We start from the raw sequence: 128,373 nt of genomic DNA on the forward strand, positions 1-128,373 counted from the left end.
TTAGATGACCTGGCACTTGTTAGGTAGCTCAGAGTAACCTCAAGGTCCTAGCAGTCCTCCTGCGTCCACCTCCTGTTGAGTGCTGGGGTTAGCAGCCGGATTTAGTGTCTTCCTTTGAGACTAGGCGAGCTTCAAATCCATTATGTAAGTGAGCCTGGTCTTCCAACTACGGATCCATCTAACTCCCATCTCTCAAATGCTGGCATTACGCGCCGCCGGCTCTGCTAATTGCGTGAGGTTTTCTAAAATCTGTCGGCTCGCTCCGAGTCGGCCGGTGTGTTCGTTAAACCCATCCAGCCTGCAAGGACGAAACCTTGACAGGTAGCTTGAGGCCCGCATCTACATCCTCCCTTGGCGCTGTGCCCCAGGTCCCCGTCACGCCTCTTTCTCTGACGCGGACAGTGTTGGTCAAATGGAGGTTGGGGTGGGGGTGGGGGGTGATCGGCGGGGACCAGCTTCGCGCGGCCGTGGCGTCCTCCCGCCGCCAGGGGCGCTGTGGCAGCGCCGAGTCGGGCCAGACGCGGTGGCCGCCGCGCGCCTGCGGGGAGCTGCTGACCCGCTCCGCGAGCCCGTGTCCCGCACGCACCGCCACCATGGGTAAGGGCAGCAGCCGGGGTCACCATCCTCCGCTTGGGTCACGCAGTCACCCGGGGACCGGGGGCTCCCGGGGTCGCCATGGCAACGTTCGCCCGCCCGCATCCCTGTGCCCCGCCCGCCTTGGGGCCTGGCGGCTGGGGTCGGTGGACGGGCGGGGACCAGGGCGTCCAGGGACAGGGATGGCTTCCCAGTCACGCGGATGCAGGGCGGAAGGCTGGGGAGGGGAGCGGTGTGGTGCCAGGAGCGCGCTCCGCGGGGCCCCCTTGCAGGCTGGGGGCGCGGAGGGAGCGGGGCCGGCTCTAGGGACTGCTGGGGAGCCCCACCTGCGGTCGCTGCTGCACAGCCGCTGTCCTAGGCTCGTCCGGTGCAGGTTACAGGTTGTGATGAACACTCTTAAAAAGAGAATTCTGCCGATTATGAAACGTCAGGTGGTTTCACTTCGGGAGCGGGGGTGGACGGAGGGAATCACTCCTCGCCAGAGAGTGGAGGAAAAGATGTGGGCATATCCTTCATCACCCAGCCGGGCTGTTTCAGATTGCGGAGGAAGTCAGCCTAAGAGAGCTGGAATGCAAACCATAGCCAAGTGCCAGAGCAAGGGGACTCTTGTTTTGTTATTCAAAACGGGTTCTCACTGCATAGTCCTGGCTGTCCAGGAGCTAGCTATGTAGACCAAGCTGGCCTCGAACTCAGAGATTCCCTCCTGCCTCTGCCTCCCAAATTCTGGAATTAAAGTGTGTCGCACCACACCCAGCTGTTTAGTTTTGTTTTGAGTGGGCCACTAAATTGTGAACGCCCTGACCACCTGGGTTTGTCATTTACTTGAAGGTTGTTTTTGAGACAGGTCTCTCTCTATATAGCATTGGCTGCCTCAGAACACTCTGTTTAGACCAGGCTGGCCCCAAGAATCACAGACGCTGGGACTACGGAAGCAGCTACATGGCGGAGTTCTCTGGAGATTAAGAAATGTTAGGTTTGGTTTTCACATCTCTTTTGCCATCTTCGCAGAAAAATATTTGTGCCACTCGGCAGTGTTTAGAGTGTTGGGGGAACAGCTGGTTTAAAAAAATATTTTTATTTTTAATGAGTGTGTACCTGAGTGTAGGGGCCTCCAGAGGCGTTGGGTCTCCCTGGAGTTGGAGTTAAGCACTTACCACAGGTATGGGGAATTAACCTCTTTCCAGCCCGTACTAGAATTTTTTCTCCTTTCCTTTTTTCATTTCTTTTTCTTTTCTTTTGACCTGGGAGTTGTGTTTTTTTCGAGACAGGGTCTTACTATGTAATCCTGGCCAGCTTGGAACCAACCTCCTAGTTGCTTAGGTCAAAGGCATGGAAGACTACCTTGGGTTAAGCTGTTTCTTCTCTAGCCCCATATTTGTCAGAATATTTTGATTTTTTTCTGTTGTTGTTTTTCCTGCGATGTTTGTTCTGGGAGATTCTGGAATCTGATAAATTTACCTTTTATTTTGTTGCTAGTGTATTTTGAATTTTTTTTTTTTTGAGACAGTTTTAATATGTGGGTCTGGCTGTCCTGGAACTCACTCTGTAGACTAGACTGGCCTCTAACTCAAGTGCTAGGATTAAAGATGCAAGCCACCACTGCCTGATTTTGAAATAAAGGCAAAAGAGGCCAAAAGAGGGCATTTGGCCACCTGGTGCTAGAGTTACAGGTAGGTATGAACCATCTTAGTGGATGCTGGGAACCGGAAGTTTGGCTCTTTGGAAGAACAGCAAATGCTCTTAATGACTGAGCCATCTCTTTAGCCTCTTATTCTTGCTCGGAAATCATTAGACCATGCCTGCCATCCACCATTTGCAAAATCCTCAAACATGTGGCTTGGACTTGCAAGCTTATCTTTACTGAAAGCCATTTTACCTTAAGATGTGTATAGTAGGTAGGCACAGTGGGCCATGCCTAGTGATTGTGTGTGTGTGTGTGCTCGAGCATGCAGTAGGTAGACACAAATGTGCTGTGCCTGATAAATGACGGTCAGAGACATTCTCTCCGGCTTGTGGGTTCTGGATGGGGCTCAGGTGGTCCGTCCCGCACATCCTCTCTGAGCAATCTCGCCAGCCAGAAAATAAAGCTCATTATTCTCTGTGTGGAGTCTTGCGGATAGTTCATAAGCATGGCCACAGTGGGCGTGGATGGCGCTTTGCTGTGGCTTGTGAGAGAGAAGAAAGAGGCCGTGTTGTGGCGGCCTGGCCTGAGGAGCTATCCGGCTGCCAAGCACAGGAGAGCAGACTTCCACGGGGAAGGACAGATCTGTGGATTTGCTACTGTTGTCTTGTCCTGGGGATGATGTTGGGCTTTCTTGCATTTTTTCAGCTACAAAGGACCCCACGGCCGTGGAGAGAGCCAATCTGTTAAACATGGCTAAACTGAGTATCAAAGGGCTCATTGAGTCCGCCCTGAGCTTCGGCCGCACGCTGGACTCCGACTACCCTCCTCTGCAGCAGTTCTTCGTGGTCATGGAACATTGTCTGAAACACGGCCTGAAAGGTATGACGAGACTCCCCAAATCAGTCGGCCTTCCGGTCCCTTGCTTCTCACCCTCGATGTCTTGGAGAAAGAGTTTTAAGGCCGTAGCTGCCATTCGTTATTTTTTCATTTTATTTTGTTTTATTTATTTATTTTTTAAGATTTATTTACTTATGAGTACACTGTCTCTGTCTTCAGACACACCGGAAGAGGGCATCAAATCCCATTACAGATGGCTGTGAGCCACCATGTGGGTGCTGGGAATTGAACTCAGGACCTCAGGAAGAGTAGTCAGTGCTCTTAACCGCTGAGCCATCTGAGGCAGCCCTATTTTGCATTTTAAATCTGAACGTTGGGCCAGTGGAATGGCTTGCCACTCGAGCTCAAACCCCAGTTTGATCTTTGGAGTCAAATTTTTTTTTGTATGTTTGTTTGTTTTTGGTTTTTCGGGACAGGGTTTCTCTGTACAGCCCTGACTGTCCTGGAACTCACTTTGTAGACCAGGCTGGCCTTGAACTCAGAAATCCTCCTGCCTCTGCCTCTCGGGTGCTGGAATTAAAGGCGTGCATCGCCACGCCCGGCTGTTTGTTTGTTTTTTGAGAGAGGATTTCTCTGTGTAATAAACAGCCTTGGTTGTCTCAGAACTCACTCTGTAGACAAGGCTGGGCTGGAACTCACAGATCTGCTGCCTGCCTCTGCTTCCCCAGGGCTAGTGCACCATTATGCACTACAAAAAAGAATTTTTTTCTTCTAATAATTGGTGAAAAACATACTTGATTACTCTTTCTTTTTTTCTTTTTTTGAGATGGTCTTATATAGCTGACCTTGAACTCACTATATAGACCAGGCTTGCCTTAAACTCACAGAGACCTGTCTGCCTCTTCCTCCCAGGTGCTGAGATCAAAGGGGGGGGCCAACATGCTTGACCTGATTACATGGTTTTTACATATTTACCCTTTAACGGGTTTCCATTTTCTTGGGTAATTTTTTTAAAAATTACATTTATTTACACACACACACACACACACTTTTAAAAAAATTACATTTACTTATGTGCACGCATGTGTGTGCATGCTCACACACTCACACACACACACACACACACACACATACACACATGTGCATACCTGCACACATACCACATGAACATAAAGGTTAGAGGGCACCTTGCCGGAGCCGGTGCCTTTCCCCACTGAGCCATCTCAGCCGCCTTAGATTGCTTTTGAAACTGAAACTGCTGGCATGAGCTCACTGATAGTTTGAACTCAGTTGAAGAAGTTACACCAACGTAGATCAGGAATGTCTCCGTGCATGGGGACCTGCATGGCAAAGTGTCCTTTGAACCAGGTTCCTTTAGAAACTGAAGTGGTCCTGGAAAGGATGGTTCTCTGCTATGCAGATCCCACCAGAGGTAGATACGAGGAAAATGTGTGGGTTTGGAGGCTCTCTACGTAGTGATGGCTATCCTGGAATTCACTGCATAGACCAAGCTGGCTTCCACCTCGCACAAGTCCACTTGCCTCTGTCTCCTGAGGTTAACCAGGCCCCATCATGCATAGGTGGTAGTTATGTTTTGAGAAAAGGATCTGGCAAGTAGCCCAGACTGGCCTGGTACTTATTGTGTAGTCCCAAGGACGGACGTGTGGGTGCCAGGTGCCTTCTCTGCACAGAGGTGAGAGAGCTTTTTCAAGGACTCATGCAGCTCAAAAGTACGTTTGAGATGAAACACAGGATAGCAGGCCGGGGAGATGACCCAGTGTGAGGACTGAGTTCAAGCCTTAGTGCCCACACAGAAAGCTAGATGTGGTAGCAAGCTTGTAATCCCTAAACTGGGGTTGGGGGTGGGGCTGGGGGGCATGGAGACAGGAGGATTCCTGGAGCTCAGCTAGTTTAGTTACCATCCATTGGTCCTATGGGGAGACCCTGCCTCAGAACACAGGGTGGATGGCTCTTGAGCATGCCTCCCAAAGCTAGTGTCTGACTTCCCTCGCACACACATACCCCAAGTGAAGATGACACACCTGGCTGTGTAGTTTTCAATGCTTAAATGTATACTGGATAATAATAATTCTTTTACTTAAGATAACAATTAAGCTGGGCGTGGTAATGCATGCCTGTAATCCCAGCACCCGTGAGGGCAGAGACAGGAAGTCCAGATGTTTAAGGCCATCTTCAGCTGCAGAGCAAGTCTGAGGCCAGCCTGTGTTGACTGTAGTGTCTGTGACTGTACAACTTTAATCCCAGTACTAGGAAGGCACCGGCAGCCAACTCTCTGAGTTTGAGGATAGCATGGTTTACATAGGGAGTTCCTGGCTAGCCAGGATGACATAGTGAGAACCTGTTTAAAAAAAATCATCCATCCATCCATCCATCGTCCATCCATCCATCCGTCCATCCATCTGTCCATCCATCCATCCGTCTGTCCATCCATCCGTCCGTCCGTCCATCCATCCATCCATCCGTCCATCCGTCTGTCCATCCATCTGTCTGTCCATCCATATGTACATAAATACACACTCGGATTTGGGGGTAGCTTTGATGGCTTTCTCGTATGATCAGTGTCTGTGTAGTGGCCTAGGAAAGAGTTGGACACCCAACCTGGGGGTGTGCTCTGTTGATGGGAGTGTGTGCTTAGCATGCTGGCTTTGACCTCCAGCACCTCAGAAACACCACGGTGGCTCGTGTTTTTAATGTCAGCACTTGGGAGGTGGAGGCAGGAGCATTAGAAGTAGCGAGTCATCTTCAGTTACATCCGAGCAGAACCTACTCTCCCGGGTGAGCTCAGACTGTTCCCAATATTTTCCAGATTACAAAGTGCCAGAAGAGTGTCTTGGGAATATATATCGGGGGCACATGTCCTAGGATTGCTTCCTGTGCACCCTCCTCCCCCAAAGATAGATAGGGTCTCTCTGTGTAGCCCTGGCTATACTGCAACTCACTATGTAGACCAGGCTGGCCTCTAACTCACAGAGATCCGCCTGCCTCTGCCTCCTGAGTGCTGGATTAAAGGTGTGCGCCGCCTAGCTCCCGGCTGTTTTAAGATTTCTTGAGAAGTTACAGGCAATGGGGATTTATGGAGGCGGGGTTAGGATACCAGCTAGCAGTGGATGGGAGCCTTTGCTTTGTCATGTCTTTGCCCACTCTGTCTAAAGTACTCTCCTCTGGGCGTTTGAGATGAGACGTTCGTTCAGTGTTGCTGTGGCTGTTCTGTGATTCTTAGTGTCAAGCAATCTTCCTGCCCTGGCTTCCTCAGTAGCTGGGACCATAGATGTATGTCACCAAGTCCAGCTTCCAGATACCTTAAAAAAAAAAAGATTTAATTTTTTTTAAAAATTATGTGTCAGAGCTACAGAGTCAGACCCGGTCTTGAAACAAATAAATACAAGTAAATTCTGGGTAGGGTTGCATGTGAGTGTAGGTGCCTATGGAGGCCTGGAACTGGGTTCCAGATGGTTGTGAACACCTGTCGTGGGTGCTATGAGCTGAGCACAGGCCCTTTCCTGGAGCAGTGTATTCTCTTAGCCAATGAGCTACGTCTCCAGCCCCACCCCTGATACTTTATTTTTATGTGCATGTATGCATCTCTATGCCATATGTGTTCAGTTACCTAAGGATGCCAGAAGAGGGTGTCTGGCCCCCTGAAGCAGGGGTTAGAGACAGTTGGGAGCCTCCTGACCTGAATGCTGGGAACTGAATTCTAAAATCTGGAGGAGCAGCTAAACTGCCTGCCCAGCCCACAGATACTTTTAAAAAGGCTTTTTAAAATTTTTTAAAAATTACGTGTGGGGGAGTGCGTACTTCTGAGTGCAGGCCATCGCAGGCCTAAGGCCTTTGATCCCTGGAACTGGTGTTACAGGTGGGCTGGGTGAGGGCCTCTGGGAGAACAGTATATATATTCTCTTAACCCTGAGCTGTGTCGCCAGCTCAGCTCACAGGTGCTTTTATTGTTTCAGGAAATTACCAATTTTGTGCCAGGGTGTGAGTGTGCGTGGGTTTGGGGGAGGGTGTGTGTGTGTGAGAGAGAGAAAACACCTTGCGGGAATCCAGTGTCTGCTTCCCTTGTCTGTCCTGGCGATCAAATTCTGGTGTCGGGCTTGCAGGGGTGTTTTTACCCAGAAGCCATCTCTCCAGCCTGCTCCCTTTATTTTTTGAAATGATAGTGATAAAAATCTTTCTTCTCCCCTATGTTGCTGAATTGGAATTTGATGATCATGGCCCCAAACAGCTGAACTTCGGATTGTCTTCAGGATGCATTATCTTTTATTTCATAACCACGGTGAATTAGGTGTCGCAGTCATAGGCTTATCTTAACGCATCACTGTAAAGCTGTTTAGTCTCTGAGATTTTCCCCTCACCGGAAGGTTGCTCTTGGTGGCTGGCCTTGCTTAGGCAGTGCCTATAACAGCCACATTATATCTGCAGAAGGCCTGATTAGAAAGGGGGAAAAAAAAAAGGTGTGTTTTTCTCTTATTTTAATGACTGCATGTATATGTGCTGCCTGCATACAGTACTCAAGGTTACCAGAAGAGGGCGTCGGATCCCCTGGAGCTCTGTTGTTGAGAAGCAAGCCTTCTCAGAAGAGCAGCCTGAGACAGGGTAGCAAGTAGCAAGCTTGCTGATAACTGAGCATGACTGGGAACTGATTTTTTCTTTCTTATTTATTTATTTATTTATTTATTTATTTATTTATTTATTATGACTTTTTGAGGGACTCTGTGTGGCCCTGGCTGTCCTGGAACTGTCTGTGTAGAGCAGGCTGACCTCACAGAAAATGGGCTCAGGGATGCTGGGGTTAAAGTCGTGTGACGCTTTGCCTAGCAACCTTGAACTCTGGACCCTGCTGCTTCCACTTCCCACCTCCCTGATGACAGACATGGGCATGGTGCCCGGTTCTTCCTGTGATGCTAGCTAGGCTCAAACCCAGGGATCCCTGCTTGGTAGGCAAGCAGTCTGTCAAGGGAACTATACCCCCTGCCCAAGTGTTTCTCTGTCACCTGATATCAAAATAAAAGTTAACAATTGTTTGTATTTACAAGGAAAGTACTTTTATTGTGCTTTTTAAAATTTTCATTACAAGGGCCTTGTGCCCCCTAGGTTGGCGTTCTGCCTCTGAACTGTGTCTCTCACGCCTTCAGAGCTCTCGTCATTGCTTCTAAGTTTTGAGACAAGATAGTGCAGTTTGTCAGCTGATCTTCCACTTTCTCTGGAGTCCGTGGAGGCGCAAACGTGTGAGTCTCCCGCTTCAGCCTCCCTGGGGCCCCATGCCTGCCTCTTAGTAGACTTTACTTAGTAGACTTTGAAGATGTTTTTACTTTGGTATTGGTATAGTTACGTACTGGGATGTTCCTGATACAAAGGAACAGCCAAGGCCGGGCGCGGTGGCGCACGCCTTTAATCCCATCACTCGGGAGGCAGAGGCAGGCGGATTTCTGAGTTCGAGGCCAGCCTGGTCTACAAAGTGAGTGCCAGGACAGCCAGGGCTACACAGAGAAACCCTGTCTCGAGAAACCAAAAAAAAAAAAAAACCAAAACAAAGGAACAGCCAAGATGTGTTTGTGTGTGTGTGTGTGTGTGTGTGTGTACGTGTGTACGTGTGTACGTATAATGTATGTATGCATTTACTTATTTTTGGTGGTACTAGGGATTAAACCTAAAAGCTTGTGCATGCTAGGCAGATGCTTTTTTTTTATTTAAAGATTAATTAAAGATTTAATTTTGGGCTGGTGAGATGGCTCAGTGGGTAAGAGCACCCGATTGCTCTTCCAAAGGTCCAGAGTTCAAATCCCAGCAACCACATGGTGGCTCACAACCATCCGCAACGAGATCTGGCGCCCTCTTCTGGAGTGTCTGAAGACAGCTACAGTGTACTTACATATAATAAATAAATAAATCTTTAAAAAAAAAGATTTAATTTTAGTGATTTTTTTAAAAGATTAATTTCTTATAGATACCATATTCTGCCTGAACGTATACCTGCATGCCAGAAGAGGGCACCAGATGTCATCCTGTGGTTTCTGGGAATTGAACTCAGGACCTCTAGAAGGGCAGTCAGTACTCTGAGCCATCTCTCCAGCCCCACCTTCTTTCCTTTCTATTGAGACAGGATGTCACTAAGTTACCTAGGCAGACCTTAAACTTCTGATCCTCTTACTCCAGCCTCCCATAAAGCTGAGATTATACGTGTGTGTGTGTGTGTGTGTGTGTCTTTCTGTTGCTCTCTGTCCTCCTGTCTTGAGCCAGGCTCTCTCACTGAACTGGAAACTCACAGTTTCACTTGAGCAGGTTAGGCAGCAAGCCCTCAAGGGCTGCCCTTCTCCATCCTCTGATGCTGGATGCTGGGGGGTCCAGGCATATACCACGCCCTGCTTGCCGTGTGGGTACAGGAACTGACTCATGCCTTATGCTTGGTGAGGAAGCACTGTTAGCCACTGGACTGACTCTCCACATCTATATGTAGCTAGGTATTTAAAGATGATGTTACTCCCATTTCGTGAGTTGAAATTACAAGTTATATATATATTTTTTTTCCAGTGAGAAAATCATTTTTGAGCTATAACAAAACTATTTGGGGCCCCCTGGAACTGGTGGAGAAGCTGTACCCAGAAGCAGAGGAGATCGGAGCGAGTGTCCGGGACTTGCCTGGGCTTAAGTAAGTATGGTGGATTGTTCCTGAAGTACATCTGCCCATCTCTCGATGCTCACAGGCTGCTTTACCACCCTCTTGGCCTGAGCCTTGCTCCCCATTCCTCTAGCTGTTCACTGTTCACTATTCCAGCTCACCTCATAGTTTCCCTCAGAGAAACTCTGTCTGGACAACAACTAGAAACCCCGCAAGCCGGTGCATTCTAGCTCTGAAATCATGAACGTGGAAAACTGTTTTTCAAGTTAGGAAACTTTCTTAATTTTTTTGAGACAGAGTTTCGCTATACATGTCTGACTGTCTTGGAATTCACTCTGTAGACCAGGCTGGCCTCAAATTCACAGAGATCCCTCTGTCTCTACCTCCTGAGTGCTGGGAGTAAAGATGTGTGTCAGCACACCTGGCTCCTCCATTTTTTAAACTTGTATTTTGTTGTATGTGTGTGAGCGCACGTGTATGATGGGTATGTGGGGGCAAGAGGGCACGTGGATGTCATATTGTGCATATGGAAGTCAGAGAAGGACTTTCAGGGTCAGCCTTCTCCTTAACGTGGTGGATCTGAGGCTGGAACTTGGGGCACCAGGCTTGACTCAGCAGCCCTTAATCCTTAGGAATAAGATGGTGTAGCTGCTTTTTATTTTTACCCCAAACGTTTATGTCTGTGTGTGTGTGTGTATGTTCATACATTTAAGCAAACACTTATATACAAAAAAAAAAAAAAATCTTAAAAAACAAACAACAAACCATCCAGGGGGAGAATTACTTGCTCAAAAAACTAGCATAAGGGTCTGGAAAGATGGCTCAGCTCCTCGAGAGGACAAGAGTTTGATTTTCCAGCACGCATCTGGCAGCCCACACTCTTCATATCCTCGTCCAGCTCTAGGGGATCCAATGCCCTTTTCTGGCCTCTGCAGGCACTGTGTGCATATAGATGCACATAAAACACCCATACACATAAAATAAAATGTAAACACCACCCTAAGGACCACGGAGCTTGCTCAGTGGGTCAAGTGTTAACTGCACAGGCATGAAGTCCTGAGTCTGTACCCTCAGAACCCCAGTAAAAACTCGGTGCCCTAGGTGAGAAGGCAGACAGGCTCACTGGGCAGGAAACACCAATTTTTGGTTTCCGGGTTTGTCCGCTTGGTCAAAGGAGCACAGGTGCGCATGCGCACGTTCCCCCCCCCCCCCCCCGGGCTCCCCTAGACATGGGCATCACGCTCTAAAGGTGAACAGCATTTATCAATGGATAGGGAGTGCTTGGCCAGTGAATTTAGCACTAAGGCTGTCTTGTAACCCAATGCTCCTCTTTCTAGGACTCCCCTTGGCCGTGCTAGAGCGTGGCTCCGATTAGCCCTCATGCAGAAAAAAATGGCCGATTACCTGCGTTGCTTAATTATCCAGAGGGAGCTCCTGAGGTCAGTATCATTAGGTCATGTTTACTTTTTATTACATCTATATGTTGCCATCCAAGAAGTGAGGAAAGATGAAATCCGGGAAAAGAGAAGGAGCGGTAAACTGAGAACGCGAAGGACAGGAGAGGGACATGCCACCAACGAGCCCCCAGCCTGAGAGAAAGCCCATCAGCTCTTTATTGCTGAACACGGGGTAACCTCAGCACGATTATTCCAAGTTGCTTCCCTTCTTCCGAGTTACAATTTTGTGGATACAAGTTTGCAGCGGGGCTTGGGGGTTTGAAGATTCCTTTTTAAGATCTTTAATGAGTGCTTCAGCTGTATCAGGAGCAATGTTTAACTGAAGGACAAACATTGAAGACAGCTTTCTGAGCAGAGCAGTGAATCTTCAAAGGGAGCTGGCCCCCGGTGACCCCCGGCCTGGGTTCTCTCTGCCCCAGCCTCTGCTATTTCGGAACTAGTGTTCTGTGTTTGGTTTTATTTATGAGTCTTGTTTCCCATATCAGCCTTTTGCATCTGTGAAATGAAAATGGGCATAGCTTGAAGCACTGAGAGTCCTTAACAGTCTTCTGAGGACCAATTAAAGCCGTAGGTGGAACACAGAACGCTTAATGGCACCTGCGCTCTTCCTGATTATAAAGAGACTTGGGAACGTCAGTTTTAGACTGCTCTCTTTGCAAGTCTCTGTGTCTCCCTCCCTACCACTCTCTCAGCAGGGTCTCACATACCTCAGACTGGTCTTGAACTTACTTCATAACTGAGGATGACTCTGAGTTCTTGCTCCTCCTGCCTACCTTTCAAGTACGAGGACTACCGAGGTGCGCCAGGACGCCTGGGGACCAAGTGTCTTGCTTGGACACTTTTAGAGCGTACTTAACCACGTGTCCTCAGTTGATGATGTCCTACCTGTTACGAATACGTAGGGGGCTAGAGAGATGGCTACGTAGTTAAGAGCACAAGCTGTTCTTGCAGAGAACCAGGGCTCAGTTTCAGTCCATCCGAGGCAGCTCACAACCATCTAATTCCGGGGGAATCCTATGCTTTCTTCTGGCCTCTGAGGGCACCAGGCTGGTGCACATACATGTAAGCAAGCAAAATGTTCAGACTTATAAGATCTGTCTGTGACAGGGCATCACTAGTAGCCATGGCCGGCTTGGAAATTGCTATGTAGATCAGGCTAGCCTCTAACTCCAGATCTGCCTACTTTTACCTCTTGAGTGCTGAGATTAAAGGCATGTGCCACCATAGCCAGCTATTCCAAAGGTCTTAGTGAGTGTGGGGGGGACTGAAATGTCAGCTTTAGTAATTACAAGTGTTACAATCAGATCAGCAGCAGTTACTGAGTCCCGAGAGTCCAGCATCCCAGTCCTCCTGGTCACCTCCCTTCTGACTCTAAGACAAGCTGGAGAGATGACTCAGCAGCTGAGAGCACTGGAGACTCACCCAGAAAACCTGGATTCAGTTGCCAGCCCCCACAGTGGCAGCTCAGGAATCAGACGCCTTCTTACGGCCTCTGTGGGCACTGTGCACATGTGGTATTATATAGATACACATTGGCAAAACACAGGTATAAAATAATAAAACAATAACTTAAAAAAAAAAAAGCCATGTTCTTAACTTTCCGCCCAGGCTGGCCTGGAACTTACTGTGTAATTCAGGCTAGCCTTGAACTCATAGGAATCCTGCTGTCTCAGCCTCCTGGGGATTGAAGCCACAAGCTTTCATGCACAGCATTACCCCTTTTTCTTTTTTGGGTTTCTCTGTATAGCCCAGGCTGTCCTGGAACTCACTCTGTAGACCAGGCTGTCCTCGAACTCAGAAATCCGCCTGCCTCTGCCTCCCAAGTGCTGGGATTAAAGGCGTGCACCACCCGCCCGGCTTACCCCTTTTTCTTTTGCTTTCTGTTTTTCCCTCAAAATGTCTCTCTCTTCTGCCTCCATCAGTCCTTTTGATTTTTATGTGGACATCGAGCCTTTTCACAGGTTAAGTGTTGAGAATGTCATTTAGAGGAATTTAGGTAGGAACTTCATGCCTACAAGGTGGGGGACGAGGTTGGTAAGGGGGTAAGGTTTCAAAGCCGAGTTCTAAGAGTTAGGTTTGTGATGATGGTCTCTGATTTCCTGTGCCCAGTGAGTTCTATGAGTACCACGCACTGATGATGGAGGAGGAGGGAGCCGTGATTGTCGGGCTGCTGGTCGGCCTGAACGTGATTGATGCCAATCTGTGTGTGAAGGGAGAGGACCTAGACTCCCAGGTGAGTGATCGTGGGAGATGCGGACCTGTGTCTTCCTTGCATACAGCTCTTCCTGGGTCCTTATTAGCTCTAAGTGCTGTTAGTCACTTGAGCAAAATTCAGTTGCATGTTGTGGGCTAGAGTCCTAATGGTGGGGGAGGCGTGCCATCAACACAGGGACATGAAATGAAGTGTTGCTATAAACCCTGAAAGCTTACCAGGCAGGCTTCCCACACCTCACATCCCTCAAAAACTGACAGGACTGCCCATCATGCCGGACCTGCTGACCAGTACTTGTCGTTAAATAAAAATGGGTTTATTAACTTCAGGTTGGGGTGATTGATTTCTCCATGTACTTAAAGAATGAAGAGGAGATCGGAAACAAGGAAAGGTACGTCCGTCCATCCTCCTCCTCCTCCTCCTCCTCCTCCTCCTGTCCGGGTTGTACTTTCCTTGTCGCTCTTTGCGAAAGGGCGAGCCGTCTGTTCAGGGTGTGCTGTCTGCTCTTCCCTCCCTGGAGCCCTGACTTGGGCTTTTCCTGTGAAAGCTTCTCCTGGACAGATGAAGAAAAGTCCCTTAGAGGTGACATCGTCGGTCCCCAGCAGGAGTCTTGGTCTTATCTGCCCTTGCTGAGAGAGACCTTAGTAACCGTTTTGTGCCAGTGGTGACGTATTATCTGATTGGCTCTAAGTTTAAAGGGTTAATGGCCCACTAGCAGTAGGTCGCTCAGCGGGGTTCCTGGTGCTCAGGTCAGTCACTGATGTACTGCGCCTGTTTTCAAGCAAAGCTGTATTTTATCACTGTGGTGATTTTTACACATTTCTAGATGAGTTTCCAGCTTATATCTTTTTTGTTGTTGTTTTGTTTTTTTCGAGACAGGGTTTCTCTGTATAGCCCTGGCTGTCCTGGAACTCCCTTTGTAGACCAGGCTGGCCTCGAACTCAGAAATCCACCTGTCTCTGCCCCCCGAGTGCTGGGATTAAAGGCGTGCGCCACCACGCCCAGCTTCCGGTTTATATCTTAAGCTCCTCTTTTCTCCTATCATAGGAACGTTCAAATCGCTGCCATCTTAGACCAAAAGAATTATGTTGAAGAGCTAAACAGACAACTCAAGTGAGTATTCTCGGCACCTTACTGACGAATCTCACTGTGGGGTCTGCTTTGTTTCCAGTTGAGTCTTTTTTCCTTTCTCCTTAGCATCTTCTATTGCACCTTTGAGAGGTGCTTGAGGGGCTGGCTAGATGCAGAGCAGAAATAATAATAATGAAGTGTCCCATGTGTGTAATAATCCCCAAACTGGGAAGCAGAGGTAGAGTCAGATGTTCAAGGTTCTGCTAGTCAGTTGGAGACCAGCCTGGCCCTGTCTTAAAAAAAAAAAAAAAAACAAAACCCAAAGGTAAAACCCGCCTTACCTGCTCAAGGCCCTGGGCTGAGTCGATCCAAGAGAAATCGGAATGGAAATGTTGATTGTTTTGCTGTGTTCTTAACCAGGTTAATGAAATTGTTCCCCTCTAAGGATTTGTTGTGGGTCACTGGTACACGTCGGTAGCCGTGAGTCGGGCGGGGGAGGTGCGCTGTCCTAGCCTTTCTGAACTTGTGTGATTCTGAATGAGTTTTTCCCATTGCCAATTCCAGCAGCACAGTCAGCAGCCTCCATTCAAGAGTGGACTCGTTAGAAAAGTCAAACACTAAGCTGATCGAAGAGGTACAGTACCCGCTGTTTGCGATCCTTTCTGTTTCAAGCATGAATTTGCTGTTAGCAACCGCCACACCATAACATACACACAGACAGACAGTCACACACTCACCCCCCCACCCCCACCCCCCACACACATGGTGGGGCATTGCAGTCCAAGACTGTGAGTTCTAGAGAACCCACGTAGACCTTAAGTTTCCAGTTGCATACTCTGGGGTACTAGTATTTGTGATTGTAACTGGAAATCAGCCCCAGAGATGAAAGTCACACAGAATCCTAAACTCATGGAATGAGATTTGTTGTGTCCGGCCAGCAGATCACAGCCTGGGTTCTAGCCTGGAAAGGCATTTTGGAAACCTGGAAGAGAAGAGGGGCTAGGCGGCGAGAGAAGGGAATGAAGCTAAGACAAGATTCTGATCAAAGCTCAATTTTACTATTTCCAGACACTCAGTTATAAAGGAAGGGGGAGGGAACCCGATTTCCCGCCAAGTAACTCAGGATCCAGTAGCAGGACGAACACGTGTGTGCCTCCAAGCAACAAAGGCAGGGTCCAGCAGTAGGCGTGGCAGGACGAATGAGCAGGAAGCTCCACCCTTGAGCAAGCAGGTTCAAGCAGGTGGGGGGAGACCACAGAGATTCTCGTTCATCATCTATGTGTAGATCCAGCTGTCATTGTCTGGCTACTCAGATATTTCTCCTCATGAACAGGACTGTATAATCCTGTCTTCAGACACACCAGAAGAGGGCACTGGATCTCATTACAGATGGTTGTGAGCCACCATGTGGTTGCTGGGAATTGAACTCAGGACCTCTGGGAGAGCAGTCAGTGCTCTTTTCTCCAGTCCAGGTTTTAAATAAACCTCTTTAACAAGTCAGCTCTTCTACTCGTAGAGTTGCTTCTTTTTTTTTTTTTTTTTTTTAAGATTTATTTATTATTATATCTAAGTACACTGTAGCTGTCTTCAGATGCACCAGAAGAGGGCATCAGGTCTCATTACAGATGGTTGTGAGCCACCATGTGGTTGCTGGGATTTGAACTCTGGACCTTCGGAAGAGCAGTCGGTGCTCTTAACCACTGAACCATCTCTCCAGCCCCCGTAGAGTTGCTTCTTGAGATTATTTATTTGAGACAGGGTCTCACTGTGTAGACTGGGCTTTCCTCTGCCTCCCAAGTTCTAGGATTACAGGTGCACACTTGATTTTTTTTTCCTTAAGTCTGTCAAATCTATTTTCTGAAATATGGTAGATGAATAATGAAGTATGCTCGAAGTCTGTCATTAGCACTATGACCCTATTTTTCCACGTTAATTAGAATTCTTTTTAGAATTGTCCTCACCAGGCAGCTGTGAGAAGTTGAATACTTGCAAATAAGAAATGTGTATGTGAGGCCTAGCATGCTGGCACACACCTATGATCGCAGCTCATGGGAGGCAGGGAAATGGTAGGAAGTTCAAGGCCAGTCTCAGCTACATATCATTGAATTTGAGCAATCCTGACCTACATGAGACTGTCTCAAAACAACCCCAAAGGAACACTTAAGAACCCCATGTATGCTGGTGGGATTTGACGTATGCATCGCTGAAGCTTCCCATGAGCCTGTGTTTCTTTTTGGCCTTCCATACACAACAAGGTTTGAGCTGTTTCCCCAGAGTGGTCAGAAGTGTACAAACTCCTGCTGCTTTCAGGGAATGGCCCCTGTTCTACTTGTTCAGGATTTTCCTTTTCATTCTGGGCTTCAGAGTCCAGGTTCCTGGGTACTAGTGTAAAGCCCTGATCTAAAGTTCTCTGAGGGGACACAGTTTTGGAGTCCTGCCACCTGTCACATCCATGGGGTAGGGATCCTGTTGAGTCTCCATGAACCCAGCACCATCTCCTTCCATGTGCACACGTCTTTACAGTGTGCCTGCTTTGCACATCACTCTTCTGGGCTTCCTCCCCACTCCCCATGCAGTGAGTCTGACAAGTGCACCGTTTCTCACAAGCAGATGAGGATGGGCTTCAGCTGTGGAGGGAAACAGTATGCGCGGCTAAGAAGATGGCGCAGTGGTTAGGAGCGCTGGCCGCTCTTGCAGGAGACCAGGTATCCAATTCCCAGCACTACATGGTGGCTCACAACCATCTGTAACTCCAGTTTCAGGCAATCCAACACCCTTTTTTGAAGTCTAGAGACCAGGCACACATATGATGTACATACATACAGGCAGGCAACACACACACACACACACACACCCCTCTAAAAAAGAAACGGTGAAAATAATAGAGTCATGAGTGGTAGCCATGCCTGGTATCCCAGCACTCAGGAGACAGGCAGGCAGATCTGAAGTCAAGTCTACCCAGGGCTGTATAGTGAGTTCCTGTCTAAACACACTCCACCAAAATAAACAAGATGAGCATACCTATTTTTATGCGTATCATTGTTTTGCTTGCATGTATATCTGTGTACCACATGCATCCTGGTGCCCTTGGAGGCCAGAGGAGGGCACCAGATCCTTGGAACTGGAGTTGCAGATGGTTGTGAGTTCCTGTGTGGATGCTGGGAACTTGACCTCAGTCCACTGCAGAACAGGAAAAACACTCTTGGCGGCTGAGCCATCTCTCCAGCCCACAGCACACTTTTATGATGGAATCTTCCGTGCAGTGTGACTGTTCTTAGTGGTTTTAGGGTTTTCTTCCCTGCAGTCTGCAGCCACACACACAGCCTGTACAGAAAGTCTACCCAAAGACGCTCGGAGTGGCTCTGTGTTTGTGTTTCACAATTTGCAGTTAGCAATAGCGAAGAATAATATCATAAAGCTCCAAGAAGAAAACCATCAATTGCGAAGTGAAAATGAGCTGATCTTAATGAGAACTCGGCAGCACCTGGAGGTGAGTCACCCCTGCAGAGGGCTGGGGTCCTGGGTCATGGAGGCTAGGTATGTGGGACACAGAGCCCCATGTGAGGTGTGACCTTTTCTCCCTAGGTTACCAAAGTGGATGTAGAAACGGAGCTTCAAACATACAAGCATTCCCGGCAAGGCCTAGACGAGATGTATAACGACGCCAGGAGGCAGCTTCGAGACGAGTCGCAGCTCCGACAGGTAATTTAACTTCTCATTTACATTAGCAGAATTCTGGGGCTGGTGTACTCAGGCAACACCACTCAGGTGTCTCAGCCTTAGCCTCTTGGAGGTGGAGTAGAACCTGCCACCCATCATGCATTTTGACACCTTGTTTTTGCCTCTATTCTGTATGTCTGCACACAGGCCATGGCACATGTGTGGAGGTCAGAGGCTTAGCTTGCCACAGTCAGTTCTTCCTTCTATCGTGTGGGTCTTTTGCTACAGGGGATGACCTTGGCTCATCGGGCTTGGCAGTCAAGCTCCCCACTGTTCTAGTCCTCTCTGTGGCTGTGATGAAACTCTTAAGTCTACATAGAGGAGGAAAGGGCTGGCCACAGTCCTTTTCTGAGAGAAGGCAAGGTGGGAACACACGGCTGGAGCCTGAAGCTTAATTGCTCACTCAGAGGTGCTCAGCTAGCTTTATTTATATAGCTTAGGCCCACATGGCTAGGGAAGTGCATTATACACAGTGAGCTAGGTCCTCTTCTACCAGTTAACCGTCCTGACATCGCCCACCCCCAGCCCGAGCCCCCAGACACACCACAGGTGGTTCTAGGCTGCGCCATAAACTAAATGATGCCCATAGAGCCATGTTGCTTTAAAAACACATCTTGATGTTTTTACCTTTTTTTTTCTTTCTTTTAAATGGGGGAGGTTGCAAGGGAAGAGGGTACATACTAGGGGGTGGGAAGATGAGAAAGACTGGTGTACATGATGTGAAACAGTGAATCAAAAAGTCTGGGGAAAAAAAACCCTGGTCTTGGTAACACACAGCTCTAATCTCCAGCACTCGGGAGGTAGAGGCGGGGGATTTCTGTACGTTTGAGGCCAGCCTAGTCTACAAATCGAGTTCTAGGACAGCCAGGACTCTCACAGAGAAACCCTGTCTTGAAAATCAAAACAAAACACCCACCTCTCTCAGTATTTTTAAAACTGAGTTAACATTTGTGGTTGTTAGTGTGACTGCAGACCACCATCCCAGAAACAATATGTAAAAGAATAGAGTGGAATATGTATGTTAGCAACATCATATTTAAAACTTCAGATTTCGGACTGAGAGACACACACAAAAATACACACATGCAGTTTAATGAAGCAAAATGCAGATACTCATCACCTAGGCAGAGAGGAGGCTACTGCAAGCCTTTCGGTGGGCTTTTGCTGTCGGTCTTTAACCTGAGGAAACGTCTTCATCTGGTTGGTTGGTTTGAGGTGTGCTAGTTTTTGTTAACTTGACAGGAACTGGAGGCACCGAGGAAATACCCCCATTGGATTTGCCTGTAAACAAGTCTGTGAGACATTTCTTTTTCTCAAATTAATGATCAGTGTGAGAGTCCAGCCCAGTGTGGGCAGTAGCATTCCAGACAGGTGGTCCTGAGGATGTTAGAAATAAGGCAGCCTCAGCCTGAGCAGGCCACGGGGAGCAAGCCAGAATTCCTCTCTAGGCTCTGCTCCAAGTTCCTGCCTTTGACTGTAACTGTAAGCCAAATCAACTCTTTGTCTCTGAAGTTGCTTTTGTTTAGTGTTTTGTCACAGCAATAGAATGCAAACTAGGACAGATGAGATCTCACTCTATAGCTCTGGCTGGTCTGGGCCTTCTGTGTAGACCAGGCTAGCTTCAGCCCCAGAGATCCTCCTGAGGAGTGCTAGACTGACAGTGTACAGCAGTAGGCCCAGACCTTGTTTTTGAAACAGACTTCACTGTGTAGCCCAGGCTGCCCTTGAACTCAAAGCAGTCCTCCTGTCCCATTCTCTTCAGTGCTGGGACTACACGTGGGAACCACCACACCAGGCAGGCTGGTGTTGAATAATAGACTTAAACAGAACAGAGGAGTGGAACAGTGCTTCCAGCCTTGTTAACTGTTGCGGTTGCACACACCTGATTTTGATAACCTGAAATTGAAGACACTGTGAAATTGCAGGATGTGGAGAATGAGCTATCAGTACAAGTTGGCATGAAGCATGAGATGGAGCTGGCCATGAAGCTGTTGGAGAAAGACATTCACGAGAAACAAGACACTCTCATAGGCCTTCGGCAACAGCTGGAAGAAGTCAAAGCAATCAACATTGAGATGTATCAAAAGCTGCAGGTACTCAATGTTCTTTGACTCTTGGTATTGCTAGGAATTAAACTCATGGCTTTGTGCATGATGGACACACTGAGCCATTCACTGAGCCACGTCCACCTTGATTTCTGTTTCATGAGACAGGGTTTCTTTATATAGCCCTGGCTGTCCTGGAGCTCACTATGTGGACAAGGCTGGCCTCCTACACTGCCCCTGCCTTCTAAGTGTTGGAATTAAGTTCGTGCCACCACGCCTGGATCCTTTCTCCTTTGAGATGGTACATTCTCCTTCTCATTGTTGGGGCAGACTACATGGTTTGGTGCACCATCAGTCATGCTGGAGAAGGCAGTGGGGGAGTGGTTGGCAGCCCTAGCTCCTGAAGCTGCCTGCTCTCGATAGACAGGGCACAGGCAGGGTGGCCCTCCTATCTGACTCTTTCAGTGCTGAGACTGCAAGCCATGCTTGCTAAGGCTTGCTAAGGTGCAAGTGTGGCTGGCAGTCAGAGGATGCTCTGTGGGAGTCAGCCCTTTCCTTCCACCACATGGTTTTGGAAATGAAGGCATGTTGGCAAGTGCTTTACCTCCTGAGCCATCTCGCCAGCCTATTTTTCCCCCCCAAGACTTAGTTGACTTGCAATTGTTATTGCAGGCAATAACTAACTTGTACATTTCAGCTACAAATTCACAAAAAATACCCCCCACCCCCTTTTTGTGCCAAGATCCAACCCTAGACCTCATCAGATTAGGGACATCCCACCTACCCAGTCCCAAATCTATTTTCCTTTCTTCCTCTCTTTTCTCAATTTATAAATTTCACTTTTTAAAAAAATGTAGACTGTATGAATATGCACCACACATATGCCTTGTGCCTAATGAGGGCGTGGAACCCTCTGGAATGGGAGTTGAAGATTGTTGTCAGCCACCATGTGAAAGCTGGGGACCAAGCTGAGGCCCTCTGCCAAAACAAGTTATCTTAAACACTGAGTCGGGGGTTGGAGAGATGGTTTAGCGATTAAGAGCACTGACCGCTCTTCCAAAGGTCCTGAGTTTAAATCCCAGCAACCACATGGTGGCTCACAACCATCTGTAACAAGATCTGACACCCTCTTCTGGAGTGTGTGAAGACAGCTACAGTGTACTGATATATAATAAATTAATAAATCTTAAAAAAAAAAAAACCAAACCAACCAACCAAACAAACAAACACTGAGCCATCTCTCCAGCCTCTCACTGTGTAGCCTTAACTAGCCTAGAACTTACTTCTTAGACCAGGCTAGCCTTGAACTCCAAGTGATCTGCCTGTTTTTGCCTCTGCAGTGCTGGGAGAGGCCCGTGCTCCACATCTGGCACTTAGGAATGAATTACACTTGTTTTTCTGATGTCTGTGTACCACAGTGCACACACAGAGAAGTCAGAGGATACCTTGTGGAGTGGGCAGTCTTCTTTCATCATAGAGATCTTGAGGATCCAACTTTGATTTTCCAGACTGGCGGCAAACACCTTTACCCACTGAACCATCTCACTCTCCTGGTAGCCCTGGCCTTGAATTTACATTGCCTGCTTCTATCTCATTCGAAACGTTTTAAAATGCAAACCCCCAACCCCCACCCCCAGATAGGATTCCTCTGGCTGTCCTGGAACTCACCCTATAGACCAGGCTGGCCTCAAACTCACAGAGATCCACCTTTCTCTGCCTCCGGAGTGCTAGGATAAAGGCATAAGCCACCATGCTCAGCCTGTTTTTTATCAATCACATTGAAGTGTGACAGGTTTTTTTGTTGTACTATTGAGTGGGCTATGTATGTATGTGCCTTGGGGCATGTGTGGAAGTCAGAGGACAGTTTCAAGAGTAACCCCTCCTTCTATCAAATGGGATCCATAGGTCTACTCCACAGGTCAGCTATGTGGATCTTCTGAGCCCCTGTTTGGTGCATACAGTATTTTGGTTACTTTTGAGAGGGACTGATGCCTAAGCTGGCCTCAGTGCCCCTGTGTAGTGAGGCTGGTATTGAACCCGTAATCCTCCTATGTCGGCCTCCTGAGTGCTAGGATTCCAAGGCAAACGAAACTATACTTGGCCTAATGTTTAGGTTTCAAAATCAAAATCACCATAGTTGTTGTGTTTTTATAAATAGGGCTCTGAAGATGGCTTGAAAGAAAAAAATGAAATAATTGCCCGACTAGAAGAAAAGACCAATAAGATCACTACAGCCATGAGGCAGCTGGAGCAAAGGTAGGACCCACACCTGAGTCTCTCCTTCTCCTTCCTTTCTCCCTCTGACACCTGCCACGGAGTTGTTAGATAGCGCTCACCCAGGGCCTGTGTCTGCCAAGGCCAAGCCAGGCCTTGTCTGTTTGTTTTGGTTGCTGCATGGAACCAAGTTGCTTTACTTCGGGGCGATTCATTTGAAGTTGCCTTTTTGGAGATAATTTAAAGGCACAATATCTGTAGTTTCTTGTCATCTCGTCTGTGACATAAAACAAAGACTTGAAAAACTGAACTGGGGCTGGCTCAGAGGGCCTGCCCCCTGAAGGAGCTGCCCCATCCCTCTACCCTGGCTGTCTCCTCCCTGAAAGCAGCATGCGTTAGTTAACAGGAAGCTGCTTCCCCAAGGCAGGCTCTCGTGTCAGTGGAGCGCTGTGTCCTGGCCTTTCATTTTACTGTTGGAAAACCTTCTGTCCCCATTGCCCTCCCTGTCATGTTGAGTCAACATGTGTCACCATTGCTTTCTTTGAACCTACTTAGGAAAAACATAACTACTGATGCTTTATGACACAAATATTCTTTTATTGACATCCTCTTTCTTCTTTTTTCTTCTTTCTTTTCGTTGTTTTCTTTATCCCCACTTTTACATTTTGGACATCTTTATTACCGTTTCTTGTCTTTGATTTCTGTCCATTCCATTATGAAGTGACAACGACTTGTTAACTCAGACTAGGACAATTGCAGTGTCATTGGTGAAAAGTGCTAGTAGTGACCTTCAGGACCAGTACAAGCTGGTCAAAGACATCTCCTTCTGAAGCCCACTCCAAGAGCAGACCCCATACTCACATGTTAAATGGAAAAGCATTTATGCTATCTCATATGTGCAGGCTGCAGGGACCCTCCATGGCTGCTGTGAGACACGGCAGGTGCCCTGGCGGGCTCCTCACGTGCACTCCTCAGCCTGTGCACAGGGCAGATCTGAGTCCCACCTTCAAGGATGGCAGGACTTTTTCAAAGTTCTCTCTTTTCAGCTATCTTTCGATGGAAGCTAGAAACCTTTGTTTTCAAGCTGTGTTGGCACAGATAAAACATATACCCACACCCGCTGGCATACTCTGCCTAATGGCTCCTGATTTTTAAGTTTTTAAAGCAGTTCTCAAGCCAGGCTGGCCACTGTCCTGGGCTTTAGCACCTCCGTTTTCTAATCCTCCCGCCCTCTTGTGATAGCACAACTGCAGGCCTACCTCACTCACTTACTTCCTGTAACCTTAGAAGAGAGCCGAGGCCAGCCCTACCGCCTTAATCCTTTCGTTTCAATGTAGACCTAGAGGTAACAGACTCCCTCTCCTTTCTCGGAGGCTTTTATACTCGCAGTGTGTGTGGCCTTACTTAAGGTGTTGGAGGCAGATATGAAGATACAAGAGTTCTCTTGTGACTTCCTGTGAAGAGTTAGTGTCCTTTGAGTCCTGGGAAATATTTTCTTATAAAATATTGAAGATAAACCTCAAATCTTGATGGCCAAGGGAGGCAAGGAGTGTAGCTGGGCCTGGGGACAAACAGTGACTTAAATACGAACAGGGAAACGGGACATAATAAGCTATTCTTTAAGATTCAAGCAAAGAATAAAAATTGTATTGCTGGAGATGATGTGACAGTTAAGAGCACATGTTCTTACAGAGGACAGGACCTGGGTTCACTTCCCAGCACTCACATGGTGTAGCTTCCACTTCCAGTCCCGTGGGATCTGACACCTGCTTCTGACCTCCGTGGGCACCAAGCATATATGTGGTGCATAGACATACATGCAAGCAAAACATTCATAAATGTAAAATAACTATATTAAAAAATTCTCTCTAGGGAATGCCAAGCACTAAATATTTTTGAATCTTAAAAATATATATACATATACACACATAAATATACAGCTTTGCATAGTTAAGCAACTGCACAGAGCTCTGATGGAAGACTCCATCCCTGAGAACTGTAACTTGCACAGAGCTCTGATGGAAGCCTCCATCCCTGAAAACTGTAACTGTTGCTCTTGGCCTTGCAGTGCACTTGGTTCCTGGCACACACATCTTAGCATCACATATGACAGGTGTGTTCTGCACTTACTAGAGACTCAAGCTCACGGCTTTGTAAAAAGGCAGTATCATACCTAGCCATATTTGAGATTGAAATCATCCTCCAACAGTAAAAAATGTATTGCTTTGCATTAATTATGAACAAGAAATAAAGCAAATTTAAAGATAGTTTTCTGGGCATATTATATCTTATGTTGAAAAAAAAAAAGCACAAAACAATTTCTAGACATTGTGTGGCTCTTTCACGTTTGAGTTTGTGAGTTCTCCCCCAAACTTTGTTTTCATTTAGAAATGTTTCTATTTCCCCATTTTTCTTTTGTCTTCTTCACCCTTTTACACCCTAGTTCTAGCCTCAGTTTTACCCAAAGTTGATTTGAATTACACCAGATTGCAGCAAGCAGAGAAGGCGCAAAAGGAAGCAGAAGCCGAGGATGAGAAATACGCCCAGGAGTGTCTGAGCCAATCCGACAGTCTGCAGAGACAGATCTCACAGAAGGAGCAACAGCTGTGAGTGCTTGGTCGCGAGATCAAATTCTTGTACTAACCCGGTCTCTGCTAGCCAGTATAGTACAAGTACCTAAAGAAGGTGTGTGGGATGCTTGTGATGGCTCAGTATGAAAGCGCAGTTACCAGCAAGCCTGAGTTCAGTCTCCAGGCCCTATGCGGTGGATGGGGAGACAATGACTCCTCAGGGTGTCCTCTGACTTACAAACTCCTGCACACGTCTCAGTTCCTCACTCAGTGGGTTCAAACTCCAAACACACACACACAAAGGGAGAGGAGGAGAGAGTGGTAGGGGGAGAAAGAAAATGTAGTGCGGGTCTACATAATTCCCTTCATAAGGGAGGGTGACTTTGAACCTTTGCTCTCCCTGCTTCCACCTCTGAATGCTGGGATTACAGGTAAGTACCATCATGCCTGGCTTATGTAACGCTGGGAGTCAAACCCCAGAGTGTGTTTACACGACATAAGTATTCTACCCACTGAGCTGCATCCATTTTTAGTTACATGTAGTTGTTTATCTCCTAACTGCTGAGCCATCCCCTCCAGCCCATCTTCTTTGAATAGCAGAGGCAGTGAGTGCATGGTCCCTGGGGAGGAGCATTGGTGACCCTTGTAGAGCAAGGGCTGAAACCCTTTCAACTGTTCTGGGCTACAGGGTAACTCATTGGTAGATTATGTGCTTCTTAGTGCGTGCAAAGCCCCAAGTTCAATAAAATAAGGACAAACTACGACTTTTCTTTGTACATGCAGACATAGGCAATGCATGGTTTTACTCTATGTATTTATTTAGTCCGTTAGCAAGCATGTGCTGGAGTATGCATGTGAATGTTACAGACCTACTTGGGAGAGTTGGGTTTCTCCTTGCCATGTGGGACTGTGGGATCAAATTCAGGTTGTCAAACTTTTGGCAGAAGAGAGGCTTTTTACCCACTAAGTCAGGGTCTCAAAAACAAAACAAAACAAAACAAAAAGAGATCTGTCTGCCTCTGCCTTCCAAGCACTAGGATTAAAGGTGTGTGGCCTAAATTTGGGTCTTGGCTAATATAGGCAGAGTCAAAGGGACCAGAAATTAAAGGTCATTTTTGGCTAGATAGCAAGTTTCTGGCCAGCCTGAGATATATGAGATCCTGTCTCAAAAAATAAAAATAAAGAGATTGGAGAGGTGGCTCAGTGGCATAGAACTCTTACAGAAGACCACTAGTTCAGTTTCAGTCCATAGCACCGTATCAGATGTCTCACTACAACTAGTTATTAAAACATAAAACTTTAAACTGGGCACTGGTGGCGCATGCCTTTAATCCCAACACTTGGGAAGCAGAGGCAAGCAGATCTCTTTGAGTTCGAGGCCAGCCAGGACTACAGAGAAACCTTGTCTTGAAAAAACAAAAAAAAGGGGGCTGGAGAGATGGCTCAGAGGTTAAGAGCACCCGACTGCTCTTCCGAAGGTCTTGAGTTCAAATCCCAGCAACCACATGGTGGCTCACAACCATTTGTATTGAAATCAACTCCCTCTTCTGGAGTGTCTGAAGACATCTACAGTGTACTTACATATAATAAATAAATCTTTAAAAAAAGAAAAAAAGACCTTTAAAAAATAATAAAAGAGCCAGGTATGGAAGCACACAATTGTTCTGGTGGTGTTTTTCTTGAGTTTTTCCATGTAGCTTTGTCTGTCAGGGAACTAACTCTGTAGACCAGGCTGGCCTTGAACTCAAGAGATCCACCTGCCTCTGCCTCCTGAGTGCTGAGGTTAAAGGTGTGTGCCACCAGCATGGCCCTGCACACTTGTAACCCAGTGCTTAGGAGGTGGTCACAGGAGAACTAGGATTTGAAGGCTACACTTAGATACAGGAGACGTTATCACACAGAGCTTCTGTTTGCCATTCAAGGGTGCAGCTGGAAACGGACTTGAAGATCGAGAAGGAATGGAGACAGACTTTGCAAGAAGATCTTCAAAAGGAAAAAGATGTCCTATCTCATCTTAGACACGAAACCCAAAAAGTCATAAGTCTTAAAAAAGTAAATAGTGGTAAAACTTTAAATTTTACATCTTGACAAGTTGCTGGAAGCAGGGTTTCATACTAAAGTCCAGACTATCTTTGAACTCTATAGCAAAATCTGGCCTTGAATTCACAGCAGTTCTGTCTCTGTCTCAGGAGTGCTGGGATTAAGGCATGAGCCACTGTGCCCGACTTCTCGTTAGCTTTTATAAATGATTTGGGGGCGGAGGGGATGGCTGTCAGTAAAGTGCCTGTAGGACCTAGTCTCAGCTCTGGGGAGGCATCCCTGGCACTGACCAGCCAGTCTAGCCTAATTTGTGAGCTTCTGGCCAGTGAAAGGCTGTGTCTCAAAGGAAGTGGTAGGCAGTCTTAAGTACAACCAGGGTTATCGTCCAACCTCCACACAAAGACATACTTTTTTTTTTTTTTTTAAATATTAATTGAACCATGTACAGGAGTATTTGAAGATGGAAATAATTTGCAAGTGTTTTTTTTTTTTTTAAGATTTATTTATTTCATGTATGTGAATACACTGTAGTTGTCTTCAGACACACCAGAAGAGGGCATCAGATCCCATTATAGTTGGTTGTGAGCCACCATGTGGTTGCTGGGAATTGAACTCAGGACCTCTTGGAGAACAGTTAGTGCTCTTAACCCCTGAGCCATCTCTCCAGCCCAAGACATACATCTTTTAAGGCAAGATACTTTATACAATTTACATGTATACGAATAAACAGGATATAGTGGTCCTCTTAGGAATATGAGTAAGGAGGTTGTACTGAGTAGGCTGAGGCAGGAGAATCGGGAAGTTGAGGCTAGCCTAGTTAGAGTGACATCCAGGACAGTTTGAGCTAGGATTCCAGCTCATACACGGTAGTTCACAACCATCTCTAGCTCCAGCTGCAGGGTCTGATGCCTTCTTCTAGCCTCTGGGCATCAAGCATGCACGTGGAGACACACGCATGCATGCATGCAGGCAAGAACACTCACACATACACATCTTTTTTACAAGAGAGAAATGGAGGGAGGTGGAAAGTGTCTGAAAATTCCTTATCCGAGTTTGACAGAATACTCCTGCAATGCCAGCACTTGGGACATAAAAGTACAATCAGAAGAAAGCTATTTACACTTTCCTAATTAATGATACATAGGTAATTTGGAGGGTCTTTTCCTCCTTTTAAGTTATATTTTCTGTTTTCTATTGAAGGAGTTTCTTAACCTCCAGGATGAAAATCAGCAGTTGAAAAGGATTTATCAGGAACAAGAACAGGCTTTGCAAGACCTTGGCAGCAAACTCTGCGAGTAATTCCTCTCTTCCTTCAGCTAAGTGCTCACAAACGGGTGGAAGGCGCACACGCACCACATCGGCTGTGCAGAGGCCACCTGAGTATGGGGATGAAAACCAAGGCTAGATACTTTGGAGGGATTTCAGTAGACACTGGCACTGAAGGGTTCCTTGAGTTCTTCAGTGATAAAGACTCCAGAAACTTAATTTTGTCAGGACAACAAAAGCTGAATTTTGAAAATGTCCAGGGCTATCAGACTATTGACAGAGCAGGTCTGTTGGGAAGTAAAGGTAGTTTTTATCCTACAGGGGTCAGTGTGATTCTGTAGTAGAATGCTATTGGGATCCATAGCGAAAAGGAAGCCAGGAAAGGCCTTAATCTCAGCACCTGGAAGGGAGGCAGGAAGGTCCGAATTCAAGCCATCGTTAGTTACACAAAGAATCAGGGCCAGCCTTGAGAGCACGCCTGGAGAGATGGCTCAGCAGTTATGAGCACTGGCTGGCTACTCTTCCAGTGATCCTGAGTTCATTTCCCAGCAACCACATGGTGACTCAGACCATATCTGAGATCTGGTGCCCTCTTTTGGCATGAGACCACCCTGAGACCTGGTGCCCTCTTTTGGCATGCAGGTTATGTCAGACAGAGCACTCATATACATAAAATAAACAAACCTTAAAAGAACGGACTTGCTGCACAGGACCTAGGCTAAATCTCTAGCACCTACATGGTAGCTCACAACCATCTATGACTCCTGTTGTAGACAATCTAGTGGCTTCTTTCTGACCTTTGGACATAATGCATGAATATGGTACACAAACATACATGCAGGCAAAACATTCACAGACATAAATATGTATACTTTTAAAAAGTGAGTGGAGGTGGGAAATAGCTAAGAAACCATTTCAATTTTTTGTTTTAGGATTGTGTTCCCCCTCTCTTTACTCCTCCTCCTCCCGAGGAATGATATTGTATATTGTCTGTAGGTATACTGTAGCCATTTCGTATGATGTGACAAATGTTCAGTAACAACTAGTAGTCTCAAGCCTTCCGGATCCACTGCTGAGCCGCGAACCCTTGCAGATGAGAGCCACTGAAAATGCAAGCTGGTTGGGTGCCACGGGCCTTATTTGGAACCGGACTTGAGGCCAGCCTGGGCTATGGAATTTCAGTGGTGTTCCAAAAACAAAAAGTAACATTTATACAAGTAGCCAAGAATGGCCTTGAACTTCTTTTGATCTTCTTGCTATATAACTTCCCAAGAACTAGGATTACAGATGTAGGCTACCACACCTGGGTTTATATGGGACTTTAATAGAGGGATTTGTATAGCACTTTCACAAACATACACAGAAGTTTTTGAAAAATTCAGTTGTATATTGTGAAACTATTTCAACAAAAACCAAAATTAAGTTGTAGAAATCTCAAACACTGATTTTTGTTTTAGGACATTTAGAAAACAAAACAAAACAAAATATCTCTTTAGTCAGAGATTGTTAGGATCTAAAATTATATGCAATGAAAATGTAATCTGTGAAATATTAGGTGTTCTGTATTTACAAGCATGCTAACATTTGGACCCATTTGTAATGTTTTTAGATCGAAACTTAAAATAGACGATATAAAAGAAGCCAACAAAGCGCTCCAGGTGAGTAATCAGGTTTGGGAGTACAGTTGAAAGCTTTTTAAAGTTGGCAACCCTGGAAGGTTTGGAAACAGGGATGTTGGGGGCCTGTGGTTTGGTCTCAGCATCAGACATTTAAGGGCTGGCAGCCCTGTAGGGGAGTGGGTGGGGCAGCTACTACTCTCTCCATCCTTACTGAAGGAAATGCTAGTATCTGTTAAAGGATGTATAATGATCCTGGTGAAAATTGACACTAAAATGCTACTTTAGTAGCAACATGTCCTTCTAGAGACGGCTTCTGCATACAATGCTGCTTTAACAATGTGGTGCCTGAGAGAATCCTATGACTTGTGAGTCAGTGATGGCTTCTACTTCTAATCACCTCCACCCCCCCCCCCCCCCACACACACACACAGGGTTTCTCTGTGTGGTCCTGGCTATCTTGGAACTTTTTGTAGAACAGGCTGGCCTTGAATTTACACAGATCTGTCTGCCTCTGTCTCCCAAAGGTGTGCACAACCATGCCCAACTCCATTTAACTTTTTAATCAAAATGCTATATGGAGCAGTGGTGCACTAGAGCAGGTGGATCTCTGTGAATTTGAAGCTAACCTGGTCTGGTCTACAGAGCAAATTCCAGGCTACACAGAGAAACCCTGTTTTGAAAAACAAAAGGAACAAAAAAAGTCATCCAAAAAGTCCTGGAACCTAGGTTATGTTATTGCTGTAATACCAGTACTCCGAACTATATAAAAAATAGTCCTGAGACCAGAAGAAGGGGTTAGTTTGGAACTGGGGTTACAGAGGATTATGGCCATGTAGATGCTGGGAATTGAACTTGGGTTCTCTGGAAGGACAGAAGCACTCTTAATGGATGAGCCTCTGCCCTAGACCCCTCCATTCTAAAAAGATTCCAAACAAGTGTTGGCTCCCCTTGCCTTTAACCCGCTATTATGAAAGCAGAGTTGCTCCCAATTCTTTTTTCTTTTTTTTTTTTTTTTGGTTTTTCGAGACAGGGTTTCTCTGTTTAGTCCTGGCTGTCCTGGAACTCACTTTGTAGACCAGGCTGGCCTTGAACTCAGAAATCCGCCTGCCTCTGCCTCCCAAGTGCTGGGATTAAAGGCGTGCGCCACCACCACCCGGCTGCTCCCAATTCTTATAGCTGTTTCCTCTGGCATCTAGCTCTGTACCCAAAGCAACATGTGATTTATACCACTTTCCCCTTTTGTAGTGCAGGGAATGGAACTGAACAGGTCTGGCCCATGCTAGGTAAACACTGTACTGAGCCACACTGTAACGTCTTCTCACCTTGCATGGATGTGGTGGGACCTGTTTGCTCACTCCAACTCATCTCTTCCTTACATGCCCTCAATAAACTCTTGTTGCTGATCCTCCTGCCTCTTGAGAGCTGGGATTAAAGATATGCCATCACACACCTGGCCTGAACTTTATTATTTATTATATATGAGTACACTGTAGCTGTCCTGAACTTTTCTAATTATTTTATTATATGTGAGTACACTGTTATTAGTTAATTATATGTGAGTACACTGTAGCTGTCTTCAGACACACCAGAAAAGGGCATCAGATTTCAATACGGATGATTGTGAGCCACCATGTGGTTGCTGGGATTTGAACTCAGAACCTTCAGAAGAACAGTCAGTGCTCTTAGCGGCTGAGCCCTCTCTCCAGCCCCTATTATTTTTTGAGGCAGGGTTTCCCTGCAGAGCCCTGCACCCAGAGACTGAGAAGTGCCACAGCTTTCCAGGCACACCCACCCTCATCATTTCTCCAGAAGCCAACTGCCTGTCAGCTATTTTACTTCCCGGTGTTTTACTGGGGACCAGAATGTTATCATTCGGTGACAACACAGCACATTATCAACTGTCCCCTGTAGAAGCTGGGTTGTTCATTATTTTGTCTTCAACTCAGGCCCCCTGCTTCTGTCCAGGCATGTCCTGAGTTTCTGACCTAACTCTTAAGAGCTACTGCCTGAGTCTTGTGCCTTCTTTCCTATGTTACTCCTTCATTTTGAACATAAGTGGTGAAAATGAGTCACAGGAACTGTGCACAGGAGAATGCCTTTCTGTTTTCATACTTTTGAAGTAAGAGCAGGTGTTATTAATTTGAACATTAACATTCATCTTTCCATATTAGGGACTGGTCTGGTTAAAAGACAAAGATGCAACCCACTGTAAGCTTTGTGAGAAGGAATTTTCACTCTCCAAAAGAAAGGTAAGAGAAGTGAAAATGATTCCAAATGTTGTGGCAACAAAAATGGCTTCTAATTTGGTTTTATTTCCCCGGATTTTTCCATTTAATAGCACCACTGTAGAAACTGCGGGGAAATTTTCTGTAATGCCTGCTCTGACAACGAACTGCCTTTGCCTTCTTCACCAAAGCCAGTGCGGGTCTGTGATTCATGCCATGCAATGCTCATTCAGAGATGCTCCTCTAACATGCCATGACTTGGAACTCCATCCTCCTGCACAGAAGCACCTGCAGCGAGGGAGGGCTGTGTGTACCGAGGTGCCCAGTCAGTACTGTACCTCGCCTCCAGCTCACACACAGGTTTCTAAGTTATATGGGTTAGTATTCCGTCCCTGTACTTAATCAGATTTTAAGATAGCATGTTTTAGCACTACTTCAAATATCAAGTAACCTTTAACAAAAGGTCAGATAGCAGAGCTCATGCACATTTGCCTTACCTTATAGAGGCCTTCTGGAGAACAAGGCCACAGCTTATTTGCTTCTGAACTGACGAGTTGGCACTTGAAGGTGCCTGTATATCTCTTAATGCACTTTAAAAAACGTCACAATTCTCAGAGAAAAACTGAAAATGCATTCACTTTATGTTATATGCCGATTTAACGGTTTTTAAAATGGTGGCCCATGCCTTTAATCCCAACACTTAGGATGCAGAGGCAGGTGGATGGATCTCTGAGTTCAGTAAGGCCACCCTGGTAGAAAGAGTAAGTTCCAGACAGGACAGCCAGACTGTCCAGGAAGACAGACTGAATCAGTTGTTTATTTTTTACCATGAGCTTTCTTGCCTAAGCTCTGAAGTGCTGGGATATAGGTGTGTGCTTCCATCCCAGGGCTGTGTATTCTACGTTGTCTGGTAAGATGCTAATTTAGTTGTATTTATTTGCTTGTTCTTCTCCCTTCTCTACAATGGAAAAGACCAATGATTTAATCCCATCCTTTCCTTTTTACTTGCCCACATCTTTCATATAGTGGATTAAAGGACCAGTAAGCTGGCCTCTAGCTTTTCCTTCACTCACAGCCATCACCCTTATCACAAAGACTAAGTGTGGTAAAGGGTCAGATTCCAAAGGAGAAAACATTCCTACCCGGGGAACAAGGAGGCCGAATGAGATCGATTCTAAGCATTCAAATTAAGAGGACTGCTATCAAAGAATTAAGTTTCTCCACCCTCAGTTCTCTTAAGAATAACTTCTAGGAAGCATTACACTGGCATATTGACACTTTCCCACAATAAAATTTCACCTTCTATATGTATCAAGTACTTTAGATAGTAGTTTATTTTTTCAAGCAGGTGTGTGTGTAGGGGGGGGGAGGGGGTAACACGGAGCATTAAGTTACTTAAATCATGACCATTTAGGATAGAATCTTTAATATATTAATTTCCAGCCTTATACTTTTAAGTCTATAAAGCCTTTCAAAACTCTAGTGATTTTACACTCCCAAGAACACTGCTCAGTGACTGGGTATTTTTCTGATCTCCTTTTCTACAGGATCTTTTCATTTGCTACATTTCAGTAAGTTTTTGTAAATTGCCAAAATTACAAAACCAGTATTTACCAGCTTCTGTGGTCAACTTAAATTCACTCTGACAGATTTCTAGATGTTTCTTTTGGAGACAGGGAAACCCCAAGTTGGCCTCCAACCTGGTGTGCAGCAGGGGAAGACCTTGAACTGCCTGACTTCCACATCTCCCAGCTGCTGAGATTACAGCTGTCTAGTGTTTGTATGCGGTGCTAGGGATGGAACCCCTGACACTTTGTACACATTGGCCAGGTACTCTACCAACTCAGTTACTCCCCCAACCCCAGATGCCAATATATATATGTATGTATGTAGTGAAAACCTGCTGGCACACACACAAAAAGAGACAATTATATTCTTTAACCGCTTTGTACTGATGGGGATTACTAACATTTTCCTTTCTCTCTCTCTTTTTTTTGAGTGTAAATGAAAAACTTCAAATACTTTATTATGTGCTTTTTATTACCACTCAAAATTTGTGTCATAAACATGGGCCTTTTCTGGAGCAGCGCCAACTCCTTCCCCCGCTGTGTGTGGGATAGGAATAGAGCTGAGTGGTAGAATGTTTGCTTATTGTGGCTATTAAGGGCCTGGATTCTCAATTCACAGCACTACCACCAAAAAACATAAAACCACCCAACTTTAAATTTAGGATATCCTATTTATTACAAAATATTCACAATTCTTATTATTATTACAATTATATTATTATTATTATTATTTTGCAGAAAACTTGTGTCATTCCCTTACTTACCTAGCCAGGACTACCACAAAGATGTGATCATGGTGCCAAGGAATTGCAAATGTAATTCTGATCTGTAATGTTTTTAAAATAAATGTGAATTTTATAAATCGAAGATCTAAGAAATTAACACTTACTTATATTGCTTTAAAAGACTTGTTTGTATCTGCTTATGTGTGTGTGAATGTGTGCCATGTGTGTGCAGGGGACCAAGGAGGCCAGGAAAAAGCATTGGAGCCACTGAAACTGGAGTTACAGCGAGGCTGATCACCTGATGTGGGTGCTGGGAACCAATCGGCCCTCTGAAGGAGCAGCGAGTACTCCTTTTTTTTTTTTTTTTAAATATTTTTAAAGACTTGTATATGGGTACACTGTAGCTGACTTCAGACACACTAGAAGAGGGCAACAGATCCTGTTACAGAGGGCTGAGCCACCGTGTGGTTGCTGGGAATTGAACTCAGGACCTCTGGAAGAGCAGTCAGTGCTTTAACCGCTGAGCCATCTTCTCTCCAGCCCCAGCAGTAAGTACTCTTAACCACTCTACTTAAGTACTCTTTAGCCACCTGCTTTGAGATGTTAAGAAGCTTGAAGTGCGAGGTATGCAAACTAGCTCATCAGTGCATAGGCACCAAGTTAAACCCATTAAGACAGAAATTCACTGTTTCAGGCTCCAAGTGACATGCTCCAAGTGACAGGCTCCAAGTGACAGGCTCCAAGTGACATGCTGTGGCAACTCTCTCTTCTTAGCATGGGGGAAAAAATCACTCCTTGCAGTTACTCGATCAGAAACCTCAATTTGGCATCCAACAGTATATTGCCTTTGCTTCCCCAATGCTGGGATTAAAGGCATGGTGACACTCTATACCAATAACTAAGACAACTCATTCTAGGACAGACAACATTCCCATGTTGACATTTATTACATTAATAACACGCCTAGCAAAAAAACAAGTAACAAGTTCAATAACTGAGTTCACACTGACAGGTTCATTTTGATCCATTAGCCAATTTGGGGAAAAGTCTTATTGAGCAAAGTAATAAAAAGATTAGTAGAAAGCACGTTTTCCTTCTATACAGGGCACTTAACTACTCAAAGCCAGTTTCAGACGCAAAACCAGCTACAGCATTGTTTTATAGTCTCCTAAATGTAGTCATTTATACCATTAAAGACCCTGTTTTCTTGGGTGAGAAACTGAAAATACAAGTAAGCATACACCCATCATAGTAAATGCCCGCCGTGTATTTACAGAGTTTTTCTGTCATTATTGAGAATTTCAAACTACTCCAACAAACTCAAGTTTTGGGAACCATTTTTGGTATCTTAGTCAAGTGCTATGAGGGTTTTGTGCCCCTACCCCATTCATAATACAATTTGTGGATATTTAGAATCCAGATACCTCTTGAATTATTCAGAGCTATGATTGATAAAGAGACTGAAAAGAGAATACAGAATTAGCTTATGTTCCCGAAACCCCCTGAACGTATCTTTAGGCTTTTTATTTACAGTATGTCCAGGAGTGGAAGTTAGTGCTTTCCCAGATGCCTACTTAAGACTTGCTGTCTTGCCCTCTAACACTGCACTATGCTAACAGTAAGATACATCATCCCAAATCTTATGAAGGCAGCACATCTTTAGGAGTACCTATATATAAAAAGTAGCAACATCAGTAGTTTGAATATAAAAATTTATTTAAGTCAAAGTATGCAACAAATGAAACCTACAGAAAACAGATTTTCCCATCACAGTTTGTTGCTTTACCAAATAATATCTTAAAAACACATTCCTTCAGTCATTATAAAGTTCTTGAAATACAAAAGAAATGAAATCTGTAAGAAAGTCTAGTAGAGCAGGTGTGTTAGGACATGTACGTTGGGTGGTGTAGTCAGTACATCCCACGCCATCCACCTCCACTCATTCCACCTTGCCCATAGTAACCTCCACTGCCTCCACCACCACGACCTTAAGAAGACAGGAAGAACCGTCCATCAGGAGACATCCATGTCTTTAAATGAAGGACACTACCACAATACAGAAACAACTACTTACCATAGCCTCCCAAGCCATCAGGAGTGCCGTAGCCTCCGCTGTAGTTGTTCCCCATCCCCATTCTCCCAACAGACCCGTATCCTCCTTGATTATCTGCACACAGAAAAGAAGCCACAGAGGATGACTGCCTTGCAGAATGGCCAACACTTGCTCATTCTACACAATTTACAAACCTAGGTTTGGAAGGATATGCTGAAGCATCAAGGAGAATTGTGAGTTTTGGGCCAGCCTGTGTTACAGTGAGGTGCTACCCGTCACAAATACAAAACTATACATACCCATTCCATCTCTGCCATAGCCTCCCATTCCAGAACCTCCCATTCCAGAGCCACCTCCAGGGGTGGAATTCAAGAAGAGTTCAATGTATCGATGCTCTTTAAAAAAGAGAAAAAGAAAAAAAAAGGATGGGTGGAAAAGGTAAGAGGATTAGAGAAAGGAATGCTAGATCAAAGGTATTAAAGGTCAGTTAATTTACTTAAATAGGCTTATCCATAAATATAAAACTAATTCAAACAGCCACTAAAGTTTGAGCATTATTTTAGTAGGTCAAATGATTGTAAACCCTAGGGTCTACTACAGGTATTTTAACACTATTTTATAAACTGCACACACCTGTAAAAGAAGCATACCAAAGATACCACTTACGCATGTTGTTTTTATCTTTAGACATGGCAGCCACTGCATCTTCATGTGTCACAAACTCTACATCTGCCTCGCCTGTTGCTCTGCCATCGGCTCCAATGTCAATATGAACACGTATGGGATTGAGCGGTGAGAAGAACTAAACAGAAGTTATTCATTTTTAAATTTCAGTTATTTAAAGTTAGCATATACCTCAATTTTTTTTTTTCCTAGTCCACTAAAGTAAACTACTGAGAGTCTAAAAGCTGCAGTATTGTAGAGGTAGGCTAGTCATCCTTTGCTATGGAAGTGGTCAAGTCAACTTAGCTCACACAGGGAAGGAATACATATTTTAAAATGCCAAAAGTTCTGCTGCTTTAAACTAAGGTAACAGTACATTTTAAGTGGAAACTGTTCAACTGTGGGATCCAGCTCCACTCTAGATAAAGTGTGCTTTATCAGGGTATCTGAGTTCGGGATGCTTCAGAGCTACTTCTAAAATCAAGCTCCTTCCTGACTTACTATTCTTCACACATGGCTGGTGTTTATTTTTAATGCATTTTTTTTACCTGCTTAAAATTCTCATTATGTCAGCATATAATGGGCACAAAACAACTATGTGCACATTAGGCAAACAATCAATCACTAAGTGACAACCCTAGCCTGAATCTCAACAAATAAAAAAGATGAGTCAGCTGGGCATGGTGGCTGCCTGTAATTCCAACATGCTCAAAGCCAAGTTAGCATTAGCAAATTCTAGCCCAGTTTGGCCTCCCCACTACAAATAATTACTAACAAAAAAGAATAATAAACACCCACTATAAAAGCAGAATTACTCACATTAGCAATATCATTCTCAGTCGCACGAAAAGGCAGCCCTCTCATGTGCACAAAATGACCACCATGGAAACCTGAACTTGCATCACCGGCTCCACCATAGCCATGTCCTCCCATGCCTAGATTATAAACCATTGTGGGTTTACATAAGTATATCCATATAAACCTCCAAAGCAGTACACTGACACAAGTTTCCATTAACCTATCAAAGTTGCCTTACTAGCACTGGAAAGTTACCTAATGACTACTGGAACTTTACAAAGGGAACAGTAAGATTGACTTCAGCATGACAGTGTTCTCTTTACCTCTTCCATCCCGCATCCTGTCATCAAAGCCATCGTTTCCATAGCCATAATTATTATAGCTACCATAGTCCTCAAAACCTCCATAGCCTGTGTAAAATGGAATGAAAAAGAAATACAATTCTGAGCCATTGTTTTGTAAAGTAGCTTACAAAATCATTTTGTAGTCAACTGTCTTAACTTCTTCATTAATGTTTGCAGCTGACTGCATATGAGAAAAAGTTAACACTCGATGGACATTTACAGAGGATAAATTCAAACAACATGAAAACCAAGTCTCATCTTTATGCTAGGAAGAAAACATGCCAATCGTCTTTATTTTTATTTCTACATTAAGTTCTCTAGGTGTCAATAAATGCATCAATCAAGTTCCACCAGATGGTCATGGACATCCCATAACTCATGACCAGGTTTTGAAACCTCATAGGTACTGGAATTACTGCCATTTCTGTTATTTCTTGACCAAGTGTCAGGAACATCAAGAAAATGACAACAGAGCCTTTGTTCATTAGACACACATACCACCATCATATCCATCACCTCCTCGTCGCATTCTGTCATACATACTTCCACGCCCAGCTCCATAATAACCCCCTCTTCCTCCTATTGGTCTATCATATGGTCCCGGTCGCTGTCCCAGCAATCTTCTTGGTGGATCATAAAATCCTTTGATTTCACTCCTGCTACTCCTGAAGATCTCAATATACCTATTTAAAAATGTTTTAAGGTACAGGTTTCAGCATAGATGTATTAGAGAGGAAATCAGATACTGGGCAAAATACAGTAAGTTTGTCTATATCTAAGTATACATCCCAATTTAAGTTGCCTAAATAAACCGTAAGATTAACATTTTTTACACAAACTACAAACTTAAATGTTTTACATAGACAAATCAGTCATTTGAAAACACTGAACTAGGAATATATTTTTAGCTTGTTTCCTTTAGTACAAGATAGGTATGTAAAAAAACAAAACAAAACAAAAGAACCAAACAGGTGATTATACAAAAACAAATTTAACAACATCCTACAAAGAAATGGAAACAATCTAATTTTAATTTAAACTATAAGCATTAATTCCCCACCCAAATCTGTAGTTTCCATGTTAAATTTAGGTAATTATCAATTCTTTAAAACTACCCCAGAAAAATGTTATGCTTACCCACCCCATTTAAGCAACAGTGACCCACAACCCCCAAAAATAAAAATGTAATACCATCCCAAACTCTCCATCCCCACCTGTGCCCTATTCTTTCCTTGTGTTTCCCCAGAGCATTTTCTGCTATCTCCTTTGAAGCAAACTGCACGAAGGCCTCCCCTGTGCTTCTCCCCTGGTAGTCCATCGTCAATGTTATCCCATTTGGCACGATTTCCAACCCTTTAACCCAAGGACAAATACCCCATCAAGGGGAACAGTGTTAAAGGCTGAAACATTCCCATCTGAATCAAATATTTAAAACAAATCTAAACAAAACAAAACAAAACAAAAAGGCTTAGTTTCCCATCACCCCATAATACAAGTGGAATATTTTTCAAATATCATTGGATTAAATATTTTCTGTGACCAGTGTCTTAAAATTATACTTCTAAAAGCCCACTACGTGAAAAACTACAAATCATTAACTGTGCTCCCAATGGTAACTCACAGCCCATGTCATCAGTCACTCTCAGTTAACTATACTGTACATCAATGTTCACAGAGCCTACACATTCTCTACTCAATAGTAATTGGAGCACATTTCCCATTTTACTATATAACCCAGATTATCACAAAACTAAGTTCTAAAATCAAATGGGTCTTATAAATTAAAAAACAGTAACAGCTAATATACACACACTTAAAATACTACTAAACTTTGACTAGTACTAGAGGTACCTTGAAAGAACTGAACTATTTCCTCTTTGCTGCAACCAAATGGCAGTCCACGAAGTCGCACGGTCCCATCGCTAGCGTCATTTGGACCATTATGTTTCATAACCCAATCCATTTCAATACTGCTTGATTTAAATGCTATGAAAATAAACAAGCACATAAAGCAGTCAGCCACAACACTCTTACAAAGCCAAGTGTCACAGCTCAAAATGCATGCAAAAGTTAAAGTGACTCCTGGGACAGTCGGCAACAGTGTTCTAGTAACATGCTTGGGAGGCGGGGAGAATAGGAAAAGGCAATGAAATCCACCCTCCTACTCAACAAACCTGAAGATCTAGTAAGGCTTGCAGAATTTTACCACCAGGATAAAATTTGCTGTACCATACTCTATCTAGCTTTTCCTCATTCCACACTAATTGCTTTACTACTACTGTTGACCCAAAGACCCACAAACTTTGTTTTGCAGACAGATGTCACTGTATACCTAGATATTTCTGTTTTAAAATAAGGATATATATATATATATATTTTAAAAAAAGAAAAAAAGCCAGGCGGTGGTGGCGCACAACTTTAATCCCAGCACTTGGGAGGCAGAGGCAGGCAAATTTGAGTTCGAGGCCAGCCTGTTCTACAGAGTGAGTTCCAGGACAACCAAGGCTATACAGAGAAACCCTTTCTCAAAAAAACAAAAAAACAAAAAACAAACCAAAAACCCAAAACCCAACCCCCCCAAAACCCCAAACTGACCCCCCCCAAACCAAACCAAACCAAAAAACCCCAACAAGGATATTTGCCTTTAATCCCAGCATTGGGGAGGCAGAGGCAGATCTCTGGGAGTTTGAATCTTGTCTACAAATTCCAGGATAGCCAGGGCTGTTCTCTGTCTCAAAAAACAAACATCAACAAAACAAAAAGAATACAAAACCAAAAATCCAAGGATCTCAGTAGCCCAGGTTAGCCTTAACCTTCAAGCAGTCCTGCCTCAGCTACAGACTACTAAGATTTCCTGAGACACTTGCCCAACTGCAAATGTTTAATAATGCAAAGGTGTATATAGAAGTTGTCTATTCTTATTTGAGATTTGAGTATAAAAACAAAAACTCCCATAGTCAGGTGGAGCTCTATAACCAGGACAGGACTCATAAGAAATTATATGTGCTACCACAACAGCTTAGGATAGTCCTTTCCTCCCAATGACATGACTATAAATTTATCACAAGCAAGCACTGGCTTCTCTTGCAAAAGACCTGGCTGGTCTCTATTCCCAGCACCTACACAGTGGCTTAGAACTTTGTATAACCCCATTTCCCATGGATCCAACACTCTTTGGGTTTTCTACCCATGTAGCGTACATAACATACAAACAAGCAAAACATTCATAAAATTAAAATAAATGGGAGGAGGGGGACTAATAGCAAACACAAGGGAGAAAGCTCTTTTGTGTGTCTAGAATTTAACACAACGCTTTTGTCAAGTAACACTCTTATGAAAACAAGAACTCTGAAAAACACTACACTGATAATAACTTTCATTTAACAATCTTTTATTACAGTTAATTAATCTGGTGTATGTGCTCATACCTCACACATATACCTCAGTGCAATGTGCAAGTCAGAGGAAAATTTTTGTTCAACAGTTCTTGACTTCAATTAACAAAATGTTACTGAGCAAAACCAGATTTGGACAACAAATTATCTCACAGGGTGACTTTCCATTCAAGTAAAGAAAGGAAGGAAGCAGCCTTGCTTTCTCTAATATACCTTTAGCTCAAGTCTAGAGTCCTCCTAACACCTGAAGAAGGCAGGCAGTCTGTTCTGATTCCTTCAGTTTCAGAGGCTATGTACCAGGTCACTATTTACAAGTCTCCAACCTTTCTGTGTAACTGTCCTAAAGTAATCACTACTCCGCTTAGGGGATCCCAGCTCTTCTCCTGCCACGCATTTCAGAGCTTGAGACAGGAGACCAACCTGAGTCACATCCCGCACTCCTCCCCAAGAGCTATATAGGTGCAGTCCTTGCTCCCATAGCCTAAGGAGGAAAGTGGAAGGATGGTTTGAGCCTAGGAGTCCTAGGAGAGCCAGGGTAAACAGCAAAACACTCTTAGGACCAATTTAAAAATATTAGCAGTTAAAATGAAGCCAACTTTAGTAACATTTTTGAGACTTTAAATAGGAAGCAAAAATTTCAGTCACAAAAGACTATGTACTATTCCAACTATACAAACATAAAAGAGCATAAAAATCTTAAAAAAGCAAACAAACAAAAAGCAGAACATGATCTGTTGCTTCTGAGGTTTGACATAGAGAACACTGTCATGGGATGACTGTTGGTACATGGATCTTCTTGAAATGATAGAAGCGTTTTTTAAAAGCGGATTGAAGTGAGGGTCTGATAACTAGCAATGTACTAAAATCTGTGGTATACCACTTAAAATAAAAAGTTGATGGTGGCTCACAGCACTTGGGAGGCAGAAATATCAAGATCCTCCAATTAAGGCCAGCATGATCTGCAATGAAACCTTATCTCAAAATAAAGCAAAACACATTTGGGAGACAGAGGCTCCAAGAGAGTTAGAGGGCGGCCTTCAGTACACATCCAGTTAAATCAAGATCCTGTCTCAAAAAAAGTAAAGGCATTTCTAATGTAACCCAATCAAGAAAATGTGACGCATCTTTTAGTTCGTTATAGTAGATCTGAGCCCTCTGCATTTCCAAAGTCCATTAAGAATCTCCTTTTTCAGCCTGGAGTGGTGGTGGCGCACGCCTTTAATCCCAGCACTTGGGAGGCAGAGGCAGGTAGATTTCTGAGTTTGAGGCCAGCCTGGTCGACAGAGTGAGTTCCAGGACAGCCAGGGCTATACAGAGAAACCCTGTCTAAGAAAAAACCAAAACCAAAAACCAACATCAACAAAAGCCACAAAAAAACCAAAAACCCTCCTTTTTCTAGGTGTTAATCTGCTTCTTGGAGATATATATATATATATATATTTTTCGTTTTGAGACGGATTCTTGCTCTGTAGCCCTGGAACTCACAAAATACGATTGGGCGTTTTATCCAGCTTTTGTTTTAAATCTTGGAATTTAAAACAAAACAGTTTTCCCAATTTAAAACAGTAACAGTTTTCCCATTACTCATGAGCAAGACTACAAGTTAACTTTCAGGCCCAAATGTACTTTTTTTCCTTTTTAACCCATTTTCAATGAAAATTACTGACAGTTCCAATTTAAGGACCCAAAACGCGTCAACTAGGTACGCGACTCGGCTTCCACTTTAAGAGACCTATTTCTGCTTCAAAACACCACAGTTCGATACTTAAGTTTTAAACATGCTTAGCCATCAAAGGAAACGAAATGCACTGGGCTTTCGGCCTTAATTACAAAACGACACAAAACACAACTCCTGGAGAGTTAACTACCCCAAACACTACTTAACTCTCCATCCCTGCCCAAACGCAGCACCTTCGCAGTTCACCTGGCCGGGACCTGTTTGAAACACACCCACTTTGCCCTATTCCTATTAGAAAAGCCGTGCACTTCTCTTCCAAAATGAAAAGTCTTGGTCGACCCCGAAGCGGGGTACGTGGGGTGGGTGGGTGAGTGGGTGGTAATCCTTTGGAGATGCGCACGGACTCTCTCCGCACTTCCAAATCGGGACTAAAAGGTCGGCTAAGCGTCCTTTGCCTCCTCCCGGAGATTTTCCGTTTGTCCAGCTCGCCCTAGAGACCGGGGAGCTAGGGGACAGTCCGCCTCCGGCCCCCGGCCAAGGCCATCGCCACCGAGCGGCGGAATTACAAAGGAGGACCGCGGCCGCCTTTGTCCTGCATCTGGCATCCGAGCGCCCTCGTCGTCACTGGCTTCTCCTTCCTCCGCCCCCGGCTCCCCTTGTCTCAACCCTGGAGTCTGCGTCAGCAGCCCCCCGCAGCCCCGCCGGCCCCAGGTAGTCCCTCCGGTGGGAGGCCGGGCCCGCCGAGCGCCATTTCCACCCGGAGCGCGTCCCGGCTCGCCGAGCTCCCCACCCTCATCCCTACCGGAGAGCTCGGATCTCCCGCCCGCACTCTCTCCTGCCGGACACTTTTCCGTCAGCCGGAGGCGACAAAGTAGCCCGAGCCGGGGAAAGGCGGGAAGGCGACCCGACCGCTACCGGCCCCCAAGATGGCGGCAGCCGAGCGGCGGGGGAGAGCGAGCGAGCGAGCGGCCGGAGCGCGCGGCGATTCCGCGTTCCCTCACCCGCTCCCGGGCTCTTCGTCCTTCTCCCGACTCCGCCGTCCGCACCGCCAGCCCAACCTACCCCCGCTTCTACTTCAGATACCCTGTGGGGCGCTAGCAACGCCGACGCTCGCGCGGGTCCGGTCGCGGGCAGGGACGCCTGGCTCGCCCGCGGCTGAGCGCTCGCCACAACGGTTCGGCTCCCTCGCTCCCCTCAACCGTCTCCCGCCGCGCCAACCGCTCTAGGAGCTGCGCAGCGGAGCGACTGCCGAGGGGGGAGGGGAGGGGGCGAGAGAGAGGGAGGGGGCGGGGCCGACTGCCCAGGCCCGCTCCCCCCCTCCGCTGCGCTGCTCTCGCGAGACTTGAGTGACAGCGTGGTCTCCCAGGGGGCGGGGCGCAGCACACCTGCGCACTCGGGACCTGCCCGGTTGCCACCTTGGTGGGCGCGGAGTCGCAGCGAGTGGGCTGTGGCGGACTCCGTTGGCTCCCGCCTACCGACCAACCCTCTGAACCCCGGAGCTCGCGTTTGTCCCTCCCCACGGGCCTCTGAGGAGCCGTGGTGACGCGATTTGCTAAGTCTCTTTTCTGCTCCACTGGGAATACCACAAAGGCCCCCGCGCGGAAAGAGCCACGTGGTTTCTGTCACCCCGCCCCCCAACCCGGGGAAGGCTTTGCTGGTCCACCATGTTTGCATTATGCAATCAGAAAAAAAAATGAATGTTGCGCTTGCGAAGATACAAAGCGTCTAAGCCCAGCAGGATTCCAGTCCTAGCCTAGGGCATCCCCTTTGTTCCCCTGCGTAGGCAGCCTTGACGCCTTGATTAGTTTCCTACCTGCCAGGTTCCGTTTTTCTCTCCATTAAACCCGGGTGACGGGTCAGCGGTTCACAGCAGTAGACTTTATCTAAATAAGAGTTTGGTATTCCTAAAAATTGTGTTTGCTGGAGACACCTTAAAAAAAAAAAAACGCTCGTGGAGGTTCTGTCGTGCTACCAAGAATTGCTCCCGACCCGTTTATGGCCTTTTAAAAATTGTAACACAAATTGCACATGGAAAGGCTGTGGGAAGGTGGAGGGCCACCCTGGTGTTGAGAGACTTGGGAGAGCAAAGCTAGTTAAGGTGGGTACCGACAGTGTGAAGGCGAAGAGAGGCCGAGCTGGACAGACTAAGGCTGTGAACGTGGATGGGACTGGGTTGGAATCACCCTTCAGTGTGCATCTAAAGATTTCTTTGTGCTACAAACACTGGGAAGTCCATGTGGAGTGGAGTAGTGGCAGTGTGGAAGGTTGGGACTTTATTTACTATGAATTTTTATCTATGTTTAGACTAGAGCCAAGAGGCCAATGACTTTCTTGTATGGAAACTTCTATTTCACGGCTTTAATTCATCTTCAAACCTACTTGAAAGTCTTTAGTACTCTACTGATTTTATAGCCCAAAATATCCTTCAGAGAAAGGGGGGGTGTGTGTGTGTCAGTGTGATTATACTTACAGACAGGAAAATCAAAGTATGTTCTAGAAGCCATCATAGCTCAGGTTTATTAAGTACTTCCTGAAATGGCATGGTAAGCAGTTCCTTGTCTTTGTTCTTGGGTAGCCAAGGATGTCCTTGAACTCCTGACCCTCTGTGTCTCCATAGCCTTACAAAGTGGTATTTCACAGATGCAGTCCCTAGTCCCACAAGAGTGAAAATAATTACACTAGATAACACTAAACTCTTTTATGTGGTGACAAGTTAGTGGCTTACTGGCCAGACACTTGCTGAAGCTTGGTTATTTTATTGTTACTTTAATCCCCTAAAGTCACCCCCCTCCTTTTAATAGCTGGGGGTTGATTTAGGACCCAAAGTATGTTCTCTTTTTTAAAAAAGTAACTAGTTTAGCTGGGTAGTGGTGCACACCTTTAATCCCAGCGCTCAGGAGGCAGAGGCAGTTGGATCTCTTTGTTGGAAGCCAGCCTGGTCTTCAGATTGAGTTCCTGGACAGCCAGGGCTACACTGAGAAACCCTGCCTCTGGGAGGTGGGGAGGGGGGTAACAAACCTAAAAGGAACTGGCTTATTAGCAGAACTCCAAGCTGAACACTTAGGATGAAACCTTCCCAGGGCCTTTCTTCTATTGGGTTTTAATTACATGGCTCCTTTACCTTTCACTCTTTCAACATGATTGGGTAGGTGGAATTCTGTAATCCCTTTCCCTCTTCCCCTGGAATTCAGTCTGCTCACGGCAAGAATGAATTTGGCACTCTTTGCACACACTTTGTGTGGTTATGGGCCACAATCCTCAATTCGTTTTGATGGTTCTAATGTATGACTTTTCAACCAATGCTGACTGTTTCTTTGGAGGCGTGACTCTGTCATTTCTTTGTGGTGAGTGCCAGTTACCACTATGAAGATTTAGGTCTTCGAATTACTACTCCAGTCCTTTTGCCCTTTTATTACAGCGAGTAGGGGAGTTTTCGTTTAAAGAGGCATTAGACCATGGTAAAGGTAATTTGTATTAGCTTCTTAGTTTACTAATTTTCCTTAAAAAAAAAAAAAAAAAAAAAGCTCCTTCCTCACACAGTTGAATCCTGTTGTAAGGCTTGGTGTGATTGGACCCTGCTGTTCCGGGGATGCCTACAGAATTGTTTCCAGATTGATCTCTAAGGAATTGTTTCCATGGAGACGGTTACAACTCAGGGCTCCCAGCTGCTTTCTTCATCTCCCCTCTCTTTTTTCCTTGCCCCCTCTCCTTTTCCCCACTTCCTCCCCCCCCCCTTTCATGTGCTCCTGTTAGAATAGAGGTCAGAGGGACCCTGAAGCCCATCTTTGTTATAGTGTATAAAGAGAGAAAAGATGAAGCAGGAGAAGGAAATGGAAATGCCCACAGCTCCTGGAGGAAAACAATCCGAGGCTCAGTCACCCTGCGTCACTCCATCAGAGTAAAGGGAGTAGGAAAATTCCATGCAGGACCTGTGAGGAAATGAAAGAGAAATTGAGAGTGCACTCTCTTGGGGCAGACAGAGCACATTAGCTAAAAAGTAGTCTACCGTAGGTGTTCATAGATCCCTAATGATACTGCAGATCATTCTGCCTGCATGAAAACAAGCCAAGAACAAAACAGTCCACAGCATTGTATTGGGGTTGTGTCTAGTCCGTGTTTAAGGGCTTTGGAACATCAACTCTGACAGGGCTTTGTGAAGGATTCCTTCTTTGGCTTATGAACTAAATAAATATCTGATGTCTTTAAAACAGCGACCACCTTCTTCACATAGCCACCACTGTTTCTCAAGACAAGGCTTTCAGGCAAAGATTTCATTTTCAAGAGTTTGTTAAAATTACTTCCCTGGTAACTATGGAAACAAGAAGTCCTCATCTAGTATGATACTAAGTAGACAAATGGTACCTAACAGCAGGAGGCCCGGAACCCAGTCTTTCTCCATATTTGAGAGTACTGGTGCTTGTGTGCACATGGAGAACAACCCACAAGCAGCTTCAGGTTTTGTTTTTTTTAACACTGTGTGTGTGTGTGTGTGTGTGTGTGTGTGTGTAGTGCAGGGTGCAGGTGTGAGGGTCAGGTCTCTCCATTCTGTCTTTCTACCACTCGGAGCCTGGGGAATCAAACCCATGGCATTAAGGCTTGGCAGCGAGCTCCTTTAGCTGCTGAGCCATCTACCTGTCCCCACCATACACCTCTTAATATGACAGGGACTCTCACTGGCCTATGGTTTGCTTAGGCTCAGTTGGCTGGCCAGTGAGCCCCAAGAGATTCTCCTGTCTCTGCCCCCATGACCAGCTTCTTTTCTGTGGATCAAACGCCTGTCCTCATGCTTGGAAGGCACCCACCCTTCCTAGCGTGCTTGTATCTTCAGACCCCCTTTCTCTAATCTTTGGAAATAGTTCCAAGTGTTGGATTGCTCCAGTGGTCACCATGGCAGCCAAAGAACCAGGGAAAGTGAATCACTGCACTGGCCTTGTGAGTCAATGTCCAAGTGGGTCACACTGTAGAAGATTCGGCATGGATAAGAGACCATTTATCTCACCACGATTTTATGGTTTTGTGTATATGAAGCATTTGGAGACTTGCTACATAGCCCAGGCTACTCTGGGATCCTCCATTCTTGTTTCCATCCACACATGCTATTGACAGGTATATATCACCACACCTAGCTTTTAAGCTTGCTTTTTTTTTTCCCCCAAGATTTAAGTTGTGTATGCGAGTGAGTGCCTGGGTGAGTTTATGTGTGTCCTCACAGGAGAGCTCTCAGAGGCCAGAGGGAAGTGGAGCCCCTGGAGCTGGGGTGACAGGCAGTGAGTCACTCGATAGGGTGCTAGGAACCAAACCCTGGTTCTCTGAGGGCAGTGAACAGTCTTTGCTGCTGAGGCATCTCCTCAGCACCGCTTTACACTTTTGGGGGACACTGTCCTAGTTAGGGTTTTACTGCTGTGAAGAGACACCATGACCCGAGCAACTCTTATAAAGGCCAACATTTCATTGAGCTACCTTACAGATTTAGAGGTTCTGTCCATCATTATCATGGCGGGAAGCATGGCAGCATCCAGGCAGACAGTGGTGCTGGAGAGGGAGCTGAGACTGAAAGTTCTGCATCTTGATCCATGACTCTTCTGTACTGGGTGGAGCTTCAGAGCCCACACCCACACTGAGACACATCCTCCAACAAGGCCACCCCTCCTGTTAACAGTACCACTCCCTATGGGCCAAGCAAATTCAAACCACCACAGACACAAATACGATTTTTATTATATAAATACCTATGTTTCTCCATGTAAAATTAATAATGATGATTAGACTTCGTGACATACCAGACTCCAGCAAATTTTCATATGTGTGTGTTGGCCGGTAAAACCATGCTAGGAAGTTTGGTGATGTAGAGCAGGTTGAGATAGACTTGGTGGGCACATATCTGAGACTTGGGTGATTCCCTGCTCCCTGTCACGTGTCATGTTCTTCACATGAATGAAACATAGGCTCAAAACAGAGTTCTCCATGCTAATGAGGTACCTGGAGGCACTGAGGGCTTAGCCAATAGGCTTCCTTTCCCAGACATTCCTCCCTGCAAAAGGTATTTAATCTCAGTCAGACCCTGAGAAAGCAGTTATGCATCCATTTTCCACCGTGAACAACCAATAAACTGTTTAGAACCACGAACTGTCTCTTTCATCAAGATCCCCTGTGGGGAACCGTGGAGAAGGCATTCCACTATGGACATCCCCTTCTCCCCCACCCCCCAAAAAGAAACACTCAGTTCAGGATGGGATGTCTCATCAACCCCTCCCCTTGGGACTCCATACATTATTCAGAAGAGGAGGTAGAAAGATTATAAGAGCCAGAGGGGATGGAGGACATCTAGGAAAGCCTTCCTTCTAGACACAGTAAGAACTGTGACACATATACAAACTCACAGAGAGGTCACGCAAGCACGGGGCCCGCACAAGTCCAAGCCAGAGGGAAAGTGGACACAAACTCCCATCCCTAACTGAGAAGCTATCTCCAAATGATAATCACTTGCAAAAACAAACAAACAAACAAACAACAACAACTTAGTTTTCTCCGACAGTTTCACTGGGTATAGAAACCATGTCCATGGTTTGATGGGCAACAGGAACCAACAGGGTTTCTCTGTGTAGCCCTGGCTGTCCTGGAACTCACTCTGCAGACCAGGCTGGCCTTGAACTCAGAAATCTGCCTGCCTCTGCCTCCTAAGTGCCGGGATTAAAGGCGTGTGTCACCACTTTCCTGGGCTGAGTGTTTCAAAGTCTCTCATTCTGTGCACACTGTCCACTGTGGGCCTCTGTATATGTCCCCATCTCCTGCAGGAGGACGCTTCTCCGCTGCTGGCTGATCGAAGCACTGATCTATGGGTATAGCAGAATGTCACTTGGAGTCGTTTTATTGCAAGGTGCCTTTAACAGAACAATAGTATTGGGCTTTCCTCTAACTCCATGACTTATCTAGTCTAAGGTTTCTGGCCATCTGGGCACTGTTGGAAATGGGTTCCATTTCATGGAGTGGGACATGAGTCTGATCAGGTAATGGTAGGTTTCTCCCACAGTGTGTGCCACTCTTGTGCCCATGTATCATGCAGGCAGGTCACCATTGTGGAGAGAATGTTTTCTAGCTGGTTTGGTTACCTTTCTCCTCTGGTAGTGTGGAGAGTACATACCCGCCAGTTTCATAAACACTAGTAAGTAGGGGGTGGGCTCTGGTTAGGCACTGGTTCAACTTCAAGAGAACGTAAGTGTTGTCTTTGGCAGTGGGGCCTTACCATCCATTTGTGGAGAGCAGCCAGTAGTCTTAGCAATATCCTGAGTTGTTTGGGGGTTTCTATGGGGCTCATTTGGCCAACAATTCAACTAGGTATAACCCTGGAGGTCTGACTTAGTAGCAAAAGACATCTGGCTGGAGCTTCGTCTCCCCTGTTATTTGGTGAGTCCGTTTAGAGTTCTTTCATATCTATACGTATTTCAATAAGCTTTGGCTGTAGTCAGTTTCCAAATGGCCCTCCATGTTAATTGTTCCCTGACTCTCTTCACTTATTACTTCTGTTCCAATCTCTCCCTGTCTTTCATAACTATATAATCTATTCCTCTGCCTTGGCAGACCCTGCCTTTCTCCTAGTTTCCTACTCTATACCTAACCTCTGTGGTTATACAGATTGTAGTATGCCCATCAAAAGCTTAAAAGCTAATGACCACATATAAGAAAATGCATATATTTGTCTCTTCAAGTCTGGGTTACCTCACTCGGGGTAATTTTTTTTTCTATCTCCACCCAATTATCTTTGAATTTCATGATTGTTTAAAAAAAGAGCTGAATACTATTCCATTGTATAAATGTACCACTGTTTATCATCTGTTTATCAGTTGATGGTCAGCTAGGCTCCTTCCAATTTCTGGCTATGATGAATAGGGCAGCAATGGACCTAGATGAGCCAATGTCTCTGCAGCGGGATGGAGAGCCCTTTGGGTAGATGCCCAAGAGTGGACTAGCTGGGTCTTGAGGTAGATCTATTCCCAACTTCCTGAGGAACTGCCACACTGGTTTCCATAGTGACTGTTCATGTTTGTACTCCCACAGTGATAGATGAGTGTTCCCCTGACCCCACATCCTCACCGTCATATTGCTCTTAGCCATTTGACTTGTATAAGATTTGAAATCTCAAAGAAGTTTTAATTGGCGTTTCCCTGATGACTAAGGATGTGTCTTTAAGTGTTTCCCAGATACTCATTTCCTCTTTGGAGAACTGTTTAGTTTTGTACCTCATTTTCAATTGGGTTATTTGTTTTCTTGACCTTAATATCCACCCCCCTCATTTTTCCAGACAGGGTTTCAGTGTAGCCTTGGCCATCCTGGAACTTACTCTGCAGACCAATGGCTTTGAACTCACAGAGATCCAACGGACTCTACCTCCCAATTGCTGGGGTTAAAGGCATGCACCAGCACTGACTAGCTACCCTTACCCATTACAGGGGTGGGGAGGAAGTTGGAATAAAAGCTCCCCTCCTCAAGTGCATGCTTTCTCTCTCTCTCTCTCTCTGGCTGCCATACCCTGAGCTGTTCTCCACCATGCCTTTGACCCACGTGGTACCTGAACCCTTTGAAAAGGAGCCAGTAGAAACCTTCCAAGCTAAGGTTGTTTTGCTCAGTTACTTTGTTACAAGGAAGAGAAGTTAGCAGGAACTCTCTTGACTTTATGTTTGCACAAAGTCTCAAGGTGGCTAAAGTAAGCACTTTGGTTTTAGAGTAAATCCATAGCTGTCCACCTGTGCGTTGCTTTCTAGAATCCAGAGAACACAACAGGGCTTTTCTTCTTCCTTCTCTCAGTGGTAAGCCCCTTCCAGGGTTGGAGAAATGGCTCAACAGTTAAAAGCACTAGCTGCTTTTTGTTTGTTTGTTTATTTGTTTTGTTGTTCTGTTGTTTATTTTGTTATTGTTCTGAGACAGGGTTTCACGATGTAGCCCTGGCTGTCCTAGAACTTTCTACGTAAACCAGGCTGGCCCCAAACTCACAGAGACGCACCTGCCTCTGCCTCTTCTGTGCTGGAATCAAAGATGTGCGCCACCATGTCCGGTCCCATTTGCTGTTCTGGCAGAGCACTTGGGGTCAGGTTTCAGTACCCACACCAGGCAACTCAGAAACCCCTGTGACTCCAGCTCCAGGGGATCCAGAGTCCTCTTTTTGCCTTTTATAGATGCACACGTGCACACACATTAAAATGAACCTTGAAAATAGATGCATCATAAGGTCTCATGTCATGCTGTTTCTTACAAATTTTTGCTTAAAGTCAATTGTTTGCCTCAGTAACTCGCCTACAGCTCAGGCAGGAATCATGTTATGAAACAGTTGGTTGACTGTTTTTGACAAACAATTCTGGAGAAAAAAGCTGTTCTTACTATGTGAGCCAAATTAGGTTAATAGAAAATACCCTTGCTACTGGGGGTCTGCCAGGAGACTAGCAGAGAAGCCAATCTGTAATTCATTGTGGACATATTTTATCCTTTTGGGAGCTGTCAGATTGTTCCAGAATGATGGTGGTTGTCTCCTCCTTCTCCCTCTCCTCCTCCCCCTCCCTCCTCCCCTTTTTCTCAGTTTTATTGGTTTTCAGAGAGGGTACCATTCTGTAGTTCAGGCTACCCTAGAACTCATTATATAGATCTGGTTGGCCTTAAACATATGGTGAGCCTTCTGGGCCTCTTAGGTGCTAGTGTTACAGACACAAGTTACTAAATTCAGCTTGGCTTTTTTGAGGCAGGCTCTCATGTAGACTAGGCTGACCCCAATGACCTTAATTAACCAATCTCTCTCTCTCTCTCTCTCTCTCTCTCTCTCTCTCTCTCTCTCTCTCTCTCTCTCTCTCTTTCTCTCTCTCCCCTCCCCCCTCTCCTCCCTCCTAGTTTTTTTAAACAGGGTTTCTCTGTGTAGCCTTGGCCATCCTGGTTCTTGCTCTGTAGACCAAGCTGGTTTTGAATTCACAGAGGTCTGCCTGCCTCTGCCTCCCAAGTGCTGGGATTAAAGGTGGATGCCACCACCAACCAGCTGCCTTGAACTCCTATACCTCCAGCTTTCTGCCTCTCGAGTACTAGGGAATTACGGGTATTAATTTCAAAAGAGCAAGATTCTACAGGGTTCTATAAAAAGATTGGTGCATCTCTAACTGTGATAGTATATTCTATATAAACCCTCAAAGTTCAAAATAGAAATATCTGGTGCAGTTTCATCAAGTATACTTAGTGTAGAAGGAAGGACCCAACCAGCTTTTGATGGGGAGTGGGGAGGTGGGGGCGTTGCCATGGCAAACAAGCTGCTGGCTTGTGCTGTTGTTGTAACGCAAAAAACATCAAGACACTGGTTAATTTTTATTTTCTTTAAACCAAATGAAAACAAGACATCTCCCCAATATCCATGTTCATAGTGGCTTGCCAGCACCCTATTAATGAACTTTTACACTGTGAAAGTACTAGAGTGCTGTGTGTTATTGAATTCTCTGGAGGCAGCGTTCACAAGTGAGTTTTTATTGTGAACACCTCCAGAATAGCAGGCAATCACCCTCTGTGGTCTGTAGCCTGTAAGCTCCTTGCACCTACTACCTACCCCTCTCCCTGTGCATCGCTTTGGGGCCATGCTTTAAAATAGACTTCATATTAAACTGGCAAATACAAGCATAGTGTTACCGTGAGTTCTCCCTGCTGTCCCACCAAGGTAACTAAACCCAAGGAAGGGGCTGTGGGGAATCTAAGAGTCTGGGGTTGTTAGTGGCATCTGAAATGAGTGAGTGTGTGGGTGGAGAGTGAAGGGGTCTCATAGTGTCTGATGCTGCTCCTAAGTAGACTGTAACATTATTGGATTAAAATAGAGGCTATCTAGCCAGTGTCCAATGCAGGAGTGACTGACTGTTTGCTTATTGGTGGAGGGAAATCCTACATATTTTGTGATCCAGCAAGAAAGCTGGGTTGTAGGTTGGAGCAGGGAGGGTCTTATTAACAAGAGAGGCGCTCACGGTACACTCCAGGATTGCTCCAAACTGGGTTTGAGTTTCATTTCCTCCTATCTCAACACGAAGTCACAAGTCTAAAACAGGTCTCAGAATCAGGCATTGGCAAGAGAGGAGCCATGAACTCAGCAGAACCTCCTCTACGTTAATGTCCTGATGCTTCACGCAGAGCGCGATGGATTTTGTAGATGCTGCTATGGGGATGATGGTAATGTTAGGTGGAGTCATGATGGGGGTGGGGGTCCTTACGATGGAATTTGTGCCCTGATAACGAATCACTAGAACCCTCCCCATCAGGGTGTGGGAGCACATAGCAAGAAAAGGGTTTGCTATAAGCCCGGCAAAGCATCCTCAGCAGGACCTGATCCACACTGTGATCTTGGAATTCCTGGCCTTTGAGCTGGGAGAAGCTAAACCCGTGGTTAAGGTAGTCTGTGGTATTTCATTATGGCATCTGGAGCTGACTAACACAGATCTGTTCCTTCTGCAGGTTTGGGGGTGGGAAGGAGGCGGGGAGGATTTGCCCTTGGCCTTTCCACCTCTTAAAGGTTACTCATGTTGCTTAGTTTCTGGTGCCTTCCTCCATCTTGAAGACAGAAGAATAGCATCTTCAAACCGCTCTAATTTGGAATATATGTACGTATATGTATATGTATATGTGTGTTTGTGTGTATTACATATGTATATATTCAGTATGTATATTGCATTATTCAGGATTCTTTAGAGGTAGAGAACAGATAGAATCAATAAATAATATACATAAAGGGTGTTTATTAGAATGGCTTACAGACTGTGGTTCTGCTAATCCAACAGTGACTAACACTGGAGGGTCCAAGAATTCAGAAGCTGTACAGTCCACAAGGCTGGAAGTCTCAACTGGTCTTCAGTATATATGTCAGAATCCTGAAGAAGTCAGCTCTAATGCTAGTGAAGGGATGGACTTGCTAGGTAGAGTAAGAACTAGCAGGCAAAGAAAACAAGCTTCCTTCTCCCCTCTCCTTTACACTGGCTGCCAGCAGAAGTGTGGCCCGGATTACAGGTAGATATTGTCACCTCAAAAGATCTGGGGGTAAAGGTGCGTCTTCTCACTTAAAATGATTTAATTAAGAAAAAAAATCTGGGCTGCTTGATGTAAAACTCTTCTTTTTAAGACAGGTTCTCTCTAGAACTTGCTACGCAGCTCAGGGTGGCTTTAAACTCACCGAGAACTATCTGCTTTCCTCTGCTTCCCAGAGCAAGCAAGATACACACACACACACACACACACACACACACACACACACACACACACACACGTGCTATGTTAGGTTTTAATGTGTAATATTAGTTCCATCACATTTTAATCCTAATATTTTATCTCCTCCCTATAGGGCATATGATATGAATAAATGCCTTTCAGGGTCTAACTGCATTCAGAAGGAACAAACTAAGGTACCGTTTACAGGAGCTGCACACTTAATGTCCTGATTCGATAATACAGGGACATTCTCTTTTCCTTGAGATGGCATTTCACTGTGTCGGCCAGGCTGCCTTTAAGCTCCTGGGTGTAAGCCAATCCTCTTGGCTCGGGCTCCACATCAGAGCCAAGCTAGAACTGTAGACACACACTGCCATGCTCAGATAGGACCACGCTTTTTTTTTTTTTTTTTTTTTTTGGTTTTTCGAGACAGGGTTTCTCTGTGTAGCTCTGGCTGTCCTGGAACTCACTTTGTAGACCAGGCTGGCCTCAAACTCAGAAATCCGCCTGTCTCTGTGTCCCGAGTGCTGGGATTAAAGGCATGCGCTACCACGCCCGGCAGGACCACACTTTTAATGCCGCTATAAATTCTGTGACTGTTTTAACTTAAGATTGTAACAACACTAGAATTTATACTGGAAAGGGCTTTTAATAGCTGCTTAAATTTTTAAAAAAAGACAACAACAACAACAACAAAAATCCCTCATAGGTATACCCAACCACTTAGGTTTTAGTTAATTCCAGATGTAGTCAGATTGTCAGATTGACAACCAAGAATACCATCATATATACACACATTAAAGATCCACCATTAAAGCTGGGCACGCCTTTGATCCCAGCACTCAGGAGGCAGTGTCAGGTGGATTTCTGAGTTTAAGGCCAGCCTGGTCTACAAAGTGAGTTTCAGGACAGCCAGGGCTATACAGAGAAACCCTGTCTCTAAAAAACAAAAACAAAAACACCAAAAACAAAAACAAAAAAACAAAAAAAGATCCACTATTAAAGCTGGGTGGTGGTGGTGTACACCTTTAGTCCCAGCACTCAGGAGGTAGAAGCAGGGGAATTTATGAGTTTGAGGCCACATTGGCCTACAGAATGAGTTCCAGGACAGCCGGGACTACACAGAGAAACCCTGTTTTTTACAACAACAACAACAACAACATCTACCATTAAAGATACTTGTTGGCTTGGGATTTAGCTTAGTGATAGAGTACTTGCCTTGCCTGCCTGAAGCCCTGGAGTTCAATCTCCAGTAATGTTATACATATATACACACACATATATACACATATATGTGTGTCTGTGTGTATATATGTATATGTATATATATACACACACACGCACATATTCATACATATTATGTTATATATACACATATATACATCTATGCATACATACACATATCTCTTACTGGGCTTTGCTAATCCAGAATAATCAGCTGATTGAACCTAATTCCCTCTCACTAGTAACAAAACGTACTTATGAGGTCTTGGGAGTTACAATGTAGACAACTTTGGAGTCATTATTCTGGCTGTTTCTGTACTAACAATGGCTTCAAACTTTGAGGCTTTTACTCTGTATTAGGTGAGAAGTTTAGAGGTAGGAACACATAAGGGGCATCCAGCAGGTTAACTACAGCATCAGAAAGCACACCTTTTCCCCCAGAGCTAGTCTCCGAGCTTTCTATCTTTTAGCTCATCACAGTGTACTGATCAGGCTGCTGCATTTCCAGCATCAAGCTCCGAGAAATAGGATGGGCGGCCTGTTCTCTCAGCTCCTGTTAATCAGAGAGCAAAACTCTCTCCCCAAATCTTTCCCTAGTTGAGACTTGTCGCCATCTAGTTGTAGGAAGTCATGAAGGCTGGCCATCTGACAAAGGGAATGGAACTGTCTTGACAGGCAGTTCTGGGGATCCCTGAGCCAAAACGCAGCCCAAGTGCTTTGAGGAAGAGAAGCTGAAGTTGGGTATGCTGTGGGTGGAGGGCTGGCGACATCTTATTGAACAGTAAAAGACAGCTTATTGGACAGACCCTTTGAGACCTAAGCCTTTAAAGGACTCTTGTTGGTTTGAGAAGCAATACAGCATTTCTAGAAATTTTAAGAAAACAAGCACTGAAGGGCAGAATTGTATTCTTCAGTAATGAATTTCATTAAAAACACATTCAAAGCCAGAGCTGGGTACTGGAGGATATTATGAGGCAGAGGACTTACCCGGGTCCAAGTGTCTCAGGCCAGTGTGTGCAGCCTGGTGAGAAAACGTGTTCCCCACAGCTCTTAGAGAAAAAAAAAATAGGGAACTTTGGGAGGTGTAAACTTTTGCTTAGCGAGATAGAGTCCCTGTTTTTGGGGGGAGGGTTTTTTGTTTGATTGTTTGTTTTTGTTCCATTTGGGGGGGGCAGGGGTTTCAATACAGGGTTTCTCAAACTCACAGAGATCTGCCTGCCTCTGCCTCCCCAGTGCTGAGATTAAAGGCATGTACCACACATCTGGCTGAGTCCCTAGTTTTTTGGTTTTTTTTGTTTTTTGTTTTGTTTTTTTTTTCTGTAGTACAGTTTGAGGCTGAGACTGATCAGCTTTTATTGATAAAAACTTGAGGTGAGAGAATAAATGGGGATGAATGGTTACACAAACTTGAAATAGGAGATATTTAGAATAAGCATTACAATGCCATGTCCAAATTGCAACAAGATAGGAGAGCAGAGAAATCAGCATTTCAATAATACAAGAGTAATATTTACACAGTACACAAGAAACATTTTGCCTACATAAACACAGTAAATGAGTGTGATAAAGTAGGGAGGCAAAGAAGGGGGAAAGTTGAGAAGGAAGGTTAATTGAATAATTAAGGTTAATTTAAGTTAAAGGAGTAGAGAAGAATTTTAGAGAAGGAAGGAGAAAAGGGCAAAAGATCTAAACTTTTAAAAGTAAAGAAAAAACAATGAGAAAAGTTCAATGGGAAATTATACAAATTTAAGAAGCAGAATAAAACCTAAAAATATGTCAATCAGAAAAAGAAAATAATACACAGTGAAAATATTGCTGAACAAAGTGAAGAAGAAAGGGCAAATGTAGAACAAACAGAAGAAAGGAGAATAAAATGAGAAGGGTAAAGCTGGTCCCATAATAAAAATGATTCATAAGTGAAATTAGATACATATATAACAAGTAATAAGGAAATAAACAGGAGAAAAAAAGATACATTTACTAGCATAGCAAGAAGAAAACTATGAAAGAGAGAATGTGGAAGATTTTTTTTTTTGATTTTTAATATTTTTATTACATATTTTCCTCAATTACATTTCCAATGCTATCCCAAAAGTCCCCCATAGCGCCCCCCACTTCCCTACCCACCCATTCCCATTCTTTTGGCCCTGGCATTCCCCTATATTGGGGCATATAAAGTTTGCAAGTCCAATGGGCCTCTCTTTCCATTGATGGCCGACTAGGCCATCTTTCAATACATATGCAGCTAGAGACAAGAGCTCCGGGGTTCTGGTTAGTACATCATGTTGTTCCAACAATAGGGTTGCAGATCCCTTTAGCTCCTTGGGTACTTTCTCTAGCTTCTCCATTGGGAGCCCTGTGATACATCCAATAGCTGACTGTGAACATCCACTCCTGTGTTTGCTAGGCCCCGGCATCGTCTCACAAGAGACAGCTATATTTGGGTCCTTTCAGCAAAATCTTGCTAGTGTATGCAATGGTGTCAGTGTTTAGAAGCTGATTATGGGATGGATCCCTGGATACGGCAGTCTCTAAATGGTCCATCCTTTCATCACAGCTACGAACTTTGTCTCTGTAACTCCTTCCCTGGGTGTTTTGTTCCCAATTCTAAGAAGGTGCACAGTGTCCACACTTTGGTCTTCATTCTTCTTGAGTTTCATGCGTTTAGCAAATTGTATCTTATATCTTGGGTATCCTAAGTTTTGGGCTAATATCCACTTATCAGTGAATACATATTGTGTGAGTTCTTTTGTGATTGTGTTACTTCACTCAAGATGATGCCCTCCAGGTCCATCCATTTGGCTAGGAATTTCATAAATTCATTCTTTTTAATAGCTGAGTAGTACTCCATTGTGTAAATGTACCATAATTTCTGTATCCATTCCTCTGTTGAGGGACATCTGGGTTCTTTCCAGCTTCTGGCTATTATAAATAGGGCTGCTATGAACATAGTGGAGCATGTGTCCTTTTTACTGGTTGGGACATCTTCTGGATATATGCCCAGGAGAGGTATTGCTGGATCCTCCGGTAGTACTATGTCCAATTTTCTGAGGAACCGCCAGACTGATTTCCAGAGTGGTTGTACAAGCTTGCAATCCCACCAACAATGGAGGAGTGTTCCTCTTTCTCCACATCCTTGCCAGCATCTGCTGTCACCTGAATTTTTGATCTTAGCCATTCTGACTGGTGTGAGGTGGAATCTCAGGGTTGTTTTGATTTGCATTTCCCTGATGATTAAGGATGTTGAACATTTTTTCAGGTGTTTCTCTGCCATTCGGTATTCCTCAGGTGAGAATTCTTTGTTCAGTTCTGAGCCCCATTTTTTAATGGGGTTATTTGACTTTCTGGAGTCCACCTTCTTGAGTTCTTTATATATATTGGATATTAGTCCCTTATCTGATTTAGGATAGGTGAAGATCCTTTCCCAATCTGTTGGTGTTTTTTTTGTCTTATTGATGGTGTCTTTAGCCTTGCAGAAGCTTTGTAGTTTCATGAGGTCCCACTTGTCAATTCTCGATCTTACAGCACAAGCCATTACTGTTCTATTCAGGAATTTTTCCCCTGTGCCCATATCTTCAAGGCTTTTCCCCACTTTCTCCTCTATAAGTTTCAGTGTCTCTGGTTTTATGTGAAGTTCCTTGATCCACTTAGACTTGACCTTAGTACAAGGATATCCCGAGCTTTTGTCCCCGCCGGCAAGAACACACTCAGGACAACCGGAATCTTCTGCAGCAAAGCTTTATTGCTTACTTCTCAGGAAGATCTCGACCCCAGAAAATGGAGTCCGTTATATAGCACTCAGCCATGACGTTTCAGCACCTGATGTGGCGTGACAGCTCTTGATTCGTTGCTCGCTCATCACACCACTATTACACCCCGAGAATGGGCAGTGACTAGGAGTGAGTTCACTCTAGCACTTGCGCACAAGGCTTGTTTACTAGTTTGTCACAGCGGAGGCCAGCGCCATCTTATAATGGTGATTGCTCGCGGCACGCGCACGGCTCTCCACAGCGATTGCTCGCTGCTCGCTGCACGCTGCACGGCTTTCCACACAAGGAGATAGGAATGGATCGATTCGCATTCTTCTACATGTTAACAACCAGTTGTGCCAGCACCATTTGTTGAAAATGCTGTCTTTCTTCCACTGGATGTTTTTAGCTCCCTTGTCGAAGATCAAGTGACCGTAGGTGTGTGGGTTCATTTCTGGGTCTTCAATTCTATTCCATTGGTCTATTTGTCTGTCACTATACCAGTACCATGCAGTTTTTATCACAATTGCTCTGTAGTAGAGCTTTAGGTCTGGCATGGTGATTCCACCAGAGGTTCTTTTATCCTTGAGAAGAGTTTTTGCTATCCTAGGTTTTTTGTTATTCCAGATGAATTTGCAGATTGCACTTTCTAATTCGTTGAAGAATTGATTTGGAATTTTAATGGGCATTGCATTGAATCTGTAGATTGCTTTTGGCAAGATAGCCATTTTTACAATGTTGATCCTGCCAATCCATGAGCATGGGAGATCTTTCCATCTTCTGAGATCTTCTATAATTTCTTTCTTCAGAGACTTGAAGTTTTTATTATACAGATCTTTCACTTCCTTAGTTAGAGTCACGCCAAGATATTTTATATTATTTGTGACTATTGAGAAGGGTGTTGTTTCCCTAATTTCTTTCTCAGCCTGTTTATTCTTTGTGTAGAGAAAGGCCATTGATTTGTTTGAGTTAATTTTATATCCAGCTACTTCACCGAAGCTGTTTATCAGGCTTAGGAGTTCTCTGGTGGAATTTTTAGGGTCACTTATATATACTATCATATCATCTGCAAAAAGTGATATTTTGACTTCATCTTTTCCAATTTGTATCCCTTTGATCTCCTTTTGTTGTCGAATTGCTCTGGCTAGGACTTCAAGTACAATGTTGAATAGGTATGGAGAAAGTGGACAGCCTTGTCTAGTCCCTGATTTTAGAGGGATTGCTTCAAGCTTCTCACCATTTACTTTGATGTTGGCTACTGGTTTGCTGTAGATTGCTTTTATCATGTTTAGGTATGGGCCTTGAATTCCTGATCTTTCCAAGACTTTTATCATGAATGGGTGTTGGATCTTGTCAAATGCTTTTTCCGCATCTAACGAGATGACCATGTGGTTTTTGTCTTTGAGTTTGTTTATATACTGGATTACGTTGATGGATTTCCGTATATTGAACCATCCCTGCATCCCTGGGATGAAACCTACTTGGTCAGGATGGATGATTGTTTTGATGTGTTCTTGGATTCGGTTAGCAAGAACTTTATTGAGGATTTTTGCATCAATATTCATAAGGGATATTGGTCTGAAGTTTTCTATCTTTGTTGGGTCTTTTTGTGGTTTAGGTATCAGAGTAATTGTGGCTTCATAGAATGAGTTGGGTAGAGTACCTTCTGTTTCTATTTTGTGGAATAGTTTGTGAAGAACTGGGATTAGATCTTCTTTGAAGGTCTGATAGAACTCTGCACTAAACCCATCTGGTCCTGGGCTTTTTTTAGTTGGGAGACTATTAATGACTGCTTCTATTTCTTTGGGGGATATACGGCTGTTTAGATCATTAACCTGATCTTGATTCAACTTTGGTACCTGGTATCTGTCTAGGAACTTCTCCATTTCATCCAGGTTCTCCAGTTTTGTTGAGTATAGCCTTTGGTAGAAGGATCTGATGGTGTTTTGGATGTCTTCAGGATCTGTTGTTATGTCTCCTTTTTCGTTTCTGATTTTGTTAATTAGGATGCTTTCCCTGTGCCCTCTAGTGAGTCTGGCTAAGGGTTTATCTATCCTGTTGATTTTCTCAAAGAACCAGCTCCTTGATTGGTTGATTCTTTGAATAGTTTTTCTTGTTTCCACTTGGTTGATTTCACCCCTGAGTTTGATTATTTCCTGCCGTCTACTCCTCTTGGGTGAATTTGCTTCCTTTTGTTCTAGTGCTTTTAGGTATGTTGTCAAGCTGCTAATGTGTGCTCTCTCTAGTTTCCTTTTGGAGGCACTCAGAGCTATGAGTTTTCCTCTTAGAAATGCTTTCATTGCGTCCCATAAGTTTGGGTATGTTGTGGCTTCATTTTCATTGAACTCTAAAAAGTCCTTAATTTCTTTCTTTATTCCTTCCTTGACCAAGGTATCATTGAGAAGAGTGTTGTTCAGTTTCCACGTGAAGGTTGGCTTTCTATTATTTATTTTGTTATTGAAGATCAGCTTTAGTCCATGGTGATCTGATAGGATGCATGGGACAATTTCAGTATTTTTGTATCTGTTGAGGCCTGTTTTGTGACCAATTATGTGGTCAATTTTGGAGAAGGTACCATGAGGTGCTGAGAAGAAGGTATATCCTTTTGTTTTAGGATAGAATGTTCTGTAGATATCTGCCAGATCCATTTGATTCATAATTTCTCTTAGTTTCTCTGTGTCCCTGTTTAGTTTCTGTTTCCATGATCTGTCCATTGGTGAAAGTGGTGTGTTGAAGTCTCCCACTATTATTGTATGAGGTGCAATGTGTGCTTTGAGATTTACTAAAGTTTCTTTGATGAATGTGGCTGCCTTTGTATTTGGAGCATAGATATTCAGGATTGATAGTTCCTCTTGGAGGATTTTACCTTTGATGAGTATGAAGTGTCCCTCCCTGTCTTTTTTAATGACTTTGGGTTGGAAGTCAATCTTATCAGATATTAGAATGGCTACTCCAGCTTGTTTCTTCATACCATTTGCTTGGAAAATTGTTTTCCAGCCTTTCATTCTGAGGTAGTGTCTATCTTTTTCTCTGAGATGAGTTTCCTGTAAGCAGCAAAATGTTGGGTCTTGTTTGTGTAGCCAGTTTGTTAGTCTATGTCTTTTTATCGGGGAGTTGAGTCCATTGATATTAAGAGATATTAAGGAAAAGTAATTGTTGTTTCCTGTTATTTTTGTTGTTAAAGTTGGCATTCTGTTCTTGTGGCTGTCTTCTTTTAGGTTTGTTGAGGGATTACCTTCTTGTTGTTTCTAGGGCATGGTTCCTGTCCTTGTATTGGTTTTTTTCTGTTATTATCCTTTGAAGGGCTGGATTCGTGGAGAGATAATGTGTGAATTTGGTTTTGTTGTGGAATACTTTGGTTTCTCCATCTATGTTAATTGAGAGTTTGGCTGGGTATAGTAGCCTGGGCTGGAATTTGTGTTCTTTTAATGTTTGTATAACATCCGTCCAGGATCTTCTGGCTTTCATAGTCTCTGGTGAAAAATCTGGTGTAATTCTGATAGGCTTGCCTTTATATGTTACTTGGCCTTTTTCTCTTACTGCTTTTAGTATTCTATCTTTATTTAGAGCATTTGTTGTTCTGATTATTATGTGTCGGGAAGTATTTCTTTTCTAGTCCAGTCTATTTGGAGTTCTGTAGGCTTCTTGTATGTTCATGGGCATCTCTTTCTTTAGATTTGGGAAGTTTTCTTCTATAATTTTGTTGAAGATGTTTGCTGGTCCTTTGAGTTGAAAATCTTCATTCTCATCCACTCCTATTATCCGTAGGTTTGGTCTTCTCATTGTGTCCTGTATTTCTTGGATGTTTTCAGTTAGGATCTTTTTGCATTTTCCATTTTCCTTGATTGTTGTGCCGATGTTCTCTATGGAATCTTCTGCACCTGAGATTCTCTCTTCCATCTCTTGTATTCTGTTGCTGATGCTCGTATCTATGGTTCCAGATTTCTTTCCTAGGGTTTCTATCTCCAGTGTTGCCTCATTTTGGGTTTTCTTTATTGTGTCTACTTCCCTTTTTAGGTCTAGTATGGTTTTGTTCATTTCCATCATCTGTTTGGATGTGTTTTCCTGTTTTTCTTTAAGGACTTCTACCTGTTTGATTATGTTATCCTGTTTTTCTTTAAGGATTTGTAACTCTTTAGCAGTGTTCTCCTGCAATTCTTTAAGGGATTTTTGTGCTTCCTCTTTAATGTCTTCTACCTGTTTACCAGTGTTCCTTTGTATTTCTTTAAGTGTGTTATTAAAGTCCTTCTTGAAGTCCTCTACCATCATCAGGAGATATGCTTTTATATCCGTGTCTAGCTTTTCCGGTGTGTTGGGGTGCCCTGGACTGGGCGAAGTGGGAGTGCTGGGTTCTGATGATGGTGAGTGGTCTTGGTTTCTGTTAGTAAGATTATTACGTTTACCTTTCGCCATCTGGTAATCTCTGGGGTTAGTTGTTGTCGTTGTCACTGTTTAAAGATTGGAGCAGAAGCTGTGTTCCACTCACCAGCCGTCTCAAAATCCTGTGGCGGGGGTCGTGGGTAGCTGGCGGGTGTCAGCCGACCCTGCGCCCTAGCTATCCCGGTGCTTTTCTGACCGGAAGAGAGCGAGTCCCTAGTTTTAATCCTCAACACACACACACACACACACACACACACACACACACAGTGTCTATGTGGTAAGACTGTAAAACACGTGCCTCTCAGATGTCTCATGAATTTTATTAAAGTCACTGTCACAGCTAGTGTCAGCTACTCTGGCACAGAGGGTGATTATGTCGGGGAGTTCTGTTGGGGTTGAGGGGCAAATAGCCAAAGGTTAAAACTGTTTCATTTCAGCTAGTATTTTAAAACAAATTAAATGCAGAGGCTTTGAAAAGTCGGGGTGTGCACATCTTGAGGTGCAAAGTATGTTGGAGTAAATGACTTTCTGTCTGGGATCTATTAACTACGTCGATACATGGAGTAAAACATTAACTTTTTCTTCTTCTTAACAGCTGGAAGTGAAATGGGCTCTGAGCAGGGCAGGGAGCCCTCAGAGCCAGCGAGGAAAATGAAACTCCCGATCTTCATAGCAGATGCATTCACAGAGACAGCTTTCCGGGGCAATCCTGCCGCAGTCTGTCTCCTGGAGAGCGTGAGTACGCGGTTCTCAAGGGCCATGCCTGAACTTCCAGATTGTGTGTAGAGCCCTTGACGTCTGTAAAAGACATGAGGTTGTCCTGCGTGTGTGCCACTTTGGCTCATGTTCTGTGTCACGTCGCTGATGGCCATGTCTTCAGGTTATGAGGGAATGGCTGTGCCTAGACTGGGTCAGAGCCACAGAGACTCCCAGGCAGGGAACCTGGCAGCAGCTGGGAGTCGGGGCTCATGCCTGCAGCTCTGGTGTTCCAAAGGAGAAGGCAGGAGATCATGAGTCTGCAGCCAGCCTGGGCTATATAGCAGGTTCTAGGCCAACCTGGGCTACATAGAGAACAATCTCGCAAAAATAAAAAGTCAGGAATAATCAAATATTTTATAAAAGAACATCTGGTATTGCTTTTCAGAATTAGGTTTTTGTTTAGTTAGCATCAAAAACTAAGCACACAACTAGAGCAGTTCTGTGGGCAGGCATCATTTGGCAGGTTCTGGGGCTGTCCATCAGGAGTAATTGAGACTGTCTTCACTGTGTTACTCTGACTGGCCATGGTGCCCAGGCTCCCTCAGATTCCACCTGTCTCCTCTTTGAGTCTGGGACTTCAGGGTTCATTATCACGCCTGGCTTCAGCCTTATCTATACCTCGGAAATGCAGCTATTCTCTTCAGTGTCCTGCAGAATGACTCAGCAGGTAAGGGTGCTTGCTGCCAAGCCTGAGGACCTGAGTTCAATCCACGAGACTCACAAGGTGAATGGAGAGAGCAAACTGCCTTTAGCTCTGCTCATGTACCATGGGGTCAATGAGATGCCTCAGTCAGTAAAGGGACCTGCTGCCAAGTCTGACGACCTGATTGGATCTCCAGGTTCCACATGGTGGAAGGAAAGGACAAAGTGCCTCCAAGTGTCCTCTGACCTCTGTGCAAAGGCACAAAACACACACACACACACACACACACACACACACACAAATAAAGAGTAACTGGCACCAAATAAAAAAGAGGATGCAACTGCAGGAGTAGGATCCTGAATTGAGGCTAGCCTGGGTTACATAGCAGGCACTAGGTCAGCCTGGACTATTAATGAGAAATGTCTCAAAAATAAAGTTAGTATTACCCTTCCACTAAGAGCAGTTAGCATAAAGGAGTTGATTCTCTGGGGCTACAAGGGTGGCTGTAATCCCATCTCAGCTACGCACTCATTATGTAGCCTTGCAGCCAACCATTGTCTTCCACCAGATGCGTAGAGTAAAGGAATTACCAGGCTTTATGTACTCACGCAAGAGCTTGGGAAGATTAGTGGGAGAATAATTAGCAACCAGATTCCAGATTCCAAATTTGGAACTTTCAATCCGGCAAGCACAATTTCCTATCAAGCAATTGTAGAATGGAATTGACTGTCAAAAGTCTTACTATATCTGTCCCAGGTCTCCATGCCATTCACACATACACACACACACACACACACACACACACACACACAAATAAATATACATACATAATACATATATAGAGACATATACTTGGGACATAGTCTATGTACCTATGTAATCTTTGGGTTGTGAGTGATTTAAATATTCAATATTCACCAGATAATATTGTGTTGTTACATAACTTTGATTATCCCCAGAACATCAATAAACAAAGGAGTTAAAGGATCTGTCCTATCTTTTTTTTTTTTTTTTAATGTTTTTGTTTTTTGAGACAGTTTCTTAGCTGTCCTGGTACTTGCTCTGTAGACCAGGCTGGCCTTGAACTCAGAGATCCACCTGCCTCTGCCTCCTGAGTGCTGGGATTATTTGTTTTATGTCTATGGGTGTTTTGTCTGCATATACATCCTCACATCAGAAGGGATCAGATGCTACAGACTAAGTTACAGATGTTTGTGAGCCGCCATGTGGGTGCTGGGAATTGAACTTGGAGCCTCTGGAAGAACAGCCAGTACTCAACTCCTGAGCCATCTCTTTAGCCCTCTCCATCTTTATCCACTTGCCTATTAAAATATGTTTTATGTTACTTATAATTTTTATTTTTGTTGTCTTGCTGTTTTTGTTTGTTTGTTTGTTTGCTTGCTTGTTTCTCACTATGTAGAACAGGCTGGTCTTGAACTCACAGAGCTCCTCTTGCCTTGTCTCTTTGAGCTGGGATTAAAAGTGTGCCTGGCCATGCCCAGGACTCACGTAGTTTTGAAACCTAGGAAATGAAACTTTCAGTCTAGTCTAAGATCCCCTAAGTAGGAGTGGGAGGAGGATAGGAAGGTAGAAACACCATGACTAGCCAAGGGCTCAGCATTCCAGCCTGCACAGTGCCGAGTGGAGCCTCAGTCCGGCACCCTGAGCTTTTCTGTAGTTATTCACGTCAAGAGCCAGCTAAGTCTTGGCAGAGGACTTTTGCTTATTCTTCCTTGGTGACCACAGAGAGTAAAAGACCTTCAGGTGGCAGGGACATCGAGGACTGCCAGAGTGGAACAGTTGGGTTTTTGTTTGCTGGTTTTGTTTTGTGTTGTGCCTTGAACTTTGGGCCTTCTACCGGCTAGGCAAGGGCTCTTCTACTGGATTGTCTCCTTAAACAATATTGGATTTCATCAAAGAAAAAAGCCATGAGAGTCTAAGGGTAGGGCTTGAATGAATTTTGGTTGTGGTGTTTTGTCTTTTTTTTTTTTTAGCTTATTTAAAATGTGATCAAATCAAAACATTGTATGGTGCCCATAGATATAATTTGTATGTTTTATGTATAATATCAGTCAGTAAACTTAATTGAAAATGATTTGACTGAGATGAGATTATCTGAAGAACTTGGTTTTCTGGCTGTGGCTAAACTTTGCTCAGGGCCACTATAGGAAAGTCACCATCACTACTGCATAAAAGCCCTTCTGGTGCCACATTTTAGGGGAGCACTCCGACCCAGATGTAAAGAAGCCCTCACCTCTGCTCTGTAAGGAAGCCCGATGACTCACTGGTGACTTAGGGGAACTTTGGTGGTGGTGTGCCTTGGTTGGTCTTTGGAACCTCAGGGGCTGGGGAGGAAATTCATCTTGGTTTTAATTCAGTTAGCAATGACCCCAAGATCCTAACCCACTCCACTTGTTATAACATACAGTGCCCAGCATGTGAGAGGCACCGGGTAGGCTCATGCAGAACAATATGAAGAAGTTACAGTCAACTGAACTCGGGTAAACCTTTCTCCTAAGAACTCTCGCTAGGAGCTGGAGAGATGGCTCAGCAGGCCAGACCACTGGCTGCTCTTGTAGAATATGCAGGTTCAGGTCCCAGCAGCCCATGGTGGCTCACAGTCATCGGTAACTATAGATCTAGGGGATCCAGTGCCCTCTTCTGAACTCAGCAGGCACTAGACACATGTGCACGTGATCTGCAGACATACATGCAGGCAAAACATTCAGGTAAATAATAATAACTCTTCAAAAATACATATAAAAAAATCTCCCAGAATTCTTGGGGTTGGAGAGGTGGCTTGGTGGTTACGAGCGCTTGCTGCTGCTTTTCTAGAGGACCTGGGTTCAATTCCTAGCACCCCCATGGCAGCTCACAGGCTCCTGTAACATCAGTGTCAGGGGATCCAATGCCTCAGGCCTCTTTGGGTACCTAAACTTATGTATGCATACCCACATGTAGACACACGCAACTCTACAGAGCTAGTCATAATAGTACTAGTAATAATAAGAGTAATAATAATAGAATTCTTGTTGCCCAGCAGTCACTAGTTCTGTGGGTTTTACCCTGGAGTGGATTAGACAGGACATAAAAAGAGAGTTTGAACACTGGGGTGCGGTTTGGTGGGATAGATCTTGCCCAGTATGTGTGAAGTTTAAAATGAAACAGTGAGTATAAACTTTGGGTTATGTGGTAGAGTTTGACTTTTTATTTTAATTGGAGGTTGGGCCTTAGTCATGCTAGGCAAGCACGCTACCGCTGAGCTACACCCCCAGCCTCCATAAGGACTAGGAGGAACACATGATGGTGGAGACAGCGCCTTCTTTAGGAGTTCTGTTGCAGGAGAAGGGTCCCAATGTCTTTCTGTGTGGCTTTTAGCATTTCCTGTACCAGGTGTTCTGGCTTCTCTGAAGGGCAATACATTAGAGGGACAAAGACCCAGAAGACAAGATGTCACACCTAGACTGCCATGTCTCTATATTGCCACAAGATGGGAGTATAAAATTAAACTTTATTCTGGTTTTCGGGCTCAATAATCCTATGGGTCCTAAGATGTCAGCTAGCATCTTTTTTTTTTAATTTAATTTTTTATTAGATATTTTCTTTATTTACATTTCAAATGTTATTCCCTTTCCTAGTTTCCCCTTCGAAAATCCCCTATCCCCTCCCCTCTCCCCCTGCTCCCCAACCCACCCACTCCTGCTCCCTGGCCCTGGCATTCCCCTACTGGGGCATAGAACCTTCATAGATCAAGGGCCTCTCCTCCCATTGATGACCGACTAGGCCATTCTTTGCTACATATGCAGCTAGAGTCACGAGTCCCTCTGTGTGTTTTCTTTGATTGGTGGTTTAGTCCCAGGGAGCTCTGGGACTGGTTAGTTCATGTTGTTGTTCCTCCTAGGGGGCTGCAAACCCCTTCAGCTCCCTGAGTATTTCTCTAGCTCCTTCACTGGGGACCCTGTGCTCCGTCTAATGGGTGATTGTGAGCACCCACTTCTGTATTAGTCAGGCACTGGCAGAGCCTCTCAGGAGACAGCTATACAGGCTCCTGTCAGCAGGCTCTTGTCAACTAGCATCTTATTACCTCACACTGTCAGATGTTGGCGTTCTGAACAGCAAACATCACTCTGCTTTTGGTACTGGGAATTTGATCTCCTTGAGGATGCCAAAAGGAACTGGATGTTGAAACCAGAGGGCTGCCGGGCATGGGGGTGCATGTCTGTGATCTATCCCAGAACTCTGGAGGTAGATGAAGAAGGGCCAGAAGTTCAGGGTCGTTCTAGCTACATAGCTCAGCCATCTGAGGCTACATGGTACCCTGTCTCACACAAAACAAAACAGACAGCCCTGTCTGGTTATTTGGAGGGCGGGTTGTACACACCAATCTAGTGTTCTACCACTAAGTCACACCTTCTGAGCAGGGTTGTGCTGATGCGCAAAAGGAGCTTGTAGTATAAAATGGAAGAATGAATATTGTGATGAAAATTCGTGTGTGTGTGTGTTCCTGAGAGTTCATGCCATAGTGAACCTCAGCGACTCTTCCCATATGTGCTATACTATATTCCCTGATTTTAGGAGGCTGTGTCCTGCCTAAGACACTTACCCAACGTAAGACTCTACTCACATTCTCCTGTCTACCTCACCAAAACCCGACCCAGCCTTATCAATAGATTTATACATTCAAAGATTGGTTTTTCTTTCACGTGTATGAATGTTTGCCTGCATGTATGAGTGTGTACCATGTTCATTCTATTTTTTTTTTTGGTTTTTTGAGACAGGGTTTCTCTGTGTAGTCCTGGCTATCCTAGAACTCACTCTGTAGACCAGGCTGGCCTGGAACTCAGAAATCCACTTGCCTCTGCCTCCCAAATGCTGGGATTAAAGGCGTGTGCCACCATTGCCCGGCACCATGTTCATTCCTGATGCTGGCAGGGGCTGGAAGAGGGCACTGGGTCCCCTGCAACTGGACTTACAGATGGTGGTAAGCATCTTTTTTTTTTTTTTTTTTTTGGCTTTTTGGCTTTTTGGCTTTTTGGAAACAGGGTTTTCCTGTGTAACAGAGCCCTGGCTGTTTTGGATTCACTTTGTAGATCAGGCTGGTCTTAAACTTGCAGAAATCTGACTGCCTCTGCCTCCCAAGTGCTGGAATTGAAGGCATATGCTGCCATGCCTGGCTGGTTGTGAGCATCTTTAAAGCCCGTAGTACTTCTTGTTAAAATCTTCATATCTCAGGGCTACCGATGAAGCTTAATGCAGAAGACACATGATGGGCGACACCTGGGTTCAGCCTCCAGCATCCCCAACCCCCAAACAAACCAATCCTGCCCGCCCCAATGGTCTGCTGGGTGACATGGCTCACTGTTGCTGCCTGTGGGTGTCTTGACTCCCTCGCACACAGGGCCATGGCTTATACAACAGGACTTCTTAGACTTTAATGTACACCAAGATTCCCCTGGCGTCTTGTTTTCGAGGACAATCTGATTGGGCAGGTCAGGGGAAGGGCCTCTGACTGCATCAGCCTCCTTCGGCCATGGTCCTCACTCAGCACTCCCTGTGCTCTTAGAAGCCTTATGGTGGCCCATGCTTCTCTGCTTATTGGCGCCTTTCCTCTCTGCAGAATTTCAATGAGATGGTAAGGAGCTTGTGATAGTCAGGCAGTGCATAGGATTGGGTTAAAGCCTGGGATTTGAGCCACTCAAAATGAAAAGCTAATATTCTGTCTATCCACCGTCTGTCTGTCATTTATTATCTGTCAATCATCTATCTATCATCTACTACTTATTATCTACTATCTATCAATCATGTATCGATCTACTGTCTATCTATTATCTATCTATTTATCTATCTATCCATCCATTCATCCATCATCAATTATATATCTACTATCTATTCATCCATCATCAATTATATATCTACTATCTATCAATCATCTGTCTATCATCTATCTACTACCTATTTATCTATTAATAATTTTCTACTATCAATCATTTATCAATCTATCATCTATCTATTATCTATCTACTATCACTTATCTATCTACTATCTAGTATCATCTATCTATCTATCTATCTATCTATCTATCTACTATCACTTATCTATCTATCACCTATCTATTACCTATCTATCTATCTATCTATCTATCTATCTATCTATCTACCTACCTACCTACCTATCATTTTGTTTTGGAGACAAGGTCTCTTATAGCCCGTGTCAGCCTTAAATTTGCTATATGGCTGAGAATGACTGTGAACTCCTGATCCTCCTGCCTTCATCTCCCAAGTACTAGAATACAGGGTGTATTGATGTGGCTGATTTAAAAATAAACCCAACTATATTTGTTGTTGGAATAAAGGAAATGGGGCTGAGGATGTGTCTCAGTTGGTAGAGTGTTTGCCCAACATGTACAAAATCCTGAGTTGGGTCTCAGCACCATGTAAACAGAGTGTACACACTTTACCTACAATCCTTGCACTCAAGGAACAGAGACAGGATGAAGAATGAGTTTCAGAATAGTGCTTCATGAGGCCCTGATCATCTCCACGGATTTATAGGCACTTAGTGGGAGGGAGACATTTTCTTCAGTGGTATAGGTGTTGAATTGCTTGTGACACTGTAAGCAACCATCATTCATGTTCCTGTATGCAACTCACGGGATAATCAGAAAGTGAAAAACAAACAAACAAACAAAAACCAAAAACCAAACAATGCATGGTGGCGCACACCTTTAATCCCAGCACTCAGGAGGCAGAGGCAGGTGGATTTCTGAGTTCGAGGCCAGCCTGGTCTACAAAGTGAATTCCAGGACAGCCAGGGCTACATAGAGAAACCCTGTCTCGGAAAAAAAAAAAAAAAGAAAATGCAAAAATCTAAAAAGAAAAAACAACAAACAAGAAAATAAACAGAGAGAGAGAGAGAGAGAGAGAGAGAGAGAGTGAGAGAGAGAGTTAGTTTTCTGTGTAGCCCTGGCTGTCCTGGAACTCATTCTGTAGACCAGGCTGGCCTCAAACTCAGAAATCCACCTGCCTCTGCCTCCCAAGTGCTGGGATTAAAGGTATGTGCCACCACTGCCCGGCTGAGTCTTTAATTCTTTACCATGTAACTTGAATTTCCTTTTAAGCATTGTCTTAGGGTTTCTATTGCTGTGAAGAGACACCATGGCCACAACACCCTTTATAAGGAAAACATTTAATTGGGGCTGGCTTACAGTTTCAGAGGTTTAGTCCATTTTCATCATGGCAGGACATGGTGGCATGCAGGCAGGCGTGGTGTTGGAGAAGGAACTGAGAGTTCTACATCTAGATCCAAAGGCAGCAGAAGACTGAGTATCGCACTGGGTAGGATTGAGCATAAGAAATCACAAAGCCCACCCTCACAGTGACGCACTTCCTCCAACACGGCCACACCTCATAATAGTACCCCTCACTCCCTAGGGGCCTATGGGGACCAATTACATTCAAATTACCACAAATAAATATGTAACCCCCTCTCTCAACACATGTGCACCATTATACCTAGCCTAAGCATTTGACTTTTGATGCCGATAAGCTGCTATGTTAAGTCAGATCTGTGTTCCAGATTCTCAATCACTTTTTTTTTTTCCTATTTAAGACATTAGATGAAGATGCTCATCAGGACATTGCAAGGGAAATGAACCTCTCTGAAACTGCTTTTGTCCGCAAACTGCAACCAACTGATGACTTCACACAAAGTAAATTATACATTTAAAGTTTTTGTTTTACATTTATTTGTGTGTGTGTATGCCTGTGCACATGCCACAGTGTGTGTGTGTGTGTGTGTATTCATGTGTGTGTGAAGTTGGAGGACAGCTTGTAAGAGTTGGGTCTCTTCTTCTGCCATGTTGGATCCCGGGGACCAAGCTCCTTGGGACCTCTCCCAGGAGGGAGCAGAATGCTCCTCTATCTGGTGCTCATGCCTCTAAGGAAGGTTTTCCCTGTTTGCCACACTAATGATTTAGGGGAGAAGATGCTGAAGTGTTCTAACCTGACTGTGTGGGTTTGACCTTGCTTTTCTTTGACCTTTTCTCCTTGTAAGGTTCCCGTTTTGGGCTGAGGTGGTTTACCCCAGAGGCCGAGTTCCCCTTGTGTGGCCACGCCACGCTGGCTTCTGCGGCTGTGCTGTTTCAAAAAAGAAGTAAGGTGGACTTTGCTTATTTGTTTATTTATTGTTGTTTGTTTGTTTGTTTGTTTTGTGATAGGGTTTCATTGAGCTGAGGCTGGCATTGAGTTTCCTATGTAGATGATGGTGGCCTTAAAATTCAGGCTCCTTGTATTACACTTATAGCATATATCACCATGGCTTAGTCCCATGAATTTCTTTTAATAACTTCATTTATTTACATGTGGCAGAGGGATTTGCATGGCCAGAATGGACTTGGCATACAGTGTAATGTCTGGAAAATGAAGATTGTGATTGGCTTCCAGGAACACCAAAGCACAGAACATAACAGACTATGCAATCAACTAGGCATGAGGAAGTTTCCTTGGACCATTAGTAACAGCACAAGTGGCTGGTTAGATAGGCATCTGTTACCTAGCCTTTAACAGATCTTAAAGTCATACTTTTTTTTGAGACTGGGTCTCTTATTCCAGGTTGACCTTGAACTCCTTATACGCCTTGAAATTCTGCTCTTAGTTCCTTTCCTCGCCCAAGACTTGGTATTACAGGCTTTCCATAATGCAAACCTTTTATGCAGAGCTGGGGATTGAACTCCCAGCTCCATGAATGTTAGACAAGCACTCTACCAACTGAGCCACATCCCCTGTTTTAAAAAACAAAACAAAACAGGCTCTTCCTACCTAACTCTGTTTGGCCTGGAACTTGGTACTTGGGCCTGTGGGAGGGACTTAGACTTTCAGTCTTCCGACCTCTGTCTCCTGGTGCTTCGGTTATAGCTGTGAGCCACCACACCCAGATCCTCAAACAGCAACTAAAAACAATTGCTTTTGCTGCTGTGCTGTTGTTGTTGAAGGCTGGACTGATCCAAGGCCCTCCCTGAGGCTCTGATATGTGGAGCCTCTGCTATATAGAACATAGCTCCTTCTCTAAAACCTGGAATATGATTGGCAGAGCTGGTAATAGCCTGGAGCTGGTAAGGGCCTTGGGGGAGCTGTGGCTTCAGATCCCAAGGACCCTACTCTTCCCACTGTACAGGCCACAGCTGTCAATCCCAAGGTTACTGTGTGCTCTGTCTCTGATGCTCTGGAGAGAACCCATGTTCACCCTGTGTCTCTAGCTCCCCGATGACCTCACCCCATTGTATGACAGTTTCCATTGACTTTGTCTTATCCCCTACCTCTTGAACTAGTATATAAGGTTATATACTTCTTAATTAAGCTTGCTTGGCATAGGACATAGCTTATGCAAGACTAATGTTCTATCTTCTTTATCTCTGATGCCCTGGACCTTCCTTCTTAGGAGCCTGCCAATTTTTCCATTTATTTTTAGGAGAATAAGTGGTTTTGCCTGCATGTTTATCTGTATATCATGTATGGGCCATGCCTGTAGAAAACAGAAAAGGGCTTTAGAGGACTCTGAAACGATTTTTATTATATTTTAATTAATTAATTAATTAATTAATTAATCACTGTTTATGTATGCACAAACAAATACCACAGTGTACATGTAGAGCTCGGAGCATCATTTTCAGGAGTCTGATCTCTCCTTCCATTATGTGGACTGAGGTGCTGAACTCCAGATATTTGTCTTGTCAGAAGGTGCCCTTACCCACCGAGTCATGTAGCTAAAACTCAAAGAGTAATTTTAAAAGTAAACATTTTAGGGGCTGGAGAGATGGCTCAGTGGTTAAGAGCACCGGCTGCTCTTCCAGAGGTCCTGAGTTCAATTCCCAGAAACCATATGGTGGTTCACAAATCCTCTGTAACTCCGTTCCCAGGAAATTTATGGCCGCTGAGGGCAATGTGCACATGTGGTGCACAGACATACGTGCAGGCAAAACACTCACACATATTTATTTATGTATTTATTTATTTATTTATTTTGGTTTTTCTGTGTAGCCCTGGCTGCCCTGGAACTCACTCTGTAGACCAGGCTGGCCTCGAACTCAGAAATCCACCTGCCTCTGCCTCCCAAGTGCTGGGATTAAAGGCATGCGCCACCACTGCCCAGCATAATGTTTGTTTGTTTGCTTATTTGTTTTTCTGAAAATAGAAAATAAAATCAAACATTGTAATATAAATTCAAAGAGATACTGAATTGATACTTATATGCTGACAAATGACCACTGAAAAATATGAAACACCTTTACTCTCTGTAATTAAACTTATGTTTCTGTAAGAGAAACACATGGTATGTGCAGTAGAAATGGTGCAATTTATAATCTGTCATAGTCTCAGATCTAGCCTATGTGTTTCATTGGTGTGAGGAGCAGAGGCACTCGGGATGCAAAGTGTGCTTGTCACAAGTTGGCCGTGATGCCATGCCACAACATAGGTGAGCACGGCCAGAAATGCTTTTTATTCACTACACATACGACTTTGAATTAAGTTTTGATTGCTGGGTGTTCAGAGGTCTTGTATTATTGACACATTGTTTGCAACATCTCCATTCAGTTATGAGAGAGGTTGTGACTCACTATTGAGGAAGATAGATGCTGGACAGGGACCTGGAGGTGAAGAATAAGACAAAGCTGGTGCAAGGAGCTAGAGGTGGAGGTGGGGCTATGGCGGGAGGAGGCCCAGTAGTGTCTTCTACAGACTCAACTGTCCTTAGGTTCTTGAGGGAGTCTGTGCCTGGCAGGAGAAGCAGTTGTGAGTTAGCCAAGCCCTCTCAACCATGTTATCTGGTATATTAATTTCCTCCCTGTTGCTGCAATAAAATATCTGACAGAAGCAAGTTTTGGCTCATGGTACAGGGGATACGGACCATCGCAGTGGCCATGGTGGCATGGTCCATGGTTTTAAGAGCTTGCACTAGTAACATGGAACTTAGAGAGGAAGCAACAACCTTGGCTCAGATGCTGGCCACGTTATAACCCTCAGAGGCCCGTGGCCCTTTGTAAGGATGGCATGTTAGAACCGTAGCCACTGCTCAGACCACAGTACGGGCAGAAGTCCTTTTCCTCCCAAGACACTGACAGGCACCTTACCGAGTCACTGTGAGTCCCTAAGTAGCAGACTTCCTGTCTCCTTCCTGGGAAGGCTTTTACTATAAAACCACCCCAAAACTCTTCCTGAACAATCTGTCTGAGTGTCCCTCTTAAAACCCCCCATGCGAGCCCTTTCACCTGTGACCCGGTTAACTATGTCTCTCCCCAAAACAGTACAACTAGCTGAGGACCAAGTATTGGGGAGACATTTTTCTTTCTGGTCATAAAATCTGATCAGGATGAGAAAATGATTTTGTGTGTGTGGCAGAGAAGAAGAATGAAGACAAGTTTAGGTGGTGAAGTTGTCCAGTTGTTCAGGAAGCTGAGGAGAGAGGATTAAAACTTCACAGCCTTCCCGGGGCCACAGTGAGGATTCAAGGCCAGCCCCACTGGTCAGAGAGACACCAGTCAAAGATGAAAAAGACCTAGGAGAACTGGGGAGATAGCTTAGTGGGAGGTACTTGCATGTGTGACTCTCTGGGTTCATTCCACAGTAACACACACACACACACACACACACACACACACTATACTATATGACCACCACCACCACCACCAAACAGACAAACAGCAATGAATCCCCAGAAAACACAATCACACTTATTTTCCTGACCTTTGACCCCTCCTCTGTCCAGAGAACATGAACAGCACCCTGACCTTTGTCACAATGAGCGGGGAGCTAAAGGCCAGAAGAGCAGAAGATGGGATCGTCCTGGACTTTCCTGTCTACCCAACCTTTCCCCAGGTTAGCTCCTAGTTACTGCACTCTCATAGGCTGCTAACGTGTGCAGTTACTGCCACGGACCGCGTTCAAGCCCACGGCTCTCCTGTTCATCACTGACTTTATCTCTGCTCTCCTTCTAGGACTTCCATGAAGTTAAAGACTTGATAAAGGTGGGTGAAAAGAATTTGCTTTGAGCCTGTGTGATGCGATGTACTTGTTTGTGTTTGGAGGCTCAGGTGTGACCTGATCCCTAAAATAGCCTCACCTGTCCGGTGGACGCATTGCTGCAGAAGCCTAGGCGATTCCAAGTCAGAATGCTGGTCATGTGTTTATTTAGTAAGGCTGATCACTTTCATTGATTTGTAATCTTTCTTTCCTCACTGTGTAGCCCAGGCTAGCCTTGACCTTGCCTCTCAAGTACTAGGATTACAAGTTATACAATTATACCTGACTCATCTGATTTAACCATGAGCAACATAATCTCTATTGTGGGACAGAAGTAAGGTAGTTTGGGACAAAGAAAGATGGAGGGAGAGGGGGAGGGGCGGGAGAGAGGAAGGGGGAGGAGCAGCAGGAAAGAGGTGGTGAGGAAGATATCTTCAGCCCCTTTGGACCATGAAGGGATGAATTTCCTCAATAAGACAGTGTGCTTACTGAGCAGAGCATGGCAAGACAAGTTCTAATTACGGGCCCAGCCCTGGGTTCTAGCATATGGAGCAGATACAGGGTGTCCTAGTTGTGCGTGCACATACAACTAGTTCATTGACTTTTTCCAACTCAATGAGGAGGGCAAAGGGCTCCCACCTTGAAAGACAATTGACATTCGGGTTCAGACTTGACTCTAGGTTGATTCAAACTTGAGAGAGGCAGATAGGAATAGAAAGAGGGGAGAGGGAGGAGGTAATGGGGGAGGGGTGGAGCCCAACTCCTGTGGACCTGCCTTTGTGTTGGGACACATGCTGACTCTGATGAACTGTGCCTGCTTCAGGGCTGGCAGGGGGGAAGCTACATGGCCCCCTGAAAGGCCCCTCTGTTGGCCAGGAAGCTAGCTGTCTTGAAGCCATACTTTGAGTCCTGAAACTGAAGGAGCCTCGTGGGAGCTGGGGGCAATGCGGGACCTGACTCACAACACATATTTCATAGAGACTGAGTCATGGCCCTGAGGAGGGGTGCTGCTGTCGCTGAGGAGAACACTGTGTAGCCCTGGTTGGCCCTGACCTCACTATATACACAATACAGGCCTCGAGTTCACAAAGAGCCTCCTGTCTCTGTCTCCCATTCAGAGGAGTGCACCCAGCTGTCTAGTTCTGTTATTTGCTTTGAGGCAAAATCTCAGCATTCCAGCCTGGCTCCACATTTGCTACTAGCTGAGGCTGGCCCCGAACCCCTGACCTCTTTGCCTTTCCCTCTTGGCTATGAGCACACATCCCCAAGCCTAGTTAATGTGGTGCTGGGGATTGACCCAGGGCTTCTGGCATGCTAGATACACATCCAGCAACCAAGGAGGAGCTGGCCCTCTAAGGACTTTCGGTCTGCTTCACAGGCAGCCATAGGTGACACCCTGGTCCAGGACATCCGGTACTCTCCAGATACCAAAAACCTCCTGGTCCGGCTCAGCGATTCTTATGACAGGTAAACACCACGTTTAACCCTCTATACGCCAGCACCCAGATTTCCAGCTCTGCTTTGGTCAGGCTGCGCTGTCTCCAAAGCATGGCTTCCCTTCCTTTTTCTTCTTCTGTGTAGCTTTGGCTGGCCTGGAACTCACTGTGTAGATCAGGCTGGCCTCACACTCACAGAGATCCACCTGCCTCTGCCACCAGAGTGCCAGGATGAGAGGCATCTGGCGCCATGCTTGGTCCAACCCCATCCTTTCCCACGGGGAGGTGTCGGGGCAGGCTCTCCTTTCCCTCTGCTGAGCCATCTGGGCGCAGTCCAGCCTCTTTCCCATGTGTGTAGGGTGGGGTGGAGATGCTGATTCCTAACCCATCCTGTTTGTGCTCAAGGTCCTTTCTAGAGAACCTGAAGGTGAACACAGAGCGTCTGCCTGCAATTGAGAAGATAGGGAAGGTGAGAGGCCTCATCCTCACTGTCAAAGGAGAGGCTGGGGGGCAGACGGCCCCGTATGACTTCTATTCCAGATGCTTCGCGCCGTGGGTTGGTGTGGCTGAAGACCCGGTGACAGGTACTCTTTCTTCCCTTGAAGTTACTTGTGGTCAGAGTCTGGGCTGGGCATAACCAGGTGTTGGTAGTCTTACTCAAAGAATTGAAATAAAAGCCCAGAGAGATTACAAAGTAGTGAGGGAGGTTTCTTTAAAGCAATAGTACAGTTCAGAAGAGGGCACACTGTCAAGATAGTGAGCTATATGAGCAACTACTACTGAGGGGTCCAATTGTTCTTAGGAATATGTATGTATGGTTGTGTGTCTTGTCTGTGCTCTTGTCTGTGCAGTACTCCCAGGGGCCAGGAGAGAGCGCTGTAACACTTGGTGCTGGAGTGCCAAGTGGTTGTGAACTGTTCAGTATGGGTGCTAGGACCGGAACTCAGTCCTCCATAAAAGCACTAAATGCTCTTAACTTCTGAGCCATCTCTCCCATCCCTGACATCTTCTTTTATGGGGTTCAAGAAAAAGAGGAGTTTGGTTCCTAAGAACATAATTTAGGGAGATTTTCTGTTTTGATTGGCAAGCATATGAGATATGTAAGCCCTTTCTTCCTGACCATATTGCTTACAATAGTGCATCTGATTTTAGTCATATACATGCCCAATTATGGATAGGCATAAGATGGTAAATAGGGGATACTCCCTAACAGTTCACTTTGTGGACAGATTTGCCTTATTGTACATGTGCCCCAAAACTAGTCTAGGTTGGATTGGCCTGTTGACCATGGCGTGGTTCTCAGATTGTGTTCCAGGATTTATCTGGATAGAAATAGGATGTTATCAAGGGGGTGTGGAGGGGAGTTGTTTATTTAACTTATTCCCATTGTTTATAGCAGGTACACCTGCAGCTCAGAGGAGCTGAAGTGGGAGGGGAGTCCCTAATCTGTTAATTGATTGCTAGGTACAGTTTCAGAGAGAGGTGTGTGCCTAGCTCAGGCCAAGTGGAGTCCTAGGCTGCTAAGTTATCCCCTATGCTTTCTGCTCACCGAGACAAGGGGAAGGGTTACAAAGTACCCTTCAAGTGACCTTTACTAACAATGTACCTAGATCCCTGAGCCAACGTGTACAGACCTTGTACTATCCTGAAGCAGAGGGAAGACATCAAAGATGGGAAGAAATGGAGTGCCTTCTATTTTTATTCTCCTTGAGGATAGTGGTCTAGGTAGCCAAGGGTGGGATGCTCGATGGAGGGCCTGCCAAGGGAAGCAGGATCAGGGTTGAAAGGAGATGGGCAGAGGCTCCAGATGCCGAGAGCCAGCCTGGCTCACCAAGTCCTTGGTGAGGAATAAAACAGGGATCCAAAGCACAGCTGAAGACTCGGGAGAACATCCACAGTGTCCATGCAGAACGGCGAGCTTCTCCCACGGGAGAGGACTCTGAGTAGTGAACATGTGTGTGTGTGTGCACTCTGTCTTTAAATTACAATTACAGACACACACACACACACACTAACACGGCTGTTTCTGATCCATTTGCCTCTACCTCCTGAGTGCTGGGATTCAAGATTTGTGCCACCGCCACCCATCTGGCTTTGGTTCTTCATTTTCATATGCAATCTCTGATCTAGTTCTAGTTCTAGGTTAAATTACACTAAAAACAAAACAAAATTACAACAACCCCCCACAAATCAAGGAGATCTAGTTTGTAGAGGACTTGAGTGCCATATTGGGTCTCCAGTACTGCCAAGATCAAAACACACACACACACAAAAAAAACGTCCGATTAAAAAGAATGTGTTTTGGGTCCCCAAAGCCCTGGATGGTTGCCTGTTATCTCAGTTTCCCCTTTCCCTGCCATTTACACAGCAGGAATATGGAGTTATTGTCCCTGAAAGATGTAGACGCCTTCACATGAAGGCCTTGATTTGACGACGAGCTGGCGGACAAGCATTGAAACCCAGGGTCCTGCCGGGCATGGTGGTACACATGCCAAGGTAGCACTTGGGAGGTTACAGCACAAGGAGAAGTTCAAGATTAGCCTCAGCTAGTAGCCGGATAACCTGTGCTACATAAGACTATCTCAAAAGAAAAAACACAAAGAAACAAACAAAAATAACCCTGTCGTCAGCGCAGGTTCAGAGAGAGTGACACAGATTTGACAGGTCCTTAGCAAAAGCTTATTCATAAACCTCTCTCCCACCCTTACCTCACTCCACACTGTGCTGTGGCTGCCTTGACATCTGATCTAGGGTTTAGTCAAACTGGATGGTTGGTTGTAATTGTGGATACAGTTAGAGAAACATCACACCTGCTCTCTCAAAACTTGTCACTTTTTTTAGGGTCCACCCACACTCTTCTTGGCCCCTACTGGTCTGAGGAGCTGGGGAAGAAGGAAATGAGAGGTAAGAAAGCTCTTCCCTGCCCTTCCTCTCCTTCTCTTTGAGTGCTTGGGTATTGAACTCGAGGCCTTCAAATGCTCGCAGCTTCTTGAGACAGAGCCCTGCCGTAGACTTCAGGATGGCCAGAGTGTGCCTCGGCCTCCTGAAGGCCCAGCCTCCCCAGGAAAGACATAAGACTCAGGTGCACAGAAAAGGAGCTCCAGCTGGCATCAAAGTAGGGCTCCAATCCCCAGGGACGCGATCTCACTGAAGGGAGGCGGACTAAAGTCTCTGTGGCCTTGATGGGGACAACAGATGTTTATTCCCTGTCCTCAGTGAGTCTGGAGCAAGGAGCTCCGGAAGGAGCCTCCTGTGCACCCGGCCTTATGTTTGCCTTAGCTTACAACAAAAAAACCAAACTCCCTTTGACTTTTCTGATCTGAGAAGGGGCAACGGGTGGTAGAGGTGAGGGTGGGGGCGGAAGACGTGAGTGTGTGGGTGGGTGGGCGAGGACTTGCCTTCTCCACCTTCATCTCTTCTCATGTCCTTGAGGAAGCTTTAGGTGGGTGGGACAGGGCTGGCGCATTTCAGTGAGTTCCAGGAAGGATCAGGTCCTTCTGCAGGAGAATGGGGTGGAGGTGGGAGGGGCCACGGACCCGGGGGGGGGGGGGGGAGGGATTTATCCTGGAAACTGGCCTGGGAGGAGTCCTGGGTTTGTTACAGTCAACCCTGCCCTGGGTGGTAAATCCCAGGGGAAATGCTCTTGATTGGCACCAGGTTGTTTCTCCTCAGCCTTTCAGTGTTCCCGCCGAGGAGGGGAGCTGGACATTTCCCTGCGACCTGATGGGCGCGTTGACATAAAGGGCGGAGCTGTTATTGTCTTGGAGGGCACGCTGACCGCCTAGAGATGCTCCTGCTGGGCTTGGGGCCACTGCTCCACAAGGTGTCTTCTCTAGAGCCCAGAACCCAACCCAACCCAACTCAACAGCAAATGCACAGAGCTTGGTTCCCCAAAAGGGAAGACACCTGATGGAGGTGCGGTAGTGTCTCCAGAGTCCTTTCCCGATGGTGGGCTCTGGGCTCTGCCTGTGTGTGCATCTTCAGTCCCCACAGCAGATAGGGATGCTGCCCCTTCTTTTGATCATGACTGCCAATCAAAGTGAGAGGTACATTGATAAGGAATGAGAAGAAATTTAGAATGATAAAGGCATTGACACGAAATGAGAAGAAATTTAGACATAGGTTTATAAAAATTTATTTTCTGAGACAGGATTTCTCTGTGTAGCTCTGGCTGTCCTCTAACTCACAGACATCTGCCTGCTTCTGTCTCTAGTGTGTTGGATTAAAGGCACGTGCCACTCTGATAGATTTTACAAATTGTGTGTGTGTGTGTAATTTTAATGTAAAGACAGGGTCTTACTGTATAGCCGTGGCTGGGAAGAAACTCTCTATGTAGACCAGGCTAACCAACTTGATCCCTGCCTGCCTCTGCTTCTCCAGTGCTGGGTTAATGGTATGCACCATCATGCCCAGAGTCACAATCATTTTAATCGACCCAATAACTCTGTGGAAATGCAGACGCAGTACTAAAGACAGTAGACTGTAAACTGTCCCAGGGGCTTCACTTCGGCTCTGTGGAATATTGATTCACGAGACTGTGGAGACAGCCAGGGGAGACAGTTCATGTGGAAAGACTCAGAGGAGGCTTAGGGTTTAGGAAACAAATCCTTTGTATTTTGAACTCAGCTAGAAGTAACAATCAGGACAAACCCAGGAGATTACAACAGTATGTATTTGATTTGGTGATATGATGATCAAAATACACACTAAGAGTGTGTGAGACGAAATCTTTCCCTCCTGTGTGGCTTAGAATGGCCATGTCATTGTCTTCTCTTGTTTAATAAAGCGTGATTTAATCCAGCTTTGAGTTTGGTGAAATTTGTGCCTCTGACTTCCAGTAGGTGCCTTGGAACAGGGTTTCCTCCCCCAGTTAGCAAGATAGCCCTAAACCTGGTGTGAAGCCCTAAACCTGGTGTGAAGCCCTAACCTGGTGTGAAGCCCTAAACCTGGTGTGAAGCCCTAAACCTGGTGTGAAGCCCTAACCTGGTGTGAAGCCCTAAACCTGGTGTGAAGCCCTAAACCTGGTGTGAAGCCCTAAACCTGGTGTGAAGCCCTAAACCTGGTGTGAAGCCCTAAACCTGGTGTGAAGCCCTAAACCTGGTGTGAAGCATGTGCCTGGGATCTCAGCACTTGGGAGGGAGGGACAGGAGAATCGGGAGTTCAAGGCTAGCTTCCACAGAGCAAATTATCACCTAGCTGAGTTACTTGAGACCCTGTCTCAAAAAATGAACAAAAGCGGAGGCAGAGCTTAAAACATCTCTTAAAAAACACTAGGGGTTCAGGGGCTAGGAGGGGATATACCTGCATTATAAAACATGTGCCTAGCATGCCTGAGTCCCTGAGCTTAAACCTTTACACACACACACACACACACACACACAGAGAGAGAGAGAGAGAGAGAGAGAGAGAGAGAGAGAGCATACATCTGTGCAATTTCAGAAGACTATTTAACTGACATCTCAGAAGCTTGACGTGTTCCCCTGACTATTGGAGTTCATGCTCCCCCCCCCCTGTCTCAGGGATCATCTAACAGAAGCTGATGGATGGAACCAGTAAGGCTGAAGTTCACTCAAGCCCCGAACATAGTTTTTTTTTGAGATGGAGGTATCCTTGCTGCAGGATATTTGAACCTGTTTCTGGTTAGGGTGTGGCTCAGCCTTAATCCCTCTGGCTGGATTACAGACATGCCCCTAGTACTCACCTCTCATCCCAAACAATGAAGGTGATGTTAGTCTGTAGAAGGAAGCGCCTATGTTTGAAAGTGATATCCATCTGAGTGACAGACAAAGTGAAAAATCAGAGAAAGATTTGACAGAATAGGATACGCCCAACTCTCAAGAGGAGAGGAAAGAGAAGCTACTTAAGGGACAGGAGGAAGAGAATACAGTACAGGAATACAGTGGAGTTCATGGGGAGCAGCCAAGAGAGGGAGTAAAGAGGCAGTTTTACTGGGAGAGTTTTACAGAGACAGACTAAAGAGAGAACAAGCTAAACACAGGTAAAGACAGAATGAGCAAGCGAATGAGAACGAGCCAGAAGATTAGAACAGATTGCCAGAGTTAGTTTGACACCAAACAGAGGGGGAAAAAAAAAATCAGAGACTTGAGAAGAAGCCAGATTGAATCAGTCAGGTGGGAGAAGAGTTTGAGCCAGAACAGCTGAGTTGAACCAGCCAGCTAGAATTCAGAGAGAACAAGAAAGTTGTGAACTTATTCAGCAGCAAGTCTCAGAGGCTGAAAACATTCTAGGCCTCAATTAGATTGTATGGAAGCTAGAAGCTTCCAGGCCTAGACCTGGGTGAGCAGACTGAGGCAGTAAGCCTCTGAGATGACAATTACAACTGGTGAATAAAAGCTACTTTTAAATATCCCAAGGCTGGCCTTGAACTCAAGGCAGGCCTGTTGCAGTCTCCAGACTCCTGGTACCACAGACCAGTGCCACTGAGCCTGGCTCACAAGCTTGTGAAGCCCACTGCCAGGGGGAGACAGAGCCTAATCCTAGCTATTCAGCAGCCGGAGCAGGAGGCTGAAGACCTGTGTAGGTTCCACAGAGAGGTCACGGCCAACGAGGTCAAGATCCCGGGGCCCACAGATCAGGTAAACAAGATGACCCAGAACATTCACTGGGCTCCATTCCAGCCTTGCGTACGGGGAACCTGTGTCAAAATAGAAGCTTTGTCTCCTTTCTGTGCTGACTCCTGCTATCTGATAGAACAACGGTGATTTACAATGAAATCTCCAAACAACCGCATAAACACCCTGAAACGCAGTGAGAAAAACGATCCTGCTGTCGATGGAGACACGCCCTCGCAGATGACACTTGAAAACAAATCCTCCTGTTTGTCCTCCATGCTCCCTCCAGTTGGATGTGAGCCCAGTAATTACTTCTTAAATCACTTTAATAGATAAGGTGTGCCTGGGGCTCCTCTAGCAGCTATGTGATTTCAAAAGGGGAAAAGGTAAGTTGGTTGTGGTGGCATGGGACTTTAATCCCAGGACTGGGAAGGCAGAAGTAGGCAGATCTCTGAGTTCAAGGCCAGCCTTAAGATCCAGTTCAATAAAGGCTGCATAGTAAGACCCAGTTTTAAAAAAAAAAATTAAGATGTGGTAAGAAGGTGATGTGATGTTTTCTGCCGATGAAAACCCGATGATTGCTTTTTACCTGTCAGATTAATAAGCACAGTAAATGTTCATATACTGTGTAAATTGGTAAACTTTTATTGCTTTGAGATGGGGTCTCCTGTATCCCAGGCTGGCTTGGAACTCCCTGCGTAGCCAAAGATGGCCTTGAGCCTTTCTGTTCTTGCCTCTGCTTCGTTGTGCTAAGATCACAGATGTGTGCCACCATGCCCTGTGTAAGGGTCAATGGGGAAATAGAGCCTGGGCTTTGTGCGTGCCAAGCAAGTGCTTACCTGCCCCTCACTGAGCTACTCTGCAAAGGTCAAAGGTCATTCAATACAAATGCTAAAACTTGTTAGAGGATTGGTATCTCTAAAGGTATATTGGCACGATTGTTTGGCTTTCAGTCTGGGAACCAAGTCTGCACCAGTAAAACTTTAACTTTTTTTTTCAACAGCTGGAAGTGAAACGGGCTCTGAGCAGGGCAGGGAGCCCTCAGACAGAGCCAGCGAGGAAAATGAAACTCCCGATCTTCATAGCAGATGCGTTCACAGAGACAGCTTTCCGGGGCAATCCTGCCGCAGTCTGTCTCCTGGAGAGCGTGAGTACGCGGTTCTCAAGGGCCATGCCTGAACTTCCAGATTGTGTGTAGAGCCCTTGACGTCTGTAAAAGACGTGAGGCTGTCCTGCGTGTTTGCCACTTTGGCTAGTGTTCTGTGTCACGTCGCTGATGGCCATGTCTTCAGGTTATGAGGGAACGGCTGTGCCTAGACTGGGTCAGAGCCACAGAGACTCCCAGGCAGGGAACCTGGCAGCAGCTGGGAGTCGGGGCTCATGCCTGCAACTCTGGTGTTCCAAAGGAGAAGGCAGGAGATCATGAGTCTGAAGCCAGCCTGGACTACATAGCAGATCCTAGGTCAGCCTGGGCTATGTGAAGAAACTCATCTTACAGGATCAAAAATAAATAAGCAAATAAACATAAAAGCGTAGGGGGATGGGTTCCTGCTAGCTGCCAGAATTTAGTTTTATGACTAGATATGGTCGCAGCTACCTTTGAATCTTACTTTAGGGACTCTCTCATAGGGGTTGGGAGAAGGTCTGAGGTGGGCTGGCCTTAAGCTCCCTCAACCTCCTTAGTGCCTGGGTTACAGCTGCCGGCCATCATTCCTGGCTTTAACCTTTCCTGTTCCCCAGACATTTAGAAGTTCTCTTGAAGGCTGAAGGCTCATTGTTTCAGAGTGGCTACTGCTCTCGCAAAGGACTTATGTTCCATTCCTCACACCCATGTGGGACACTTACAACTGCCTGTGGCTCCAGCTCCCGGAGATCGGACTGACACTTTCTTCTGACCTCTGAGGGCACTGCATTCATGTGTACAAACCCAAACACACACATACACACACAAACCCAGACACACACACATGCACTTGTACACACACAAACACACACAGACACGTCTGCACTTTCTCTCTCCCGATCTCCAAAGGCTCTATGCTCAAGTGTATTGACTGACACACAGACACTCATTCTCTCTCTTAAAATAATTGTCAAAATATATTAAAAATCTCTTTAGGATCAAGAAAATAAGGCACCGGCAAAGAATTAAGGAGAGGCAAGGAACTGATCTTTACTCTGTGGAAAAGTTAGTTTGCCAAAACTCTTCCTTTTGTAAATAGCTCTTTTGCGGCTCCCATGCTGGCTCAGCAGGTAAAGGTCCTTGGCGCCAAGCCTGAAGACCAGAGTTCAATTCCTGGGAGCCACAGAGTGGACACAGACAACCTCCTCCTGCCAAGTCATCCCCCGGCTGCACAAGTGTGCCACGGCCCCCAAATCAGTGAGTTAGCTGAATTTAAAAAAAAAAAAAAAAGCCCACATAGTTCTTAGATTACAATGAGTGCTAATGGGATTTTTTTATTAGAATAATTGCTAAATATACTAATTATAATAATTAACTATCCCTTGGCCTTCTGGATGAATGTTGTGTCATTTCCTGGATAGTAAGAAGCAGGGTCCTTCCTATGATGCTTTATATTCATAGTCAACTTGACAGGCACTAGAGTGGCCTTGGTGGCACATCTCTTGACGCTTCTGTGAGAGAGGCCTCAGATGAGGTTCTGGTATAGGAAAGACCCACTGTAACTGTGGGCAGCACTGTGGGCAGTAGATAAAGTCCGGGGTGAGCATGCATCCTGTGATGTGAGCAGAGCCGGGTCAGGGATCATGGTGCTCGGAGAAAGAGGTGAGGCTCAGGAGAGTGACAAAGCTTTCCCCTGGTCTGTGTGCGGATGCTTACAGAGTGTTGGGACTGCAGCTTCCTATTCTGGTTTGGTCACATATAAGACTCTTCCCCATAGAGCCGTGACACTGACACTGGCTGGCCCCTCCTCCCCTGCTATACAGGATGATCATGCAGAGCTTCCGTGTTGAGTGGTAGGCGCCCTCTGTCAGAGCGAGCACAGTCCACCCATCCCAGCTCTTCTGTGTGTGTGCCTGTCATTTCTTCATTCCTTCATCTCCCCAGTCAGGTTTCCAGGGCCAAGCTGTGTGGACAAAGGACAATATAGAGTTTCATGGGTGGGAATCTTTGACTGCACAAAGGGAGAAAATCGGAGTGGGTGAAGCTGGGGGTTGGGGGAGCCACACATAATCAGTTCACCATGGTCCAATTCCCAACATCTACGTCGAAGGCACCTGTAACCCCAGCATCCTCACAGTAATGGATGAGCGGGAGATCAGAGAATCATCTGGAAGCTTGCGGTCCAGTCAAGCTGGACCACACTGTGTGGTGGCAGAAACAACAGCGGCCCTGCCTTCTGTTTCGACAGTCACTAGGAAGTTGTCCTCTGACCTGTGTACCTGTGCCTACTCTCTCTTTCCCCCTTCTCTCTCACTAAATACATATTTAATTTAAACTAATAAATAATTAATGAATTTAATTAATAAATAATTAAATAAAGATGATGGCCCACGCTTCCTGACTGTGGGTGAAAAGTGACTGGCGGTTCCACACTCCTGCTCCAATGAGAAATACGTATTTGGCAGCTGTGGGGATGGGGTACGCGACAAGGACAAGCTCTCTCTCTGCAGCCTTGTAGTAGTCTTGAGATTTGAAGAATTTTAATTTCCAGTCTTCCCCAGGTAATAAAAATTTGCACGGTTTCTCTAAAACCCTTTTCATCTCCAGAGCACGAACATCAATAAGCACTGGACTGGAAAGACTCCTCTCCCTACTTCTAAAAGAAATGCAATTAAAATATATTCCATCGCTTATATAAAATTCTAAAGCTGTGTGTTTTCCTTTACGTGTGTGTGTGTGTGCGTGTGGGTTATGCCACCTGTGTGCAGACGCCCACGGAGGCCAGAGGGGAGGGGAGCTAAAGTTACAGGTCCTCTGGACAAACAGCAGCACTGTTAACCGTAAAACTTTAACTGAACCTTTCTGTCTCCATCTCCCTGGCAGTGGGACTGTAAGCAAGCACCACCCTTCTCGGTTTGCTTGCCTGCCTGCTTGAAGGGTCAGCAACACGGCTCGGCCAGTGGAGGTGCTTGTTGTGCGCAAGCATGACGACCTGAGTTCAGATCCCAGAGCCCACTTACAGGTGGAATTCGAGAGCTGAAAGGTTATTCTCTGACCTCCATGTGCATACCACAGCCTGTATGCCCGGGAATATTAAATTAACTGGTTGGCATACAAGTGCAGTCATGTGTTGGCACTAGAGAAGCACTTTGTAAGGACTGGTGTCTTTAACTTTATAAGGAAGAACAGAGGGGCTGGTAAGATGGGTCCCTTAAGTAAAACCACTTGCTGCTAAGACTCATGGCCTCCCACACAGTGGGAGGACAGAGCCAGCTTCCACACCCTTTCTTCTGACCTCAAGCACACACACCCAGCCCCGCCCCCCATAAATGTAATATCTTTTTTTTTTTAAATGTAAAATTAGGGGCTGGAGAGATGGCTCAATAGTTAAGAGAACTGGCTGCTCTTCCAAAGGACAAGTGTTCTGTTCCTAGCACCCACATGGCAGCTCTCAATTGTAACTCCTGTTCCAGACACATATGCAATCAAAATAACCATGCACACGAGAGAGGGAGGGAGAGAGAGAGAGAGAGAGAGAGAGAGACAGAGAGAGAGAGAGACAGAGAGAGACAGAGAGACAGAGAGAGACAGAGAGAGAGAGAGAGAGAGAGAGAGAGAATGAGAATGCCTCTATAAGATCCAACTGTGAGGCATAAAGAAATAAATGGATAAATGCCTGGGACCATAGCCCAGTGATGCAAGAAGCCCTAGAATTGATTCCCTGTAACACGGGACCTTTTACTTGATAATACACTGAGGTCTTTTCATTTGTATAGCATCTGAAAAGTTGCTCTATAAATTTGCCTCCACACGTAACTTGAGCTTCAGACGTTGAAAGTAAACTGCTATGTTAACTAACAGAGAGCTTGCCACACCAGGGAGTCCAAAGTCTCAATAACCGCTTGTTCCTAATTAGACACTGGAGGAAGATGCCCATCAGCAAACTGCGAGGGAGATGAACCTCTCAGAAACGGCTTTCATCAGGAAACTGCAGCCGACTGACAGCTTCACACAAAGTAAGTGCATGTTTCTTCGTTTATTCCTGGGTGGCGGCGAGGGAGGTTTCAGGGAGATGTTCATGTGTTATTTGCATGCTGACAGCACCCTTGGGTCTTCTCATCTAGGAGAGGGTATACTGAAGTTAAGTCTAAATGTATAGCTTAAGGTGTCCCCCACCACCTAAGTGCAGTTGTTGAAAGTGGGTCCCCAGGGCAGCATGTGGGTAGCTGGGCCTAAAAGGAGATGACAGTTGACATCTTTGAGAGTGTTTGGGATCTCAGGACAGGATAGATCTGACATGGGTATTGGGTGCCCTCTTGTGGCTGTGCCTGCCCGGAGCTGATGTAGTAAGAAGGTGCTTAGCAAGTGCCAGCCCCTAGGCGGTGAACTTCCAAACCATCAGACCTATAACAGAGAATTTCTCTTGAAGAGTCACCCAAACTGTTGGGTTCTTCTATAGCAACCCAAATGGACTAAGAGGGTGTTGGTGAGCCTACAGTTTCGGCTCTACACCTAACTGCAGGGAGCCTGTGGATGTCTGCACTGGTCATTTGACCACAGTTCGCTGTTAGCCACACCATCGAGAGATTTAGGAAAGTCTGAAAGCTGGAAAGCCTGCGTGGGGGCTGACTTGTGTTCCTTTGGCTTTTCCTCCTCTGAAGGCTCTCGCTTTGGACTGAGATGGTTTACACCAGTGAGTGAAGTCCCCTTGTGCGGCCATGCCACGCTGGCCTCTGCGGCTGTGCTGTTTCACAAAATCAGTAATGTGGATTTTTTTTTTTTTTGTATGCTTGTATCTATGCATGTGTGTGTATATGTAGTTTCTTGGTTTTGGTTTGTTGTTTGTTTGTTTGTTTGTTTTCTGAGCTAGGTGGCCCTGGCTGTCTTGGAACTTAATCTGTGGACTAGGCTAGATCTCTAGCAGCGATCTTCGGCCTCTACCTCCAGAGCTGGGATTAAAGGTGTGTGCCACCACACTTGGCTCCCGGATGTCTGTTTTTTGAGACAGGTATTTTTATGGCCCAGGCTTGCCCTGGATTCTCTGTGTAGCTATTGCATACCCTGTGCTCCTGACTTCCTGCCTCGATGTTCCTAGTACTGCATTCCATGTATGCTCCACCAGCACTCCAGAGATAGAAGCAGACGGATCTTTGTGAGTTCAAAACTAGCCTGACCTACATAGGGAGTTCCAGGCTAGTGGGGACTTCATAGTTAAGATCTTGTCTTGAAAAAGAAATTAAATAATAATAAAAAATATTTAAAGTTAGCTGGGCGCTGGGCAGTGGTGGCCCATGCCTGTAATCCCAGCACTTGGAAGGCAGAGGCAGGTGGATTTCTGAGTTCGAGGCTAGCCTGGTCTTACAGAATGAGTTCTAGGATGGCCAGGATTACACAGAGAAACCCTGTCTCAAAAAACCAAAATAAATAAATAGATAGATAGATAGATAGATAGATAGATAATAAAGTTGGCTGGGTCAGTAGCTCAGTGGTAGGTCACTTGCCTTGAATCTGTGTACTGGCAGGGTGGAGGGTCCCGATACCAAGCTTATTTTCCTGACCTTTGACCCTTCCTATGTCCAGAGAACACGAACAGCACCCTGACCTTTGTCACAATGAGCGGGGAGCTAAAGGCCAGAAGAGCAGAAGACGGGATAGTCCTGGACTTTCCTGTCTACCCAACCTTTCCCCAGGTTAGCTCCTAGTTACTGCACTCTCATAGGCTGCTAACGTGTGCAGTTACTGCCACGGATCGCGTTCAAGCCCATGGCTCTCCTGTTCGTCACTGACTTTATCTCTGCCTCCCTTCTAGGACTTCCATGAAGTTGAAAACTTGATAAAGGTGGGTGAAAAGAATCCAGTTAGGGCCTGTGTGGTTTGGTCAATTATTCATGTTTGAACAGAAAGCTCTGGTGTGATTGTTGTTTACTGCTAAAATTGGCAGCGTGAACCTAGGAGTATGTGTGTGTGTGGAGAGGGGTGTGTGTGCAGGTGGAGGAGTAGGAGTAGTGGGGGCTAAAAAACGAGGCCTACTGAAGCCTCATGTAATAGCCAACTTTATTCAGAGCATCAGACACTATACACTCTGAGGGCTAAGAATCACCTGGAGTGGGTGGTGGGTGGTGGGTGCAGGCCTTTAATCCCAGCAGATTAAAGGGACGCAGAGACAGGTGGATTTCTATGAGTTTAAGGCCAGCCTGGTCTACAGAGTGAGTTCTAGGACAGCCAGGGCTACACAGAGAAACACTGTTTTGAAAAACAAACAAATGAGGAGAGGGGATGGGGATGGAAGGGAGAGGAGGAGGAGGAGAAGGAGGAGTAGGAAGAAGAAAGAGGGGAGAGAGGGAGAGAGAGGGAGAGAGAGGGAGAGAGAGAAGTCACATGACTAAAGTGTACAGTCACATGGACAAGCTGCACATGGCCAAACCATGCTTTTCCACAGAGACATATAAACAAATAATAACCAGTTGTAATGAATAATTTGAAGTAAACTCGCTCCTATTAACTACACCTGGGAGGGGCCCAAAGCACATTTAGAGAACATTGTTTTTTAAGAAACGGAGGCGTTTTCTCACAGGCACTAAGAATTCTCCCTCACACTATTCCATTCTAACATGTGTGATCCTATCAAATGGGCCTCCTGGCAGTGCAGGCCTTGCCGTGGGAACCTGCGTGATTCCAGGTCAGAATGTTAGCACTGTGTTTACGTAGACTGACCAAGTTCACTGAGTTGTAATCGTCCTTTCCTCACGGTGTAGCCCAGGCTAGCCTTGAACTTGCAATTCTCCTCCTATCAAGTGTTGGGACTACAGGTTCATACAATCACACTCAACTCATTTGACTTAACTCTAAGCAACCTAACCACCCTCGTGGGACAGGAGTAAGACCCGTATGTTTAGGGCCGGCAGAAAGACAGAAAGGCAGGCCTGAGGCGGTGATGAAGATGGTACTGCCTCCTCAGCCTCCTTGAGCAGTGAAAGCGTAGGAGAAGTCAGCCTGGGGTGGGGTGGGGTGGGGTGGGATCACAAGAAGGAGAGCTGGGGATTTCCTTGCTTGTCTTTACAAATTCCTATACAAGTTCATACCCATATACAACAAATCCTGGTCTTTTTTGCTCCCCCTACATATCTTCCCCTGCCCCCACTGAATCCCTTCTTCCCAACAATTTCCCTACTTTAAACTGTGTGTGTGTGTGTGTTTGCGTGTGTCCCACTGAGTTGTCGGCATGAACACTGGGTGGTGGTGAGCATCATTTGCTGGAATCTGGGCAGTTTATCAGCGGCCACTTCACTGGCAAAATGACACCCTCTCCAGTTGCCATTAACTGCCACTGGCCTATCAGGGAGACTGTGGGCCTCACAAGCCACTCATTTGCAGCTAGCCACAGCTCCTGGGATGTGATGAGCTCCTGAGTGTAGCAGCCATGTCTCGGCCATCCACTGCCCTCTTTCTGTCCTCTGGCTTTTCACTCTCCTTGCCTCCTCCTTTATTATATTCTCTGACCCTTTTAGAAGGTAGGGTGACACATATTCATTTACCAAAGCCACAAGAGTAGGTCTCTTGTAGGGTCCATAACCTTCCAGTGATGGGCACTTAACCAGGTGCGCAGTGTGAGGCCTGAGTCCCATGCAGTGAGACAGGCCTCCAGTCTAATGAGGACGTGGTTGCTTACACCTTAGTGGTTGGTTACAGCTGCGCCACTACTACAGCCACTACTGCACCCGAACTGGGATGTTCTATAGAAAAGATCGGTCCATGAAATGTGTAGAAAGAAGGTGGGGTGAAGGATGGAAAATACTGGTGGCTGGCATGACCACCATCATTATTATGAAGAAGATGGCTGAACTACTGTAGTTGTCCCATGAAGGTTCTAGAACCCCAGATGCATAGGTGAAGAAGGACGGGACCCACATCAGTGCAAAGGAGGTCATGAGAAAAACATATTTGGGATTCTGCTGAGAGCCCCCCCTTTCACTCTGGAGTGAGTATGACCATTTCTTTCCCTCCTCCTGTTGTGGGACTGACTTAGAAGGGCACACAGAGCAGACCAGAGAAATGGTTCCGTGGAGTCTCCCTTGGTGAGCAGCGTGAGTGACTGGGAAGGAGCTGAGTCACCGAAAGGCCCTAGCATAGGGGTCACCCCTAATCTACTCTTCTAACTGCAGGCCTGGCTACCTCCCGAGTGGTGTACCCCAGATACTTGCTGTTTCTCCTGACTATGCGCTCATGGTCATCTCCCCTCATGGAAGCTTCCTCCTCCTTCTCCCTCTTCCTCTCTCCTCCTCCAACCAGCTCACTCCCAACCCACCCCTCCTATCTCTGGCCAATTTCATTTAACCAGTAGTTTTTATCAAAGAACAAGGTGTGCACAACAGACGCTTGTAAACAGGAGAAGTCACTGAGGGCCTAGACCTCTGGGTAGAGAGTTTAGCTTTGTGATCTTCATAGCAACAGGCCAAACCTCAACAAGAGTCTCCTCTCCTGATTAACAGCTGCTGCTTTTATAGTCCTGGGATGAGTCCTGTGAGGAGCCCTGTGAGCCTTGTAACTTTATGCATTTCCTGGACTTCTCAGGTTTCCTTAGCTTCTTGAGTCTGAGGAGCCTTTGTTCCTCTCTCCAGGAGGGAATTTTGTTTGTTTGGTTTGGTTTGGTTTTTCGAGACAGGGTTTCTCTGTATAGTCCTGGCTATCCTGGAACTCACTTTGTAGACCAGGCTGGCCTCGAACTCAGAAATCCACCTGCCTCTGCCTCCCAAGTGCTGGGATTAAAGGCGGATTGGTTCACTCAGTCCCTGTTTGCTCCGGCCCAAAGATTTATTTATTATTTTACATAAGTACACTGTAGCTGTCTTCAGAAGAGGGCATCAGCTCTCATGGCGGGTGGTTGTGAGCCACCATGTGGTGGCTGGGATTTGAACTCAGGACCTTCAGAAGAACAGCCAGTGCTTTTTCCCGCTGAGCCATCTTGCCAGCCCATAGGGGGGATATTTTAATTGGGAGGAAACAGCTACACAACAGCACATTGAGGGGCCTCAGCCATGGGACCTGGAGCGCCTCAGTCCTTAGAGGAGAAGTCACGCGGTGGGGACCATACCACTCTCCTGCCTGCCCAGGGCCTGGGCCTGGTACCAAAAGGAGAAAGCCAGTTCCTACAACTTGTCCTCTGACTTCCACACTTGAGCCCACACACATACACAACTATATACAACACATACAGACACGCACACAAACAAATAAGTATATAAATGAATAGATTAAAAGGATACAACCCAAGCTAGAGAGATGGCTCAGCGGTTAAAAGCACTGACTGCTCTTCCGAAGGTCCTGAGTTCAAATCCCAGCAACCACACATGGTGGCTCACAACCATCTGTACAGCTATAATGTACTCATATACATAAAATAAATAAATCTTTTTTTAAAAAAAGGTTACAGCCTCCAGAAAGTCTCTTGTGTCACCACCACCCCTCCTACACACACACACCCCATCACCAGGCCTTACAGGTACGTGCATGTGGCTTCACCTGACTTTTTATGTGGGTGCTGGGGATTCGAACTCAGGTCCTCATGCTTGACAGCAAGTACCTTACTCATCTCTCCAGCCCCAGACCTTTAAGCAGGGGCTTTTGTTGTTCTGGAGTTCACTGATTGGGCTACATTAGCTACTCAGCAAAGCCCCACGGAGCCTCCTATCTCTGTCTCCCCAAGGGTGAGATGACAACTGTTGGTCATCACGCCTAGCTTTACAAAGATGGATTGTGGGAGTCGAACTCAGATCCTCATGCTTGCAAAGCAGGCACTTCATTAACGAACAGAGCCATCTCTCCAGCTCAACTATGAACTAGGCATCCTTGTGCCTGGTCAGTATATGCAGCTCCATGCATGCAAGGCAAGCCATAGTGTAGGGTTGGATGTCAGAGAGCAACTTGTGTTTGGATTTGGGTGACTGAATTCAGGTTATGAAGCTCGGCAGCAAGTACCTACACTCATTAAATTATCTTGTTGGCCCTCTGAGGCATTTTTGATCTATTTCACAGGCAGCCATAGGTGACACCCTGGTCCAGGACATCCGGTACTCTCCAGATACCCGAAAACTCCTGGTCCGGCTCAGTGATTCTTATGACAGGTAAACACCACGTTTAACCATCTACACGCCAGCACCCAGATTTCCAGCTCTGCTTTGGTCAGGCTGCGCTGTCTCCAAAGCATGGCTTCCCTTCCTTTTTCTTCTTCTGTGTAGCTCTGGCTGGCCTGGAACTCACTGTGTAGATCAGGCTGGCCTCACACTCACAGAGATCCACCTGCCTCTGCCACCAGAGTGCCAGGATGAGAGGCATCTGCTGCCATGCTTGGCCCAACCCAGTTCTTTCTCTCAGGGAGATGTCAGGGCAGGCTCTCCTTTCCCTCTGCTGAGCCATCTGGGCGCAGTCCAACCTCTTTCCCATGTGTGTAGGGTGGGGTGGAGATGCTGATTCCTAACCCATCCTGTTTGTGCTCAAGGTCCTTTCTAGAGAGCCTGAAGGTGAACACAGAGCCTCTGCCTGCAATTGAGAAGACAGGGAAGGTGAGAGGCCTCATCCTCACTGTCAAAGGAAAGCCTGGGGGGCAGACGGCCCCATATGACTTCTACTCCAGATACTTCGCGCCGTGGGTTGGTATTGCTGAAGACCCAGTGACAGGTACTCTCAAGATCAGGGGGGATTTAATCAGGGAACTGGAGGAATACAAACAGCTGGCTACACACTCTGGGCCTCTGAGCGTGACTCTGAGGGGTTCTCTCGATGACGATAATTCAAGTGGGAAGGCCCATCTTAATTGTGGGTCATTCCCTGGGCTGGATAAATGGAGAGAGGGGCCGATGAGCAGCTGCATCCATTGCTGGCTTCTACTGTGGATGAGATGAGAGCAGCTGCTTCAAGTTCCTGCTGTCTCGCAGCCGGGCGTGGTGGCGCACGCCTTTAATCCCAGCACTCGGGAGGCAGAGGCAGGCGGATTTCTGAGTTCGAGGCCAGCCTGGTCTACAAAGTGAGTTCCAGGACAGCCAAGGCTACACAGAGAAACCCTGTCTCGAAAAACCAAAAAAAAAAAAAAAAAAAAAAAAAAAAGTTCCTGCTGTCTCCACATCCCAACTGTGAAGGGCTGTACCTTCAACTGGGAGCTCGAGTAAACTCTTCCTTATGTTGTTGTCTTGTCCCGGTATTTTATCCTAGCAACAGGAAAGAAATGAAAACAAATGGCCTTCTCTGACATTGCAGATCCTTGCTATCTGTTCTCTGAAAGAGGGTTTTGTGTGTCCTGGGCTGGTCTCTAACTTGGCACCTGAGCAAGGATGCCTTTGGGCCCCTGCTGATCCTGCCTTTTCCTTCCAAGTGCTGGGGTTACAGATGTGCACAGTCGGTCATGCTGTTGTGCCCGGCAGCTTGGGCTGCCTTTGTTTTTCCATCTTTCTCTTCCTCTCCCCCTTAACTGAAATCTTCTGTGAGAAGATCCTTAAGAGGGAGAGGAAAGATTGTAGGAGCCAGAGGGTCGAGGACACCACAGGAACCTGGCCCACAGAGCCAGCTAACCAGGGCTCTTAGAGGCTCACAGAGACTGAAGCAACCATCAGGGAGCTTGTATGGGGCTGAGCTAGGGCCTCTGCATAGGTTATGGCTGTGTTGCTTGGTGTTTCTGTGCGACTCCAAACAGTGGGAGTCGGGGCTGTCTCTGACTCTTTCATCTGTTCTTGGGACCCTTTTCTTCCTGCTGGGTTGTCTCATCCAGCCTTGAGGGTTGGTGCCTAGTCTTACTGTAATTTGTTACCCTATGTTTGGTTGACATCCCTTGAGAGGCCTGCTCTTTTCTAAAGGGAAACAGGAATGTAGACCCGGAGGAGATGGGAGGTAGTTGTGGGGGAAGGTAGAGAGTTGTGGGGGAGGGTAGAGAGTTGTGGGGGAGGGTAGAGAGTTGTGGGGGAGGGTAGAGAGTTGTGGGGGAGGGTAGAGAGTTGTGGGGGAAGGTAGAGAGTTGTGGGGGAGGGTAGAGAGTTGTGGGGGAGGGTAGAGAGGGGGAAATGAGGTAGGAATGTAATGTATGAGAGAATAAATAAAAAATAATAATATAAAAGCAAATAATAATAATAATAATAATAATAATAATAAAAGCAGCATTGCAGTAGGTCGAAACCTGGTGACTGACAGCCAGGCCTTCCTATCCCCTTTCACCTGGAGAGGTGACAACCCCTGACAGTCTCAGTTCCTCCTCTATATGATGTGAATAATACCTCAGCGGGTTAGGTCATCAGAGCACATGTCCAGGACAAAATCCAATGTCTGGCACACAGTACATGCCCAATAAGCATAAACTATGCTCAGTCTCTGCCTGTTTTTCTCCTCTTCCTCCTCCTTGTACTGGGGAATGGACCCAGGCCCACCTTGCTTACTAGGCAAGCACTCCACTGCAGAGGTACTTCCTCGGACCTTCATATTTTACAGTACACTTAGAGCCATAAGCTAACATCTGCAGTCCTTGTTCCAGCTGGCAGCAGGGGAAAGGCATCAAAGATGGGCAGGGATGTCATTCCCTCTACTTCTGCTTGGAGAACAGTGGTCTGTGCAGCCAAGGGTGGGGATGCCTGATGGAGCTGGCTGCTGGGGGAAATGGAGTTCAGGGCTTAAAGAGGCTGAGCAGAGGCTCCAAGAGCTAAAAGCTGGGATGGCTCTGGGATCTTCACTGAGTTCTCTGAGAAAACAAGACCCATGAACAGGAAGTCCAACAACATATTACTTAGGACACAGGGAAATAATGCCCACAGCATCCATGAAACCCACTGAGTCTCTCCCCATGGATTTTAGTTAGGGTTTATGTTGCTATCATGAAACACCATGACCAAAAGCAAGTTGGGGAGGAAAGGGTTTTATTCTGTGTATACTTCCACACTGTAATCCATCATTGAAGTAAGACAGCACAGGAACTCACACAGGGCAGGAACCTGGAGTTGATGGCTTGCTCAGCCTGCTTTCTTTTTTTTTTTTTTTTTTTTGGTTTTTCGAGACAGGGTTTCTCTGAGCCCTGGCTGTCCTGGAACTCACTTTGTAGACCAGGCTGGCCTCGAACTCGGAAATCCGCCTGCCTCTGCCTCCCGAGTGCTGGGATTAAAGGCGTGCGCCACCACGCCCGGCTCAGCCTGCTTTCTTATAGAACACAGGACCACCAGCCCAGGGATGGCACTACCCACAATGGGCTGCCCCCTCCCCCCATCTATCACTAATTAAGAAAGTGCCTTACAGCCAGATCTAATGGAGGCATTTTCTCGGTTGAGGTTCTGGCCTTTCCAATGACTTTAGCTTGTGTCAAGTTGACATAAAACTAGCCAGCACACTCTTATAGGGCACTGGGCTGCATGCATACACACGGCTGCTTCTCCAGACGGTAACTGACAAACAGTGCACTTTTTACTTTATGTTTGATGTTTTCTAGATGGCAAAAGTCTCCGGACCGGCTAGGGTGGAGTGGGATTGAGGGGTTCTGGGACATGGAGCTTTTAGCGTCCAGTTTGGGAAAATCAGAATGCTGGTTACCATACTTAGATACCCCATAATACTCAGTAAGCTTGTCTGGTGGATGAGAAAAGAGCCTTTTAAAAAAAAGAAAATTCACCTAGCCGGTCAGTAGTGGTGCGCCTTTAATCCCAGCACTTGGGAGGCAGAGGCAGGTGAATTTCTGAGTTTAAGGCCAGCCTGGTCTACAGAATGAGTTCCAGGACAGACAGGGCTACACAGAGAAACCCTGTCTAAAACAAAAAACAAAACAAAACAAAAAAACAAAACCAAAAACAAAAAGAAAAAAAAATCACCTAAAGATTTTTTTCAGCCAGTTATAAAGTTACAGCGTTTTTACTTCTCCTCTTCTTCCTCTTCCTTCTTCTTCTTTTCCTTTTTCTTGACAGATTTTTGTGTATCCTAATCTGGTCTCAAACTCCTTTTGTAGCTCATAAATTCTTAAAATAGGCCTCAAAAACCTCTATGAAAGATTCCAGGGATTTTGAGAGAACCCATTTATAAACCCGTATGTTTAACTCCTTACTCCACACTCTGCTGTGGCCTAGTTGACAAAAGATTAGATCATCCAAGGTTCAGTCAAACTGGCTCAGTGATTATCACTTACACAATTAGGGACACACCATTTCTGTTTTCTGTGCTTGTTCTCAGAGCTTCTGTCTTTTCAGGATCTGCACACACTGTTCTCAGCAGTTACTGGTCCCAGCAGCTCAGGAAGAAAGAGATGCAAGGTAAGATGAGTCCTCCTCTCTCATTGGATGCTTGGGTGTTAAATTCAAGGCTTTGCAAATGTTTGACCATAGAGTCATAGCCTCATCCCTTAACTTTTGGGAACAAGATCTTGCTATATAGACCAGGTTGACCTCAAATTTGCATATACCTCCTTGAAGGCTGGGATTGTACAATACTATACCCAGCTCAAATACCTCCTGAGGGCTGGGGTTGTGCAATACTATATACCCAGCTCAAATACCTCTTGAGGGCTAGGATTGTGCACTACTATACCCAGCTCAAATACCTCCCGAGGGCTGGGATTATGCAATATTATGCCCAGCTCAAATCTCTTATTTGCCTCATTTTAGGCTTGTATCTATTCTCATATGCACTAGCTTCTTAAAAATGTAGTAAGAGGTGGTTGGTAGTAACTGACATCTTTAATTCCAGCACTCAGAGGCAGACGGATCTCTGAATTCTTGGCCAGCTTGATCTACAAAGTGTGGTCCAGGACAACCAGAGTTACACAGTGAAACCCTATCTTGAAAAAAGCAAACCAGGGGTTGGGGATTTAGCTCAGTGGTAGAGCGCTTGCCTAGCAAGTACAAGGCCCTGGTTCATTGGTCCTCAGCTCTGGGGAAAAAAAAGAAAAAGAAGAAAAAAAGAAAACCAAAACAAAAAATACTAAGATATTATTACTCATGTGAAATTTCCCTGTAACATTTCCCCTTCAATGATCTCCCACTCCCAGCCCTCTTCACCCCAGCCTCCCCAAACACAAATAAGTGCTTAATAAGTGCTGGATGAGTCTAATTAGCTTACTATGTAACTTTTGAGAAGGACAACCCCTTTTCTCTCCTTTGGGTGAGTATAATTACTTTCTGAGCCCCTGGAAGACTAGGGCTGTGTCTCTTTTGTGACCTGGCACATACAACTGCTTTAATATGCTATGAGGAAACAAACTAGCTCTATTCATATCAGAGCTGAAGGTGGGACCTTTTCAGAGGCCCAGGAAGGAAGGCCCAGCAGTGTGTGTGCCACTGTGTGTGGACCTCTGGGGCTGCAGGAGAATGGGGTGGAGGTGGGAGGGGCCACGGACACGGGGGAAGGGGAGGGATTTATCCTGGAAACTGGCCTGGGAGGAGTCCTGGGTTTGTTACAGTCAACCCTGCCCTGGGTGGTAAATCCCAGGGGAAATGCTCTTGATTGGCACCAGGTTGTTTCTCCTCAGCCTTTCAGTGTTCCCGCCGAGGAGGGGAGCTGGACATTTCCCTGCGACCTGATGGGCGCGTTGACATAAAGGGCGGAGCTGTTATTGTCTTGGAGGGCACGCTGACCGCCTAGAGATGCTCCTGCTGGGCTTGGGGCCACTGCTCCACAAGGTGTCTTCTCTAGAGCCCAGAACCCAACCCAACCCAACTCAACAGCAAATGCACAGAGCTTGGTTCAGTCGTCGTGTGAACCCAAAAGGGAAGACACCTGATGGAGGTGCGGTAGTGTCTCCAGAGTCCTTTCCCGATGGTGGGCTCTGGGCTCTGCCTGTGTGTGCATCTTCAGTCCCCACAGCAGATAGAGATGCTGCCCCTTCTTTTGATCATGACTGCCAATCAAAGTGAGAGATGCACTGATTAGGAGTCAGAGGATGCCATTTCAATTGAGGTGTGGGTACCTTAGGGCATTTCACAGCCCTTTAGAAGAATAAATAGCTGTGTAGAAATGTTGTGTTGCCAAAAAAACATTTTCTCTCCGCCCCCTAAGGTTCCAAAGACCAACCAAAGTACACCACCACCAAAGTTCCCCTAGGGCACCAATGAGTTATCGGACTTCTTTACAGAGCAGAGGTGAAGGTTTCCTTACAGCGGTGTGGGTTCCATCCCCTAAAATGTGGCACCAGAAGGACTTTTACATAGCATCGATAGTGACCTTCCTATAGTGGCACAGATGGAGCCCAGCTCCCCTAATCTCTGCTGGCCTGTGTCCTCCAGCCTCTGCAATTAGGGCAGCGTTGCATAGCACAAGAGGTAGTGAGTGGTTGGATTCTCAGAGGAGGCCCCGTGGTCTCCCCATCCCTCTATGAGGAGATGTAAACAGTCGCCAGGCCCAGCTGGCATGATCTTTGGCAAGTGCGCACAGCTGAACTCCTGAAGATGGAAGTTGCTTGGTTCAGGGTATGGTCCTGAGCAACATGCAGAAATCCATCTCCCGATGTAATAATACTAGGAAAGACGAGTAGACTGAAAACTATCAGAGGCTGTGCTATAGCGCTGGGGTATGTAGGATTGTATAGGCTGTGAGGTCAGCAAAATGAAACAGTTCATGTTGGGGGACAATGTAGAGTAATTTCAATGAGTTAAAAAAAGAGTTGGGGGCTTGCTGAGTGGCTGAAATGCTTGCTGCCAAGGCTGACAACCTGAGTTCGAATCCTGGGACCCATGTGGTAGAAGCAGAGACCCAACTCCTACATGCTGTCCTCTGACCTACGTACACATAGGTGCTATAGCATGCACACATCTACATCTATACATGCATACCCCAAACAAATAAATGTAATAAAAATAATTTTCATTTTTTTCACTTTATATGTTGGATGTCATCTGTTGTGTGTAATTATTAAAAAACAATCTATCTACTCTATCTCCGACTACTCTCCAGTCACGGTGGTCTCCCCTCCCCCATGGCTATCCCCAATTTCCCCGAGGCTCACTCAGCTCGCTTGCTGCTGGACTGCTCAAATTCCCAATCATCTGTCCCTTGTGGCTAGTCGGCCAAGACTGGCTCTAAACCCCCGAGGCATGAATAAAAAAAAAAAAACTTTTTCGTGCTTGTAATTGATCAGTCAGATTTATAACAGTAAATTCTCAACCCCCAGAATGCCCACTCAAAGAACTCAAAACTCGAGTTATTGATACAAGCTGCCCACCTCAATTGGACAAATTGCCCTATCTTACTCTACTGCTCTTCTGTGCTATCCGTAGCTACCTGTGGCCATTTCAAGCCACGTGGATCCAGTTCATCTACCTCTCCTATAGGTTCCATCTTGTCTCCGTCTCCCTCTCTGTTGCTCTGCAAAACTCTCAGCCCACCTTCTTTTTCCACTGTCCAATCACAGGATCTAACCTTATATTTTACTTGCCCTCATCTGCGTATAGACAACAATCTACACTAAAACTTAGGAGAAACTCAGAAAATGAACAGAAGAAAGGATGCCTTTGTGTGAGCTGGGGGTGGTCCAGCGGGTAAAGCCCTTGCCGGTTTGGATACCTGTAATCCACACAATGACAAGTGGCTGGAGTCCCGCATTCATTTGTCAAGATGAAAGAAGTCACCTCACACCGACCCCTATCCTTCCGTCCCCAATCCCCACCCCTCCCCACCTACCTCGAAACTCCCAGGCCAACTAGTTTGGCATAGAAGGTACAGTGGCAAACACCTAGAGAGGCTCAGCCTCAAACAAGGTGGTGAGAACAAGGACTGTGGAAACTCACTGCCATTCTGTCAGGCACAGGGGTGCACACCCGTAATCCCAGCACTAGTCGGACAGAGGTGGGAGGATCAGAATTTTAAGGCCTGTTGCGGCTATGTAGCCAGTGAATTTGAAGTCAGCATGAGCTTCCGGAGACCCCCTTTCAAATGCCAAAAAACTACACCAAACCTGTTAGAATCTAAAGAAAGGACTCGGGAATCCCAGAAATCGTAAGTCGTCCCTAGCACAAGAGAAAGGGGAGGGGGCTCCTGGAGAGCGATCCCTCCGTCAGCATCAGCACCATGTGGGAACTTGCTAGAAAAGCAAAATCACTGTTCCAGATCACCTGTGTCTGGAGCTCGGCGGTCTGGGGCCAGTACTTTGACTTTTAACAAGCTCTCTAGGTGAGGGGTTAGTTTGAGACCCACCTTGCCCTGGGCCTTCCAGATGTATCGGCCATTTACACCGCTCCCAGGACAGTCACCTCTGATGACATCTAAGCTCAGAAGATCCCTGACTGCACCATATACCTGCTGCTTAAAAGCCCACTTCCCGGGAGTTGGTTACTGTCAGCTTCCAGTGGGGTCTGGCTTGGAGACATTAGCTGTGCTCAGGTGGGAGCTGTTGGGTAAAGTGTTAGCAACAAATAGATAGTTAATCAGCCATGATTTATTCATGATGAATTCATTATACCTGGCCGTGCACCTCTGCTAGCTAAATGGAGCTTTAAAGGAGTTATTTTATTAATTGTCGTGGTGCTAACTGCAGGCACAGAAGGATCGCTAATTAAACATGCAAACCGTATGCAGCACGTTTTGGGTTGCTGAGGCCACGAAAAACCTATCTTTTTTTTTTTTTAAAGGGGGAACCAAAACAAACTTTATTTTATGCAGGATTAAGGAGTTCCCTTGGCAATGCTAATTAATCACAGTGATGCCCTCCAGCAGGAATAGACTCCATATATCAATATATGTACAGTGGTCTGGCTAGGCTCTGTTAAGAGGGAACATGTTTGGTCTTGCACTACAATTTGTTTATGCTTTCTTCTGTTTGTGATTGATCTCCCTGGCTTCCAATTTTTGGGCTAGGTATACATTTAGTGTTGGTGGGATGGTTCAGTGGTTAGGAGTGGTTCCTGTGCAGTCGTGAGGGATGGAATTTGAGTCCCAGCACCCATGGAACAAACTGGGAATGCCACAAATATTTGTAACTCCAGCTCTGAGGAACCCAACATCTTTTGGCCTCTGTCTGCACAGGTCTGTGCAACCAGTGTATGCATATACTCACACAGACACATAACTAAATAAAAAGAAATCTAGAAGAGTTTGGTGGAACTACGCTTGTATTTGTCTCTTTCGACCTCCACACTTCCTACTGTGGGCCCTACACCTTAGAGTATAGAGACCAAGCAATGGCTTTAACAGATTCAATATAGACACGGTCAGATGGCTTTCTATGGTAGGCGAAAGGGCTGGGTACGTAGCTCAGTTGGTAGAGTTCCAGCTTAGTGTGCATGATACCCTGTGTTATATCTCTAGTACCCCATAAAAGGTGGTGGTACACACCTGTTATCCCAGCCCTCTGGAAGCTGAGGCAGGAGGATCAGGGATGTAAACTCACCCTTGGCTATGTAATGAATCGGAGGTCAGTGTGGGGTGCATAAGACCCCATCTTAAAGCATAATCATAATAGTAACATGCAAAGAGGGCTGAGGAAGGAACTCCACGCACAGCACTTACGTAGCTGTTTGAGGCCCTGGGTTCAATCCCTAGTAGAGAAGAAATAGCAGGAAGACACTCTACCTTCATCTCTGGACTCTACACTAGAGTGCATGCCTGAACAGAAATACATATAACATGAAGAATTTCTGGGTTTTCTTTTACGCACTTGATTTAAAAACAAACAAACAACAACAACAACCTGTCTAACTGGAGCTGCTTCACAGGGACTCCTTGCCCAATAACTGCTTGCCGGAGCGCTGTCCTCTTCAGTCATTGGCTGTCCTGGTGATGCTCTTGTGGACTGCCTTCTCCATCCCACCACCTTTACGCCAGCACACCGTATACCTACAATAACTCTACAGTGTACACACTGTGAGATATAAATAAAATGAGTAAATTCATTAAACTAAATTAAAATAAATAGATTAAGAGCTGGTGAGACAGCCCAGCAGATGAAGGCATTATCCTGTGAGATATCACGGTATAGTTACTGTCGGCTTGCACTCGAGGGCGAAAGCCCTTTACAGTCCTGTTGGAAATTTGATTTCGATTCCATGGATCTTAGAGAAGAGCTGGGAAGGCGTAGCGGTATTTTGTTTCTGAGTTCATGACCATGGCTTAGTCTTCCCTCTCGTTCGTCTTTTTTCCATTTACGTTGGCAACATTTTACAATTTTCAGTGTAAGAGTCTTACACAACTTTCATTAGAAATATTCTCAGGTTTATGACTCTTTTTCAGGTTTATGGTTTATTTTTATTTTATTTATTCATTTGAGACAGGGTCTCACTATGTAGCTCTGGCTGTCTCTTGTAGGCTGAGCTGGCCTCAAACTCACAGAGATTCACCTGCCTCTGCCTCCTGAGTGCTGGGATTAAAGCGACCATCATAACAGGTTTTTCTTTTCTTTTTTTTTTTTTAAAGATTTATTTATTTATTACATGTAAGTACACTGTAGCTGTCTTCAGACACACCAGAACAGGGAGTCAGATCTTGTTCAGGATGGTTGTGAGCCACCATGTGGTTGCTGGGATTTGAACTAAGGACCTTTGGAAGAGCAATCGGGTGCTCTTACCTGCTGAGCCATCTCACCAGCCCAGGTTTTTCTTTTTTTCTTTTTCTTTTTTTGGTTTTTCGAGACAGGGTTTCACTGTGTAGCCCTGGCTGTCCTGGAATTCACTTTGTAGACCAGGCTGGCCTCGAACTCAGAAATCTGCCTGCCTCTGCCTCCCAAGTGCTGGGATTAAAGGCGTGCGCCACCATGCCCGGCTGATTTTTCTTTTTTCTTTTTTTAAATCATGTATTTATTTGTTTATTTTATGAGTACACTGTAGCTGTCTTCAGACACCAGAAGAGGGCATCGGATCCCATTACAGATGGTTGTGAGCCACCATGTGGTTGCTGGGAATTGAACTCAGGACCTCTGGAAGAGTAGTCAGTGCTCTTAACCACTGAGCCATCTCCCCAGCCCCAGGTTTTTAGTTTTTAAATGTTATAATAAAGATTGTTTTAGCTAGGGGTGTAGCCCGTTGATGGAATGCTCAGCATGCACAGGGCTCTGAGTTCAATCTCCACCACTCAAGAAACCAAATAAGACAGCACGACCCAGTCTCCTAGCATTGGCAAGGCAGAAGCAGGAAGAACAGAGACTCAAGGTCATCTTACATAATAAGTCTGAGGCCAGCTTTCAATTCATGAGACCTCAACTTGAAAATTAAAATAAATAAATAGATGTAAGGGCTGGTGAGATAGCTCAGCAGATGTGAGCACCTGCCACCAAACCTAACCATCTGAGTTTGATCCCCAGGACCCACCTGGTAGAAGGACAGAGCCGATGGCTACTTGGCCTCTGAATTCTGCATACGTACTATGACACCAGAGCTTGCAAATACAGAATAAATAAGTCATAAAAATTATGTGCACCGGGGGGGGGGGGGGGGAGGGTGGCGCATGCCATTGATCCCAGCACTTGGGAGGCATAGGCAGGCGGATTTCTAAGTTTGATGCCAGCCTGGTCTACAGAGTGAGTTCCAGGACAGCCAGGGCTGTACAGAGAAACCCTGTCTCAAAAAAAAAAAAATTATGTGTGTTAAATTATTTCTTTGCTGGTGAAATGAGCCAATTCAAGCCAGATTACATTATATTGAAGGCAGGTTTATTGGAAGGCTTCTCTTGGGGAGGGGGACAAGTTCACTGGCCCTGGAAGTAGGGAGATAAGGGGAGACAGGGAAAGAGAGAGAAAGAGTGTCCTGCAGAGAGAGATAGAGGGGGAGAGAGAGAGAGATCAAAATGTCTGTATTATATAGGAAAGATCTTCTGTGTGAAGGGCATCCCAGCCTCTGGGCTAGAAAGTTCAGGATTGGGGACAGGGTTTGCCAGGTAGGGACTGAGGGATGCTGGGAGAACCTGGAGGCCAGGTCTGCTGTGATATGTAAAATATGCACACCTCGGTCCCTCGTCCCTGGGTCGGAAACCAAACCAAGCATCATGTGTTTGTGAAAGTCTGTGTAGGGCTATGTACATCCGAGTCCAGGTGCCTTGGAAGGCCAGAATCGTTGATCCCCCTGGACCCGGAATTACAGGTAGTTTTGTGAGTTGCCCAACACGGGTGTAAGAAACTGAACTCAGGTAAGTGCTCTGCAAGAGCAGCAGTCACTTTTGTTTTGGCAGATGAGCCATCTCTCCAGCTTGTCAATTAAAACAAAACAAAACAACCCTACAATGCTATACCTAACAAAATGACTATATTCTTCCCTCCCCCCCCAACCCCCGAGACAGGGTTTCTCTGTGAAGCCCTGGCTGTCCTGGAACTCACTCGGTAGACCAGGGTAGCCTTGAACTCAGAGCTCTGCCTGCCTTTGCCTCCCAAGTGCTGGGACTAGCCACCACCTCCCTGCTGACTTCTTTCTTTCTTTCTTTCTTTCTTTCTTTCTTTCTTTCTTTCTTTCTTTCTTTCTTTCTTTCTTTCTTTCTTTCTTTCTTTCTTCCTTCCTTCCTTCCTTCCTTTCTCTCTTTTTTCTCTCTCTCTCTCTTTCTTTCTTTCTTTCTTTCTTTCTTTCTTTCTTTCTTTCTTTCTTTCTTTCTCTCTTCCTTCCTTTCTTTCTTTCTTTCTTTCTTTCTTTCTTTCTTTCTTTCTTTCTTTCTTTCTTTCTTCCTTCCTTCCTTCCTTCCTTCCTTCCTTCCTTCCTCTTTCTTTCTTTTTAAAGATTTATTTATTATATGTAAGTACACTGTAGCTGTCTTCAGACACTCCAGAAAAGGGCATCAGATCTCATTACAGATGGCTGTGAGCCACCATGTGGTTGCTGGGATTTGAACTCCGGACCTTTGGAAGAGGAGTCAGTGCTCTTACCTGCTGATCCATCTTGCCAGCCTGGACACTTTCAGACCATAGTGCCCCCACCCCCAACTCCTTTCTTCCGTGAGTCGTTTGTGGTCACGGTGTTTTCACATAGCAACATTAAAGTAACTAACTCCATGCCCACCCTGCCAAACATCACATTCAGGAACAGAGTGCAGCACGCACAGTGTGTCCATGTGAGATTCATAGTGTGTCCATAGTGTGTGCATGTGAGATCCTGTGACTGACAGGGCGCTTCCATCTGCTAAGGCTGCCAACTTCACTTGAGTGTAGAACTACACATTACTATTCGGGAGGAAAGACCCAAATTCAAAATCCAGAGCACATTTTCTGCCAGATGTGTATTATCTGCATACCACCATAAAGTCGAGAAAGTATTAAGTAGAATCGTACTGCATCAGGGCCCGTTTGTATAAACAGTCTGAAAAACTGCCTCGAAGATAAGAACCAAAGTGAGACGGAGACACAGCTGAGCAAACATTAAATCCGGTGGCCCCATGGCCAGCATCTGGCATAGGTGCATAGAGTGGCATGACTTGAGCTTGAAAGGAACCACCTCTATGGCTTTGCTGTGTGCAGCCCATGTGGCCACTCTCCTGGGCTGCTCCACTCACTGATTTGCAGCACTGCCAAGTAGTCATCTCGAATAACGGACCTAGCTCACTTCTGGGGAAATCTAGCATCATTTCTCACAACCCTCTCCATGAGCTGCCTTCAGGGATCCTGACCTGTCACACAGGAAGGCTTGCTAGACTCTCGTTAGAAACCTTGGCAGAAGTCTTCATAACCCCAGAACTCCATGCCTGCAAAATCAGCATCGTGTAGATAGTGGTGGGCGGGGTCTACCGAGCTGAGGGACTTACATTAGGGTGGGGGCAGCCTCAGTGCTGAGTACTGAGCAGAGTCAAGAAAATCCCAGGAAATCAACTTCCTGTGTGAGCAGGATACAGGAGCTCTCTCTTCTCAAGGGAAACTCTTTAACTTGTTACATTTTCTTGGTGAGTGTGCGTGCCAATGCTGGTCTGTGTGTGTAAGGCGTGTGGCTGCTAGAATTTAAATGCTTGGTCCCTAGTTGGTGGAATTGTTTGGGGAAAGGTTAGAAGCGGGCGTGGGGGTGTTGGAGGTGTGCCAACGGGTGTTTAGGCCACCTCAATGGCTCCTGTTTGGTTTTGATTATTGTTTGTTTGTTTGAGATGGGGTTTCTTTGTTTAGCCTTGGCTGTCCTGCAACTAGCTCTATAGACAGTCTGGCCTCGAACTCAGACAGATGCATGGCCTCTGCTGGGATAAGATCAGTGCACCACCCCCACCCCACCACTCTGCCCTTGTTTTGTTTTTAATGGAGCAAAGATGTCTTTGAACCGTCCTCACTAAACACGTGGCTCACCATCACAGAGCACTCAAAATACTCAGCCACTGAGCCACTTACAAGGGACCAGAAACCAAGGACATCTGAGCTCTCATCCATGTTATACAGAGGGGATGGGCTGCACGCTCTGTTCTGCAGCCATGTACCATTTGGAGGGCAACAATGCTCCTTAGTTTTTAGTCTTCTGGGACAGGGCCTAGGACTCACTGTGCCCTTCTGCTGTTTAACACTCTGGGGAGGTCAGAGTGGCCATGCCTAGGGATGCGTGGTCTGTGACTTTAGGCAGTAGCCAGTCGAGGTTATCGTAATACCGTTGGGCCGGGTTATTTTAAGGTATGATGGGCAGTTTGTGAATTTCATCAGCCAACTGGAGGCTCTTCCCGGCTAAAGTCATGACTTCAGCATAAAAGAAAAGAAAGGCTAAGTTAAAAGCCAGCACCTGTTCTTCTAAAATTGCTTTTCTGCAGGTAGCAGCCCCAGAGAGCCAGCAGATGGTTTTGTGTTCCGAAGCCTGACCTCAGCAGCCCTTCATCAATCTTGAGCTGGTTGACTCTCTCAGGCTTCCCAGGGTACCCAAGATATCTTTGATGTACTTACTACCTGAAGACCAATTAATTAGCCCATAGCGATTCTGTTACGGTTTCCTAACAAAGCTAGGAAGCACTGGGCTCAGCCTGCCTGGGGCAGCTTTATTCAAGCTCATTAATTGCTGTCAGACCAGACGTGGACACTTCTAGATGAAGGAGGAAGCATCCTTCGGCACCATGGAGGATGGATGGGTGATCTCCAAGGCCTGGAAGTAGCTCTCCTGAGTTGCTACAGCCATAAGGCTCCCAATGTTTAAAAATTTCCAATCAAAACTTTCCATAAAAAGCACTGAACTTACTACCCATGGCCCTCATCCCATCCCCACTCATGGCTGCCAGGTTCTCAAGAGGGGAATGGCCCATACCTGCCTGGCTCTCTCTCTCTCTCTCTCTCTCTCTCTCTCTCTCTCTCTCTCTCTCTCTCTCTCTCTCTCTCTCTGTCTCATTTTTATATTAGATTTATTTTATAAGTATGAATGTATACCATGTGAGTGCCTGGAAGTTACAGATGGTTGTGGGTCATCATATGGGTGCTCGGAATTGAACCCAAGTTCTCTGTAGGCAAGAGCAACAAGTATTCAAACATTGAGCCATTGCTCCGGCCCCAACTCTTGGTTTTTTGAATATATATATATATATATATATATATATGACAAAAGGGATTGTACGGCTTTAAAAAAATATTTATGTGTGTGTGTCTGTCTATCTTCCTTCCTTCCTTCCTTCCTTCCTTCCTTCCTTCCTTCCTTCCTTCCTTCCTTCCTGTTTTTTGGAGACATGGTTTCTTCGTGTAGCCCTGGCTGTCCTGGATATCGCTCTGTAGACCAGGCTGGCGCCCAGCTCAGCGATCTGCCTGCCTCTGTCTCCAGAATGCTGGCATTAAACACTTTTTGTTTGTTTGTTTGTTTGTTTGTTTGTTCTGTTGCTCAGGCTGGCCCAGAACTCCCGGAGTCAGTCTCCCAAACAGCAAGGAATACAGGCCTGCATCCCCATGTTTAGGTCTCCTGTTAAAGACCAGATTCTTTGTGATTTTTTTTTCCTCTAAGAAGATGAGCAGCCAGGCCTGGTGGGTTATATAATACCCGTGGCTCTGGAGGTCAAGGCCAGGGGGTTGCAGGCTCTTGTGCCTGCCCAACCTGGCAACCACAGGGCCTAGCAAGCATGAGTGAGGCCTTACATATAATTCCCAGTACTGGCAGAGGGTTGGGGTGGGGACAAGATAAGCAAATTTGTTAGGCAGGATGGCACATACCTGTGGCCTCAGTACTCAGGAGGCAAGTTTAAGGTCATCCTGGCCTAGATAAACCCCAAACAACAATCAACAGCAGAACCAACCAACCAACCAACCAACCAACCAACCAACCAACCAACAAACCCTGTGAGCCAAAGTTCCCAGAAAAGAAAGAAACTGCAAACAGGCAATATAAGACTCTGTGTTAAGTGCACTTGGAAAGTTAAAGATCCCAAACCAAGTTGCCTACATCTATTTGTGGCCTAATTATAATTTGTGGAATATAATTTGGTGGCGGTGGGGGTAAAGGGTACCTACCTGGTGGGCCCATGCCAAGGTGTCCCTCTGAGAAATCATGCCATGCAACAGACCTGGTATAAGGGGGGTTTATTGTGGGAGAAGGGAAGGGAGGACTCGGAGAAGGGGCAGAAGCCCACAGAGCCATGAGGGTGGAGAAAGGGGAGACAAGAGGAGAATAGAAGGAAAGAAAGAGGGGACAGCAGAACAGAGAGAGGGAAAGGGTGAGAGAGTGAGAAGGGAGAGGGAGGAAGAGAGAAGAGGGGGAGTCGCTGGGGTAGCATGCAGTCTGCTTATACGTTGCCAAGCCACACATACCTTGGGGCCGTGTAGGTGGCGACGGCAGAGACCATAGTGATGGCGGCAGGTGATGACACAAGCGATGCTAAGTCACTGGGAGGAGTCTAGCAGAATAGTATGTAAGTCAACACTAAGATCCTAATGACCAGGAGGTAAATTTTTTTTTTGTGGTAATCTTTTAAGAACATATAAACAGAGCCATGGCTTCCACCAACTCAAAAGCTAAGAAACTCAGCAGGCATCCAAGGCCACAGCGCAGGTTACCTTGATTTACTGTAACCCACCTGATGTTGCCACCAACATATTTTAAAGACGTCTTGACCTATGTCTGAGTCACTTTGTTCTGTTACTATAAAGTCATCATGAATGGAGCTGGCTTAGTAGTTAAGAATACTCGCTGCTCTCGAAAGTGGAGATGTCTTGGCCTGTTAAGAACAGACTCTGGGGGCTGGAGACATGGCTCAGTGGTTAAGAGCACTGACTATTCTTCCAGAGGTCCTGAGTTCAATTCCCAGCAACCACATGGTGGCTCACAACCATTTGTAATGGGATCCGATGCCCTCTTCTGGGGTGTCTGAAGACAGCTACAGTGTACTCATATGTATAAATAAATTTAAAAAAAAAAAAAAAACCAGACTCAGGCAGTGATGGCACATGCCAGCACTTGGGAGGCAGAGGCAGACAGATTTCTGAGTTTGAAGCCAGCCTGGTCTACAGAGTGAGTTCCAGAACAGCCAGGGTTACACAGAGAAACCCTGTCTCGAAAACAAACAAACAAACAAACAAACAAAAACAACAACAAAAGAACAAACTCTAGGCTGGGCCTAGTGACATAGCCCTTCAATTTGGACTCGGGAGGCAAAGACAGCTGTATCTCTGAGTTCAAGGCCAGCTTTGTCTACATAGTGAGTTCCAGGACAACCCATAGAGAAAGTCTGTCTCAGAAAAACCACACAAACATACACATAACAGCACTTGGTGCTCTTATCAGGATCTCAGCACCCATGTGGTGGCTCAGAACCATCCATTACTCCAGTTCCAGAGAATCAGAGGATGGATGGTGCCTTGTGTCCTCCACAGGGATCACACACACACACACACACACACACACACACACACACACACACACTCTGCTCATACACACGCAGTCAAAACCCTTACACAAATAAGATATGTAGGGCTGGAGAGATGGCTCAGTGGTTAAGAGCACTGACTGCTCTTCCAGAGGTCCTGAGTTCAATTCCCAGCAACCATGCGGTGGCTCACAACCATCTGTAATGGGAGAGCCACAGCCATATGTAATGGGATCTGATGCCCTCTTCTGGTGTGTCTGAAGATAGCTACATTCTACTCATATAAATAAAATAAATGAATACTTAAAAAAAAAAACAAATAAAATATGTAAAGCAACAACAGTAACAACAACAACAACAAAAAACTTTCACAAAGTTGTTAAGCAGTTTGGAATTTGAGAAAACTGAATCTATATTCCTGGGCCATAAAATCCCTTATTACCATTGAGCTGTGCTTTTTTTTGCATGTTGATGTCTTTGAAAAATGATTTTGGGGGATTAGAAAGATGGCTCAGTGGTTAGGAGCACTGCCTGCTCTTCCAGAGGACTGGGGTTCAACAACTGTCTGGAACTCCAGCTCCAAGAGATTCAGCACCCAAATACAGACATACATACAGACAAGACACCAGTGCCCATAAAACAAAAATAAATACATCATAAATAAGTTGAAGTTGATTTTTTCGGTACCAAGACCGATGTTCTCTCAATAGTGAATGCTTCATTAAAAATATATATATATTCTTATTATTATTTACATGGACCTCTGTGTATGTCTATATATATGTGCATATGCCTGAAGTTAGGAGCATCCCTTGGATGCTGGAGTTACAAGCAGTTGTGAGCTGCTTGAGTGGATGTTGGGAGTTGAACTCCTGTCCTCTGTAATAACAGCACATGTTCTCAACCACTGAACCATCTCTCCAGCCTACTCATTTTTAATTTTATTTCAGCTACAGTGTACTCACATAAATAAAATAAATGAATACTTTAAAAAATATGTAAAGCAGCCCCCTACCCCCAGACATGCGTCTATTACAGTGTCTATAGTTATTAATCCATGACCAGCTTTGTTTCCTATATTCTCAGAGTAGAACGTTCTGTGCGCCTTGCATGGACTAACGCCACAAACCCACTTCCTGATGCACACAGCTGCCTCCCACTCCACTCTTGAGGGCCAAAGCTTCAATGTCACATTCTATTTTGCTTGATGGGAGAAATTCAAGGCGTCCTGGTGGCTAGCAGGACAAAAGCCCAGCTGTGCCGGCCTGCACACAAACTAGGGCATCTCTGGAGACTACCTTCCAATTTGCCCTCAAATTCTGGGAGAGTTTTAATCATGTCACCAACCAGCCTCGCTGCTCTGATCTCAGGAACAATTGTAGGCACTAGGCTGAGTTGGGAAAAGTGACAACCCTGATTTGCATAAGCATGTATCCTAATTAGAATGTCAAAAGTTGGCAGTAGAGAGGTGGTGTTGTACTCTTGACTTTTGATCATTTTAATTTCCTTCAATTTCCAGTCATTACTGTCTCCTAACTCAGGCCCTCCTTTCCAAAGAACAAACAACACTGGCCGCTGAGGCTGAGCTTTTCCGGTAGTTTGGGCCTCAAAGCTATGATTTTTGTTTCTATGTAAGCCAACAGAGGCCAGAAGCAAACACCGCGCTCCAAATCCCGAAGCTTGCTCTTCGGGTGCAGGGGAGGGGCCGTGAGTGTCTAATCCTTTTCAGGTTGTCCCACGAGAAGAAAGGGGGGCATCTTCCAATAGTCGCTGAGATTTTGCTATCAGAGCACAAGGATCAGTAGGAGGAATTGTTCAGATATGCTCACCAACGCGTAGCGTTTTAAAATTGCGTGGAGAGCGTCTATGGCGATAAGACTTGAAGTAGGAAGGGGCTGAGAAGAATCGGAACTCTGGGTCTCAGGCTTAGAACCGCCCTGACCCATTAGCAGGGGTCTTAAGTATGCATCGGTGATCTCCGAGCCTGCTTTTTGGGCTCCCAGATTAATCAGGCATCCTCTCCTTCTGCCCTCATTCCTTTCTGCGGTGGGGGTGGGGGGCCATCTTGTTAATTAGATGGTGGGAGCGTCTCTAATCTCTTGGGGGTGGATTTAGGCTCCAGAACTAGATTAGAGGGTGATTCCAGCACCAGGGGCAAGGCTGGCCTCTATCCTGCAACATATGGGAAACCTGCCAGACCTTCAATTGGAGTTCCAGCAGCAAGCATAAGTGAAGGAGCCTTCCCTGCTGGGAACGCACCCTGCAAAGCCAAGGGTGGACAGCATGGCCAGGAGAGGCCAAGGCAGTTCTTAGACTAGGTAGCATCTGGCAAGCTATGCCAATTGTCAATCAATGGCCCTCCCTGGGTGGGTTTAATTTTATGGTTATTTGCACTGACTTAACTTCTCCTAATGGGCTGGGAGGAGCTCAGAGCATCCTCTCATTGTTCTGGTGGAGGGTGATGTCTTGGTAGTCAGTCTGCGGCTAGCTGAAGTTGAACCTGTTAGAGGTTATAGTTGGAGTCTAGCCGTGGCACTAAGGAGGATGGGTGGGCTTGCTGGCCACCAGACAAGTTCCGGGTTCAGTGAGAGACCTTGTCTCAAAGGAATAAGGCAGGGAGTGACAGAGGAGGACACTCAAGTGTCTTTCTCTGGCTTGCTCAGTTGTATATAGGCTCACACACCTGCGTATACCACACATACACTCTTGCACACATACACACTAAAACCAAGTAAAATAACACAGAAACAGTGATGGAGCCCACCGCTCTGAGCTGCTGTGAGAGTGCACTAGGGTAATTTACTGAAATGGTTTAACACCGTGTCTGGATCATTCACGAACTTTTTATATTATTATCATTAATCATTCCATTTGTTTACATCTCAAATGATACCTCCCTTCCCGGTTAACCCTTCACAACCCACCCCTATCCCATCCACCCTATCCCCTCGCCCCTTTGCCTCTGTGAGATGCTCCCCAACCCACCCACCCACCCACCCCTGCCCTATCAGGAACCTTTAATAAATCTTTAGTATTAGAAATTACAATAAAGCCAAGTGGTAGTGGTGCATGCTTTTAATCCCAGCATCGGGAGGCAGAAGCAGGTGGTCTCTGAGTTGGAGGCCAGCCGGGTCTGTAGAGCAAATTCCAGGATGTCCAGGGCTACACAGAGAAATCTTGTCTTGGAAAACCAACCAACCAACCAACCAACAGACAGACAGACAGACAGATCCAGCAAGGGCGAGGGATATGGCTTTGCTGGTCGAGTGCTTGCCCAGCATTCTGTATGGTCTGGAAAATGATCTGTGATTGCTGTACATGTGCTTTCAAATGAGAGGCTTTATGAACAACCAAAAGTAAAAGAAAGCAAGTAGCAGATCGACCTACCGACCGACAGACAGACAGACAGACAGATGGACAGCAAAATTCCACCAAATCAGGTGCTAACAATGTCCAGTAGACATGGCTGGAGTAGCTGGGGGTGGGGGTAAAGATGACATCATCAAATTGGGGGTTCACAATGCCCAGCAGAAATTCACATACCCTCAGAACCCAGGAGGTGAAAGCCAGGAGTTCAAGGTCTTCCTTGGCTACATGGGAACTTGAGGGCAGCCTAGGATACGTAAGTCATCCCTCCCCCAGCCCTGACCCAGTCTCAAGAAAAACTTTTCCCCAACTATATATAAGCAGGACAGACACGTTTAAATATGCAGGGTCAGAAAACTTGAATGAGAAGCACTGGTTTTTAAAATACTAAATTTTAGCATTTTGGGGACTTCAGACTGGCTCAGTGAGTTAAGGCACTTGACACCAAGCCTGCCGACCTGAGTGCTATGCTCTGGTCCCACGCGGTAGAAGGGAAGAAACAGCTGCTGAAAGTTGCTCTCTGACCTCCACATGTGCACCTGGACGTGCACACCCAGACCCATTGATACACAAAGAATCAATGTGATTTTTAAACCGTTGGACTTGAAGCCTGGTGATGGTGGCAGATGCCTTTCATCCCCAAAGGCAGAGGAGTCTCCGAGTTCGAGGCCAGCCTGGCTCTCTATAGAGAGCAAGTTCTAGGATAGCCATGGCTTCACAGAGAAACCCTGACTCAAAAATAAACATAAAATAAATAAGAGTAGGTTTTTAGGGACTGGAGGAGACGGCTCAGCAGTTAATAGTCCTTGCAGAGTACTAGGCATCCATATGGGAGTTCACAACCCCACGTAACTCCATTTCCACAGGGTCCATTGCCCTGGTCTGGCCAGCTCAGACTCCAGCTATGCATATGATGCACATAAAATAAAATAAAATAAAATAAAATAAAATAAAATAAAATAATCTTTTAAAAAATAGTTTAAAACAAATGAGAATCTAGCATTATTCTTTAACTTCTTCACTTATGTTTCTTGCTCTGTTTTTTTTTTAAATCAGTGAGATGAAGCCTTAACTATCTTGGTTCGTTGTGACTGGCCCTGACATGAATCAGCTAATGTTTTGAAGGTGCTTCCTGCCAATTGCTGGCTCTTTGAACTGGTTACAGTTCCGGCAGTGGCTTCACCACGTAGAATGCATGCTGTGAAGGTATTTATGGTGCCAAGGTTGGTCTCCTAAGCTCAACATCGGCTTTGGGTAAGAACTGCAGCCGACCAGGCAGCCAAGTGACATCCGTTTAAAATTATTCAGTTCAGTTTCTAGTGCCCGCATCAATCCCTTGCACCTAGGGAGTTGATAAATCCATGCCAGACAGTTAAACAGGTTGGTACATTGTTGCCAATGAGTGGAAGAGGAGAGCCACTTAGGCATCTTATAACTTAGAGCTCCAGCTGGCCTCCTAATGCAGTGTCATAGCGTTCTAATTTGTCCTTGCTGGAGGGAGCTGAGGCATAGCTAGGGAAGAGAGAGGTAAGCAGGATGATCAGGACGAACTTCTAGAAGCCCAACTGCAGGCTCCAGAGACCAGAGTGTCTAGACATTTAAAATAATTTCAACCAAGGAGCTTAAACTGCTGAGGGAACAAAATAGCAACACTAATATGGTGACTAGATACCCCCAAAAGTACTCCCCAAAGACACCTCCCTTCCACAGACTGGGAGTGGACATCCGTGGCTGGGAGGGGCCACTGAAGCCTGTGCTCTTGGCTGACTCAGGAGCTGCCTAAAACCTGGTTGGTAATGAGAGCACCCTTTGGGGAAGGGAGCCACCTGCTCACTGAAAAACAGCGGATGTCACATTTTTCAGAGCAGGAACAAAGGCAGCAGGTTTTTGGAGGACACAGTCATCACCCTGCCCCCCCCCCCCGGTAACCCCCCCCCCCCCGAGTCGCTATTAGCAGAAGGAGAAAAAAAAAATGATTTGGGTTGCTATGGGAACCAGGACCAGGACCACTCTCTGGGTCTCTCATTTTCTAGCTTCTTTTTATTCCCGTTTTCCATCTAATATTCATTGTTATTTTATTATTTTCACTTTATTTATTTATTTATTTATTTATTTATTTATTTATTTATTTATTTATTTATTTATGTGTCTGAGTGGCAGTCAGAGGACAGCCTATGGGAGTTTGATTATCTCCTTCCACCATGTGGCTTCAGCTGTCATGAAGCTTGGTGGCAAGTACTTTCCCTTCGGAGTCTTCCTGCTGGCCCTGTTTACTGTAGCCTTTGTTCGTTTTGTGTGAAACACCGTCAACTAAGTAGCCCAGGCTATCCTTAAGCTCAAGGTTCCACTGTCTCAGCCACCTGAGTGATGGGGCTGCAGAGCGGTACCCCACGTCCAGCTTCCAACAATATTTCTTGTGCATCTACTTTGTCCTAGCCACAAGGTTAGGTGCTGAGGATAGAGTTAGGAGCCATACAGAAGTTTCTGAATGTCAGGAGTTTCCAAACATAGAGGGAAGGAAACACCATCAGGCAGAGTTGAATGTCACAGAGAGGCAGCTGGCAGGTTGCTTTGGGAAAAGAGGTGACACAAAATTTCCCTTCAGGAAATGAGCTATAGTAGGAAAGATGGAGCCAAGACCACGGGAGCCATGATAGGCCCGAAGGAGAGTGAGCATGAGAAAAGAAACTGCGACAGACGACGGACGACATGTCAGAGATGGTGAAACTTCCCTTTAAAACCTGGAGTAGCCAGGCAGTGGTTTAATCCCAGCACGCAGGAGGCAGAGGTAGGAGGAGCTCTGTGAGCTCCAGGCCAGCCTGATCTGCAGAGTGAGTTCCAGGACAGCCAGGTTCACACAGAGAAGCCCTGTCTTCCAAAAAAACCCTGCCAAAACAATGAACATCAACCCTGCCCTCCCCACACAGATAAAAACAAAAACAAAACAAACACCCCCCACAAAACTGGAGTAACGCTTTATTTTTGTTTTGTTTTTGTTTTTCGAGACAGGGTTTCTCTGTATAGCCCTGGCTGTCCTGGAACTCACTCTGTAGACCAGGCTGGCCTCGAACTCAGAAATCCGCCTGCCTCTGCCTCCCGAGTGCTGGGATTAAAGGAGTGCGCCACCACTGCCCGGCGAGTAACGCTTTATTTAAAAAAAAAAAAAAGGAAAGCTTAAAGACTTAGAGAGATAGATGCCATGGATAGGATGATGGCACGCAGTCCAGAAGGACTCAAGACAAATGAGCCAAACAAAGGAAACCATCTGGCTTTTATATACTCTCGGGGGTGCTGGGATTTTTACACCATGTGAGTTAGACTGGTATAGCAAGGAACTTAGAGGGGCCAGGTACTGGGAAGGACAGAGACTCAGCAGAGCATGGCACAACTCTTTGGGGAGATGGTTCATAGTGCAAGCATTGAAGATGAGAGTTCAAATCCCCAACCCCCAGTTGTGGGGCTGCATGTGTTTGTAGTCCTAGGGCTGTTGTGGGCAGAGACAGAGAGGCATTGTCTGGGGCTTGTGACTGTCAGCCTAGCTCAAGGATCAGTGAGAGACCCAGTCCCAAGGAAGGAAGGTGGAGAGTGACACAGCAGGTGTCATTAAAGTTTATGCCTGGGTGAGATGTAGATACCATCTGGCTTCTCCTCCTCCTGTGATCCTAAAGACAAACCAAGGTATGATTCTACCAAGGTTCACCCTGTAAACCAGTGACTTTACAAGGCTTACTTACAGGGCAATGGGTTAGAGTGTGTGGGCAGGAGTTTGGGTGATCTTAGGGCTGCCACACTGGAAGGTTTGAACCCAACAGGAATGCAGGCTCTTCATGGCTGTGTAGGTGAAGCCCCCTCCGTTAATCCTTCCCTACCTATATTCCTAGACCCTCCCAGAGACCCTATCCAATAAGGTCTCATCTAATAAGAACAGAACTGCATATATGTTTGGGAGGGGTAGTTAGATACCCAGGTAAGGGTCCCGTGACCTGCTTGGTCCCCTCCTTCTGAGAGGAAACATCAACTCTCAGTAAGCCCAGTTGTGATGATCTTTGTTGAGCAGGCCCAGCTGAACTCCTGAAGATGGTGGCTCTGAGGACAGTCCTGTACATGGGCAGGACACCAGATGTCCCCTCCCCCAGCTTCTTCACGGGCGTGAACATTTACATACACACACACATACACACACACAGTAATAAAAAAAAATAACAACCACAACAAAATCAGGTCAGGGTCTCAATATGTAGCCCGGCTGTACTAGAACACTCTACGTAGACCAGGCTGGCCTCAAACTCACAGAGGTCCAGTTTGCTTTCTAAGTCCTGGGATTAAAGGTGTTCTTCACCTACACTGTAAGGATAATAAATCAGGCTCTGAACCGCAGCAGGTTCAAAGCATTCTGCTGGCAGCCACATCAGGTGGTTTGTGTGGAAGGAAAGCAGAAGTTAGCCAAGAGACAGGGTGGCCTTGTTTGAATCAGTTGTCCGCATCCATTAACCAGAGTTTGGCTGCTACGCTGATACATAGCCATTCATTGCTTGGTTAGACCCTCTCACCCAGTTAATTTCATTTAACTTGAATGACTCCATGTTGCTTTGGTCTGCTGGGCTCTGGGCCTGAGTACAAGTCAAAGGTCTCCTGCAACAGTAACCACCAATTCAACTGGTTACCTCAAGCTGTCAATACAGACCCTATGGAGCTTAGCATGATGCATAATGTCCTTCCGGTCCAAATAGCTCTTGATATTTTGGAAGTAAGAATCAGCCCCAGGATTGAGATGTCACTCAGTTGGGAGAGTGCTTGCCCAGCATGTAAGAAATATCACATAGTTGTGTGTGGTGGCACATGCCTGTAACCCCAGCATTTGGGAGATGAGGCAGGAAGATCAGAAATTCAGGTTTATTCTTTTTTTTTTTTTTTTTTTTTTTTTTTTATTATATGTAAGTACACAGCTGTCTTCAGACACACCAGAAGAGGGCGCCAGATCTCGTTACGGATGGTTGTTAGCCACCATGTGGTTGCTGGGATTTGAACTCTGGACCTTTGGAAGAGCAGTCGGGTGCTCTTACCCACTGAGCCATCTCACCAGCCCCCTTCAGGTTTATTCTTAGGCTACGTAGTGAGGGCAGCAAGAGACTCATGAGACCCTGTCACACAGAAGAAAAAAAAAATCCTGTTTACAAAATACAAAATTCAGAGATAGCTTGGGTTCCCTGCAGGTAGGGGTGGTGTGTGTGTGTGTCTGTGTGTCTGTCTGTCTGTCTGTCTCTGTGTGTGTGTGGGGGGGATTGCCAATCTTTACTATGTACTATTCACTAGACATGTGCTTATTATTAAGTCAGTTTGTATAATTTATTGCCCTAGTCCCTCCATCTGACATCCATGTACTGACTATTAAGTATTTTCTGGGCCGTGTCCTAGGCACTGGGGTTGTAACCTAAAGCTTACTGACCTTTAAGAATGGCAGTGCTAATCATATTCCTGAAACTTTTATGAGTGCTTTGTCTGGCTTCTGGAGCTTACTGGTGGAGCTCTCTTGCCCCATTATCAAGTGAGGGGCATCTCATAATGTTTTTGTTTTCTGAGACAGAGTTTCTCTGTGTAGCCCTGGCAGTCCTAGAACTCTCTCTGTACACCAGGCTGTCCTCAAACTCAGAGATCTATCTGCCTGTCTCTGCCTCTGCCGAAATTAATGGTGTGCACCACCACTGTCTGGCTGAAATCTCATAATTTTTTTTAAAGATTTATTTATTTTATGTATGTGAGTACATTGTGGTTCTCCTTGGACACCCCAGAGAAGGGCATCGAATCCCATTACAGATGGTTGTGAGCTAACATGAGGTTGCTGGAAACTGAACTCAGGACCTCTGGAAGAAGAGCCGGTGCTCTTAACCACTGAGCCATCTTTCCAGCCCTTGAAATCTCAAATTTTAAAGCCTCCAATATAAAAGGATTCAAGAGACTTGACCTATTCTCTTAATCCAGCCATATATGTTTCCAGTTTCCAAGCATAGTTCTGGGTCCCTGAACTGATATCTTCTCTATAAGATAAATGGAGGCGAGGGATAAGCTGAGCCAGGGCATTGTTTGCCTAGTATGCCAGAAGCCCAGCCCCCCACACACCCGTGATCCCAGCACGTTAGAGGGATAGGTCACCCTCAGCTATGTAGCGTGTTCATAACTGTGTCAAAGAGAATTCTGGGTTCAATCAGGTCGGTTCAATGCTGATGTCAATAGATTTCCTCTTCTCCTATTGATCTCAGAATCTCTCCTGTGCTGATTTTCCGTCACGAGTGTCACAGGACTGTCCAGGTGTGGGATAGCAGAACTCTCAATGTCTTCCAAGAAGCCTGTGGGAAGTACGTTACTAGATGCTCCTCCCGCCCCCTGACACCCTTATAGTTAAGGTCCCCTAACTTTGGATCAATTTCATGTCACATGTAGCTTGTGTTCCAGTGTTTCTTTTTCCCCTTTATGATAATGCTTTTGTGCAGGGAGATAATACACAGTGTCTCCTAGAGGGGACTCTTCAGGGGAGGAGGGTGAGCTAAATTAATATGAAGAACAATAGCCCAAAGAAAGCAGACTTCTGTGAAAACCTTAAAAAGTGTACATTTGACATCCTGATGACCAAAGAACACAGTTGTTCCCAGCACAGAACTGCTGCTCCCAACATGACTGTTAGGACTGAGGAGTGATGGAGCTGAGTGGCTCTGTGCAAAAAGTCTGTGTTCAACATCTGTCGCTCTGAAGATTATTAATGTTCAATTGCTTCCCATTGTCTTCAAGTTATTCAACTTCATTTCCCCGTCAGTGCTTTAGCTGGGGATTAATACACTATTTATGGGAAGACAGGGCTTGAAGTCAGGGTGGTGGTGTTGGGGCTGTAGTCTGAGGTACCAGTGGGGTAAACAAGTCCAAGTTAAAAGGCCTCTTGATTTGTATGAGGATGATTTAACTAAACAAAAAAATCTGAGGATACACCCATGGTTCGAAAGGAGAGAGAGCTTCCTTGGCCTGAAATATAGAACTGAAAATATTAGAGCCTGTTTCTTTGCCTTTACATTCCCCTGAAAAACAAGAAACAAGCTGAGACGAGAGGGGATAATTAAAGATTTCTCTGTGTAAATCTAATAATTATCAGTGGTGGAAATCATGTTTTGTTACTGTTCTTGAGGACAGAGGACATACTACAACACTGAATTACATGAAATATTTTTAGTGGTATAAGAGACAGGCAAAATATAGGTGGAACAACATTATGAACTAACCAGTACCCCGAGAGCTCTTGACTCTAGCTGCATATGTATCAGAAGATGGCCTAGTCGGCCATCACTGGAAAGAGAGGCCCATTGGATTTGCAAACTTTATATGCCCCAGTACAGGGGAATGCCAGGGCCAAAAAGTGGGAGTGGGTGGGTAGGGGGGTGGGGGGGAGGGTATGGGGGACTTTTGGGATAGCATTGGAAATGTAAATAAGGAAAATACCTAATTAAAAATATTATTTAAAAAAAGATGCAAAGGAGAGAGAAAAAGAAACAAACTTTTGGATCTAATATAACTATATAAAAGGTAGGCAAACCAGATTGTTAATGCCTTGATAAATTTTACGGTCTGATTGACTCTTTATAAACTATGAATTTGAACTTTATTAAAACAGCATCTGGCTAGATCTGTAAAAAAAAAAAGAGAGAGAGAGAGAGAGAGACAGGCAAAAAGAAAATCCATTAAGATTTTTTTAACTCCCCAAATTATTTAGATGCTTCCATTTTTGCATACACATGTGCATGAAGATGTTTTGTTAAGTTTAAATGGTAAAAAATGAAGTGATTAGTTATCATTTCAGTGTGTGGCTCAATATTAATGAACAAGAAAATGAAGTAGAGATGCTGAATTAATCTGTCAAGGCCTAGGAACCCACAGAACATAGTATCGAGTTGAAAATTGACACATTTGAATCTTTGGATTCATTTTAAGTTGTTTCACAGAAATTATTCGCAGAGTCACATTCCAAGCCTGCAACAGTATTTGGATTTCCTAATTTGTATGAATTTATTTAGTAAATTAAATGAAAATGTTAATACTTTATTGCCGCTTCTTAACAAAGCAAAATCTTGCTAACCTTCAGATATGCCTAGCAATGTTAGAAGCAACATCTTCCCGCAAAATGTATTTTCTACTTAATCATTTAAAAACCCGGCCTTTGTTTTTGATATGTAAGCTGCCTGCTGGTTTGGGAAAAGATGGACCAGGCTCTCCCTCCACCCCCACCTTCTTATTCTATTGGGGACAGTCAGACCAGGCCACTCCAGATGGTGTGTTAGTTAGCGTTGGACATAGCTTTGGAGACACTTCAACAGACGAAGGCAATGATGTCAGGACTTTGCTGTGCGTCGCCCCCCTCCCCCCTGCCGTTCCCAGGGTAGGAAGGTGCTGAGATGGGAGCGGAGGGACGCCCGCCCACCTGCCACCACCTGTTCCCTCCTTGAGCCCTGGGCTATAAATTCTCCTCCCTCATCGCTCTGTCTGGCGCTCTTCGACATCTACTGCAAGCGGTCCAAACGCTCATGACCTAGCAGAGCTTCTGGGAAGATTTCGTCACCCAGAAAAGCAGTCTCAGGCTTTCCCAGAGAACTGGAAAGGCTTTCTATCCCTGACCCCCAAGAACGATCCGCCGCAAACTGCAAGAAAGTTTCCTCCTGGTTCAACTTTACGTGTTTGGGGTGGAGTGGGGAGGAATGACTTTTTCCTGAGCATCACTTCCACTGCATCTGGGCAAGGGAAGGGACTTCCCAGCAGGACCCAAGCCAGGGTCCCACACAGTGTCCTCTGGCCACTGACTGACTGCGCGTGAGTCGCTCCGTCTGTGTCTTATTCACTCTTGGAAGCCCCGCAGAGCGGCAGCGTGGATGAAGTCGGCCTGCAAACCCCACGGCCCTCCGGCGGGAGTGCGCGGCGCGCCCCCGTGCGCGGGCGCAGCCGAGCGCGCGGTCTCGTGCGCGGGGCCCGGGCGGCTGGAGAGCGCGGCGCGCAGGCGTCTGGCGGCCAACGCGCGCGAGCGGCGCCGCATGCAGGGGCTGAACACGGCGTTCGACCGGCTGCGCAGGGTGGTGCCGCAGTGGGGCCAGGACAAGAAGCTGTCCAAGTACGAGACACTGCAGATGGCGCTCAGCTACATCGTCGCGCTCACCCGCATCCTAGCCGAAGCCGAGCGGGACTGGGTGGGGCTGCGCTGCGAGCAGCGGGGCCGCGATCACCCCTACCTCCCTTTCCCCGGTGCTAGGCTCCAGGTAGACCCTGAACCCTATGGGCAGAGGCTCTTCGGCTTCCAGCCGGAGCCCTTCCCCATGGCCAGCTAAGCCTCGGGGTTATTTGGGTCTTAGGGGAGAAAACTCAATCACCTTTTCTGCTTAATTTCCTTCCCGTTTCAAACAGGTGGATGAAATGAGTTCATTGCCTCCCTTTCTCCACTTTTCTTGTGTTTTGTAGGTTTCATGAGTGGACATCGCGAATGACTTTGGACTGCTGTGAAAATAATGCTCTGTTCCTTTTAGCCTAAGACACGGGGCTGGGGTCTAGCCGAGTTGGTAGAGGTCTTGTCTTGCATGTATAAAAGTGGGTCTGAGCCACAGCTGTGGCTTAGGCAGAACACGGTGATGCACGGCCTGTAATCCTAGCGTCATTCAGGAGGTGGAGAAATATATATATATAAGACCCCATGTCAAAAAAAAAAAAAAAAAAAGATTGAATAAGACTGGTACTAAACCATCAGACAGTTACCTTCTTAAACTTTGCAAGTTTGTCCCTATTGGGCGAAGTTGTATTGTGACTTGTTTATGTTCTGAGCAGCTACCTTGTGGTGTAAATACATTTATGCTCCGTATATTGTGTGTGCATGCATCA

General features: G+C 45.7%; 5 protein-coding genes across 20 annotated transcripts; 4 read left to right on the top strand and 1 right to left on the bottom strand.

Annotated features, from left to right (window-relative positions):
- Window positions 1-321: 321 nt before the first annotated feature.
- Window positions 322-37,272, top strand: Rufy2 (RUN and FYVE domain containing 2). 10 transcript variants are annotated; one of them, XR_015048419.1, is made up of 20 exons: window positions 526-597; window positions 1,455-1,567; window positions 2,924-3,097; window positions 9,608-9,725; window positions 11,033-11,134; window positions 13,262-13,385; window positions 13,694-13,755; window positions 14,412-14,477; window positions 15,000-15,069; window positions 17,824-17,925; window positions 18,021-18,137; window positions 20,081-20,248; window positions 22,359-22,456; window positions 24,901-25,020; window positions 26,907-27,036; window positions 28,225-28,319; window positions 29,900-29,948; window positions 32,081-32,158; window positions 32,248-32,511; window positions 37,168-37,272. XR_015048419.1 is itself a non-coding variant. In XM_029482663.2 (19 exons), exons 2-19 carry the CDS (start codon window positions 1,561-1,563, stop codon window positions 32,389-32,391), a joined length of 1,824 nt encoding a protein of 607 aa, XP_029338523.1. In that variant the 5' UTR covers window positions 526-597; window positions 1,455-1,560; the 3' UTR covers window positions 32,392-34,569. The 10 variants fall into 10 exon arrangements, 7 of the variants coding, with proteins under 7 accessions (XP_029338527.1, XP_029338523.1, XP_085698976.1 ...); XR_015048420.1 differs by lacking the exon at window positions 37,168-37,272 and adding an exon at window positions 34,660-34,678; XR_015048421.1 differs by lacking the exon at window positions 37,168-37,272 and having other exon boundaries at window positions 28,225-28,315; window positions 32,248-34,569.
- Window positions 36,123-44,620, bottom strand: Hnrnph3 (heterogeneous nuclear ribonucleoprotein H3). 6 transcript variants are annotated; one of them, XM_021174359.3, is made up of 10 exons: window positions 44,421-44,620; window positions 40,137-40,271; window positions 39,500-39,638; window positions 38,829-38,968; window positions 38,265-38,351; window positions 37,963-38,078; window positions 37,147-37,282; window positions 36,780-36,875; window positions 36,502-36,594; window positions 36,123-36,414 (listed from the first exon to the last, which is right to left on the bottom strand). In XM_021174359.3, the coding sequence occupies exons 2-10, from the start codon at window positions 40,246-40,248 to the stop codon at window positions 36,338-36,340; spliced, it is 996 nt and encodes a 331-aa protein (XP_021030018.1). In that variant the 5' UTR covers window positions 40,249-40,271; window positions 44,421-44,620; the 3' UTR covers window positions 36,123-36,337. The 6 variants fall into 6 exon arrangements, with proteins under 6 accessions (XP_021030018.1, XP_021030013.1, XP_021030012.1 ...); XM_021174354.3 differs by having other exon boundaries at window positions 38,784-38,968; XM_021174353.3 differs by having other exon boundaries at window positions 38,784-38,968; window positions 44,442-44,611.
- A 20,893-nt stretch (window positions 44,621-65,513) lies between these two features.
- Window positions 65,514-84,570, top strand: LOC110302784 (phenazine biosynthesis-like domain-containing protein 2). Its single transcript, XM_021173517.3, has 9 exons — window positions 65,514-65,653; window positions 73,929-74,028; window positions 74,373-74,471; window positions 78,081-78,190; window positions 78,310-78,339; window positions 79,713-79,801; window positions 80,176-80,354; window positions 82,612-82,674; window positions 83,443-84,570. The coding sequence occupies exons 1-9, from the start codon at window positions 65,525-65,527 to the stop codon at window positions 83,553-83,555; spliced, it is 912 nt and encodes a 303-aa protein (XP_021029176.3). The 5' UTR covers window positions 65,514-65,524; the 3' UTR covers window positions 83,556-84,570.
- Window positions 84,571-87,345: 2,775 nt separating this feature from the next.
- LOC110302783 (phenazine biosynthesis-like domain-containing protein 1) lies at window positions 87,346-104,291 on the top strand. Its single transcript, XM_029482394.2, has 9 exons — window positions 87,346-87,489; window positions 91,382-91,481; window positions 92,127-92,225; window positions 93,046-93,155; window positions 93,275-93,304; window positions 97,498-97,586; window positions 97,961-98,139; window positions 101,667-101,729; window positions 102,944-104,291. Exons 1-9 carry the CDS (start codon window positions 87,406-87,408, stop codon window positions 103,054-103,056), a joined length of 867 nt encoding a protein of 288 aa, XP_029338254.1. The 5' UTR covers window positions 87,346-87,405; the 3' UTR covers window positions 103,057-104,291.
- A 23,088-nt stretch (window positions 104,292-127,379) lies between these two features.
- Window positions 127,380-128,185, top strand: Atoh7 (atonal bHLH transcription factor 7). 2 transcript variants are annotated; one of them, XM_029482847.2, is made up of 2 exons: window positions 127,380-127,760; window positions 127,960-128,185. In XM_029482847.2, exons 1-2 carry the CDS (start codon window positions 127,380-127,382, stop codon window positions 127,966-127,968), a joined length of 390 nt encoding a protein of 129 aa, XP_029338707.1. In that variant the 3' UTR covers window positions 127,969-128,185. The 2 variants fall into 2 exon arrangements, with proteins under 2 accessions (XP_029338707.1, XP_085699479.1); XM_085843353.1 differs by having other exon boundaries at window positions 127,380-128,185.
- Window positions 128,186-128,373: the final 188 nt, after the last annotated feature.

Source organism: Mus caroli, unplaced genomic scaffold (assembly GCF_978045245.1).
Source record: "Mus caroli unplaced genomic scaffold, Mus_caroli_1 scaffold_9, whole genome shotgun sequence".
Lineage (NCBI taxonomy): Eukaryota > Metazoa > Chordata > Mammalia > Rodentia > Muridae > Mus > Mus caroli.

What these genes read in the sequence shown, in the direction of transcription:
- Rufy2 (XM_029482663.2), top strand. An exon ending in GAGCTAAACAGACAACTCAA is followed by an intron (nt 14,478 to 14,999) that starts GTGAGTATTCTC and finishes TGCCAATTCCAG; the next exon opens with CAGCACAGTCAGCAGCCTCC. An exon ending in ACACTAAGCTGATCGAAGAG is followed by an intron (nt 15,070 to 17,823) that starts GTACAGTACCCG and finishes CACAATTTGCAG; the next exon opens with TTAGCAATAGCGAAGAATAA.
- Hnrnph3 (XM_085842853.1), bottom strand. Translation starts at nt 40,293, where the DNA reads ATGTGCTTGTTTATTTTCATAGCATTTAAATCAAGCAGTATTGAAATG. An exon ending in AGGTGATGGATATGATGGTG is followed by an intron (nt 38,352 to 38,783) that starts GTATGTGTGTCT and finishes CATTTTACACAG; the next exon opens with GCTATGGAGGTTTTGAGGAC. An exon ending in TAAAGATAAAAACAACATGC is followed by an intron (nt 36,876 to 37,146) that starts GTAAGTGGTATC and finishes TCTTTTTTAAAG; the next exon opens with AGCATCGATACATTGAACTC.
- LOC110302784 (XM_021173517.3), top strand. Translation starts at nt 65,525, where the DNA reads ATGGGCTCTGAGCAGGGCAGGGAGCCCTCAGAGCCAGCGAGGAAAATG. An exon ending in TGTGCTGTTTCAAAAAAGAA is followed by an intron (nt 74,472 to 78,080) that starts GTAAGGTGGACT and finishes TCCTCTGTCCAG; the next exon opens with AGAACATGAACAGCACCCTG. An exon ending in CTCAGCGATTCTTATGACAG is followed by an intron (nt 79,802 to 80,175) that starts GTAAACACCACG and finishes TTTGTGCTCAAG; the next exon opens with GTCCTTTCTAGAGAACCTGA.
- LOC110302783 (XM_029482394.2), top strand. Translation starts at nt 87,406, where the DNA reads ATGAAACTCCCGATCTTCATAGCAGATGCGTTCACAGAGACAGCTTTC. An exon ending in TCTACCCAACCTTTCCCCAG is followed by an intron (nt 93,156 to 93,274) that starts GTTAGCTCCTAG and finishes CCTCCCTTCTAG; the next exon opens with GACTTCCATGAAGTTGAAAA. An exon ending in TGCTGAAGACCCAGTGACAG is followed by an intron (nt 98,140 to 101,666) that starts GTACTCTCAAGA and finishes CTGTCTTTTCAG; the next exon opens with GATCTGCACACACTGTTCTC.
- Atoh7 (XM_085843353.1), top strand. Translation starts at nt 127,380, where the DNA reads ATGAAGTCGGCCTGCAAACCCCACGGCCCTCCGGCGGGAGTGCGCGGC.